At 38.6% G+C, this 143,865-nt stretch overlaps 4 protein-coding genes across 9 annotated transcripts; 2 read left to right on the top strand and 2 right to left on the bottom strand.

Moving 5' to 3' along the window:
• Positions 1-4,314: 4,314 nt before the first annotated feature.
• Positions 4,315-12,166, bottom strand: LOC140169008 (histamine N-methyltransferase-like). The gene is made up of 3 exons (XM_072192301.1): positions 11,796-12,166; positions 10,784-11,104; positions 4,315-5,070 (listed from the first exon to the last, which is right to left on the bottom strand). Exons 2-3 carry the CDS (start codon positions 10,998-11,000, stop codon positions 4,658-4,660), a joined length of 630 nt encoding a protein of 209 aa, XP_072048402.1. The 5' UTR covers positions 11,001-11,104; positions 11,796-12,166; the 3' UTR covers positions 4,315-4,657.
• A 5,290-nt stretch (positions 12,167-17,456) lies between these two features.
• On the top strand, positions 17,457-51,772 carry LOC140170021 (trans-L-3-hydroxyproline dehydratase-like). 3 transcript variants are annotated; one of them, XM_072193333.1, is made up of 4 exons: positions 17,457-17,662; positions 35,591-35,846; positions 44,483-44,775; positions 50,255-51,772. In XM_072193333.1, the coding sequence occupies exons 2-4, from the start codon at positions 35,657-35,659 to the stop codon at positions 50,516-50,518; spliced, it is 747 nt and encodes a 248-aa protein (XP_072049434.1). In that variant the 5' UTR covers positions 17,457-17,662; positions 35,591-35,656; the 3' UTR covers positions 50,519-51,772. The 3 variants fall into 3 exon arrangements, with proteins under 3 accessions (XP_072049434.1, XP_072049432.1, XP_072049433.1); XM_072193331.1 differs by lacking the exon at positions 17,457-17,662 and adding an exon at positions 33,721-34,073; XM_072193332.1 differs by lacking the exon at positions 17,457-17,662 and adding an exon at positions 33,727-34,064.
• A 9,865-nt stretch (positions 51,773-61,637) lies between these two features.
• Positions 61,638-88,626, top strand: LOC140170023 (tyrosine kinase receptor Cad96Ca-like). Of its 4 annotated transcripts, XM_072193334.1 has the most exons (13): positions 61,639-61,887; positions 65,931-66,056; positions 69,646-69,771; positions 70,880-71,005; positions 72,813-72,938; positions 74,829-75,025; positions 76,279-76,564; positions 77,066-77,274; positions 81,373-81,495; positions 82,386-82,497; positions 84,350-84,446; positions 84,710-84,809; positions 85,055-88,626. In XM_072193334.1, exons 1-13 carry the CDS (start codon positions 61,839-61,841, stop codon positions 85,112-85,114), a joined length of 1,737 nt encoding a protein of 578 aa, XP_072049435.1. In that variant the 5' UTR covers positions 61,639-61,838; the 3' UTR covers positions 85,115-88,626. The 4 variants fall into 4 exon arrangements, with proteins under 4 accessions (XP_072049437.1, XP_072049435.1, XP_072049436.1 ...); XM_072193336.1 differs by lacking the exon at positions 72,813-72,938 and having other exon boundaries at positions 61,638-61,887; XM_072193335.1 differs by lacking the exon at positions 69,646-69,771.
• A 15,656-nt stretch (positions 88,627-104,282) lies between these two features.
• Positions 104,283-132,159, bottom strand: LOC140170024 (limbic system-associated membrane protein-like). Its single transcript, XM_072193338.1, has 8 exons — positions 131,825-132,159; positions 124,546-124,607; positions 115,486-115,777; positions 114,294-114,584; positions 113,166-113,331; positions 112,662-112,846; positions 108,872-108,892; positions 104,283-107,740 (listed from the first exon to the last, which is right to left on the bottom strand). Exons 1-8 carry the CDS (start codon positions 131,889-131,891, stop codon positions 107,646-107,648), a joined length of 1,179 nt encoding a protein of 392 aa, XP_072049439.1. The 5' UTR covers positions 131,892-132,159; the 3' UTR covers positions 104,283-107,645.
• Positions 132,160-143,865: the final 11,706 nt, after the last annotated feature.

Here is a 143,865-nt window from a genome sequence, read left to right on the forward strand (position 1 = left end):
TAACCACATTTAGGGGTTGTTTGGATTTTTTAGTAGGCCTATGGTCATGCTGGTCCCACCAGGACATAAGTGTGTTTCTGCACAGAGAAAGCATTAGGCCTACATAAACAGCAAACTGCAAAATGCATCTGTGTACAGTGTATCACACTCACACACAGTCAGTCATCGCCTATGACAGTTCACGTATTATAAGCTTACATGATATAAGCTTATAACAACTGCAACCAAGACACCAGCCACGACAGCATGAAATTGGAATGAATCTGCGTGCATAGACAAGGGTCTATGCATCCTTGCAGTCTCACTTTTCAGCTAACTTTTCATATTCCATCATGCAGACAAGCACACACAACAATCCGCTGAGCTGCACAATCAGAACAAATACGAGGGGGTATCAAAAAGTTTTAGAAATTGCCCAGAAGTGAAAGAGCTATATCAATGAAATTTTGTCAGCGCAATCACTGGTCGTTATGTACATTATGGTGCAAAAATGGTCTCATAAGTATGTTTACTTTTTTTACAGGAGCTAGATGTCACTACCTGCCTATGTAACCGCATAACCAGCAAAATGGAGAAAATTGAGGCATGCAGCATGATTAAGTTCCATTTTAATGGTTACAGTGCCCAGAAAATCTGTGATGAAATAAATATTCCTTTTCCAAAAAGCAACAGTGACATATCACAATCACCACCGAAGATAACTTTCATTTCATCATCAATTTTCTAGGCACTGCAACCCTTCAAAAGCAGGATCTTAATAATGTTGCTTGCCTCCTTTTTCTCAATCTTGCAGTTTATGCGCAGTAACTGGGGCAGCGGGTTGTTGGCATCTAGTACCACCTGTAAAAAAAGTAAACATACCTATGAGACCATTTTTGGACCATAATGTACATAAGGACCACTGATTGCACTGACAAAATTTCATTGATATAGCTCTTTCACTTATGGGCGATTTCTAAAACTTTTTGATACCCCCTCGTATGGCGCTGATGTGACCACGTGAGCCGATGCACACCGTGTGTGCAAATAGTTCCGAAATGCAAGTCATTATAAAGTTGACAAATTGGGTAACTTCGGTCAAAAAATTAGTTTTATTTATTAATCAACAAACATTAATTGCAGCTCATGTTTAAACTCATTTATGAATTGAGATTTTCAAAGCGGAAGATTGAAACTGATATCAATGCGCGACGGTATCGGCAAAATGACCACTAAGTTTTTGACCACGTTCGTCGTGGCTAAAATGACCTCGTGAATGTGGTCAAATTAAAACAGTACAACCCCCTTGAAGGGTCAAAACAACCCCAAACGTGGTCAATTCAAAATTACCACGGAAAATATAACCCCGTAGTTTTTAGTGTGTATTTAAATGATAAATCCTTGGCGCTGCTTAACCCTAAAAGGGTTTTTTTATTATTAAAATGGCCACCAAAATGCCTATGGTCAAAAATTGCCACAAATCATATGATTTAGATATCATAATACTAAAAAAAAAATACACGGTATATAATTTCATATTTTTACTTTTTTTCTCTGTGTTATTTATGTGAGTTTTGTGTATAAAAGTGCAATCTCCGCGCAATGAACTGAGTTTTTTTCACCCAAATTGGCTATTTATTTCAAGCAAATCATTTGCCTCTGATGATAACGAGGTGCTGACCGTGTGAATGCTATCATCGCTCATTTATTAGTTTCTACATACAGTCGAAATCAGGAAATTACGACACCAAGGACTAAAGAGCCACCATATCCATGAGAGCAGACGGGACGGGGGTCATGGGCCGCGATAGGGCCTCTTATTGGGCCCATGGGAAATCCCATGGTGGGGTTCAGGCTGGGGCAGACCAACTTTTTCAATCTGCATCTCTGAGGTGTTTAATATATTATATAGGCCTGAAATAAAACGTAAAAACAATCCTGCGTAACCTTACTAGTCTTAAAAGCATGATTTTATGACGTTCGTGTAATAATACACAACTGAGACGAATATAACTCCGTCTCCGATACAAATGGATGGCATTGTAATTTTATCGGATAAAATGTAGAATATCGGAAATGGAATAAAATATTGCCTTCCATTCTAAGAACGAAGTCACGTAAGGGAGTGTTCATTAATACTTTGTTAGGGGGGCTGGTCTCCCTCAAATTTTTCGCTTTAAAACTTTTTGACCCCCCCTCGATGGACCGCTAAACTTTTTTGACCCCCTCTTTTGACAGACAGACAAAACTTTTTGACACCCCCCCATTATCGTATAACAAACATTATACTTAATAGTGTTGTTTCCAGTGGTGTGCTATCTGGGTCACATGTCATCTATCTGTATCTGTATCTTTCGTTACACGTACAATCACCATCTCTGGTTGTCGCATACATTGGGGGGGGGGGTCATGTATGACAAGGGTGAGGCAAATGTTTGAAATATTGAGGGAGGCAAATGTTTGAAACATTCCCGGTGGGACAGAGAATTGCACATGAAATACAAGCACAAGGAAATTTTCATTATACTTAATTTAGATTTGTCCCAAATCAGGGTGTTTATCTGATTTTACAGGGATAAATGAAATAGAGGATTTGTTTGGAGGTCATTAGGCACATCAGCGTAATTTGGATCCGTGGCTATTATGATAGTACAAATGCGCGCGAACCGCGCAAAACATTTGGCCATATTGAAGCTTGAATGGTCAAATATCGTTAAAATTGGAACTAATTTATGCAAAAAGCTAAAATGGTCAAATATGAGATTAATTTGGTTACGCAAATGTACACAGGATATCAGGTGTGGCCCCCACCGTGGCACCTGGGCCTGTGCCCACTCTGCCCTATATGGTCAAGGCCTATGTGTACAAAGTAATTTTGCAATGAGAAATAGTAAACTGAAGTGTGCAGTTTACGTGCAAAGAAATCCAATTTTTTGCAATATTTAACTTGATTTAGTTGTATCAGATTGGTACATTATCATGTTTGTAGCCTACTTTGAAGAGATATAAAATTCTATGATAAAAAGTGCCAGTATTTTTTAGACCAACCCAGATGTTTAATGTTATATCAATTTTAAAATTAATAGATATGTGTACACTAAGTGCCATAATTTTTTCAAACAAAAGCAATGAAAACCCCAACTTGCCCATGTTAAAAGTGATATAGAAAACTTTTTTGGCCCCCCCCCCCCCCTTTCCTACCACCTAAAACTTTTTGGTCCCCCCTTTTTAAGGTCCAAACCTTTTTTGGTCCCCCTCCCTTTTTACCAGCCCCCCCCCACAAAAGTATTTCTGAACACTCCCTAAGTATAAAACAGTATTGGGAAGCTGTACTGTGGTATGGGCGTCAATCCTGGAAGGACAGGGGGTCATATACGTCAACATATCCCGCACACACATGAATGAGCAATAACGTGCCCCTCTGGTTATCTTTACTTTTTTACCGTTTGCAAAGAGCATGTTTCAATGATTAATATGCTTGTTTTTCCTAGACTTATGCCTCCTTAACCCTAACCCAACTAGGACTCACTAAAGCTCACTATTAAAACCACTCTGCGTGCATGCATTCCACGTGACTTGATGACGCAATCAGCCCGTTGAAGTCATATATACCCAGGGAATCGTTGGCCGGGCCAACGTCACCTAGTGTGGCTACATGCTGGGGATCTTCTGCGTGGCATGCGGTTAGGGTTAAACTGACACCTCAATGAACTTCATTATGACAATCAGAAGCGAAACTTCATTATGACAATCGGCACATTCTCCGATAAAGTGTTCAAAATGCCAAATATGTGTCGCCCATAGTTTCAAGTCGTATTCAGACTTGTTTCGTCAGAAAGAAATAACTTTTATTAATATAACTTATACTTTGCTTTTTAAAATGTGTGAGGCTAGAGGTTGTAACATGCCTAGAAAGTATAAAACAATAAAGCTGATTATGCATGTCCATTGTTTTCCTCCATGTCGCCAGCCAAGGTGCGTTCCGTATAATGTGTCCCTGCCCTCTAAACATGCGCGCATATAATGGATTATAGGTACTTTTCATTAGCTGGTATCATGCCCTAATTATAAAGTATAAATCATCACAACACAGATTATTATTTTTTCCAACAGGTCTTTCAGACTATGTCGCCAATATTGTTCACAGATACGTTACCATATTTCTAATGGATAACAATCTGTGAAAATAATTGGCTAGATGAATGTTCTCATGTGATGGATCAAGCAGACTCCATAGTTATATTATATATATGGAACATAACACAATGGTTTCAAAGTTTAAAAATCAGGTCTATTAATGGCAAAAGTCCTGACGTTACGTTCATGCCGTCACAGATACGTTACCTAAATTCTACTCCCCTCGGAAAAAACGCTGTGATAAATGAAGCCAAATACCATATCAGACTTTAGTACATTGGGTGATGACTGATCAAGTATGGGTATTAAGTCGGTCAGTTTTTACACTTGCACGATTAAGACAAAGATGGGAAAGGGCTTCACAGATACGTTACCACTGATGAGTTAAATGGCCATTTCTAATTTGCTCAGCTGTATCTAACCTTACTGATGCACACGGAAAACCCCACGTCCCTGGCATTTTAAGTTTATTGTATTTTGTCCCTATATCTCAATTTAATAATTACAAACTTTGATTGGGTCAGATCTTGTCACATGTTACCTATTTTGATATTACTAGAACATCACATTCAGTATCAAAGTAATATTTATCATCATCTTCATCACATTTCTTTACACGTATATTACGTTTGATAAAGTCCATGACTTGATTGAAGATTTCATCTGGTACTGATTCCTGAAACTTGACTGTCATGGTGATGAAATCAAGTACAAGCTTGGTGACAGGTGTCATCTCATCTTCAGTGAAACAGGTGGTAAGATCAGCTGATTCTGTGTAAGAAGATTGAGTGTAGGCCATCTGGTACTTGCTGAGAACAGATTTCACATCTGTGGAGGTGATAAGATAGTTTGTCTTTATCTTCTGTGGTTCAGTAGCCGTTGTTGACATGGTTGAAGTCCGCTCTTCCACAGCTATATATGGGAATGTCTTTGCAAGCAATCCCATACCGGAATCTACAACAGAAATAACAAGTCCCCGTTTTAATAAAAAAATGTTTTCTAATATGGATGACATTATGACATTTATGTATCAAATATTTTTCACCTTTTATATTTTGGCAATGTTATGCCCCAAATTTGTCCCATTCTCTGTGGATGACACCCCAATGGATTAACACTCGCCCGGGATCGCCAGTGGTCATTTAAAGACCTCACAAAAAGTCCCCACTAACCGCTGTCCCCGAGAAAAAAGGCCTTACGAACTTTGGCTATAACCCCCCACAGTGCCTCGATCCGAGTCACTGCAAAGTAACATGAAACCATGATGTAACCACTCCATATTTGGAACAGCAATGTGCCTGGACCCGCCCACAAATAAAGTGATGGGACCACCTGCTAGCCCTACCACAGGGCCTGTTTTCTTTTTCTTTTTTTGTGCTGGGTTGCCGTGGCAACCCAGCACTTATTGTTTGATTTCAGTTTTCTGTTGTTTCTATTAGTAATTCATGAAGAAAACGGAAACTTGTAAATATATTGCAAAAAAATTATCAAAATGGTTATGACAAACATGAATACTAAAATTGGCCTGTGCAGATATCAGAAATATTGTGTTGATTTTGCATTTTAAGGTAAAATAGGTATATGTTTTAGGAAAATAATATTTCTGAATCTAGACTAGGAAGTTTTGATGGTTCTCTTCACTAGCACACTGAGCTTGGCAGGCTATGGGTTCTATGGGCAGACACACCGGGTACCATACATGCTTTGTTGTTGTTCAGTATCTGCCATGTATGGCCTGTATCTCTGTTGAGAGCTACCTGCTGAGTGAGCAATTTGAGGGCAAACCTGTGTTAATAAATAAACAAGATCACTGCATTTCCTGGTAACAAGATGGTGATCAAAAGCTATTGATGCACACATCACTTTCAAATATTTGGGTCTATTTTTATGATGACACAAATGTCAAAACTAGAATGAAGCATTAGAGCATAGGTAATGATTGGATTTTGTTACTACGAATATTATCAATAAACATTCACTTATTGGCTTTAAAGGTGCTATTTTGGGGTTCAATTTGTGTAGGCCTGTAATATATACCCTAATAGGCCCCCTATATACTTCTTGAAAGTTTGCTTGTTACTTTGTATGCTTAAATCCTCAAAAAACAAAAAGATCTATGAATTAATCTATACTATAAGGTGCAAACATCGGTTCCAACTCGTGCCATTCAAACCTGGTGATAATAATATTTGAGTAGGGGGACAACACGTGAGTGGAGATATTTGAGGTCAAAGGTCATTTAGTGGTCAAATGAGGTCATTGTTGATTTAGATAAAGCGATGGGGAAATTGCCCTCTTTTGTAAAAGTAAATTTCAATGTCAAACATTACCTAGTGGTAATAATCTGTGTAAGGGGGCATCAAGTGAGTGAAAATGTTTTGAGGTCATAGGTCATCTAGGGATCATATTTTAAAATTGTTCGTATTGGGTAAGTTAGTGAACGTAAACCTTAGGAGTAACAACATAAAGAGCATAAAAGTATACAAATTGGAATGGAACTGTTGTAAGGAATCCAACTGAATCATCAGTATCTGGGAAAAAGAGTCTGATTTTGAGGTTTGAACCAACCGAATCTTTGCACTTCAAATTATTTTGACTTTTTTTATAAAAAGAAATATAAAGTTACTCAATGTGAACAACCATGTCCCGGCACATCCCTTTTTAAAGGGATTTTTATTTACATGCTATACCACGAGAAGAACTGCTAAACCAACTAACCGCTGTCCCCACTAACCCGGGCACTAACCACTGTCCCCGTTCCCGGGGACAGCGGTTAGTGGGTTGGGTTGTGAGCTGTCACTTGGTTTTTAGCAGTTCTCAGGATATAGCATGGTGTCTCGGTGTATATAGTGTGGACAAAAAGAAAACAGGCCCTGTGGTAGGGCTAAGTAACTCAGTCATTACAATATGCCCAAAGCTTCATCGTATTCACAATATTTTAACATACAAAGACCGGTGGTTTATGTATACGCATTTTTATGGACAAAACCTAAAAACACATTGAGAAAGAAAAACCTCCATCGACGGAAAAAAAACACATTGAGGAAAAAAAACTCCACCGAGAAAAAAAAGCACACTGAGAAAGAAAAAAAACTCCATCGAGAAAAAAAAGACATTGAGAAAGAAAAAAACTCGCACAGAGAAAACAGGAAACTCTTCAAAAATAAAAAAAAATCTTCGCAAAATAAAAAACAAAACTCATCAAGAACAAATAGGATACTGTCCTCTTTGGCGTGCCATAGTGGACCAAACCTAAAAAAAAACCCATTGAGGAAAAAAAATACATCAAGGGAGAAAAAAAAACTACCGAGAATTTTAAAAAAATCCTCACCGAGAATTAAAAAAAACGCATCGAGAAATAGTCTCTTCCGCAGCCGGACCCCCCCGCAAAAAAAATCAAAACCTGGCTGCGGAGGAGACTAATTTATTTATTTATATTTATTCATTTATTTATTTAGATAGAGGCTGTGCAATAAATATGATATACAGGGGAGACTTATTTATATATTTAATCATTTATGCCCCCTGTACATTTATTTGTTTATGCAGGGGTTGTGCAAACATTGTGAGCCATGGGGAGGGGGATATAAGAGGGGGGGGGGAGAAATTGATGGTCAGGCAAATGTTACCCCGGACTCATAATTATTGCACAACTCCCCCCCCACACACACACATAACTAATTAATATTTATTTATTTATTTATTTATTTATTTATTTATTTATTTATTTATTTATTTATTTATTTATTTATTTATTTATTTATTTATTTATTTATTTATTTATTTATTTATTTATTTACTTCTTATTTTTTAAATATTATATGTTTATTATATAGCTCATAACTACTTGTACTCCCCCTGTGTTAAATTAATTGAAATTATGTATATACATAAACCATTTGTTTATCTATTTTTTATTTACTCACTTATTATTTTATGAATATTATTTGTTCCCCCTTTCGGCTTGGCTAAATCCACCCCCCCCCTTTATTTTATGCTCATAATTAAATATTTATTTGCACAGTGCCCCCCCCCCTTCCATGTAAAATCAAACTTTATAAGCCGTTTGAACCAAATTCATCCAAATTGACGTATACAATTACAATATATAATGCCATGACAATAATGCGTATGACGATCTACTTGAAACATTGGCCGAATAAACCACGCATCACGTATGTCAAACTGCCATATAACGCGTGAACATGATCATGATGCAGTCATGTCTACAGTAGAATTCATCTCGACCTTTGCAGGACTTAAACCCCATTAAAAGCTATTAAACCAAGATAACACTCATTGAAACAGCTCAACTGATTAAATCGGATCTTCTCTGGTTGTGCACATGTGTCTGTTTTATATGTGCGGTATCGCTATGAAGTGCTATAATACAGCTCCAGTTGGGTAACTGATTATAAAGGAAACGCAAGGAAACAAATAATGGTATGTGGACCTTTGTTCACGAAATGAGACAATGGCCTGCTTTTTGTTAACCAGCATTCTTGAAAATGAGCAACATAATGATTGTTGACTTAACACGGTTTGGAAATAATTTCTTCATATTTTTGGTGTTATCTGTCGTTTACATATCCTTCCTAAAACACAAAAGTGCGACTATTTCCAAACACCTAAATTAGCTAAAAATTTAGGACATGTTACAAAACGATATCTTCTAGAATTTCATAGAATAGTTTAAATGTAGCTTGTACCGTTTTTTGTGGCATTCTTCAGAACGGAGCGGTCCGTTACCAATATAGCTCAATATTTTCGGTTAAATCTCCATTCAATTAACACGGGGAGTTGGCTGCATATGAGCTAGCTATGCTTTGCCCTCACTCATATTCTACGAAAGTGCGACTATTTCTGAACATCTAACCTAGCTGTAATTTTAAGTCATGTTAGAGAAATATATTTGCTAGAAGTTTGGAGAATAGTTTAAATATTGGCCGGTTATTTTTCACACAGTGATGTTAACTAGGCAAATGCAATATACTTCTAACATACACTATTTGTAAAGGTCGCGCGTCAATGGTGAGAGCACTGTGTATTGTGTATAGGAAAACGGACAGTAACTGCAGTATGTGTATAATACACATCTTCCCACAGCATCTTCCAGCCGGGATGATTAGATCATGCATACTGCAGTTACTGTCCGTTTTCATATACACAATACACAGTGCTCTTACCATTGACGCGTGACCTCTACAAATAGTGTATGTTAGAAGTATAGGGTATTGCCTAGTTAACGTCACTGTGTGAAAAATAACCGGCCAATATTTAAAGTATTCTCTGAATTTCTAGAAAATATTGCCTAGTTAACGTCACTGTGTGAAAAATAACCTGCCAATATTCAAAGTATTCTCTGAAATTCTAGAAAATATAGTTTTGTAACATGTCCTAAATTTTTAGCTAATTTAGGTGTTTGGAAGTATTCGCACTTTTGTGTTTTAGGAAGGATATGTAAACGACAGATAACACCAAAAAATATGAAGAAATTATTTCCAAACCGTGTTTAGTCAACAATCATTATGTTGCTCATTTTCAAGAATGCTGGTTAACAATAAGCAGACCATTGTCTCATTTCGTGAACAAAGGTCCACATACCATTGTTACCTTGCGTTTCCTTTCCTTTATAATCGATTACCCAACTGAAACTATAATACCAGCTCATTTCGATACCGCACATGTAAAATAATCAGTTGAGGTGCTTTCAATGAGTGTTATCTTGGTTTAATAGCTTTAATGGGGTTTAAGTCCTGCAAAGGTCGTGGTGAATTCTACTGTAGACATGACTGCATCATGCTGGCAAGTGGCAAAAAAATAAATGTCCATACCTGTTCAAATTCTACTTCATTTGAGACCAGCTTCTTAATAATCTGATACCATTATCATTAGTTTCCAATAACTCTAAACAAACTAAGCATATGTGTATTGCTTCCTTTAATTCATCCACATATAACATAACCAATGGTGATATGAATTATAATCATCATAATGTACTCATATTCTGCCCCCCCCCATCTAAGCTGACCGTGTGGAGTGTGGCCCTTTTCTTTGTCAAATGTGTTGCTAATTTAACCCAATTTTATGAATCGTGAGCCAAAATTTCCAAAAGCATACAACAAATATCGTCAAATTGTTAAAGTTGTCAAATCATGAACTTGTCAAATATTTTGCACCAAATCTGGATCTCGGGTATAGAAAGGGGTCCCATTTTTGTGATTGTATTGGTCGCACTTCCAGACTCTAGTAGGCAGGTCTCCAAGGGAAACGATGTCCCTTGCAAAACAAACTTTAGTAATTATGGGTGGCTTACCTTGTAAACCCGTGACTACTCTCTAGTCCGAAGTGTCGCTAGTCTGAAGGTTCTCTAATCCGAAGGGCCCCTAGTCTGAAAACCAAATTAAGTTCGCTAATCCGAAGATTTTCTAGTCCGAATATAGAATAAGGGTTAGGGTTAGGGTTATATTCGGACTAGAGAACCTTATTATTCGGATTAGCGAACCTTCGGACTAGAGAACCCGATATTCGGACTAGCTAACCTTTTTCAGAATTCGGACTAGCGCATGATAAATTACGTGTTCGGACTAGCGAAATTTCGGACTAGAATAAGGAGCCTTCGGACTGGGGAACCTCCGGACTAGAGAGTTGTCACCGGCTTACCTACCTGCTTGTAGTACCATGAATATAATCCCACCAGGCTTCAATAACTCATATAACTTTCTGACTGTTTCCTCCACTTCGCCGGCATAATATATGGCATTGACAATGGTGATGAATTGGTACTTCTGCTCTGCTTCCATAGATGTCACAAACTCTTGGAAGGTTTGGTTGTGCCAGTTGTATTCAATCCCAGTAATGTCGCCGCTTTTCTGACGTACCATGTCTTGGTATTTGGAGATCCGCTCTGTGCTTGGTTCAATGACGGTTGCAGATATTCGAGAGAATTTGGTTTTCAATTTCTTCAGCTGTAAAGTTTCTTGATTACCTATTTGGAAATATATATCAGCTATTAGTGGCACTTCCCTGGTTTAAGTTCTAAGATGTATAATAAATTTGGTGTAATTTGGCGAATTGGTGTGGCTACAAACTTCTACGGTTTACATTATTTTGGAAAACGGAATTTTGTGATGCGAAGAACAAGGTCGTGCGCACTTCAAGAAAACGTAAAACTTTGTTTACGTTAAGGGGGTCAAATTAAGTTAATTAGTTTCAAATGCACTGAAAGGGCCTTTCGGACTAAAATAACAATGACTAGTGCTACTTGTTTTACCTTGTAAAAGGGATTTGTTTATGCTCCCGAAACGTCGGTTATTTGTCTTTTTTAACCCTAAATTTTGGATGTTGTCATGGTTGTTGTACATATTAAACAGTTTTCATAGATGTGTTTCATAGATGGGATTATAGCCTTCTTCTATTGGTATGAATTTATTTATTTTACATTTTGTGGTGGAAATGTTTTTGATGTTTGCTATTCGATTTGTAAGGAAAAGAAAGTATGTTTTGCGGTTTCAACGAACGAAAATGATTGAGTATTGCCAAAGTTATGTTTGAATCAATTATTATGACTTAAAAAGCTATCATAGGTTAGGCCTACACTGCAAAATTCCTGGCGGCAGAGTGACTACATCGCACTGGAACTCTGCAGTCACCACGGCCGTCACTCCATAAAAACTTACCTTATGTTTGCCGACGGTGTCACTTCATGAGAGTGACTACATCGGAAACAAGGCAGTAGGGTACAATGCAGCAGTGTCATCACGCAGTTACTACAACTGCTGCCCTCCGATGTGTTACCTGCTCGATACCGCATCGGCGACTCATGAGGTACACCACTGACTAGATTCCGACAGTGGTCCACATCTTGTAGTCACATCAAAGTGACATCCGTAGCCAGTGCCCCCATGCGTCGCCTGCTCGGTGCATATAGGGTATAATCTTCTTCCACGGTAAACCAAACAGCTTCCGTGGTAAACCTTATAGCGCCATCACTTGATGAAAGTACGTTATTAGTAGGCGTGAGTTAAAAGCTATCTGGGCTAGAACTATTGCGAATGCCTACAGGTAAAAAAAATACTCGTGGCGGTTATATTACACGTCTAGTTTAGGGCAACGGGGGTGGAAAGGAGGGTAGGCCTACTACGGAGCACACCGACATCGCCTGGCTAATAATTATTTGGTGCAGCAGAGACACTAAAATGAATACACGGGATCGATACACGTGAATTGCTATGCACGATTTTGATATCAGACGAAAATCTTCGGATACTGGGTTAGAAAATGATGAATATCTCCCGCAAATGATTTTTCTCAAGAAACCAGATGTGGTCTCATACACTTGAAAATACGTGTTGAACAGATATGATAGTCGTTAGCGTGCGCTTTGAAAATTGGCCGTGCGCTTTGAACTCAAAATCTGACCAAAACTCTAATGTTATATTGCGTTGGTCCTGTATGGACTACAGCGCGCAGCAGGCTTATAGCTGCACTCACTACTCAGTGGAGGCAGTATAACCATTGACCGCAATGTCGTATACAAGCTTGCTCACACAGCGAGAAATCAATTACCCCGGTTATTGTCAGTAGCCTTAGTCAGGTCACTTCGCTAATTATGCATCTCATAAGGTCCGAATAAAATGGCCATGGGTGGCTGTGGATTCAACCTACCATGGCGATTTCTACCATGAAGATATCGGGGCGATGTCACTGTGCGGGGATGTGCGACAGATTCGGGGTGCATTTTGGTTTATTGATGGCCCTCAATTTCATGAAAATTTGGTTTAAGAAAGATTGTTTTTTTTTTGTTTTTTTTTAAATTAATTTGTTTCCCAAATTTTTATCGGAAAGTGTGCCATTTTTTTTATTGTTACCATGGCGTGCGATAATAAATAGGCCTATTAATATAATTTTTAAATTCTATTTTATTATTTTGTTATTAATTGAAAATCTAAAATAGTATAAAATCGTATATGATGCATTAAATGAAAGTTAAAACGTTCTTCCAATATTAATAACTATTATTAAATAATTCCTGGCATCTCGGACAACACGCCCCCCTCCCCCAACACACACACCCCACACCCCTACAACCACACGCCAAGTCTTGGCGAAAGTCTGCCTTGCACATCGTGCACGCGCGCGTGCACCATCCAGCATTCTCCCGCTTAAATACACTACCCTATTACGAGCAATGGAATAGCCCGTCAATCATGCACAGTGGTTGCTCCTGGAAGGAAGATTATACCCGATGTGACGCGGTTGCTCATGGAAGACAAGAAGGATTATACCCTTTTCGCTCGGTGCCTTGTCGGCGAACTTCAAGGTGACTACGCCGCCAAGTTACCTGCAAAACGTGCACCGTATACCCGAATAGTATACTTCTATGTGATCGCAGCCTTATACGCGCTGATGATGGTAAATACGGGTATCATGCTTGTTTACTGCTTGTCATAATACGCTCATGAATGGAATGAGTTGGTTTTATAATATTAATTGATTGATTGATGCATGCTGTACGTATACCGTGTAGTGGGTCCATGGCTAGCTGTTCTGCCGTCTGTTTTTGTTTGTTGTTTGTTTGTTACAAGCCGACGTCAAACGTCGGCTTTGTATCTCTCTTTCAATTCTTCTTCTTACCTAGCTGGGGTTTACACCCCCAAGCTAGGTACTGTTATGCTATCCATTCTTTCTTCTGGCAACAAATTGCACATTTTTTGCTCTAGCTCAGACATGCTTTGACCGATTTTGACCTAACTTGATCACAACCATCATTGACCACAACCATACACGTTACCTGACTTTTATTAGGTTAAAGGTTACAGAGGGGTCAAATAGGCTAAAAATGTGATTTCAGCTAAAAATTCTTCTTCTCCTACATGTAACATTCTACAATGACGTCACTTGACCATATACGCATCGGCTATACCCAGTGCCCATAGTGTGCAAACAGAATTGGGTTCAAAGGTCATTAAGGGGGCATTACAGGTATATAACCAAATACCTTCAAAATGCTTCTTCTACCACAAATTACATAGCACAATGACGTCACTTGCACATATGCATCGACTATACCCAATGCCTATAACTTGTACACAGAATTGGGGTCAAAGGTCATTTTAGAGGTAAAATCTTACAGTTGCATTATCTGGACATATGTAAGGGATATGTGGCTCAAACTCATTGACAACATCTCATGACCAGGGGGAAATTTTACAGGGGTCGGGTCATAGGTCACGCAGAGGTCAAATCTTAAAAATGCATTTTCTGGAAATGTGTAAGGGGTATGGGGCTCAAACTTGGTGACAACAAACTTCATGACCTGGGGATAATTTTGATACATTTGCAGGGGTCAGGTCAAAGGTCATCTTAGGTCAAATCTTAGAATTTCATTATCTGGACATCAAAGTTCAAAGCTCAAGCTCGGTGACAACAAATCTCGTGACCAGGGGAACAATTTGAAGGGGTCAGGTCAAAGGTCATCTGGGGCTAAATCTTAGAGTTGCGTTATCTGTCGGTGACAACAAACCTCATGACCAGGGGAACATTATTGAACATCTTGCAGGGGTCATGTCAAAGGTTATCTGGGGTCAAATCTTAGAATTGCGTGACAACAAACTTGATGACCAGGGGAAAGTTTTTGGAACATTTTTCAGAGGTCAGGTCAAAGGTCATCTGGGGTCAAATCTTAGAATTGCATTTTCTGGACATCTGTAAGGAATACGGGACTCAAACTCGGTGACAACAAACCTCATGACCAGGGAAATATTTTTGGAACATTTTGCAGGGGTCAGATACCTCCACAATACCAACAAGCCCCAGCTAGGTTTGTGGTCTATGACCACCATTTGCCACTAGTTCTTCTTCTTTCTTCTTCTTCTGGCAACCGCAATCAACTGCATCTAGCTCCGCAAGGGATTGACAGATTTCAACCAAACATGACCCAAAAGACCACTGGGCTAGGCCAAACCTTCCATTTGACTTTGACCTTGCTGTGACCTTTGACCTAGCTATAATGGTCAAAATGTGATTTCACAAAAATGCTACTCCTTCCACAAATTTCATGCGATGAGGACATGGTTATATCATGAGACTCGACTTTAGTCGGTGTCTATAGGGTGTGCTCAGATAAGGGGTCAAAGGTCATAAAGGGGTCATTTCGGTCAAAATCTAAAAATATTCAAAAAATCACTGTCTTTACAAATTACATAGCAGAGAGTCGCCATTAGCACACATGCATTGCTACTAGCTAGGGTCTTTAGGATGCCTACAGTTTTGGGGTCAAAGGTCATTAAGGGGTTACTTCCGGTCAAAAACCAAAATTATCAAAAATGTTCAAAAAATTTTTATCTCAAAATATAAACAGACCAGAATAATATAACCAACATACATGAATTAGTGTTCCCTGATGTATGCATGGTATTTTTATTTTGGGGGTCAAAGGTCATTAAGGGGTCACTTCCTGTTTTTAGCTGAATACCTTCAAGAATTTTTATCTCAAGAACTAAACATGTTAGAATTTTTTTATTAAAATTGGAACAATACATTTTGTCTGTTTTTTTTTCATTGAGGTCAAAGGTCATTAAGGGGGTCAAAAGGTCAATCAAAAATTTTCAACAAATCAAAATCCATGTATAAGTTCCGATTAAGCTGAAATTCACCAGGAATATTTCTTATGACATCCTAAGCACAATGCAAGAGCAGTTGACCCCATCCGTAACCCAGGGGTCAAGTTATAGGGGTCAAATTGCGGCTTGTATTCAGCGTCTGTTGACTCTAGTTTTTATCTTGCTTTGCATTCTTTATAATATCTCAATTTTGAGACTTTCGATTCATTTTGTTTTGTTTATAATTTAATTGTTCTCTTTATAGGCCTAATTTTAATTATTTATGCTGCATGTTTTATAATCTCATCAACTATGTGTGTTGTTCTTGGTTTATTAATTTGTTTGTTTTTATTGTGTTTATTTGTTTTCCCACAAAACTTATATCATTGTTTTGTTTACTTGAATGGTTGGATGGTATGTTTTACAACCAATTTAATATTTTTCATATTTTCCATGATAATGTTATAAATAGGCCTACATAGGCTTATTAATTTATTGAAACTTTTGTATTTAAAATAAATTGTTTTTTTAAATGTTTTAAAGAGTTGTTAATTTTGTTTTCAGCCGAAGTTCGCATTGATTATTGTTTGATTTACTTGGCTCATTAGTTTGTTTGGTTTTCAAGTTTAAAGTAGGCCTATGGGCCTAGAATTTTCAATTTATACATTTTATTTTGCCAAAAATTCACTTATTTTGAAACAAGAATTTTTCTGTTATATTTATTTGCTTTATAGGCCTATCATGCATTTTGTTTGTCTTCTTGTCACTTTTCTGAATATAGGCCTACTACTTTTACTGCCGTAAATTTATGCAAAACTTTGGCTTTTGCTATTTTCTTTTTCCATTTTTCAAAATGTTGTTTTTTATAGGCCTATTAGTTTGATTCGTTTTTCATGTTGATTTTTTTTACGTTATCAAATTATGCCTGTAAATCGGTGTACTTTTATATTTGTATTTTGTTGCTATTGACGTCGACTGGCGAATCGTAGGTAAACTTATGTTTGCTGTGTATTTTAGTAAATTTGATGCATGCACTTCAGTTTTTAAAAAAGCTAACTTGCTTTTGTTGCTTGAGTTTGATATTCACCTAAATATATTTCACTAAATTTTGTTTTTCACATCAATATAGGCCTATTGTTTGTTTGAAATTGTGTCTTATTTTTTATCACGGAAATATTAATGCTAGTTATAATTATTAATTTATTTTACATTTTAATATTTTAATTCATCAATAGGCCTACATTCTTCCAGAGAAGATGAGAATCTTCTCTGATTCTTCTTATAATATTCCTACTTTTAACTTCTTTATTTTCATTTTTTCTCAAGTTGTTTTCTTTCGAAGTGTTTCTTTGTTTCTGCCATTCTTTGCATGTTTATTGGTTTCTTCCTGTTTATTTATTTTTATTTATTTATTTATTTATTTATTCAAATAACCACCAATTAAGAAACTGTATTTTATTCATTATATTAGTTTATTGAATTATATTTTGTTAACTTATCATGTTTATTTCTTTTACTAACAAATTTATTTTATTCATCTAATATTTCCCTTATTTTTAAAGTTCAGTTTGCAATTTCCCCTCCCTAATCCCCTAAAAAAAGCAAGAAATAAAGAATATTATTTGAATAAATCAAGAGAATATAAAAAATATGGCAATAAAAGCAAAACCGGCAAGCCAAAACGCCGGTGCTGAGCACCCAGGCCCAGTCGCGTAGTCACACCGGTGTGAGTCTCCTGCGAAGTCGCCGCGCCGCGAAGTCACTCTGGAGGAACATGGGAGCCCGCATGGGAGGCTGGCTACCCGGCTATTTCGGACCGGCGATATGGAAAACCGAGGTGTAGTTTCCGATGGAGTGACATTGTGGTGACATCGGCGTCACACAGATGAGAATCTTGCAGTGTACCTGATGAAGTCCTCCGATGTGAAGGACGAAATATTGTAGTGAGTAAAAATTCACTTGGTTTTGTCACACAAAAATGTCTCTTGTTTAGATCTAATAATGTTGTAGAATCAAAATCTTCATTATATCATAGACTTATGATTGAAGTCAAAGTAATTATCTATCCTATCCTGCATCGTTTTATGGATAAAAATGACTCAAAATGTTATTGATGATATTATTGCTCTCTTAAACATCAGTTTTGTCTTTTCAACGGGAAAAATTAGATGGAAAATAAAGTTTTTAGGGGCTAGCTATAATATGGGCACAAGCCTATAGACAGGCCAAAATTTGAGAATTTGTGCTAACTGGAGGCATTTCGTGTTAAAAGTGGTTAAACAAGCTTTTCTAGATAATTCGAGGGTGCTGAATTCGAAAATTCTGTTTAACCGGTTCAATTTTGGAGTCTTAGCCCTCAAAATTCAAAAAACAAAATGGCCGCCATTTTCAACATATTTTTGATAATAACTTAAGTTTTAAACAACATAGGAGGTTTAAAATGGTGGCAATATCCATGTTTATGATACAGAGGAACCCAAATTGATTGTTACTGAACTTTTACCTGGTATGGTTTTGCCGCCATCTTGAATTCCAAAATGGCCGCCATTTTCATAAAGTTTTTGCATTTATTGCTATAACTTGGATAGTAGACAACATAGAAGTTTAAAAATGATTGCAGTACTCATGTTTTTGATACCAAGGATCCCAAATTATATGTTACCTAATACCTGCTGTAACTAGTTAGGGTTGCCACCATTTAGAATTCCAAGATGGCCGCCATTCATTTGACAATTTCTGGGTGTATCTCAAAAAACAAAATTGTCATCGTTTTCATAAGGGTACATTACTTTCTCTGGCTAAATGCCCGTTTAATTGTAATTTAATATTAAATTAATTTTCCAATTTAAAAAGGTTAAAGATTTCAAAATTAGCTATTATTATACTTTACACCGTACAACTCATGAAACTGGTAACTTAACATTGGCACTTTAAATGTAACTTATTGCTCCCGTTAGGATCTTGGAACTATGATTCTCTCTATTTGACCTTTCACTTTGTAGTTCAGTGATTCCTAACTTTAATTGATGTCTTAAGTCTCTTCTGTTTCTACACTCTTGTTGGCTGTTCAATGCACATGCACAAGCACAACCATCTTTGCATGTTAGCTTAGCTTTCATGCAGCTGCAATTGTCACTTATACATCCTTTGGTACATTTGCATGTTGGTGGTAGATTCTCCTGTGGACAACCCTTTGGGAATAGTATCACCCGTGCCTTATCATGCTTATTGCATCTTTCCACGTCATGCACCTTATACAGACGGCAAATGAACTGTGCCAAGAGCCGTCAACAATTATTGTTTGGAACACCTTTTGCCATAGCCAGAAAACTGTGACACACTGTCACAACCAGTTATGAAATAGCAGCAAAGCTTCCACTTGGCATTTTGTGGATGGGGATGTATTTGGGCTTTTTACAAGTTCCTGCCTTCATCCACAACTGAGTGCATAACATCTTGTCAAAATGAGCAGCCAGCAAGACAAAAACATCAGTGTCACGTGCTGAAACCACCACAGCTTCAGAATTTATGTTAATGCAATGAAGTACAAGATGAGTATCCGTATCCTAGGTTAGCCTCTAGGGGCGAATTTCTCGACGGGTGGCTTAGCAATTGGCTTGTCTAGCCTCAAGGCTTAAGAGGTCGTAAGACCAGGCTTAACTGAAAACGTATTTCCCGAAGCACGGCTACCATAGCCTCGAGGCTTCGTTAGTCCGTGGGCCAGGCTTGTAGGATTAGCCCCAGGCTTTAGTAAAATTTGCATTTCTCGAAATCAGTCTTCTGTAGCCGTAGTCTACGCAAGCCTGTTAGACCAGGCTTACAGCGGCTTTTCTTGGCCCTGCCTCAGAGCAGGTCTTAGGTCGTAAGCCTTGGTCTATTTCAATTTACAAATTATTTAAATTGTAACGCAAAGTGTATCTTTCATATTTTGACGGTCTTTCAATTAACATGAGTAAGCAGTCGCGTAACTAGGAGGGGGGGGGTGGAGCGGGGGAGTTCTTGGTAAATATTATTAGGCTTACTTCTGAGAGTTATTAATTAACCTCATATTTGGTCATTTTAACCTTAAAAACTCAATTTTTAAGGTTAAATAAATTGCATTTATCCCACTTTTGTACCATTGGCCTATATGTCACCAGCTTTAATAGCTTAAATATGGCATTTGTACCATTTTTGTTTTCAATCCCACCTCCCCCCCCATGTCAAAAAGAAATCTACGCCAACGTGTTCCGGGGACACATTCCAAGCAGATCCCATAACTCCTCAGACCCACTCCACCCCTTACAAACCCAAACAGCATGAACGATGCCTGCCCCTCATTTATTATGTTTTCCCCCGCTTACCCCCACCCCACCCCCAAATGAATGATGATATTTTTAACAACGAATATATTTTTTTTTTAAATCTTTCATCATCATCATGATCATCATCATCATCATAATCATCATCATCATCATCATCATCATCATCATCATCATCATCATCATCATCATCATCATCATCATCATGAAGACCTATATGATACCACCTGTCCCTATACAAGCCTTAATAGTTTGATACTCGTACTTTTCATAAGTAGGCCTATTACAATATTATTTTGGAGTGCCTATATTATACCAGGTTGGACATCAATTTAATACAATAGAAGAACGACAAAATTGGTAAAGATATAGTAAATATTTGACACGAAACAATAATGCATGCAGTATAAAAACTGAATTTACGGATAAGATGCATATAATATTGCTATATCTTCTACTTAAATAATTATAAATATTGTACCAACAGTAACTTCATGTGAGATCTGAGAAGACTACTGATATCAGCAGTAGATAGCACGTTGATTGCTTTCCTTTTTAGGGGAATCACAGCTCCTTTCCATTAGGCTTAACAGTTTTACCCTTTTTGGGATGCAAAGAAAAAACCACGAGTATAAAGCATATAGACGTAGGCCTATTATTCATACAAGTTGGACTCATAAAAGGTCAAGTGGAAATAAAATAATACATAAAAGACACAAAAACAGACACAACGTTCTTGCATCAAGTTGTGTACGGTATAAGCCCAAGCAGCAAGCACAAGACCGCGGGTCCAGGCTAGTCTTTGCGCCGGGAACATTGCGATAATGAGACGGCAACCTTGTTAGTACGGTAAACCGTCAGGACCACAGCTTATGTACATCTATACCTCCAACAGCCTATACAATTAAGTCGCTGGTTGAAAGGGACGAGGTTGTCAAGCGTTAAGCCTGCCAGGCCACTAAGACTAGGTTGAATTTGCGTTGAAGAAATCCGGCTAGAGTTAAGACTCGGGCTTCGAGAGCGGGCTAGGCTTAGTAGCCTCAAGGCCACCTTAAGACTACGGCTTAATAAGACTCCTGTCGGGAAACTCGCCCTAGGGGTATTGTGTCCATCTCTGAATCTGAAGATCTTACTTCTGTGATATGAGCAAATCGTCCAGCCACTACAAGTATTGTGGGTGCAATTGATACAACATTTGTCATAAGCTGTTGAGATAGGAACTCGGCAAGATTTGCTTTATTCTCTCCAAGGGAGAAAATTAGTCCAGTTATTCGGTACAGGAACGTTGTGGTGATCTATTACCCGGCGTACTGGTCGATAGCCCAGGTTCGTTTTGTTCTGGTTCCATGTCTTGATGGAATCATGCTGGTAGCTGTCAACGGTTACGTCAATTATCTCAAACTCAGTCCCCATAGTAAATCGCATATCCCAACTTAGATGCGTTAGTTCAAGTGGCAACGATTCAGCGGTCTACAAACATCTTGAGGGTAGTGGTCACAGCTTTGACATTGACAAAGTTGTCATTTTGGACCGTGAACCATGTTGGTTCGAGTGGGGAGTCAAAGAAGCAGTGTGGGCGAGCCGAACAACCGTCCCTCAACACGAGCGGGGGCTGTAGAATGAATCTGTCACATGGTTGGGATCGTGTCATCAAGCAACCTCCTCATCGATTGCATGACCTCATCGAGTTGTCATTTTGAACCGTGAAACCTGTTGGTTCGTGGGGGTTCGAGCTGGGAGTCAAAGAAGCAGTGTGGTACGAGCCAAACATCTGTCCCTCCAGGAGCGGGGGCAACCTCGGATGACCCTAAATCATCCATGGAGGGATAGGGAGATAAATCCCCCAAATATTTTGACAGGGGTGGCACATACAATCATCACCTCCCAATGTTGACACCTGTATGTGTAACATGATTTTTGGTCATTTAAACCTAACAAGTGCACATTTTCGCGTGCATGTATTCCACTTTTACATCACTATATTTCATTATTTTGGATTGAAACATTATTTAGTTTTGCTTTCCTGATTGTTTTTGAAAAGTTCCAACATATGAAATATGTGAGATTTAAAACAACATTAAACAGTTTCATTGAATCAAACAAATTTTTAACACTTTGATGATGACCAAGAGATTAACGCGTTGAAGATGTGATCATATTATGAAATTGGAAATGACAACAATTTCAAAACAATTTTGTTTTATTTTGTTTTGTTTTGTTTTGAACAAAAAAATAATACAGAAAAATGGTGGAACTTTCCTTGACTTGAAATGAAAGAAAAAAGTTGCACTGAAATAAATCACATTGTTTCTGACAAAAAAATAAAATTGTTTTGGCAAGAATTACTACTGGATTTACCTAACATGAGAAAAAAAAAAGATCTTTTGGTCATCGTTATCTAAAATTACTGGTGTGATCAATGCAAAGTAGATTGAAGACTGCAGACTCCATATCTGGTCTTGTTGACTCGGCAGTGATGAGATGAAATGGAATCACACCATGTGATGTAAATGTGTATTATTGCAAAATGTGTGCTATGTATTTGATACAGGTTGACAACTGTATCGGTGTTAGGGGCTAAGCATTGTGCATCATAATGCTTCTTACAAGTGAGCATAGTACAGTATAACTCAATTGCGTTTCAACACATAAAATACACTGTGGACTGCAATTCAACTTTAAAACTGTGAATCACTTGGCAGCCTAAAATAAGAATTTTCTTGCTTTGCACTTTTGATTTGATTGATTTCGGAACTTAACATGAAAAAAAATGTGAATAAGAAATGCAATGCGTGCAAACTGTGCTAAATGCGTGCTAAAGTACGCTTATGCTATAACCTAGCTAGCTATACGCGTAAACTATAAAAAAAGTTAAGTTGCAGTTATGTTCTAAAAACTCAAGTCCTGGATCCCTAAGATGCACTATATCAATCACACAACAAAATCTTGCAGATGTCCTGGCAATCTTCTGTTTCTTTGTGGTCGTTGTCTAGCTGGCACTTGGGGTTGTGGTGCTGGTGGTGCTTCAACTGTAGGATCTTCATCATCGTAGTCACTAAGATCTGGCTGCTGTTCGATGTCTTTCAGCTGACAGTGCGTCTTCTTGTAGTACGAGCTGTTCCTGGTAACAGTTCTATTGCCATCGCTTGCGGTGATCATGCTCCCTTTCACTTTTGTAACTTTGTACAGCTGTGTGTGATAAGGTGTTTGGTGCGATCTGAAGGAAGCGTCTCTCTTCAGGAGGACTGTGTCTCCCACATTTAGAGTCTTTGGGACCGAGTTCTTGCGTTTTTCGGCATTTGCCTTCATTGTTTGTTTGTTTTTTCTGTCATGACTGCGAACTTTATTGTTCTTGGGTTCTGGCGATATCTCCGGCAGTCGTGTGCGTATCGGACGACCGAATAGGAGTGTTGCTGGTGCTTCGCCTGTGGAACTATGGGGGGTCGCTCTGTGATTTCTTAGATACTTATTTAGGGCTTGTTTCCAATTTTGCTGTTCTGTTGTAGCAGTACGATACAACTTTTTCAAGTTCCGCATCATTCTTTCTACTTCTCCGTTGGCCTAGGGCCAAAGTGGTGTTACTTTGCGGTGGTGGAAGCCAGAATATTGAGCAAACTGAGCAAATTCTGCACTATTGGATGGGGGGACCGTTATCAGTACGGACTGTAACTGGAATGCCATAAGCAGCAAAAATGGTATCAAGCTTAGGAACGACTGTTTTGGCTGAGGTTGACTTGATGACTTCTATGACTGGAAATCTACTGTAATCGTCGAGAACTACCATTAGATATTCTCCTGTGGGTAATTCCTTGAAGTCAATGCTCAACTGTTGCCATGGACCAGGTGGTAGGTCTGACATCTTAAGTGGTTCACTTGTATTCCTTTCAACTGTTGATGCTTGGCATGGTAAGCAGGAAGCTACTGTTTGTTCTACCAGGTGATCAATTCCAGGAAACCAGATTTTGAGACGCATAAGTTGTTTTGTTTTGATGATTCCCTGATGCCCTTCATGAGCAATGTTTACTGTTCTCTGTTGGAGACTCTTTGGAATCACAGTGCGGGGGTCTCGTAGTAGTATGTTGTGTTCTGCATTAACGCTAAGTTCATTGCGGACTTTGTATAAACTCTATGTCTTTCTTGTTTGCAGCTGTGGCTCTTTGCTGGACTGTGTGCCATTGATTGTTATTGATTGCCCAAATGCATTCTTGCAGCACTGTGTCATTCTGTGTTTCAAGTTCTATTTCAGCTACTGTAAGGGATTTGGGAACTGCATTTGAAGTTATCAGGTTGACATATTCTTCTGCCATCTTTTCTTCTCTACTGGAAGACTTGGTACATGGAAGTGGATGGCGCGACATATAGTCGGCAGGATTTGATTTTCCTGGTTGGTACTTGAGTGTGTAGTCATACTCCTGTAGTCTCATTAACCATCGCTCAATGCGTAATGGTGGCTTGGATGAGGGGTTATTAAAGATGGAGAGTAGTGGCTTGTGATCTGTTACTACTTCAAATTCACCTCCATACAAGTACATGTGGAAATGTTTGACACCCCACGCGACTCCTAGCGCTTCACGTTCAGTCTGAGAGTAACGTTGTTCTACTTCTGTTAAAGATCTACTGCCTAGAGCTACAAGGTAGGATGTAGTGTCACCCTCGTGTTGAATCATCGTGGCACCACGACCAACTGGGCTGGCATCAACAACTACTTCTGTTTGTAGATCCTGGTTGAAGTAAGCCATTTTACAATGTTCAGTTATGGCATTCTTGATTTCTTGCAGGGCGATTTCCTGCGGACCTTGCCAGGTCCATCCACTTGACCTTCTCTTTTGTGAGTTGTCTCAGTGGTTCTGTGATTGTGGCAAGTTGTGGTATGAAGCGTGCGCAGTATGTGGCTAGTCCAAGGAGACTGCGGACTTCCTCTTTGGATGTCGGTGGTGAAGCATTCTGTAAAGCTTTCACTTTCTCTGGGCAGGGTGAAATTCCCTCACCGCTGAATGTGTGACCAAAGAAATCGACTGAGTTCAAACCAAACTTGCATTTGTCTTTATTGACTGTTAGATTTCTGTCTTTAAGTCTTTGAAGACAATGTCTGAGGCGTTCTTTGTGCTCTTCTGGATCTTTGCCAAAGACAAGAATGTCATCTGAGATGTTTATGACTCCATCAAGGCCTGCTAACGCTGACTGGATTAAATTTTGGAACTTCTCGGCAGCGCTGTTTACTCCGAAATTTAACCTCTTGAACTGAAAGAGACCAACATGAGTTGAAAACACTGTAAGATATCTGGAATCTTCATGGAGCTCTATCTGGTGGTAACCATTCTTCAGATCTAATTTCGAGAAGACTGTAGCACCATTAAGACTGGCTAGAATGTCATCTATGGTGGGCGTGACATTCCGCTCACGCTGAATTGCTTTATTTGGAGCTCTCATGTCGATGCATAGTCTAATCTCATTTGTGACCCGGCAGCACAAACGAGCCGTAAATTCCCTAAATTGTATTCTGTGTTACGGTGTAAAATGTGTACGAAGGTCGTATTCATCGATAACTTAAGCTGGCCCGACTTCCGTCTTATTTTGATAGTCAAAAACTAATCAATAATCCTATTGTTGAAGTGGATAATAAGCTTCTACCTTAGATGGCCGGCTATAGAACTTTTAATAGCTCTGGTCTTTGTTTGCTTTTGCTAAATCCTGTGCAAGTGGTGGGTTACCAGGCATTGTATTTTGTACAGGTATGCATAAACAACAATTAACAATGAGAGAACTTTCTTAAACCTCGTTGACTTGGGGATGATTTGAAATGACCGCCAATTATGACTGTTTGATATATATTGCCAGCAATGTGGAAAAAGAGACACATGTAAAAACGTAAAAAGCTATAATTTTGTTGAAGGAGCAAAGTTTAACAAACCATAACCTCGCTTCTGGATATCGTTTGAAGTCAAATGATATACCATTTTTAAGTTTATGATGTTTATTTTTAAACACGAAATAAAACAAAATTGACCGGGGAGGATATTACGGCTCATTCGCCGTGGACGGTCACATTTGGACTTTTTGGTTTCTTCACAACTGTAATTGGTGAGACCCATGGTGTCGGCTTGTCTGTCACCGTTTCTATGACATCAAGATCTTGTAGGCGTTGTAATTCAGCCTCAACTTGTTTCCGGACTTGGAATGGTATTCTTCTGTGTGGCTGGGCTACTGGCTGTATGTCTTCATTAACATGTAGCTTGCATGTTGTTTCAGTAAGCTTTCCTAGGCCCTTAAAGCAATCTTGGTATTCTGCTAAGATTTGGTCTATAGTCTGATCAGTGTCTATTTCACAAACTATGTGAATTATGTGTAAGGATTTGGCTGTGGCATAGCTAAGTAGAGACTCACGGACAATTTTGACAACGTAAAATGCGGTACGGAGTGTTTCACCGTTGCAGACGACTGTGACATACATTTTACCAAGAACATGAAGCCTCTTCTTGGCGCCATACGCATAAATCTTGGTACGTGTCTTATGTAGTTTGGGTTTAGTTTTCAGCTTATTGTACTGATGTCTGCTCATTACGTTGACCGTTGCTCCGGTGTCAAGCAATAAATTGACTTGTTGACCATCAAGCTTGAGTTTTATATGTGGTTGCTTGTCTACATCATTGGTTGTGTAACTTGTGGCACGGAGGACAAAAGCATACTCCTCTTCATCACTGTCGGGATTTTGTGCATCGCTGTCACTGGTGTGAGCAATGGCGTTTGCTTGGGCGCGTGCCTTTTGCCTGCATACCGTAGAAAAATGTCCTTTTTTTCGACAGAAGTTGCAGCATTTTCCAACTGCAGGGCAATCGCCTTGTTGAGGATAGTCTCCTCCGCAGTTTCTGCAGCTCCGTTTACCCGCTGATGGCTTTGACTTGAATTCAGCCTTATTGGTTGAACCTGACTTGATACCATATTTGCTTTTTTGGGGGGGGATTTTTGCACTTGATTGACCACGAGATTTCACTGATTTAGAATGCACTGCATTGGCCTGATGATGTGACTTATCTGATTGTGACATGTTTGCTACTTGTACAGTCGCAGTTTTTTTCACCTGAATGGTATGTATTGCCTTTTTCAAAGTCAGATCGTCTTTGCGCAACAATCGTTGTGCAAGTTTATTATTTGACAGTCCAAGGATGATTCTGTCCAAGATCAAGCTGTCTTTAAGGTCGCCAAACTCACACGTTTCGGCAAGGGTGCGCAGTGCCGTTACGAAGGAGTCAACAGACTCGCCATGTTTCTGTGCCCGGGTATTAAATATGTACCTTTCATACGTGAGGTTTTTCTTACCGGCACAATGTGCAGCGAATTTGGCAATGCCTGGGTCAATTTTATTTGCATCACCTTCATTTTCCCATTCAAATGTATTGTACGTGTCTACTGCTTCTTGTCCTACAACACTTAGAAATGTAGCAACTCGCTGTGCATCAGATTTAGTGGCTATACCTGTAGCAAGTTCGAAATTTTCATATCGTTGGCGAAATTTCTTCCAAATGTCTGCCAAAGTACGGTTAGACATATCGAGTTCTGGTGGCGGTGGTATCGTTGTAAATGCTGCTGCCATGATTGTTTGTTTACATCTACGTCGTGCACGTGAGATTTGCAAACCGGCTCAAATCATGCAGAATTTCTCAATGATAACACTTGTCTACTGAGACGCTGCAATCCATTGATCACCACTAAAGGTCATAGCTTTGCGGTGCAGTGCGGTAATGTCGATTACTTTTTGCCGCAACTCAACGCAACTTATTATTGCGATACCGCAATGCAGTATTTTGCAGTACAGTGAGTTCGGCAACGCACCGCATCGCAGAGTAATTGCGGCGTAGTATGAGCGGACCTTAAGTGCTGAAAATTTTCATGATAAGTATTAATAATATTATCAAAAAAGTATCCCTAAGAATTTGGTATGTACTAGCCAAAGAGCTTCCAATAGAATAGAGTGGTAATAGATTATGTAATGCTTTGTTCGTTTGATGCCGATTAGAGTTTGCGACAGGCTATTCATAAAAGTGGTACCATTGTTTCGAACAAAGGGGTTCCGCCATTAAATTGGTCACTGATCCGGCATCATATTAACGCTCTACACAACAGGTGAGTATCAATAAGTGACCACAATACAGTCATGTGTAAGGGCAGTCATTTGTAAAGTGGTACCATTGTTCTAACATATCCCAAATGTGTGCTTGAATGGGTCTGAAGTCTATAAAGGAAGCTTTAGCTGTCGATCTTTACCACCCACCTGACTTTAGGCGCTTCATTTAAATAAATTGAATGCTCTTGCTGATCGATTACACATCAGAATGTATTAAGGCTGCCATGTCCACATATCTATATTACTCTACAGGGTGGGCCATTAAAAACTTCACACTTTTTCGATGGCTTATTTCTCAGAAATAAAAACACATATTGAAATAAGTTGAACATAATTGTAAACCTCTATGTCTGGACTGTCATTGCTGAAAAGGGCAGTAACATCCATGGTCTAATTACAAAATGGCGACCATTTAAAGCAGAGAAGTCAAAAACCACTTTGCACACACGTAAGACTATAGACAATGATCATGCATATTAAGTTTTTAGGCTTAAGCAAGTTTTAAACAAGTTTGATGACTCTATATGCATTTACTTGAGTGTCATTGCCGGGATCATCGGACTCATGCGTGTATGAGTTGTTTACTGTTTGAAAATCATTCACCTGTGAAATTGACACAAAAGGCTGATTGGGCATGCTCATTTACATAACAAATACACTAGTTTTGGAGGGAACTTCAAATTTAAAATGCCTTGCGTGCGTTCTTGTCATTCATGTTAGAGATACCCGTGTAAGTACTTTGAGGTGATTCTTGCTGTTCAAAATGCGGCAGTTTACAAAGGAGGAACGAATTTTCATCGAGGAGGGAATTTCAAGAACCGGAAAGGTGCGCTCTGTCCTGAATGCATGGCCAAACCAGTTTCCGAATACCAGACTTCCTAGTCGCCGACACATCTATAATATTAAACAAAAGTTTCACTTACATGGAACTGTTCTCAATCGGAACAAATCTAACAGTGGGAGACCACGAACAGGAAGATCAGCCAATCACATTGCCGATGTTAGAAGGGATTTGCAAGCTAACCCAAGATTGAGTACTCGACGGAACAATTGTCCCCATATTCCAAGGACAACGTTCAGACGAATCATCACTCATGATATCGAATGGCACCCTTACAAGATCCTTAAGCGTCATGGACTGCAACCAGGAGATCCAAATCGGCGACTTCAGTTTTGTAACTGGTTAGTTAACAGAGCATGTCGCTTTCTTGATACCGCTGTTGTTGTTGACGAGGCTTGTTATATCTCTATATAAGATTTATGTTATAGTGCAATAACCATCATGAAGACTCGGGTATAAAATTATGCACATTATCTAGAATGCGACTGCAAACAAACGTTAACTGCGCAGATTATTTAAAGCTACTGTTACATATTCTGTTCAACTGGAAGGCTACATATTCTGTTTGAAAAAGAAATATTTATTTAAATATGGTTAATTTACAAGAGAAATATTGACAGAACTTTCATGCGTACTGTTATTTTTCTTCCTTTGTTCCTAATCCATTGTGGTGTGAACCAGTGACCACCATATATCGCGTGATCATCCGCTCCATTTGACTTACGTGTGTGCAAAGTGGTTTTTGACCCCCTTGCTTCAAATGGCCGCCATTTTGTAATTAGACCATGGATGTTAATGCCCTTTTCAGCAATGACAGTCCAGACATAGAGGTTTACAAATATGTTCAACTTATTTCAATATGTGTTTGCACTTTTGAGAAATAAGCCATCAAAAAAGTGTGAACTTTTTAATGGCCCACCCTGTATAATGGTAATCGCTATACGCATACATGTAAGTATAAGTATAGGCCTATAAAGGTTGTTTTAACAAATGTCCATTTAATTTTATTTTAAGGAGATTGGTATAGAAATAGTGGCGTACCCAACGAGGGGAGGGGGATTGGGGAGGGCAGATTCACCCCTGTGAGAAGTCTTGGGAGGGGGGAGGAGGAAGAGGTGAGGAGTGGATATGGAGAATGAGAGAGGGCTGGAGGAAGGGAGAAAGAGGAAGAAATGAAGAGATATAATAAAGACAAGTAGATAAATAGAAATATAAGGAAAATGATGGGAATGAGCTGAGAGAGGGAGGGTGAGAGGGGACAAGGAGAGCGAGGGAATGATCAAGTATAGGCCTAAGTAACAAAAAATAAAGTACACGGAAGGGAAAAGAAAGGAATGCTGGATACATTTAATAATAATTATTAGGCCTATATAATAACTAAACACATAACCGCACTGGGCAGCCATTCGATGATGTCAATGCCTTTATGCGTTACGTACGGTAATTAAAACGCCCAGTCAGATGTATTTCACACCTGCCAAGCACAAGTCATCCAATTTCGAAAACTGGACGTTGAATGTACACTCTCATGAATATTGATTGGCAACATTTTCCAATATGTCAGCACTCTAACCGGAAACAATAGAACAATAGACCCTGCAATGCGTTGGTACTAACAGTCACCGTCTTTCGCGGTCACTGTCTTTTGCGGTACTGATATTTTCTATATTTTTTAATGTTCTATTTGAGGGAAGGGTATGAACGTTTGGACAGTATTTATTGTGGGACATTAGAGCACATCAGACATATCGAATTGCATTCTGAATACGAAGAATGTCATTCTGATATCAAATAATTTAAATTTTTTGAAATTCGCAATGTAATACACATTTAATTAATGCCCATTATTCCAAAAATGGTTGATCGCATGCCAAATGTGGGATATGTATTCAAACCAGAATTTATGTCAGCGTTTTATGACACCTCCTTTGTTGCAATGGCCCCATATTGATGTCGCAGCGTACATTTAAATAAAAGTAACCCAAGATTTCAAAATTGCAGCAAAATCCGATTGCCTTGTATTCAGTGTCCATGGAAGGAAATGTTGTCAGCTCTCATCATCTTGATTCGTGAATTTGAAGGAGGTCAAAACATTCAATAAAATAAATGCATCATTATTGATTATGGTAACACCTCCCAATCTAACTTCACCACTGAAAGGACAAAAGTAACAAAAATTGTAACTGATAAAGTGCAAACAGGTGCCTACAATGTCATAAAAATTACAATCTCTGTAAAATGTTAGAAAAGAATATGTTTGGATTTATTTAGAAGCGTTTTTAATTAAAATGTAAATTTGTTCAATTGAATTGCATTTTTTTACCAGCTGCAGCTCGATAAATGTACACAGCTGGTTTACTGATATCAATTTAATTTACTGAGAAAGTGAAAATTACATGTATTGCTTTTTATTCGGCCGAGACGATTAATTTTGCATTGAAAAGGTGCAACTCAAAATTGTGCTCATTTCAACACCAAATTCGATCGTTTGTTTTGCCTCATTATACGACTGAGTGAGCCTTGTACAACAATAGAAATCGGTTGACAGTTCTGCCTGCTTCAAGGCGATTTCCACTGTCTTTGTTACGTTCTTTTAATACACACCTATGACGTCGCGCTATTGTTTTACCGCTCCATTATCCACGAACGTTCTAATCCTTGGCCATTATCCTATACATAACAACCTGGCAGATGACCGCTCATTCCACTGCTAGTGGCGTAGATTTCTTTTTGACATGGGGGTGTAATGTTGTAGTATCCCTTTAATCTCAGAGTGATACGCATTCAGTAATGTCAGCCTTAAGATAAACTACCTGTGCGTGTGTTTGTTGGATGAATATTTACTCGTGAAATACACCATCAACGAAAGTAATGTCCGAGTCACTTCAGTCATCATTTATGTCTGATTTTATCTAATACGTAACCCCTAAAGTTACTTCAATGGCGACGATCGGTGTAAAAGATACCCCGGAACCCACATATGCAAGCAGCCGGGCATAAGTAATGTTGCCAATCAATGTTCATGGGAGTCTTCATTCAACCATGGAAATAGTATTAGGTCAATCAAATTAAGGAAAATCAGGGCTTAACCCGCCACTAATTGCAACAGAAACCATTCAATCGCCATTCATTTCAGAAAAGTATATTAAAGAAAATATCAAAAGTCCCCAAAAGTCCCAAGTTGTGGAACAGTGCCAAATTTGCATAAATTAGTGGTGGGTGATTTTTGTAAATTTGATTGGCCTATATTGCTATTTCCATAATTTCGCGTCACTCCTCCCTACTTCAGCTAACCCAGCAAACCCAAAACGTTTGGTAGAAAACATTAAATGTTGTGATATAAATGGTATAAAATATTTTAATAACATTCAGAAAACATTTGTGAAAACTTTATGACAAAATATTTTCCAAACATGTTTGCCAAAAAATATTTTACAATTAACAATTGTTTTTTTAATCCCAGTATGTCCAACTTACTGGATATTTTTACTCCACTTCAATTTGCGCACATTTCATTTTGACATTTGAAAAACCTGCCTACAAATTTGTTTGTGTTTGATAGAGAGGGGTGTGCTTTTTTACGCTATGAGAGTGTACAATTTTGTTGGAAAATGTTTTAAAAAGGTGCTCAACAGTTAATTATTTGCCCACCCAGTAAATTCAACCTGCCTATTGCCCAAAAATGCTCCACCAGTAAACAGTAAATTTGTTTAAGAAAAATGGACACCATTATTTGATTTGATTAACGTTTCAACTATACAGGAATCAATATCAAAGTGTAGAAAGCTAGCATGATTTTGTGACCAATTTCCAAACAAAAGAACTTGGAGCCCATGAACTTTGAGTTAAAATCCTGGGAGGGGGGGGCACATCAAAACAATTTGGTGGGTATGTTCCCCCGGAATTTTGAGGAGGTGAGTTTTTGGGAGCTGGCGGCGTATGGTAAAAGGGAGTCTTTTGGAGCTGCGAACAAGAAAATGTTGACTTTTGGAGCTGCAAACAGTCAAAATCAAGGGCCTTTTTTTGGCTTTCTGGTTGAAAATCGCCTATAAAAATAGAAATATGAGGAATGAGCAATTTTGGAATTATCAAGATCAAATATAGGGGGTCTTGCGGAGCTGCGAAATTCAAAAAGGGGTGTTTCCGGTGGAACATACCCGTGTGGTCATTTGTGTTAAGTGCCCCCCGGTTAAGTAAGTTGTTTTCATATTAATCTGAAACACGATGAAATAAATCCACTTAAAGGGGCATTTCGTGATCCACAGCCTATCCCCCACTTTTCTCAAAAAAAGTTGAGATTTTTATATCACTGGAAACCTCTGGCTACATAATGTTTATGTACAAAATATTTCTTGCAGATTAATTCGTTTAGCAAAGTTATCGTAATATTTGAATTTCGTTCTGGTGCACCAGAACGAAATTACAACGCATTGTCTATGGAGCAGTGTAATACACATAATCATGCATAACTCGCGAACGCAAAATCGGAATCAACTGAAATTTTGGGAATAGGTTTTTTCGTGGATATCTAATGAAAAATGACATAAATAGAGGATGCTAGGATCACGAAATACTCCTTTAATATTCAAGAGTCATGAGAAACCTCGCTTGATAGCGAGTCCTTGACATTGATAGCGGTCCTAACAAAAGGTTCACACCAGCACAATATCAAGCGAGATATTATATTGATACGGCTGAAAGTCACGATTGTTACCTGTCCAGACACCCTTTTATTAATGTTCAAAGCAGAAATAATGTACAAACTGGAAAGCAGTGGAAATAATTCGTCTAGAGGTCACAGCTGGCATTCCGACTGCTCACAAACCGGCTGGGACCGAGACACTGAACAAGTATTTTTAAAATTCCCAATGGAAAAAATTATGGCAAAATTTGATTGTATCAAAACTGTTGAAATGCACACAGGAGGACATCCATTACGAATAATTCAATCAGGTTATCCCACAATTGATGGCGATACCATTCTGTCCAAGCGTAGGTTTGCTCGTGATAATTTGGATCATCTTCGAAAACTGGTGATGCTTGAGCCACGTGGACACTATGATATGTATGGTGCAATTTTGGTAAGCATGGTAAGGGTAATACAAATGGTAGAGTAATTCATGCTGAGTTGGAGCTTGGTTGGAGAGAACATGGACCTTTTCAAACTTCATTATTTTTGAGTATATAAATCTATGCCTTTTTGGAAAGGAATTGAGGGGAACATCAGATTTAAACAAAAGTCACAAAAATAATTAAAATACACTTTTTTTCTGACAAAATTGTTTGGAGTAGGATGTTCAGTTAGCTTTTCATGAAGTAGAGACATAAAATAAAGGAAGGATTTTTGGTGTTTTTTTTTAATTGCCTTGTTGATTACCGTCAAATTTAAATTACTCATAAATTTAAATTTAATCTAAATAGTCATTCCAACCCAGGTGAAAGTCAGTGGTACTTACCGCAACGTTGGTTGCTCCAAGGTATGTTGGAACAAGAACTGTCTTTAAAAAAAATCGTGTCTAGGTCATTTGATGTCAACTGAGCATCACTGCGTTGATTGACGGATTGTCATAAAACGTGGTGCATGTAATCACAATTGAGCACCAAAACCATCAAGGTTAACAGTTATTGATAATAGACTAGGTAGTTAGATTGTCATGAAACTTGATCGATATGATCGCTCTTGAGCAGCAAACATTCTTAAGGTCGTCTGAATACAGATTGTTGCACATCGACATCGCCTGGTTAATAATTACTATGCACGATTTGATATTCAGACGATAAATCTTTGGATACCGGGGTAGAAAATGATGAATATCTCCCGGGTTGTTTATTCTAAAGAAGCCATATTTCGATGCTTGCACTTGAATATATGTGTTGAAAGGATATGATAGTCGTTAGCTTGCGTATTGAAAAAGAACCGTGCGCATTGAGCTCAAAAACTGACAAAAAGTTTGATTTTATATGTGCCGAACTATAGCGCAGCGTAGGCCACTGGTGGAGGCAGTCTAAAAGCAGATGACCTCATGGCGTATACCATGCTCACTGACATCTACAGAGGTCAGTCACCAGGCAATTGTCAATAGCCTTAGTCGGATTCCCTTGGCCCATTATGCGTCTCAAAACTATTAAACAGGTCGGAACAAAATGGTCATGCGTGGCTGTGGATTCAACCTACCATGGCGAATTCTGCTATGAAGATATCGGGGCGATGACACTGTGTGTTTGATTGTCATGAAACTCGTATTGAACCCTTTGTTACAAGTATGAACTAAATGTAGACCTTTTTAGCACACATTTTTCAATACAGCTTTCAACGTGAAAAGCCTTGTCAGCGTATTTGCTAGTATGTCATTAGCGGTATTTACTAATAAATACCGATATTTCCCACCATTCCCACCCGGTTAGTTGCTCCATACATACAAATTACTTGCATTCCAAGTACTTGTCAAAGCAAAATTATGAAACGTGATCATCATCCATGGCGTTGGCTTTTTTTAAAGACAGTTCTTTTTGTGAATTAGGTTGTGTGTCATTACTAATATATATTTCCTTGAATTAATTGTTCCACAAAACCATTCCAATAAATCTTCCATTTTATTCTCTGCAGGTGTCTCCAGATTTGCCTGGTGCAGACATTGGTGTCCTCTTCACCCATAACGATGGCTATAGCACCATGTGTGGACACGCCGTCATAGCTCTGGGACGATATGTCATAGATTACGGTCATGTCAAAGCCACAGAACCAGAAACTGAGGTGAACATCCAGTGTCCATGTGGGCTGGTCAAAGCATTTGTACAAGTGACAGATGGGAGGACAGGCCAAGTGAGATTCCATAGTGTACCGGCATTTGCTTTTGCTACAGGTGAATCCTTTTATTATACTTTACAAATTCATCTCACTGCATTCCATCTTGCTTATATGCATGTTGATAAATTAAAGCATAATGTGTGATATGCCTCAGCGACACCCTCAGTTTTGTTGAATTTCTACAATGGTGTACTAAATGCTACCGTACTAAAATACCATAATTACAGTTAAATTTAAGTTTTTATTTTAAACCGGAGTTCACCGATCGAGGGGCGGCTAAATGACATCACGTGTATGTGTATTATTATATCAGTTACGTATAAACTCTGTGCATATCGCTATTCGTCTTACGTCTTGACGTATAAGCTGTGTGCACGCTATTCGTCTTACTTCGTCTTAATTGTTCGTCCTAGCTGTGTGAAGCTTCGCCAATATCCTTGATAATAATACGATCGCATTGTGGGCGCTGGAATGAAATAGAAATTTCCTTCGTTTAATCTTCGTTCTAATGATGGCGGAATAAATGTCAATAAATATCAACATTTATTTAAAACAACGCTCGAAATCCACCTTTCGTTGAATTGTGCCGCTCCAAATTTCAGGATTTAGGTTGAGACATGTTTTCTAGAAGTTCATAGAAAATCGCATGATGTGATATTGCGAAAAATATTGAAAATGTTTGGCATTGTTGTCTTTCTGATATTTTGTTGGTTATAACAAAGATTTCTTTGAATTATTTTACCAAAATACACATATTTTCTTGAAAATGATAAGACACAAAGCAGTATTTTTATCTCGGATTTTATTGTTCACGTGGCGTAACCCCCCCCCCCCCCCAATTGATTACACAACACTGAAAGACTTTTCATGCCGATACCGTTCACCTGTGTGGAAACGAAAAGGGAACATAACAAAGATACCTCAGTGAACTGAGCACATCCAGATCTTACAAAATATGTTTATTTCTTGACTAGCCACCCTTGTTTAGATAGTCTATTCTCAAAATGAAAACAAAGGAAACCTGTACAAAGTAATGGGAACGTCATTCGTTGGAGGGATGTATTACGTTGCAAAGGGTTCTGGGAAGGGTAAGATATTTTGTCTCGGTTTTGAGTTGAAAAATAGGGCCAAAACTAAGATTTATTACGGTTTCTTGATAAAAAAACAATATGGGGAATAGTGTCCGTATTTAATATTATGGTCTGAAAGCTTTTGAATAGTTTTGCAGGATTTTGCGAAAACGAGCGGAGCAGGTTTCAAAACTACCCTGTCAAATTGTTTTTCTTGATTTTGTGTAAAATTCGACCACCATTTGGGTAAATCTTACAGGATATTTCACCTATATGAAACCAAATCTAATCTGAAACAACTGGAGAAATTCGTTGAAATTTAAGCTAGAGATGCCAAAAAACCACCTTGACAAGAGGACATGGCCGTAGCAACCGGCAGACATGGCAGACTGAAGTGAAGTGAAGTGAAGTGAAGTGAAGCATATTATTATTGGAAACTATTAAATGTGACTCCTCGCCACAACTGAGCCCGGATGTCACCAATCATCATTTTTGAAATATTCAACCAAAATATTCTGCTTGAAATTAGCTTTAAAATGATGTATATCATGTCTATAGTACTTGACATTTAAGTAGTGAAAAATCAATAAAACAGTCAATAAATCCTTTCTTTCCTAGGCTTTCCTATTGTTTATTGTTAAGTTCGATGGAGCATATCTCAATAGTGGCACTGGCGACATCCGGGCTCAGTTGTGGCGAGGAGTCACAAATATGCTATATTTATGGACACATTTGTTTCTTGCCTTAGAAGTTGTTTGAGTTCTAAGGCAATAAATTCTTTTCTTTCTTCTACAGATTATACCTGCAGAATCTGTTATAATTTAATTATGAAGCAGCCAGTAGCCCTCACAATCCCGGGCTCACACTCTTCCTCCCATCCGATCTATATCTTCATCCAAATGTCTTCATCTGTGTTATGTCCTGGGGTATAATTATGGCTGACAAGGGGTAAACTATCTTTTGTCTTAATACCGGGTGTCCCAAAAAAAGGTTACATGTAGATTTTTGAAAATATAAATCTAAGTTAATGTTAACAAATATAAGTATCCTTTTCATGACATAATCTATGTACCCTCTATAAATAGTACCCCTGTGAATGTCAAGTTCACAACCAGGGCCGTTCCTAGGGATTTTGCCGCCCCATGCAAAGTATTGTTATTTCACTCCAGAAAATTGATTTCAATTTGATTCCAATTCAATTCTTTCTACACCTGAAGTCTTGCTATTCAATTCCAATTCAATCCACCTTGCTTTAGAATTAGTTCAATTCGATTCCAATTCAATTTTTCAATTTCAAAATCATTTCAATTCAATTCCAATCCAATGCAGTGAAATTAACAGCTAATCAATTTCAATTCAATTCTAAGCATTCATTTCAATTCCAATTCAATTCCAATTCCAATACAGTTGGATTTGTGTACATTGACCACACTGCAATTTTTCATTGTGTCTAGAGATTGAACACTTTTTTGTCCTCGATTTGTAAACACATGTAAAATCTAAACATAAATGTCAAACTTCAAAACATCAAGTGTTTATATCTAAACACTATTACAGACGCGTAGCCATGAATTCTTGATTGGTCGGATCACCAACCTATTAAATAAAGATGAAAGGGTATCTGATAGGCATAAAGCCCGGGCATATGCCCCTAAGAATTAGGCAATTTTAAATATGAAGGCCCAATTGAAACCACTTGGTGTACTTTTTTTACACTATTAGTGTGTACAAATTTTCCACTAACATTACTTTTACAAAAAAGATGCCCACCGGTAAATTATTTTGCCCATGCAGTATTAATTCAACCTGCTCATTGCCCAAAAATGAAACCTGCTCATTGCCCAAAAATGGCCACCATTATTATGTAAATAATTGTGCTTAAAAATGTCCATACCATACAAAATTGATTTAAGTTCCGTTAATACAACTTAGAGCAGGAATAAATATCAAACAGTAATTTCCACACAAAACCTGAACGCAAATCGCGCATTTATGGAGCCCATAAAATTCAAGTTAAAATCTTGATTTGAAATAAATTCACTTAACTGTAATTCAAGAGTCGTGGGAAAATTCTCTTGTATAAACATTGATAGCGGCCCTAACAAAAGGTTCTCACCATGGTTGTTCATCACAATATGAAGCAAAATATTATTGATCATGCCTGAAAGTCAAGTTATCTGTTATTCATGTTCAAAGCAGAAATAATGTTAAACGAACTGGAAATAGTTTTGTGCAACCTACAGAGAATACGTGTGAATTGTGCTGACAACATTTTCTTTGATACAATTTCGGTCCTGACGGAGGGCATATTATCAGTTTCCCTTCAAAAAATGGCGTTGTTTTGTTATCAGTGAATCTATAATTTAAACAGTTAAACTTCGCCAAAGGTATGAATTCGTTTTGTATTATTTGGCCCGAGCAGAACTATAATTATTAGTATTGAGTAGCATTGGTCTACATTAGGCTTACTAATTTTACTAATAAATAGCATCATTATTTTGTTTGATACAATTTTGGTAATGAAGGAGGGCATAGTTTCTCTTCAAATGGCATTGTTTTGTTATCAGTGAATCTATAATCTATAGTTAAACCTAACTATGAATTTTTTTTTTTTTATTTGGCCCAAGCAGAACTAAATATTACTATACTAGTGTTTATTTTGTTCTTTTTCTTAAACCAAACTTGGTCGGATCAATCCTGCTGATCCGAGCCGTGGCTACGCACCTGCTATTAGGCATCAAATTACTAAACATGTTTAGCATAAGACATGTTTACAAATCGAGGACAAGATGGTGTCTAGAATGGTGTTTAAGACACTGTTTTTGCAGTGCATGTTTTAAATTTTACTACCAATTTTATAACACACATTTGAGTAAGCAACACAAAGTCAAAATCAAGTACACTACTTGTCACAAAAGCATTTCAATAGAAGATACCTTATTTATTGTTATGTTAACTCACTTTTCACATTCAAACAATGCGAGTGATCCTTGACCTCTGGGTCCTATTTTATGAAACTTTGGAACTTCTTAGGTCTTAGGTTACTGACTTCCTTTTGTCTTAACTTCTTGCCCACCATGCACATTATTTTCTAAACTTAAGGTGTGTGGTACGATCGATAACGAGACCCTGTCCCCACATGTGCACACTGACCTCAAAGATGTCAAAACTCCCCGGCAAAAATCAAGGTTTTGATACTATACTACTTGTCTCCTGCACCTCCTAAAGATTTTACACCCAAAATGCTAGACTTCTCCACTTGCCCATTGTGCATACTCTGGCTATTACATTTAAGCTTAAAACTCTGATTTAATGAATTTGTGCACAATTGATGGATTTTCATCTGATCTTTTTAGTCACCATACTCCCTCTGTTTGTTAGCTTCAAGTGATTTTTGACTCAGGTTTTCGCGATTAATAAACTGGTAGATTAAGAATTGTTCAGTATTGAAGTGCCATTATAATTATGCCATTATGATAATATGTTGCATGCAATAATATTAGCCTATGTATACTTTACTTTTACTGTCGCTAATATGATTATATAAACTTTTTCATAACCATTTTATATTAGTATTTTGATGTAATGTAATAAATATCATTACAATTTCGAGTTCAACTGAATACCGTCATGATTAATAACATGTTTTTATTTATCAAAAATCAACTATGGCATAGTCTACCTAAATCCTTGTACTTTTGAAAAAGTGTGAAAAAAGCTGTCAATGGTCAAAGATATAATTTTCTTTAATGGTTTTCTCACAATTTGTTCAAATGTACAATGACTTTTGAGTATAAAGATTAGGAGCTTGAAAAAACTAGGTGCTTTATGATTAGTGCCAAAAGTTTTTAATGTGTGTCTCTTGTGTGAATAGACCTGGAAGTGTATCAGAATTCAGAACGGGGGAAGGGCACTTTTTACAGGTGGAATGATCTGGAATCACAGCCCATAGCAAAAAGAAAAGTTTCCCGGTGACCACCCGATGACCATTCGGTGGTCATCAGAAACCTTTCGGGTACCTTTTCCAGAGTTATCCAAAAGTGCCGCTATGGATACCTTGCGGATACCTAATTAAGTTATCCAAAAGTTTTCGGGTAGACATCCGGAAGTCTCCCATAAACTCAAATATTTCAAATGAGTTACCCAGAAGGTTCCCAGAAACATAGATTCTTTGCAGGAGTTACCTGGTGGTTATCCGCTTTTAATTTGACCTTGAAAATAGCATAAAGCATCTTAAGAATGCATTGTGGGTGGGTGTATGGTCAAAGGTCACTGAATCAATTCAAAATGGAGCAGCTAGCTGTTGGCAGTTGGAATACATTTGTGCAGATATTCAAGTTATTTGTGGTCCAAAATGTATGGATTTACATGTAGGACATTACAAGATGTTTACTAATTAATCTGGAGCATGCTGTAGGAATTATAAACCATTGAATGCTTGATTTCATATGATAATGCAGGTAGGAAAATTTGTATGAAATGATTTGTATATTGATGCAGTCTTTATACAATGTACATGTACAATGTACCTATGACACATTTGAATGTTTTAGTTTATATCTTTTCTAGTAAATCATACATGATTTTGACAGTAAATTAATGTCAATTAAATTACTAATCATCAGCTACATGTAATGTGTTAATTAACTGCATATAAACTTTATGTTAAGCTATTTGTTGTAAATAAATTATAATATTTGATATAAAAATTATAGGTTGTGTCATCACATTTAGGTACTGTAAATGCTATATGCTGTAATACATATGCTATATCATAACAATTTGGTTGTACATTAATTAAGGTATGCACCTTATAAAGGTGTGCATGAACCAAATTAAATCAGAAGAATATTTTTGTACAATAACTACAATTACATTGTACACTTTCAAGTTTCTTATTGCAAGATAGCACTTTATAAGCTCAACTGCCATGCCTACAGAGTTGTATTTCTCCAAAAACTACAATTCAAATAATAAGCTTATAACTGTCTAATAAATTTTTGCATACTCATGAATTTGTATTTCTGCATTCCCCAAAAGGTCAACAGGGAGTCTCCAAAGAGGTCACCAGGTATATTGTCACCAAAAGTTATCCGCTAGGTCCCCGAAAAGTTACCGGGTAGTTATCCGCTAGTTCCCAAAAAAAGTCACCGGGTAGTTACCCGCTAGTTTCCCAAAAAGTCATCGGGTAGTCATCCGGTACCTATTACCTGAAAGGTATCCACTATGGTTTCCCAAAAATTTATCGGGTAGTCACCCGCTACCTAACTAATTTGCATGTGAAATTTGCCGGTGTCTACCCGGTGACTATCGGGAAGTTATCCGGAATAGGTCTCATTTTTTGATATGGGAGACATCTGCTTGTGAATTGAAATGCTGAATTGAAAAGCTGAATTTCATTTCAATTCCACTTCATTCTCCATCGCTCAATATGATTTCAATTCAAATCCAATTCAATTCTTCATTGCTCACAATGATTTCAATTCCAATCCAATTCAATTCATGCCCAAGCCCACTCATTTCGATTCCAATTCAATTCCAATGCATTGAAATGAAAATCGCCCAAAATACATTTCAATTCAATTCGATTTCAATGCATTGAATTAACATTAATGCAAAGCCTCTCCATGCCGCCCCACCAAAGCATACCAAAAAATATAATACAATCACGGCCATCGCGTCGCGCTTGCGCGACGCAGGGAGGTGTCTAAGGGTGGATGTGACCCCCACTCAGACACTTTTCACTTTTGGGACTAAAATGGGCAAATATGAGGTTAATTTAGTCAGAAACCTATATTCAGGCGTCAACATAGGGGGGTGATTGTATGAACCCCCGGATGTACGCCTATGCCCTCAGAAGTTAGAAACTTTCGGAAAATGAAGACCCAATTGAAGCCATTTGGTGGACCATTTTGTCACTATTGTGTAAAATTTCAGTTTGAAAAAGCCTAAAATTTGCGAAATGACGGCTCAATTAAAGCCATTCGTAGACAATTTTTGACCTTAATCGTATAAATTGTCCGGTATTGCTTTACATATAAACATAAAGTTGCGCATCGTTGAACGCAAATAAGTCTTAATCAGCCCCAGGGTAATCAGCTTTAGCTTAGAAAAGCTATGTTCACCACTGACAACAGATACGGGAAGTGTCAGAAAAACGCCCCTTTTCCTTTTTTGCCCTGTTTTCTGTTTCTCTTTTCGCCCCCCTTTTCCTCCCATTTTTTCTTTTTATCCACACTCATTTGTTCTTCCCTTTTCTTTCTTCATTCCCGTTTTTTCTTCTTTTTTTTCGCCCCTTTTTTTCGCCCCTCTGCGTTTGCCGCCCTAGGCGACCACCTTACCTGGCCTAATGGTAGGAACGGCCCTGTTCGCATACTTAGCCCGCATTCCAGGCATTCCTGACCAAGCCCTTTATGTGACATAATAAATAAATAAATAAATAATAAATTTCGGTGTTTTATATAGCGCCTTTTCCGGATCTTAGAGGGATCAAAGCGCTGTAATTTCGCTGCCATGGTGGATCATCACAATCAGATTGCATCAACTAGGCTGGTTGCAGCCGAACTTGGCGCAAACCTATCCGCACTTAGATTGTAACATCCACCAATTATCTATGCAGCTCCCCAAATTCCATTGGGTGAAGGAAGTTTTTGATAGCCAAACAACTAATCACCGATTTTTTGAAAGCAGGAGGAAACCAGGGATCCCGGAGAAAACCTGCGAGAGCGAGCATGGAATCGGGATAAACCATGTGCACATGAGTCCTTGGGCCGCGCCGGGGCTTGAACCCGGGACCTCAGTGGTGCAAGGCGAGGGCATTACCGCTGCGCCAACTCGCCCTCCCTACTCGCCCTCCGTAATGCAACACGAGGTTCATTATACCACCGTCACAGCCACCGTGCATTTGGCGGGGCACTTGAGTAGGTCCAGCTATAGCATGGTAGATGCAGTATTTTAAACAAAGAATGAAAAAACTTAATTTCAAGAGTTCAGTCAGAAATGTAAAAACAAACAGCAGTATCAAGTCAACAAAATCCAAGCAAGGCATAAATGCAAAAGATTGTAATTCATTTCACTATGTTGATAACAGGAGATACAGCGTGCAGAACTACTTTCACCAAAAACGTGTTCTTCTCTAATGACCATCTTCCCTTTATTTGTTACCACCAAGAGTCAAGAAGCTCTATCTAAAACTTATTTATTTTCAGTCTACAATATTTAATTTTTCAATATGTTTCTTTTGTGTAATAAAGTTCAACAATGAAAAAAAAGAGAAACATAAAAAGTAGACCTAATTGAGCAAAAATTTCAAAACAAAGTTGTGCTTGTGTTCAACTTTCGTTGTGCGATATGCATCCCTATCATCTTGGGCTAATTGCTTTGGGGATACAGAATTAAAACTAAGCAAACAGTTACAAGAAGGATGGGTCAATAGTATCTGAAATAATGAAATTGTTTTGTTGTACCATCATAAAATGCGGTTCATTTTCTACATGTAACTTTTTATGGGACACCTTGTATTTTGTGTTCACTATTGTACGCTAGCTGTTTGATTTTATCACACTTGCTCAAGTGATCTATGAAAGTAGCTTTAAAGCAATTGTGTTCTTTTTAATTTCAGATCTTGATGTAGATGTAGTAGGCCACGGAAAGGTGACAGTAGACATTGGCTATGGAGGAGCCTTCTACGCATTTGTGTCAGCTGAACGTTTCGGCCTTGATGTAAGGAAATCCCGAACAAGAGATATCGTCGATGCGGCTACAGCGGTATCTAATGCGGTTAAGGAGCAGGTGAAACTCAGGCATCCAGATGATAAGGATTTGGCATTTCTCTATGGAACCATTATCACAGATGGGAATGATGAGTGGAGTGATGAGCCCACAGCCAACATGTGTGTCTTTGCCAAAGCTCAGGTTTGTATCGATATTCCTACTTCATCTTAACTTCATTTTGGAGATGATTTAGATTTTAGATGATTTTAGATGATAACTGTGTCATTATATTCTTAACATGTTTAGAATGTCGTCAGGATCATACCTGTTGAATTTGAGCTCGTTGGACAAATTTTAAATTTGAACTTTGACCCATAAACTTGGGTGAAAAGTGCTTCTCTTTTGCTCATAAATACGTGTCGTCATGCAATTTTCTGTGATTTTTTTGAAAACATGTCTCAACCTAAATCTGAAATCCAGAGGAGTATGATTAAAGAGTAAATGACTTTTGAGAGTTGTTTCAACCACTGCTTTTATGTCCGAATGGAACAGATATGTGTACAAGGCGTATTCACATGCATCTTGATCGTTGTGTGGTGGATTAAGATCAAATAATTGTAATGGAACAGATTTTCCATAGCGATAGTAAAACTTGCTTCTTTTTCGTTCGCAAAATCACATCGTCATGCGATTTTCCGTGAACTTCTAGAAAACATGTCTCTGAAATTTGAAGGGGCACAAATCAACAAAGCCACTATGTCTGTGCTGAATTGAACAAGGTTGTGTACAAACATACCCGCATGCATTTCGGCCGTTGCGTAGTCGATTGCGATAATTTAGACTCGCGGTTCAAGTTTACGTTGTTGATAATCAAAATTTCTTGGAATTGTTATCATAATTTAATTGCCTTTGAAAGTCACATCCCCATTCCCTACAAACAGGATAGCCCTGACAACATCACTAGTGAGGGGGAACTGGAGTGCGAATGGGGTATCATAGGAGGGGGTTAAATTTGAGAGAGGGAAAAATGAAGCAGGAATATGGAGAAAGTAGGGGAAGGGGGAACGGGGAGAGAGATTGAGAAGGAGGGGAAAGAAATAAAGAATAGGTATTTCATTACGATTTGCGTTGTAAAATGCAAATATAAAATTGACAAAGCTTACCAATCTGCCAGTTGCAAAGGCCTTAATCCCATGTTGTTAAGCACGTTTTAATTGGATTACGTAATTTACGGATCTGCTCCGGTGACTGCACTGACGCTGGGCAGTGCTGTTAGGATAAGAAGCGATCAAATTATTATAAAAATTCCTTAAAATTTTGATTATCAACAACGTAAACTTGAACCCCGACTTTAAATCTTCGCAATCGACCACACGACGCTATGATGCAAGCGAATACGCTCCATACACAAACCTGCTCAATTCGGCACAGAAACAGTGGCGAAAACAGATCTGAAAATCCCTTTGTTTTTAATTGTGCCCCTCCAGATTTCAAATTTAGGTTGAGGCCAGTTTTGGGGACATTCAGAGAAAATGGCAGGGCCAGATTTTACTGCGCACGAATTAGAAGCATTTTTTACCATCGCTATGGAAAATCACAGTAAATCATCGATCTCAATGGAGGCTGGCACTCAGCGCGAGATGCATGATATACGTTTTGTACACAAAACACTGATGTTCAATTCGGCACAAACCACGGCGAAAGCAAGGGTCAAAATACCTTTTTATTATTATAAACCTCCAAATTTCAGATTTAAGTTCAGATATGTTTTCAACAAATTCACAGAAAATTGGAGGGCAACGCGTATTTGTGGGCGAGAGAGAAGCACTTTTCCCGGCACTTTTTACTCTAGAATCTCTAAGATCTCAATTGGTCACACAACGAACGCCTATGAATGCTAATACGTTTTGCATACATGCTGTCCAATTCGGCACAGAAACCGTGGCAAAATAAGGGATCAAAATACCTATTTATTTATTTATAGTAAGAAATTACAATGAAACCATCACTAGATACAGTGCTCAACTATAAAATATAGGAGCGAAATATATTATTATTGTACTAGTGAAATTAGCACATAGCAATACAAATCTGTTTCGTATAGTTGGTTTGACCCATCCACACTCGTCAGTTGCAATGTGGAAAATGACAAAGAATATGTCTTGAGTTTCGATGCGCGCGCAAGAGGAATTAACGCAACCGCGTATCTTAAAGTTGCGCAACACAAAGTGCGTATCCATGTCTGGGCCTGTTTATTGCTAAACATGCTAAAAGAGCAACTTATTTATAGTTACACAGTAAGTGTTTTTTTCTATGCCTGCAGCCACTTGCTAGTTCGTTTCTGTGGTTCAAGGTTGACATTTGTGGTTTAGTTATAATTAAGTATTTCTCAGTAATGCATAGATTGCATTTTTTGCTGCTGGTAGAGTAAGATTTACTTTGAGCAATAATTCTCCATTTGATGGAATATGATACTTTCTTATCATTAAGGTTCCAGATGTAGTTGCTCAGAGCGGTGGCGTATCTTTGATTTACATTTTTGAAGGTACTGCTATGGACATTGAATCTTGTTTTAAATGGGCCTTCTGTAAGTCCAACATATGTCTCTTCCTTGCGGTTGTCTGCCCTTGTGACCTTCGCTTGATATATTACTCCCGATGTCAGGCAATTTCCATCAAGAGGGCACAATTTGTTTTTGCAGTTGCAATTAGTGATGTTTTGTGTCGAAGCCAGAGACGTTTTCGCAGATTGCAGCACATATTCATTTGTTGTGTCCTGATATAAGTTGTTGCATGTTGGGCATGCAACTATAACTTATCTTTACGGTGTTTCTATTTAGAATCTTGTTGAGCTGGTGATCTGGAGGGAAACATTTGTCTAGTAGGTTGCAGGATGACAGATGTTTGTGAGTAAGAAAGAAGCACATTTTACCGTCGCTATGAAATATCTAGACCAGTAAATTTAAACTCAGGAAGGGGGTTGTGCTACACTTGTTAACTTCCGGCCACAGTAGCTTTAGTTCTTTCTTCTGTCGACATTTATATTTGCTAACTTGGTCACAACCATTATTGACCATGCCCCTAAACTCATCAGGCCAAAAGGTCACGCATGGGTCATAGGGGTCAAAAACGTCATTTCAACTCAAACTGCATCTTCTCCCACAAATTACGTAGGACAGTGACGCTACATGTTATGCCCAGTGTCTATTAATCGTAGCACAATAACGGTTTATCCACACGTAACCATGGTAACGTGAATTGCGGTTACCCCATAATAATGTGGTATTTTATTATTTGGGGTCATTAAGGTGCACTTCTGGCATAAAACGAAATATCATCAAAATGCATCTTCTCTCACTTGCACACATGCATTGCTATTACCTAGTGTTTATAAATCATACACAGATTTGGGGTCAAAGGTCATTAAGGGTCACTTCCAGTGTAAAACCAAATACCTTTTTAAAAAAAATTATTAACCAAGAAAAACAAAGCACAGTGACGTAATATGCATACATGAATTGCTGTTAGTCATACATGGTATTTTGCTATTTGAGTTCAAATATCATTAAGGGGCCACTATCGGTATAAAGTGAAATACCTTCAAACAATTTTATTTACTAAGAAAAACATAGGACAGTAACGCTATGTTTACACGTGAATCATGGTTACCCAGTGGTATTTTTATTTGGGGTCATAGGTCATTAAGGGGTCACTTCCAGTATAAAACGACATACTTTAAAATGTTTCTCCTCCAACAAACTACGTAGGACGGTAACGCAACTTGCACATATGCATTGCTTATTGCCCAGTGTCTATGAATCATACACAGATGTGTGGTCAAATGTCATTAAGGGTTCACTTACGGCCAAATACTGACACAAATAACATATAGTAGAGTGATGCCACCTGCACACGTGTATTGACATTAGCCAATATCTATAGGGTGTTTAGAGATTTGGGGCCATATGTTATTAAGGGTCACACCACGGCTGTGATCATGGGGTTAGACAAAAATTAAAATAAGTCTCATGATGGAAAACCAAACTTTTTGTTTCTATTTCATGGAATTGTTCATTTGTTCAGTATAATATGCTGAGAATCAGTGATGTATCGTTCGAGTCCGGACTCGGACTCGAGTCCAGACTCGAGTCCACTTTTTGTTGGACTCGGACTCGGCTCGGACTCGGACACAAAAGACTCGGCTCGGCTCGGACTCGGACACAAACGGTCCGAGTCCATGCAATTAAATCCATGTTAAATGTGAGCTGATTATACCTAAACATGTCAAAATAGATCTAAAATTTGCTTTGAGATTTGTTGACTGAACTTTATTTGCCCTTTTTCCTAAAATTGGGGGCTGTCATGTATACTACATATCCACCATATTATTTAGGTTAATGTGACTTAGCATAATCATTATTGTTGGCAGTGATGAAATAAACAGGTCTTGCTAATTAATTTTGCATAATTTTAGATATAGTCTGGTATCTACCAGGTTTTAATGTGCATCTCCCCCAGGACTCTACCAAAGCAGGATGTTTCGTTACCTAGGAAATATCACAAAATAGGTTGTGGTCAATAGGCTGAATGGGGGTTGACCTTTAGTGCCCAATTTTGTCAATAACGAAGCATTTTAGACGATGCAAACGATTCCTTCTTTGACTTTTTTTTACCACGTTTACATTACGAGCAATTTGATCCCATTTGCGATGAAATCGGAGCCAAAACAACTGACCCACCTAGATTTGACCTTTTTGCTTATAACCCATAAACGGTTTGTCAAACTTTACTTTCTCTGGATTAACCAGTTTTGAGCAACTTTGAAATTTGACCACTGTGTTGACCTTTGACCTTGAATATGGCCGGACTGTCATGAATTATTTTCGTTAACATCTTGACAGTACGACGGCAACTTCGTGACCTCTTTTGTTCGACAGAAAATTTATACGGGTTGGTGAACACGAGTTACGTAACACAATGTTGAAACAAACACGTTTTATCGAAATAGCTCCAGAAATGGAAGACACGGGTTGTATATTGCTCCATTTATGTACCCTGACCACAGATAAGATATCAAACATTTGTGTAAAGCAACAAATAACTTGTAAAAAGTTGAATTAAATGGAAAATAAAGAAGCTTGAACATGTCCAAAGTAGCTGGGAAAATGAGAAAAATTGCATGTCACGAACACAAGAATGTTCATATCATCAAGCAAGAAAAAGCGCCGGAATCAAAAATGGGTGTCATGTTATAGAATAACTAAAGTTAGCTTGCCTGAAAATTTCGTGAATTTTGGTTGAGGTATATTCTTAGTCGTATATTGAACATGTTGAAATGTTTATCTTTGTGCGTGACTACTGTCCTAATGGTCAAGTTGTATATCATACGCGCATAGCGAGCAGAAAATTTTACATATTTGAACGGTTCTGTACTATTTTCCTAAGCCTTATTAGAGCTTGTTATTTAAAAGGTGTCACGTAAATGTACGACAAAATTGCTTTCCCCCCCCCCCTTGACCAGCCAAAAACTGCTTATTGTCACCCCCTTTTTTTTGCTTGACAACAATTTCTTGATCCCCATCCCCCAGCTCCTTATTATTGTACAACCCCTAACATCTAATCCAATCTTGCACATTGTTATTATTACTACTTTTGATAATATTTTCTTTGCTTCACATTAGGTTGATCGGAGCCCAACTGGATCTGGAGTAACAGCTCGCATAGCTTTACAATACCACAAGAAACTTATCACTCTGAATCAAAAAAGGACTTTTGAGAGTGGAGCTTGCGGGTCCAGATTTACTGGGTCAGCCGTCAAAGACACCAAATGTGGAGAGTTCAGTGCTGTGGTGGTTGAAGTGTGTGGACATGGCTATTACACTGGTGAAGCCAGTTTTACTAGAGAGGATAATGATCAAATCAAGAATGGTTTCCTTTTGAAATGAGAAGATTATACAATATTATTTCAGATATTTTTTGCAGGGAGTAGATATACATTTTATGGGTTATTTAAGCAATAGGCCTGTGGATGATCATATCTGGCCCATGGCTTCTCAATCATCTCAATATCATTGTTATTTTTCTTTTATGATAGTATAATTATTTTCATGTTTAAAATAAAGAACAAAGTAAACATTAATTTGTTAAAGCTATATTAGATTCTGATAGGTGGCGTAGGTTGTATATTGTACTATTCAGAAAACCATAATATTGGCCTGATTACCAGGTCTGTTTTAAACAATTGTTTTTAAATTAATGTAATTCTGGTCCAGAGCAGGGATTCTATATATGAGATAAGCGACTGATGATATGACAATAGTCGGCCATTAGCGGCCATTTTGCTTCCTACATGATTCACGTGTCGTAATACTTTTACAAAATATACATATTAAGTTTACAATTTAAATTGTATTTGCTGATGAAATATTTTTCGCCAACTAAAATTGTTATCCGTTGACCCATTTTTATTTTCGCCGAGGTGTCCAAGAATCTAAAAAAATGGTGGGTGTGGGGATAGGCACCAAAATTATCTTTTTGGGTTATTAAATATAGTTAGAGGAATGTGTGATATAATGTTCTTAATGATAAAATGTACCAAAATTGGAACCATTGTGGCCAGTACAAATTTCCATTGATTTTGTCGTATAATTTTGTCACAGTATTTACACCCTTTTGGTCCAGGTATTTCAAGCTGTGGGGGAGTTTACCCCTGCCCTCCCCCAGTCTACATGCCTTTGATTCTACCTTGGTTTAAAAATGAATATTAGTATTCTGCATAGCTGTGTTGAGGTCAAATAGTACTAAAACTCTGTTGTTGTAGAGTGTAATAAGCAAAATTGGACTTTCCATAGCTCTTCCATAATGACATTTGTATTCTAATTACAGTATTAGGCGACGAAAAAAATAACCCTGCTCTATGGGCGGACCGGGCGGGAGAACCATTCAAGGAGGGTTTGTTGGCCGGGCTTTTTGAAAACATTTTTTCTAAAAATGTAAAGCCAAAATTAATAAATTTTTGGCCCCAAAATGTCTGATTTTACATGATTTTCGCAAAACAATTTTTTTAAAATCTCCAAAACGCAAATTCTGGATCGGTTGGGCCCGTAGAACAGGCTTTTTTTTGTTGCCTTAAAGTAAAGAACACAAACCCAGGTAGTATTGTTCTTATAACATGATTTTATTATTCTGGAAATTCACGCCCTAGTGATGATCATCAGATAAAATAGCTGCTGAATTCTGAACCGAGGCGTGAAACTCCCGACTAATAAAATCATACTGTTAGAACATTATTACATGATTTTGTGAATTTTATTACATGCTCGATTATTGAATAGTACTGTTGAGCACTATATGACCTTTATAAGAACATGATTGGTTAATTCTCAAAAGATGAATTTCAAGGCTCCGTAAGCATGTGGTCTTCCAGAGTATACGCTCATGATCGCAAATCCGCACAAAGGTGGCTCTCATGGAACCGGCGTTTTATTATTATGATGGAATTATTAGTCGAACGCATACACGATGTTCATAACGCACAGTACGTACACGGCGTGCGGGACGGTGATATACACAACAAAGGGTCGTACCATAACATGATCGAAGGAGTGGTACGCATTGGCGACATGTGCGCTGGAAGTAAATTCCAATTTTCTTTGCTTTGCCGTAGATGTTCGGCTCAAAAATAAAAGGGGATATATCTGACAGTAAAGCTAACATTTTATGGCAAAGAAATGCTAATCTATTTTGTTTGAAAATGTTATAATATGGCTTTAAGAATTAGATATTTTGCCTATAATAGTAAAGAATACATACAAAAAATTGAAACTAAAGATATGCTTTGCCTTTATATGAATATAATGATAAATTATATGAACTGATTGAATTATGTGTTTACTTGTTGAAACCAATGTGCTTGTTTTTAACACCAAAGTGGTTTTTTTAAACACCGAAGTGGGCTTTTTAAGCACCAAAGTGTTTGTTTTTATTTCTGTGTTTTCAATAATTTGGAAATTGATAGTAGGCGTACTGGTCAGAGCTGCATATAACACATACACAAAATCACTCTGGGATGAAATTATTATACTTTTAAGTATGATAATTTCCTCCCAAAGTGACTTCATGTATTTATTAAAAATGTGCACACAAAACCTGGACGCATGCATGGAGCTCATAAAATTCAAGTTAAAATCTTGATTCGAAATAAACATTACGAGTGGGTTTTGGAAAGAACCTTCTGTTAAATCATGCCTAGCTATTCATCTAAACTACTCAATTACAAATCTCTAAATCCCTTTCTTCTTGTCTAGGCCTACTGAAAATTCAATTTTGCCGCCCCTTCCTCAACAGCTCGAAAAGTTTGACCCAATTTTTTTTTCGGTGGTTTGAAAAAGTGAAGAGCAAGAAAAAAAAAAGGATTATCAGCGCTAGCGCCCTAAAAGCAACATATTTTGATGTATAGTACAATTTTGTTCAAATTTATACTTATACCATCAACATCAATATAGAGAACCAAGCAGGACAATATAGTATGGTCTGGGATTTTTTTGCTTTCAGCTCTGCAACAACCACGTTATACTGAATTTATACTGAATCTTTGTCAAGATTTTGTTGCCAAAAATATTAAACTTTATATGGTAAGGTTGAAATGCATTTTAAAAAGTTCGTCACAAGTACAAAATGTGTGAGGCTGAATCTCGTATATTTGATCTTCTACCCCACTTGCTGCAACACGTGTACAGATCCAAGACAACAAAAAAGGAAATTGACCTACCGACCCACTCGTTTCTACCCCATATCTGGGCAAAAAAATAAAAGAAAATCGACCTACCGACTCAATCCTTTGTACCCAATTTCTGGGCAAACAAATAAACAAAAAATAAATCGACCTACCGACCCACTTCTTTCTAGGCAATCGAACACTTTGGCCTCAGTGTGAATTGTGCAGTCGGAACACCAACTGCCCATTTGGTCGTAAAAATGCTGCAGGTTCGTTTTGCATACCTGCATACTGCATATTTTTAGAGTTTCTTAGTGGTGAGTATGATATCTACGAGTCAACTTATCCATTTTAACTACTTAAGGTTTGTTTTAAAATAAACCTAGTTAAAGATACTTAATTTTTTCTGACCTTTTTAGAAACTAGCTGGCAGACCCCGTTTCATCATCTCCCGGGTAGCGACCACCGTGATCGTTTCGATGAGTGGCATGTATCGATTGTTTATGTCCGAATCTATTTTAATAACTTGCATATCATGATTAATACAGGGTGACCCCCAAAAAAAAAAAAAAAAACACCTTATTTCTCTTTCTCTTCGAAAAGTTGATCAAATATATTTTGGTATGTAAAGAAACCTTTAATATCTATTCGTAAGCTTTAATAAACCAAAACAATTATTTCAATCGGCTTACAACTTTCGAAGATACGCCCTTTTAAAGAAACATACGGAAAGGTTTCTATACAAAAACGATTCTCTTATAAACCATCATGCGCACAGTTTCCACCTCGATACACCTGAGCACACATTTTGTCCAAGTTCTTCCAAGCAGAGAACAACAAGCGCAGTGAATGTCTCCACCCCAGTCTTTAATTGAATATATGAATACAAAACCCACCCAAGTCCATACGTTGGCCAAATTGAGTTAAGCATTGGAAATTGTTGCTATACATAGGCCTGTCATATGTATGAAAGAACAACTCAAATTCATCATCTGTGTCTATTGAGCATGTGAGAAATAGCATGTATGAAAGAACCACCCAATCCCGTGATTTGAGTCTTGTAACACATTGATTGAAATCCAGTATGTCACATTCATTGCTGGAGAGTGACTTTTGAAAAATAAAATGGGTTTAATCAAGGAAAGTGTGTGGTTTATATTACATTGCAGAATGCTTATCAATGCATACCTGTGTGCTTTATTTTGTATTATCTTACTAGTGGTAATCTCATTCAAACGTTGTTGTCTTTGTATATGATTCAAAAAACCACCCAAGACCAAAATTTAAAATGAACCCTACTAAGTCCCTGAAATGCTAATCGTCATACTTTATATAGTTTAATCCACTCATTTGCACGTAAAACTTACCATATTGACCAGGTAAATCTAACTTACAGGTTTTTCTCTCAAAATCACTCAATACTAAATACTTAATTGTCAAAACTTTAAGCGGTACCCCGGACAATATTATTACCCATACACGGATTCATTCAACAATTATTTATTATGTAAATTTGCTGTTTAACTACGGGTGTCCCGCTAGTCTTACTATAAATAGGGGAATGTTGTATGTATGTATGTATCTATCTATGTATGCACATAAAGGCTCCGTCAGTTTCAATCCAAATGTCACTAAATTCATACGGGAGATCGAGGAATATACGGAGACGGTAATGCGAAAATTTCGTTGAAAACGGTCAAGAATTGGCCTCAAAATGAGTGAAAATGTGTTCCGTTGCTATACTAGGTAAACAAAAAAAGGAGTCAGTTACTAAGCTAGCCCTGCGAGTCGCACGGGCGTATCTAATGCCAAGCCGCTCGCGTAGCGCAGCGATACCGCGCGGGTAACGCGGCACTACGCCATGGCACGCGTAAACGACGCAGAGACACGTAATGAATGATATTAACGACCGTAGCGTAATAAATACGGGAAAAAGATGTGTGTTAAAAGTACAAACAACATGAAGAGGTAGGCCTACTATAAATAAAAAAGAAAACAAAATGAGGACAAACAGGCTGTACGAGTATGTGGGTTCTTCAGGAAATGTAAGAAAGCTATAATAAGATCAGGAAATTTAAATAAAAAGGCTATTAAACTGAGGACAGAATTAAATAAATAACATGAAAACGGGAAATCACAAGCTATGCAGCAAATAAAAAAGAAGCTAAAAGGGAAATGTAAGAAAGGACAGATTTAGAAAATAACGGGAACGGGATTGAATAAATAAAAACACATGGTCAACGGAAAATCGCAAGCTTAGCAGCAGAATTTTTAAATGGAACAAAATTGGCCCATGTAGAAGAAACTAAAAAGAAAGAAAGAAGTTCAAATGGAAACGTAGGCTTAAGGAGGGTCAGGTTCAGATAAATAAAATTTACCGTTTCAATGATTCTACCTGTTCAGTAATTCCTCCTGTTTTAGTGAACGCTCTCCCATTTACTCACCTAGCGGGGACCCGCGCGTAGCACGGGTGTCCCGCTAGTAGCAACTAAAGGTTCGTTCATACTACCACCGCATTTGCGATGCGTTGCTTTGCGATGCGGTGCGTTGCCGCACTGCATCGTACTGCAAACTACTGCATTGCGATATCGCAATGAAGTTAAATACATTTTAACTTGGAATTGCGACGAGTTGCGTTGAGTTGCGGCAAAAAGTAATCGATATATCGGCCACGCAAAGCAACGCATCGCAAATGCGGTGGTAGTATGAACGAACCTTAAGACATCACAACGCCTTAGACCGCTATGCCACAAAATCACACAACCTAATCAATGTCAAAGAAATATATTAACCTTTAACGTTACGCAATATTGGCACATGACACGGGCACATGTCTGCGGGTAAAGATTCTGCATAATAGAAAGGCGCACAAAGGGTCTATCCCTGAAGTCATACTAACCAAATGGTCATTGACATGTAACCAATTCTTTGTATACCAGCTACAGTCAACACATACAAAGAAGTATATTATTAGGCGTTGACGCAATCATCAATGCGGGAAGTATAAAACCATAGTCGCCACTCGTGCACTTGTTTGAGTCCACGGCTATTACGAAAACAGCCTTGAACCCGGAATTCAGAAGTAGATTTTGGGTTGTTACGTGCAAATACAAACTAATTATATCATGAACAAACCCACCGAGAGGATTGCGATACTTATTCAGAGCCAATCTACATTCTGTTATTTACAAAAGCCGACGATCAAAGTAAAATTATAAAAGGAGCAAGACCAGATATCAACGTTAAATCACGGTAAGCCTAAAATCGCATCGGAAACGCCAAAAACAAATTATAACGTAGGTATGCAGAAAAGAGTTGTATTAGCAATAACAAAGTATGTGCAAAAAGATTTGTCTTTGGCATGTCGCTTTTTTGAAATATCACCAAAAATATCAAATTTTGGTTAAACGCCCCAAAATTCAAAACAAACACGAACCTTGCAAAATAGATATATATTAGCACTGGGCGGCCCAGTCACTACCTGTCGCTGTGATTTGGGGTAAAGGCCCGTTCATACTACCACCGCATTTGCGATGCGTTGCTTTGCGATGCCGATATATCGATTACTTTCTACCGCAATTCAACGCAACTCGTCGCATTTCCCAGTTAAAATGTATTTAACTTCATTCGGCGATATCGCAATGCAGTAGTTTGCAGTACCATGCAGTGCGGCAACGCATCGCATCGCAAAGCAACACATCGCAAATGCGGTGGTAGTATGAACGAACCTTTTATTGCGATACCGCAATACAGTAGTTTGCAGTACGATGAAGAGCGGCAACGCACCGCATCGCAAAGCAACGCATCGCAAATGCGGTGGTAGTATGAACGAACCTTAACTCGTTGCTTCCCTTCTCCAGATACCTGTACTTCAAGTTCGCTCATACCCCATGCCTTAACAAAATCCATGGCCCATAAGCCCACCGGAAAAGCCCAATCCCTAAATAAAGTTATTTCATATTATCATTGAGGAGAATGTTTGATATTCATGCATGGTACGTGTACTCCTTTTCAATTTTTGAAGTAGCCAAACCTCCTCCGTGGACAGAGTGCCGGAAAATGGATACATTTCTTAAACAGAGCATAATGTTTAACCGAGTTGTCAGCCGATTGAAATATTTTTTCGGTTTATTAAAGCTAACGATTCAAGGTTTTTTTTTTACATACCAAAATGTATTTGATCAACTTTTCTAAAATAGGGAGAAAAGAGGGAAAGAGGCGGCCATCTCTCTAATATGCCTCCGCTCAAAAAAGACCCCATAACTTACTGAAAAGTTCACCTGTATGACGTAGGCCTTCCGTCCTGATCAATAATTACGCTACGACTGAACGTACACATTCACACAGTAGAGAGCTTGCGAAATGGCGTTACTTTAACTTTAACTTTAACGTCTAGAGGATTATAGAGGATTATGTATTCAAAACCACGGTGGTTTTGAATACATAATCCTCTATAATCCTCTAGACGTTAAAGTTAAAGTAACGCCATTTCGCAAGCTCTCTATTGTGTCCTTGACTGAACGCCGCAGTAGAACTTTCGGTTCTGAATCAACGGGATAGTGCCACTAAGCCAACTTCCTATCTGCACTAAAACCTGTGATATTAATTCTTGATAATGCTTAACGGAAAAAATCAATACTAATGTACGATGTCATTTTAAATCAAATAGAAGTCCCACAACTAAAGTAGCAATCGATAAATCTGCTCACTCAATCATCAAATAATCAATCGAAAAATAAATAAATAAATAAATAAATAAATAAATAAGTGCCGGAAAATGGATACATTTCTTAAACAGAGCATAATGTTTAACCGAGTTGTCAGCCGATTGAAATATTTTTTCGGTTTATTAAAACTAACGATTCAAGGTTTCTTTACATACCAAAATGTATTTGATCAACTTTTCTAAAATAGGGAGGAAAGAGGCTGCCATCTTCTCTAATATGCCTCCGCTCAAAAAAGACCCCATAACTTACTGAAAAAAGTTCACCTGTATGACGTAAGCCTTCCGTCCTGATCAATAATTACGCTACGACTGAACGTACACATTCACACAGTGTGTCTTTGACTGAACGCCGCAGTAAAACCCACCAAGCTATTCATCAAGAGGTACATTTTGTTCAGGACAAAAGAGTTCCGCCATTAAATCGGTAACTAACCTGACAGCGTATTAACGCTTTACCAGGCAGGCTACTGAAAGTATTCTCTGAAATTTTAGAAAATATAGTTTTGTAACATTTTCTAAATTTTTAGCTAATTTAGGTGTTTAGAAATATTCGCACTTTGGTGTTTTAGTGTATGTTATAGGTAATAGGACATTGCCTAGTTAACGTCACTGTGTGAAAAATAACCGGTCAATATTTAAATAATTCTCTGAAATTCTAGAAAATATAGTTTTGTAACATGTCCTAATTTTTAGCTAATTTAGGTGTTTGGAAGTATTCGCACTTTTGTGTTTTAGGAAGGATATGTAAACGACAGATAACACCAAAAAATATGAAGAAATTATTTCCAAACCGTGTTAAGTTAACAATCATAATGTTGCTCATTTTCAAGAATGCTGGTTAACAATAAGCAGACTATTGTCTCATTTCGTGAACAAAGGCTCACATACTATTGTTACCTTGCGTTTGCTTTATAATCGGTTACCCAACTGAAACTATAATATAATACCAGCTCATTGCGATACCGCACAGGTAAAACAGAAACATGTGTAGTGTGGATTTAACCAGAGAAGATCTGATTTAATCAGTTGAGCTGTTTTCAATGAGTGTTATCTTGGTTTAATAGCTCTTAATGGGGTTTAAGTCCTGCAAAGGTCGTGGTGAATTCTACTGTAGACATGACTGCATCATGCCAATATAAATTGTGTGCGGTATTACCGGAAGTAGGAGCAGAGGGGGCAGAGGGGGGCAACATGCCCCGGGCGCTAACCTTAGGGGGGCGCCAAATTGAACAATTCAACATCAATTCTGCGTCCCTCCAAGCGATGAAACTCAAATTTCGGCACAAAATCAATCAAAAGAACATTTTAAGACCGATATTCAACTTCTAGTTACCAAAATTAATTAATGGTAGACCTTAATTTGTCCAAAATTTCTCGCGCTCCGCGCGCAATTGTTTCAAGAATTGCCCGCGTCTACGATATAGACCTTTTTCCCTCTTTCCCATCATGCACTTTTCCAGGGGGGTATGAGTGTCGCAATATACATCATCTTCCCGGGGGAGTACAGAGTTATGTTCATTACATTCTGGAATACGGACATTTCGGCTGGTGCCTTCATAATCATGACAATGGCGCACGATCACTAAAATACCTTTCGGGGGCAAAAAACAACATTTCTATGCCTTATTGACACAGTGTTGTCGCCAAAAAAAGTTTCCTGTAATCGAAACCTAACTTTGTATACATTTTATAGACCTAATGGTGAAAAACTAATGACGGGACACACAGTGATATTTTGTCCGCGTCCGTTTCACTTTTTTTCGGAGATGAAAATAAAACGGTAAACAAAATCTCTTACACAGATGTTCTGCATCGCTCCGTAACTGCATCACTCGTGTATTCAATAATTGCATAATTAGTAACATCGATGGCCTTTACGATAATCCGCATATATATGGAATCAGTATGCCCATATTAAGACAAAATAATTGCAAAGGCCTGGCAAAGACCATCGGATGCACACGATCTATGAGGTTGATGAACTACGTCATACCCCCCTGGAATAGTGCATTGTGGGATAGAGGGAAAGAGGTCAATTCTGGGGTGGAGTAGGGGCGCAATTTTGTTTCTTGCCCAGGGCGCTACCAACCCTAGTTACGCCACTGCCCAAGAAGTTATCAAAACAGAAGCTACATGTTCGCCGCCATGATCATATTGTTGGCTGTTTAGCTCGCGCCACACTATTTACACATTCCCCGTGTGACCTCGGGGTCATTGTACATGTACGATAATGTACTATCCGGTTAGAAATTATCAGGATAATTGCCCACTACATTATAAACACTAGCAGTATAAATATGTACGGTACATTGATATCCTTCTCAACCGAAGGATATTATCGCGAGATATTTGCACTATAAACAGATAAACACACCAGTATAAATTGTGTGCGGTGTTACCAGAAGTAGGAGCTTCTTCATGATGCGTAATGCGCGCAGGAGATTCGGAACAATTCTCACCCATTATCAAACAGAAGCTACATGTTTGCCGTCATGATCATATTGTTGAATGGTCTGTTTATAGTTCGCGCCATAATATTTACACATTCCCCGTGTGACCTCGGGGTCATTGCAAATGTACGATAATGTTAGTTGCCACTAATTTTGAAGACTTTTTGTGGACTTTTAATATGTTATTAAATATGCTTTTCTGCAATGAATAGTAATTAAATGGTTCCTGTTGCAATTAGTGGTGAGTTAAGCCCTGATTTTCCTATTAGCCTAGTACCTTTTCAAAATATTTTTATGATGGGTGGGTTTTCAGTTGGGACCAACTTTTTGCGCCCAAAATGTGCCCCTGAAAGCACCCAATTAGGGAAAATTATGGTGCTTTTTGTGGAAATTTGGTATACCGGTGGGTGGCAAAAACAGCAAAAAGTATAGAGAAAGTCAGCAATCAAAAGTCTGCGTGGCACACCGTGCAAAATTGTTCGACCCCGCCCAACTAATGTTGCTAATAATATTCCATAACTTGCCTACTGATTTCAATACTACTTTTAAAATGGCACATAGCACAAAAACCTTTCTATCCTTGACCCTTGTAGACTAGATTCAATGGTGGGAAAACACCTTGATATACTTTTAGCTTTTGTGTCCGACCTTATCTATTGTTACTAGTATTAAAGGCATATTCAGCCATTTACTCATTCGGAAAATCGTAAAAATAATCAACATTCAATTTTTGCATCTTAGCTTTAATAGTACAGATGTTCTAACATTAAGCCAAAAGCGTTAAAGACAAATAAGACATTTCACATGACTGTAATTTCTTTACTTAAGTAGATAATTTAGGTACATGTATTTGAATGGGTTCGAATGAGGCTTCAACTTTCTCAATACTTTAATACTGCTGTTTTCTTCGGTTTTTGGCTTAAACTTGGTGAAAGTAATGGATTCACCTAATGACAATTACTATGACTAACGCGGGATATTATGGTAACCTTCTCTAGCACTTTTAGACAATTTATACATAATTTTATTTCTTTAACAATTTCGCTATAATCACTGAATAGGCCTTTAATATTATAACAATCGAATATTTGGGATGTTTTGAAGAAGAAAGCGGATTATTAGACGAGGTCGAGTATCTACTATTTTCAGAACTTGACTTACTTCCGTGTAGTGCACCGATGCATGTCAACGATAGTGTATGTCTGTTTGTTATCATAAAAGCAGTATCTTCATATCAGTACTTATGCAATCTACCTTCACGGGTCTTCAAATGAGTCGAAGATTATACATGTCTTTTTCTGAACGGACTTTTTATAGTATTTACTGAATTTTATGAGAAATTCCAGTGGAGTTTTAATATCAATCGGTACATCATGACGCTGGTCTGGTATGTTTACACGAGCCTTGTAATACCTGCGATGGGTGAGTAACTCTTACCATAAGAAAATGATAATGGTATACAGGTTGTAACAAGAATATTATACAATTTAGAAAATAGTATCAGGCATGTGACTTTAATTAGTATTGAGTTTTACTTTGTCGTAGTCTTAATACAGCTTGGCCACTTTCGTGTCTTTTATAGCAAAATGACTGAATTGAGTTGAATTATGAACAGTGGCGTAGATTTCTTTTTGCATGGGGGGATGGGGTTGGAAAAAAATTCTTGAAATATAGTGAATCCGGTTTCTTTTGGCGACAAAATTTTGCCATTTTGAAGCTAAACTTATGAAATATTGTGCCAAACAAAATGGGCTTTGGGGGATCTACGCCTATGATTATATGAAGCATATAGAGTGACCCGGGATTAGTTATGCTACTATACATATCACATTCACGCCATATAACCCCTTTTATTTTTTCTGAAATGCAAGTTTACATGTAATTGCTAATCATGAAAGGCGTATTACGCGATGCAATCTTGATATGCCTGAAAATGTCAAAAGTCACAGCGGCCCAACTCGTTTTCTGCACGATTTGTGAGCATAGCGTTTGAGCCCGATCTATATAGGCCCTAGTAAAGAAATGAAGTAAAGATTTGCTGTGAGCCAAGATGTTACTGACTCCGCTGCAACATTGTTGCCAATGGTCTCTTTTATTTATTTTTTTCTAAAACGCACAATTGTAATTGTATAATGTTTATTGTTACAGTCTGTATACAGTCTAGCAACTATAATAAATTTATATCAGATTATATCATTGTATATTCACTCGCCTGCTTCACTTTTAATATTGACACTCAATTGTGTTTTTATGCGAAGCATACATGATATATTGCATATCAATCCTTTATTACCTAACCACATCATGACCTTAATCTAGGAATATATTGTGTTGAAGATATTCATTCATATAATCAATATAACTAACTGTAATTATGGTAATAATTTACATTCTTAAACACTTGAGAAAGTTCCTGCAATCGTATTGGTTTTTAAGCCGTATGCATACTTTTTATTAGACGTATAATATTAGATGTAACATATATCTACGTTATTTAATCTATTGCAATTCTATTTCCCGTAATGTTTAAGTTCTAGCGAATGTTTGATCACGTAAAATCGATAATGGGGGGAACACGAAATTGTTTGGGGGTCTTAAGGGGTGAAACTTAAATTTTTAGTTGAACCAGGAGGGGGATTGTTTATTTTTAAGTGGAGAAATTGGGAAAACAAGCCGGAACACGAAAATTTTGAGCGGACGCGTGGGGGGGGGAACGTTAATTTTTTTTGTCTATATTTTTTCCAAAACGCCCATTCCCCCTGCCATAAATAACGATCGGTGCCTGGACAGCCCCCCCTCCCCACACACACAGCACCACCACCAATCCATACTTTTAGAAAGATAAATTTATTTCCTGGTCATTTAACACAACAGGTATCAACAACCTCACGGTGCCACATACTGCAGTTACTGTCCGTTTTCCTATATATACACAATACACAGTGCTCTTACCATTGACGCGTAACCTCTACAAATAGTGTATGATAGAAGTATGGGTAATTGCCTAGTTAACGTCGCTGTGTCAAATAACCGGCCAATATTAAAAGTACTCTTCTAAAATTCTAGAAAATATAGTTTTGTAACATGTCCTAAATTTTTAGCTAATTTAGATGTTTGGAAATATTCGCACTTTGGTGTTTTAGGAAGGATATGTAAACGACAGATAACACCAAAAAATATGAAGAAATTATTTCCAAACCGTGTTACGGAACTTACGACCCACAGCCATTATGTTTCTCATTTTCAAGAATGTGGTTAACAATATGCACAGTATTGTCTCATTTCGTGAACAAAGGCCACACAGTAATTGTTACCTTGCGTTTGCTTTATAATCGTTCACCCAACTGAAACTAAAATACCAGCTCATTTATACAAGTGTATGTTATAGGTAATAGTACATTGCCTAGTTAACGTCGCTGTGTGAAAAATAACCGGCCAATATTAAAAGTACTCTTCTGAAATTCTAGAAAATATAGTTTTGTAACATGTCCTAAATTTTTAGCTAATTATACAAGTAAAACAGACACACATATGTGTGGATTTAACCAGAGAAGATCTGATGTAACATAGTTGAGCTGTTTTCAATGAGTGTTATCTTGGTTTAATAGCTTTTAATGGGGTTTAAGTCCTGCAACGGTCGTGGTGAATTCTACTGTAGACATGACTGCATCATGATCATTTTTGACTTCCTCCACATATCCTTTCTTACTAAGTGTGTATGTGTGAGAGGAAGACAGCTCTGCAAATCAAATATTAGGCCCAGAAAAAAGTGTTTGTTTGGCCTCACTCGAACAACCGACCCTGATTTTCAGAAATGGAGAAAAAGGTTTTTACTGCACTAAAGAATACCGACCCTAATTTCTGAAATTTTTCTCAGTCTATATCATTTAATTGAATTCTATAATCAAAAAATCAGTAAGTTGAGCAACATGTATCACTCAAAACCTGCTTTAACATGTAAATTAAGCACCATAATAACATCCATATATCTACCTCGAGTCACCGGCACTAGCTTTGAAGTTCAGCGTGTTCTGCGTTAGCTTAGCGTTACTTGGTGGGTGTACATACTTTTACGCGCACGATCAATGTGCCGCATATGTACACGCAAGAAACCACACTAAGCCAGCGCAGCACACGCTGAACTTCATAGCTGGTGACGGCGACTCAGGGTAGATATGTGACCGTCCACCACGAAACGCTCGTAAAGTCGATCCCCGGTCATTTTGTTTTATTTCATGTTTAGAAAATATATATCATGAGCTTTAAAATGATATATCATTTGACTTCAAACGATATCCAGAAGCGGAGTTATGGTTTGTTGAACTTTGCTCCTTCAGCAAAAGGGTACCCTATTTCGGTGCTACATTAATGTCTCTTTTACCACATTGCTGGTAATAAATATCAAATAATCATCCCCAAGTCAACGAGGTTCAGGAATGTCCTCTCATTGTTAATTGTTGCTTAACCCACTATTTGAATAGAATTTAGTCAAAGCAAACAAAGACTAGAGATATTTATGAATTCTATACATAGGTAGAAGCTTATTAGGACCCTCTTCAACAACAGGATTAATGGTTGGTTTAAAAGGTGTTTCACTGGCACTAACAAAATGGGGAACATGTAGCACCAACTTGAGGTACATATGTATACAACCTTTATGCACACATTTTGCACTGTAACTCAGAATTTGCCGGCTTTACCAGCGGTTTGAGGTGGACGGTCACATATATAGACTAATCCGTTTGCCTTCACGTTGGCCAACGGTGGGTGAAGCGGTGAGGGCGCTTTTTCAAAATGGCATCAATAATGACACCATCATTTTTGTTCTTTTTAGCCACTTTTTAACAATTTCAGCCGGTTGTCCCCCCCCCCCACACACACACACATTTCAAACCTGGATTGATTGGCGCTAATGCACTAAATTTCACGCCTAAGTTTAACACCAGGATTTTTAAAAAAAAATACAGTATCATGCATTGTGGTTTTCTGAAAAATGAAAATTATCGCTTTTCATTTAGTCGAGAACATATATATATAACGTCAATAGGTGTACCTCACAATTGTGCTCATTTCAACACTGAATTCGATAAGTTCCAATGCCTAATTAAATGACTGAGTGAGCCATGTACAACAATAGCCATCGAGTGACTAGCGTTCTGAGTGTGATTATTGATTCGCCTGCATCTCACCTATTATTTACGCTTGAACTGATTCGGACACATTATTTGGGTGTAAAGGATTGGGCTTTATCCCCGGGGCTTTATCCTTTATTTGCTTAAATATTGTTTCACATTATTTAGGAAACTACTGAATATTTAACCAGGTGGAGTTTTTACTTTATAATGTAAAAATAAATTTAAAAAAAAAAAGATCCGACCGACCGACCCAAAATCCCCCACTGTTTTGGCCTAAGGTTAGAAAAAGTATATACTCAAGCAATAACTCAGACCTTTTGTTTGTTTCAGTCGTATCTCAAGCTTGTCCTCCTGATTTTTGTTTCAACGGTGGCACCTGCTATATTGATAATGGAATCCCGTCTTGTGATTGTCTACAAGGTTATAGGGGACCGCAATGTGGTGATATGGTCATCGGTAAGTAATTATAGGACCAAAATGTGGTGATAAGAACATCAGTGGGGAATTATAAGACCACAATGTGGTGATAAAGCCAACGGTAGGTAATTATGATTAGGATAATGAACTGAGTGCAATGCATTAGTCAAGATAATCGCACGCGCCGTGGAGTTATTGCATTTAGCTCGAGAGCCGATAGGCTCGAGAGCTAAATGCAATAACTCCATGGCAAGTGCAATTATCTTGACGAATACATTTGCACGAGTACATTATCCGTCATATACTTTGAGTGTATTAAAACAATAGGCAATATTAATGGCTGCATTCATTATATTAGTTTAAGCATTTACTAGTAACTGGTCAAGAAAATCAATCACTGTAGAAGTTAGCTATCAATGGTATCGATTGCGCCATGCGTCATACTTTAGTAACTTATTCACGCATGGTTTGTAATCAATTGACTTTATGTTGTGATCATTTAATATCGTGGTTCCGAACACAGAGAACACTGAAGCAGTTGACCTAGAAACAATCGATTTTGACGTCCCACTACATGTAGTACTACGGTGAATGGAGATGAGAGAATAAACTTATATATCAATATCAACTGGACTTTATAGTTCTACAATTTGAACTTTAAAATCTACTAATATTGTTAAAACACACGACAGTGGAATTTTTCAATTTGTTCAGTATTATAAAGCATGATCATGATATTATGCGCTAGTGTGTGTTTCCTGGGCGTGTTTATGTTATCTTAGATATAGACCTACATGTAATTCATTTGTAAAATGCTGAATATTTTGTAATGGTGTCATCTTGTATAATTATGGTCCACCTGTTTTTAGCCCTTTTTAATTAATAGAAGCTCGATTATTCTCATTTGATGTTTGATTTATTTGAGTTCATTAATCATAATGTATGGCAATGATAGTTGCAAAATAGACCAGTTTGTAACCTATGATTTACAAAATGCGCATGAAAAAATACCATACCCTATAACTATTTTAACACCACAGAATGTATATTCGTACTTTTTTTGTGGTATATATATCGAACATAGTTATATAAGTTATATAGTAATGTGAAAGTAGTATTTCTAGTATTTGAGCGTGCACGTATTATCTAAAATCTATTGTTTAGCGTGCGGGTTTTAGATAATGTATTGTTTAGCGTGCAGGTTTATATGAAGTAGTTCGCGAAAATAATGCACGGGAGAAGAATACATAACGATGAATAGAAACGGGCACTAGAAGTGTATAGGATCATAATGTGGTGATAAAGCCAACGGTGGGTAATTATAGGACCACAATGTGGTGATAAGGTCAACGGTGGGTAATTATAGAACCATAATGTGGTGATAAGGCCAACGGTGGGTAATCATAGGACCACAATGTGGTGATAAAGCCAACGGTGGGTAATTATATGACCACAATGTGGTGATAAGGTCAACGGTAGGTAATTATAGAGCCATAATGTGGTGATGAGGCCAACGGTGGGTAATTATAGGACCACAATGTGGTGATAAAGCCAACGATAGGGAATTATAGGACCATAATGTGGTGATAAAGCCAACGGTAGCTAATTATAGGACCACAATGTGGTGATAAAGCCAACGGTGGGTAATTATAGGACCACAATGTGGTGACAAGGCCAACGGTGGGTAATTATAGGACCACAATGTGGTGATAAGGCCACCGGTAGGTAATCATAGGACCACAATGTGGTGATAAAGCCAACGGTTGGTAATTATAGGACCACAATGTGGTGATAAGGTCAACGGTGGGTAATTATAGAACCATAATGTGGCGATAAGGCCAACGGTGTGTAATCATAGGACCACAATGTGATAATAAAGCCAACGGTGGGTAATTATAGGACCACAATGTGATAATAAAGCCAACGGTGGGTAATTATAGGACCACAATGTGGTGATAAGGTCAACGGTGGGTAATTATAGAATCACAATGTGGTGATAAAGCCAACGGTGGGTAATCATATGACCACAATGTGGTGATAAGGTCAACGGTAGGTAATTATAGAACCATAATGTGGTGATAAGGCCAACGGTGGGTAATTATAGGACCACAATGTGGTGATAAGGCCACCGGTAGGTAATCATAGGACCACAATGTGGTGATAAAGCCAACGGTTGGTAATTATAGGACCACAATGTGGTGATAAGAACATCAGTACGGAATAATAGGACCACGTTGTGGTGACATGTGGTGAAATTAGACTATGCCATAGTCGATTTTAGATAAATAAAAATATGTTATTAATCATGATGAACGCATTCAGTTGAACTCGATATGATGTTTATCACATTTAAAGTATATTTAATAAATGGTCATAAAAAGTTTATATAATTAGTGACAGTAAAAGTAAAGAATACCTTATAACGTAAAATATACGTAATATTGAATGCAACATCACGAGGGTTCACTTAATACTGAACAATTCTGATTTTGGGATCTACCAGTTTATTAATGCTTATGTGCACAGTGATTTTCATCACTTGTACACTTTTGTACTGTTTTCCTGACACTTCTGTGGGCTAATTGGCATTTTTGGCCATCGAACTTTACCTGTACCTACATTGGTTGTTTGGTTCTCTATGTCTGCTTATGTGCATAGTGATTTTCAGCACTTGTTCCAGTGCACTTTTGTATTCCTATTTTTGCAGGTTTAACACTTCTGTGGGCCTTGGAATTGGTAATTTTTGGCTATCGAACTTTACCTACTTCTATGCCTACATTTGGTGTTTTTGTCCTCCTCTGCATACTGTCTAGTGTGTATTTTGTTTCCCCACATCAAGTTGGTATACCTTGCATTCTTTCTTTTCGTATATTCAAGGTATCCTCTTGTATCATTTATTGATCCTTGATGTGTTTTGTGTCCTCGTCCGTTGGATTCACCATTACCCACTTTTTCATCCTCTTTTATGACATTTTTCAGTAGATATCCACGAAAAAAATTATTCCCAAAATTTCAGTTGATTCCGATTTTGCAAGTTATGCATGAGTATGTGTATTGCAATGTTGCAATGTTGTAGTGTTGTACTTTCGTTCTGGTATACCAGAAGGAAATTCAAATTTCACGATATCTTTGCTAAACGAGTTAATCTGCGAGAAATGTTTTGTACATAAAACATTATGTAGCCAGAGGTTTCCAGTGATATAAAAATCTCAACTTCTTTTTGAAAAAAGTGGGGGATGATGCTGTGGATCACGAAATGCCCTTTTAATACAATCTACCCAAAAATTCATGCAATAGTGTGTTCATAACAACAGTCCTGTAAGGACTATTAATGGATTGGGTAATCCTCAGATGTCTAAATGGATATGACATCATTTGGGAAATCTAAAATCTAACAGGCATCGTTTCATTGTAAAATCGAAAAGTATTTATGTGACCCCTGCACCAGTTAGTGCTGATTAATTCACTAATTAGTAGTATTTGGACACATAATCTCAAGCTTTGTTATTATTTAAACAGTTGACTACTTCTAAACACTTGTGGGGACTTAGTTCAGCAAACCATAATTTTGGAATAATACGGTCCATTATGAAACTGATATTTATTTTATTTTCAATATACGGGACAGGACCACCCGGAGGTGATCCATGTGATCCAAGCCCATGCCAGAACAACGGAATCTGTCTGGTTGTTGACGATTTCCACGTAATATGCGATTGTACGAGCACAAGTTACGGTGGGATGTACTGTACCGGTGAGTCCTATGTTTCTCTGTCTGTCTGTCTGATATGTTAGTTTCTTATTGGCTATTTGTGGCATTGATGCAATAGGAGTAGTGATGTAACAGGATTAATTGCCATAACGATAGGTGAAAACTATTTTTTAATGTATTACCCAGTTACCCTGCCCTCTAAGTGCAATGATAGATTGAGCACAATACCGCTCTTTTCGAAGACACCAATCGTACAGGTGCGGGTGAATCTTACATGGAATCTGCAAAATAACAATACATTTAAAAAATAGTTTTCACCTATCGCTATGGTAATCAATCCTGTTACATCACTACTTCTGCCACTAATAGTTTGATTCAAGACATTGATTTGTAACTCGCAGACCAAGAAAAATCTCAAGTCTCTATAATCTGTTGTAATTCTGAGATGCAGAAATGTTGCCAAAATTTGACCAAGACTGTGATAGGAATTACAATTAAATATAACATTTTTTGGCAAATATGATTTGTTTATAACGAGTCATTCCAATATTAACAATTAAAAAGAGAATATCTTCATTTTGGGGCCCAAAAATTTGGAGCCCTGAGTCCGGGCCCATCTGACCCAATGGTAAAATCCGGCCGTCTTTTGCACCAGTAAAAAAATTCGCGCGTGTACAGCGTAAACACGAAAACGAGGTTCTGATGGCAGATCTAATTCACGGCATGAACTACCTCATCATTCAGGGTATCGATTAAAATATGTGTGTCACCAGCGTTTGCCATAAATTTCCTTGTTATACAATGCAATGAAAATTCAATGGGTGAATATTTTCAACACTAATACAAAAATAATAATCCCTGGATGTTTGTTGTCAAATGCGCTTGCACAAGGTTGTGTAAAGGTTTTCCTCTACGAATAAAACTCTGTTTGCAGAGGGTCTCTACAAGTCTTTGACTCGATTATTCCATCGACATCATGAAGGATATGCTTTACGGAAGTGTCATCAAAATGTTTTGTTATTCTAAATAGGAAACACAAAATGGTTCATCAGGTCTACTGTAAGCTGCAAAACATATTCAATTGAATTTCAAGTTATAAAGACCAAACGAAAACTAAATAAAAAAAATGATTGATTGTTTGATTTCACAGAAAACGAAATGCTTTCCTGCCAGGGCATCAATCCATGTTTGAACGGAGGCAGATGCGATGTACAAACTGACGGAACATATAGCTGTGATTGCGCCGGCACAGGATACACAGGAGAAACATGCACAGGTTGGTTTGATTTTCAGGTTTTTGATAGAATTTTTTAATCCACCGGAAGTAAAGACAATATTCTATGAGGAAGAGGAGTCTACGAAAAACCTATTTACTCATTTACTAAATGCTATAGATGAATTTTGACGTCATTGCCTGGCATCATATTTTATTCAGGGCCCGTGCGTTTAAACCTCCCGCCACATCACAATAAGGCTATTGAATAGTGTACACCAGGCACAAAAAAGAAACTCGTCAGTTATAGTCATCCTTGCTGTTCAACAACCTGATATTTTTGGATTATCATCTGAAATATACACTTTGTTAATTGGACTTTGCTTTCTCATATGACACCCTGTTCGTGAAAATCAAGCAAGAATTGACCATATGCGCCTCCAAACCCTCAAACCCCAATATCAAAAGTTGCAATTTTAACGATTAGATTGTGCCTGTTACACTGTGTGCTTTATTGATTGGCCCGTGGTGCTTGTGTGCAATACAACGATGCGTTCCCATTGAAAATCGTTGAAATTGCAACTTTTGATTTTGTGGGTTGATATTTCAGAATAATCCAAAACCAGATTGTTGAACAGCAAGGATGACTATAACTGACGAGTTACTTTTGTGCCTGGTGTATATGTAGTGGTTGCATGCAGTTCGCTAAAGTGTAAGCATGGTAGGTATCATAGAAGGAGGTTCCACAGAAAAATCCTAATCCACTCAATAGGGTTAAGCCGATTACGCTATTCAACGCTAGTCATCACTTGAATGGATTTAATCAGTGCAGTCCCTCAAACACGGCCTTTGATGTTTATGATCGTTATGCGACAATATCGATCATCTATCTTAAAATTCAATTTAAACAGACCCCCCAGGTGACCCCTACCGGAAATGGATGATATTAGTGCCCTTTTGCATCGGTCACATGATCTTCGATTGCGTCATTGTCTTTTCGAGTTCAAGTTGATTTACTAGCGAAAACCTGATCGAATTCCCTCATTTCCTTCTAAAGTTACGGTGAATTTATGTATTTTTTCTGATCATGATTAGTAATACTGGCGGGTGTCTGCGGGACTTTTAAACCAGTGGAAATGATTTGGAAAGGTTTTCCAAGACTGGCAATGTTGTTTCTATGATCCGCCAAGTTTGGCCATAAGAAATATTGGCGTTATAAAATTACCGGAAGTAAATCGTTTTCCTTTGTTTATGGTCACGGCCACAATGCTTTGTGGGTAAAAATGACGTCATTCCGCTTAGATGTCACGATAACGGTGGTTCATAACCGGCCAAGCTCAATAGATAAGAAGCTTAGCAAATCGATAGTGCACCATTTATACCTGATTGCTCAGTATCGACTCATAACGATCATAGTACAAAGGGAACTGGGTTCGTGCATTCTCCTTCTATAATACCTACCATGGTGTAAGGCATATCGATGAACCAGTCCCTCCCTATTGATAATCATTTAGGTTTCATCTATATTTTATAGCAGCTTTCTTTTGGCACTCGTTGCCAATACACAGCAGTGCCAGCAGTGTCCACCAAAATTCAAATGTTTCTAAATTTATTACACATTCTAAGGAACCCTGATTACCTTTTTAAGATAGCCGAGTGGGAGCGTTTTCATTGAAATATTTTTTGTGTAAAAACTGAAGCATCCTATGTATGAAAGAATAATATGAATATTAACTGTACATCATACAAGTTACAAAGACCAAACGAATTGATTGATTGATTGATTGAGTATTTGATTGATTGATTGATTGATTGATTGATTGATTGATTGATTGATTGATTGATTGATTGATTGATTTTTATTTTACAGAAAACGACATGCTTTCCTGCCAGGATACCAATCCATGTTTGAACGGAGGCAGATGCGATGTACAAACTGACGCGACATATAGCTGTGATTGCGCCGGCACAGGATACATAGGAGACACATGCGCAGGTTTGTTTAATTTTAAAGCTTCTTGATGAAAGTGTTCAATCAAGTAATAGACAATATTCTTTGAAGAAGATAACCGAGTCTTCGAAAAAAATATTTACTCATTTACCTTTATGCTAGTCCGAATATTCAGTCCCAGAACAAAATATTTATTTGCTGACATGATCATGTTCTGGGACTGAACTGCTGTCTCCATGTGCCTTTTAATAACAAACTATGAATATACTCCAAGACACCATGCTATACCCAGGGTGCATGAGCGGTCACTGGGTTGTAAGCTGTCACTAGGTTTTTCAGTTCTCGGGTTGGTGTCTCGGAGTATATAGTGTGTAAACAAGGTCCTGTGGTAGGGCCAGTTTGGACAACCGGAAGAGTTTTGACCACTGTTGACAGGTCTTTTGTTTGTAAACAGACAACGCTGAATATGAAAGTAACAGCCACTACCTTTATGATATATTTAGCAGCCTCCTTTTGCACTTGTTGCCGATATTAGCTCGTGCACAGTCTGGTAGAGCGTAAATACGGAAGTTGGGATCTGATTGGCTAATTGAATAATGGAATAAAACATCATCTCATTCGCAAGATGCATAGCATCGCGTGAAATGTTTCTTTTACGCGCACCATTCGCACGTCAATCACTCATTACCAGTGCGAAAGGACCTTAACACACTGTTTAAACATATTAAAACTAGAAATTATCAGTGTACTATATTATATAGAAGGTTCTATAAAAGCCTGTTCGATTTCATGATGGATTTTGATGGTCTATACTAGTGTTGTGAATAACCCGGGTGCACGGGCATAGTTCTTAAGCTGATAGATTTAGATCATGCATGCCTATTCCCAAGGATCTCCAGCCAGGAGCTATATATTCTATACCTTGTGGATCTTCAATCTTGTGACCAAGTTTACATTGGTGAAACTGGCAGGACGTTGAAGAAGAGAACTAGTGAACACCATAGAGACAGGCTCTGGCTACACACAAAAATCAGCAGTCGCTGAACATGTGTGGCAAAACCAACACGACATTGACTGGGGACACCAAGTGGTTTGAAAGAAAGTATATCCATCAGACAATTTCAATAAGGAAAACGGAGTGGACATTCCTCCTGAATGGAATAGATTATTCAAAAGGACCTCTGACCAAGTTAATTATAGCCTGTTTGTTCCCCACACAGGAAGTTCTCCTTTTTGACTCATTGACAATCATTTTGACATCCCCTCTTGACACTTTAGTCAATCACTTTGACATGTCCTATTGAAAGTTCCCCTAGTGTATGTAAGGCCGAAAAGTTCCGAAAGCTCAGCCCCCTGAAAAGGACTTCTCTTGGGAAAAATTAAATTTTACTAACGAAATAACTATCTGGCACATAGTTAGGTAAATAATCTATTATCAGCGAAATAAGCTATTACCAAGAGATTACCGACCAAGAGATTTTGCAATAATTCATAAATTAGAAGACAAATTAAAACATAAAACGGGTTAAGACTTTGGTAGTTATATATTTTTAAAATGCTACCGTAAAAACTCGATAGTTAGCACATGTGCTTACTATCGAGCGCTTTTGAATACATGACATTGTACCAAAAGTCCGGCGCTTTACCAATTGAGCTAATGGGATTGAGACACAAATTTGCAGGTTTACTTGTTCGTAGATAACTATGTGTATCGATAATTTGCTCAAAACCATTTACACTTTTGTGGACGGGGCTCTTCATGTTTGTATGTTTCAAAATAGCTCGATAGTAAGCACATATGCTAACTATCGAGGTTTTTACGGTAATATTGCAGTATTCCATTCTTCTGATAAATCCGTACACGTATGCGATTTTTATGATTTTGTAATGTGACTCACACATCCCTGTTGACGCTTCTTGTTCTCTTTTGTGAAGATTTACCTGATTCTGGCCGTGAATCTCTTGCAAAGCTCTCAAATACAACGATAATCGTCATAGCTGTCCTTGGAGTAGCTGTTGGTTTTCTTATCGTCGCTCTATGTGTGATTGCGTGTTGCTGGTATCAAAGGAGACAACGCAGAGACCGAGAACAAAGGCAACAGAGACGAGACGAACTTGCCCTACGGAAACAGGTTGGTTGATTAGTGCGGCCGAATGGTCATCGTATATACCATTTTTCGGAAAGCATCGAAATTGGTACAAAGCTCTTGATGTACTAGGTATATCTTCATATGGGACCAAATTAATTTCTCTCCAAGATGGCGGGAGAAGTCATCAAATTTCAAATACATAGATCAAGTTCAAAACCAACCATAGTTCTAAACCATTTGGAGACCATTTTAAGGCACCAACTTATTTTGTGGTATAAAGTTTGTTCCTTTCGGCGTTCAAACGGATTTTCATTCTTCCATTGTAAGCACTAGAATACGCTCACGATGTCACCACAGGGGACACAGGTATTTCCAGTCATGCATTGCTATGTAGTACGTAGTGTGAATTCGACAGGATATTCGCCAGCGAAGTGTTACGTGTAGTCCGATTATCACATGTCAACTGGATTACGCTTTCGAGTTCTGTACCACGATCAAAGTGATCGCAACACAAAGTCTATGACATGTACTACCAATTCCAAAAGGTAAGTGGTCCAGTTACCAGGGAGTCATGTAACCACTTCGCTGGCGAATTGGATGAATGTTTAACTTACAGTTTGCCGAATTCTTCTTTTTTCACCGATGTTGCGATACTTTTGGCCAATGTATGTATATTTATTTGAAAAATCACTCGGCATTTCACAAATGACAACACTGAAGTCATTTGCTACTCCAAAACACTTTCCCGCTCGCTCCCATTTGAATCAGGCTCACTGCGGTGTATAGGGGCTTGGCACTGTGACCATATTGTCATGTTGGAAGGATACGCCAATTAGTAATATTTTTGAAACTCTAATCTTTTGTTAATTACATGGATACAAATTGAAGGAATTGAGTCTTTGTGGTTTTTTAAAACAAGAATAGTGTGTATTTAGAGCAACAATTAATAAACACGTGTTCATTAAGTGTTGATCGTGTTTAAATATAAACATTTTTTTGCAGTGCATCAATGGCACTCACTATATAACAGATAATACTCTTATGCTAAAATGTGTCACCAATACTTCTATTATATATTTATTTATTTATTTATTTATTTATTTATTTAGTGTTATTCAAAAGGCAGAGTTGTATTTACACCTCTGAATTGAGCACTTTTTCCACCGGGCAGTTTGATACTTCTTGCACATTTATTTATTTATTTATTTATTTATTTATTTATTTATTTATTTATTTATTTATTTATTTATTTATTTATTTATTTGTTTGTTTGTTTGTTTATTTATTTATTTTAGTTCCAGTACGAGCCTAGCCCAGTTATCAGAAAAAAGTCGGGTGCGTTCAACAGAAACAATTTGACGTTGTGCGAACAACTGGGAAGTGGGGCTTTTGCTGTGGTATATCGTGCAACAGCAAAAGGCATCGTGACAAAAGGTGTTGAAACAGTGGTAGCGGTTAAAATGCTACATGAAACGTCTACGGAAGATGATAAAATGAATTTCCTGAAAGAAGTTGAGATGTACAAGAGTTTAAAGCCTCATCCAAATATTATTGGTATGCTGGGAACATGTATTGATAAAGGTAAGGATAACTCGCTAGCATGTAAAACCTCTCGTTGCTCTGTAGACAATTTAGTTTACACAAACCAACAACATTGATATGTGTGCTGGCCTACTGAGCTGAACCAGTTAGGCTATAGCTAGTTAGCACTGACTAGGAATATGCGTTCACTCCTAACTTAGGGAGTTGGTACTAACCTAGCAGCTTGATAGCACTATGACTAGGAATATGCGCTTCACTCCTAACTAAGGGAGTTGGTACTAGCCTAGCAGCTTGATAGCACTATGAGTGTGGCGAAGAAAGTGCAGAAACGTTTTAATAGAAAATAGATCTAATATGGTGGTGGTGTGTGTGTACGTAGTGCTTCGATTGACTATACGCCTAAGTTGGCAATGGGTTGGGTGCGTGTCGGGGTGCGTGTATTTACAAAGTTACTCCTGTCTTCTTGTGAAAGTCTAAAATCCTAATCCTTAATAACATATTAACAAACATAATAGTGACTATACAAAACAAATTTTACAGAGCCGTATTACATCATCATGGAGTTCGCAAGCGAAGGGAATCTTCAATCTCATCTAGAAAAGATTCGAAAACATGGCAATCCGACGTGTAGCAATTTGCAATCAGCCAACAATCATAATAATAGTACTCATCAGTTTCTCACACCCAATGAGATAATGACTTTTGCGGCACAGATAGCTCGTGGTATGGTTTATTTAGCTGACCAACAGGTAAGCATAACAACCATATGCATAGCTAGGGGGCAATGAGACACGTGCCCCGAGCACCATGTTTAAAGGAGCGCCGAATCGGCAGATTTAAGAATTCATCCCCTTCCAAGCGATGAAAGTGGTCATTTTTGAAAATGAACCGACAGTCCATATCAACAAATTGGCCAAACCTGATCTGTTGACCCCGGCTGTTGACAGTGCAAAATTAGCCTAATTCTGATCACTTACCTGGGTCTATCAGTGGCGTAGCCAGCACTTTTTCATAGGGTGGGCAAACCAACTTTTAAGGGTGCATAAAAGCTCATAAAAGTACAAAAACGGCTAAAAATCTTATATATCAGGGCGACCAGCCCGGCGGCCAGCATCCAGGGGGGAGGGGGCAAGATTTCTGACATTTTGGCCGGCACACCACCGTAAGCTACTGAACTGCTGAAAGGGGTGAGGGGGTGACATGCTTGTCAAGTTCACTCGTCGGTGAAATAATGTTCTTCTTGGTGCAGTCAAACTAATCCAAACTTCTTGCTGCGCCACTGTAAAGCCATGTCAGGCATGGGATGAATACAGGATCATGTATGGGAACCTCTTCCAAATAAAACATAGCTGTTCAGCATTTATCAGCTTTAATGTCTCTTGCCTTCTCAGGAACCGAATTTTGTCATCGAGTGACCCATCCCCGAAAAAAATATTATTTTCTTTACTTCCATTGTGTCCATCGGGACTTGGCAACTCGTAACATTCTTCTATTCTTTCTATTACAGTGTGTCCATCGGGACTTGGCAACTCGTAACATTCTTCTATTCTTTCTATTACAGTGTGTCCATCGGGACTTGGCAACTCGTAACATTCTTCTATTCTTTCTATTACAGTGTGTTCATCGGGACTTGGCAACTCGTAACATTCTTCTATTCTTTCTATTACAGTGTGTCCATCGGGACTTGGCAACTCGTAACATTCTTCTATTCTTTCTATTACAGTGTGTCCATCGGGACTTGGCAACTCGTAACATTCTTCTATTCTTTCTATTACAGTGTGTCCATCGGGACTTGGCAACTCGTAACATTCTTCTATTCTTTCTATTACAGTGTGTTCATCTGGACTTGGCAACTCGTAACATTCTTCTATTCTTTCTATTACAGTGTGTTCATCTGGACTTGGCAACTCGTAACATTCTTCTATTCTTTCTATTACAGTGTGTCCATCGGGACTTAGCAACTCGTAACATTCTTCTATTCTTTCTATTACAGTGTGTTCATCTGGACTTGGCAACTCGTAACATTCTTCTATTCTTTCTATTACAGTGTGTCCATCGGGACTTAGCAACTCGTAACATTCTTCTATTCTTTCTATTACAGTGTGTTCATCGGGACTTGGCAACTCGTAACATTCTTCTATTCTTTCTATTACAGTGTGTCCATCGGGACTTGGCAACTCGTAACATTCTTCTATTCTTTCTATTACAGTGTGTCCATCAGGACTTGGCAACTCGTAACATTCTTCTATTCTTTCTATAGGCCAAAAAAAAAAAGGTGTTTGTTTGCCCAGACACGACCGACCCAAAAAATCAAAAAACATCATGCAAAATAAAGAAAAGGATGTTTTTTTCTTATAATTATGCCAAATGACACTTGAAAGTTAATATTCCAGGCAATCACAGCTTTCATTCTTCCCATTTAGCCCTCCCCATCAATATTTTACCATCAATCAACATCAATATAGAGAACCAAGGATGTCAACTACATGTATGGTCTGGGATTTTGTATTACAGGCTTCCAGCCCATCACCCTTACAAAAGACATGCATTTATACTGAATTTATGCTGAATCTTTATCAAGATTTTGTTGCCAAAGAGATTAAACTTTATATGATAAGGTTGAAATACATTAATATATAAATACACACAAGTACAAAATGTAAGGCTGAATGTCTTATACACCAATCCGACTAGGCCATTACTAAGGTGTCCCCAACGTAAAACTGCGGTGTTCAAAGGTGGGGGGGGGGGGTTCCATCAATTACTTGTTAGTGACACAGAATTGTACACAACAGGGAGTTTCAATACACGATCATGAATTGATTGAACAAATTAAATCTCCTGCACTGGTACATCTGTGGTTCCGTCAATAGAGGCCAAATAGACTAAACGCTTCTTGGATTGGTGTATATATTTTCTCTTACTCCACTTGCTGCAACACGTGTAGGCCTACAGATGTAAAAAAAAAAAAAAAAAAAAAAAAAAAAGGAAATCGACCTACCGACCCACTCCTTTGTACCCCATGTCTGGGCAAACAAACACTTTTTTTTTTTTTGGCCTTACAGTGTGTCCATCGGGACTTGGCAACTCGTAACATTCTTCTATGCTTTCTATTACAGTGTGTCCATCGGGACTTGGCAACTCGTAACATTCTTCTATTCTTTCTATTACAGTGTGTCCATCGGGACTTGGCAACTCGTAACATTCTTCTATTCTTTCTATTACAGTGTGTCCATCGGGACTTGGCAACTCGTAACATTCTTCTATTCTTTCTATTACAGTGTGTCCATCGGGACTTGGCAACTCGTAACATTCTTCTATTCTTTCTATTACAGTGTGTCCATCGGGACTTGGCAACTCGTAACATACTTCTATTCTTTCTATTACAGTGTGTCCATCGGGACTTGGCAACTCGTAACATTCTTCTATTCTTTCTATTACAGTGTGTCCATCGGGACTTGGCAACTCGTAACATTCTTCTATTCTTTCTATTACAGTGTGTTCATCGGGACTTGGCAACACGTAACATTCTTCTATTCTTTCTATTACAGTGTGTCCATCAGGACTTGGCAACTCGTAACATACTTCTATGCTTTCTATTACAGTGTGTCCATCGGGACTTGGCAACTCGTAACATTCTTCTATTCTTTCTGTTACAGTGTGTCCATCGGGACTTGGCAACTCGTAACATTCTTCTATTCTTTCTATTACAGTGTGTCCATCAGGACTTGGCAACTCGTAACATACTTCTATGCTTTCTATTACAGTGTGTCCATCGGGACTTGGCAACTCGTAACATTCTTCTATGCTTTCTATTACAGTGTGTCCATCGGGACTTGGCAACTCGTAACATTCTTCTATTCTTTCTATTACAGTGTGTCCATCGGGACTTGGCAACTCGTAACATTCTTCTATTCTTTCTATTACAGTGTGTTCATCGGGACTTGGCAACTCGTAACATTCTTCTATTCTTTCTATTACAGTGTGTCCATCGGGACTTGGCAACTCGTAACATTCTTCTATTCTTTCTATTACAGTGTGTTCATCGGGACTTGGCAACTCGTAACATTCTTCTATTCTTTCTATTACAGTGTGTCCATCGGGACTTGGCAACTCGTAACATTCTTCTATTCTTTCTATTACAGTGTGTTCATCGGGACTTGGCAACTCGTAACATTCTTCTATTCTTTCTATTACAGTGTGTCCATCAGGACTTGGCAACTCGTAACATACTTCTATGCTTTCTGTTACAGTGTGTCCATCGGGACTTGGCAACTCGTAACATTCTTCTATGCTTTCTATTACAGTGTGTCCATCGGGACTTGGCAACTCGTAACATTCTTCTATTCTTTCTATTACAGTGTGTCCATCGGGACTTGGCAACTCGTAACATTCTTCTATTCTTTCTATTACAGTGTGTTCATCGGGACTTGGCAACTCGTAACATTCTTCTATTCTTTCTATTACAGTGTGTCCATCGGGACTTGGCAACTCGTAACATTCTTCTATTCTTTCTATTACAGTGTGTTCATCGGGACTTGGCAACTCGTAACATTCTTCTATTCTTTCTATTACAGTGTGTCCATCGGGACTTGGCAACTCGTAACATTCTTCTATTCTTTCTATTACAGTGTGTTCATCGGGACTTGGCAACTCGTAACATTCTTCTATTCTTTCTATTACAGTGTGTTCATCTGGACTTGGCAACTCGTAACATTCTTCTATTCTTTCTATTACAGTGTGTCCATCGGGACTTGGCAACTCGTAACATTCTTCTATGCTTTCTATTACAGTGTGTCCATCGGGACTTGGCAACTCGTAACATTCTTCTATTCTTTCTATTACAGTGTGTCCATCGGGACTTGGCAACTCGTAACATTCTTCTAGGAGAAGGTCTTGTATGTAAAGTCAGTGATTTTGGGTTAGCTAGAGATATGGCAGAAGAGAATGAATATGAAATGAAGTCACGGGTAAGATGTTGAAAGTTTGAAATTTGTAATTACTTTTGTGCTAAGCCTATAATTATGAATTATAAGAAGTGGACGGATACGCCTACAAATAGCATATACATAATCTTGGTGGTGAAGGTTCGGTTCGCTAAGTCGTGCTCCTATGTTTTAAGTTTTTATTTCTCAGGTTGTCCAATGTCCACAGATAGAGGTTATTCGTGTTCTATAAGCTGCATATCCTATCAACGACTGCTATACCTTGTTTAGGACTTTCAAAAGAAGTCCCTACATGTGCAACCATCACTGTTTCAAAATAGCCCGCCAAAGTCATGCAGGTAACTCCGATGTCGTGCATTGAATTGGTTCGAATGAGGAATACTACGGGAACCAGCGCCTTTTGTTAGAAGTCGCACATGAGTGAAGTGGATAACCTCTATTGTAAAAAGAATTCCCTTTTACAGTCTATGCTGCCATAGTGAAAAGTGTTTCTTATAAATCATACATATTTAGATAAGCACATTCGTTTTGCTACAAACTAAACCTTTGATTTTACCACCAGGCAGACCCGGGCCTAATTTTCCAAAACTGGGCATATTTATCATGTAAGGTCTCGGTTGTCTGGAATTTTAAACACGTGATTTCACTACAATTTGAAAGGTTCGCCTCGCGTGATTTTACAGTGTCTGTAGCCTATTGAGTTTATGCTAATGTTACGTAATATTAACCACGCGGTATCATATAATGTGGTTTGAAAGAAGAATTTACAGTCTTTATAGTGATCATAAAAATGTCATCACAATATTCCATACATTTAGGTCAAATGTGCCATTTTGACAAACTGGTGATATCAAGAGCAATAAGCAACAAAAAACCCATACAATATCAATCACTGTCTGTCACCTTTTGTATAGGGTCGAGTACCACTTCGCTGGTTGGCGTTAGAATCTCTGTTACTCAATGTGTATTCTTCCAAGAGTGACGTATGGTCGTATGGTGTGCTGCTATGGGAATTAGTTACTATAGGTAGGTTCATATAATTGTGTTCATTTAATAATTATGATCAAAATGTGTCATTAAACAAAAAACTGGTGATATGCAACAGCAATATGTTTATCTATACTACGGAGGTTGGAACTTTCATCCGGCATGATAATGCGTATGTCTACCCCCAAACGACTTAGCTAATCGCTCAAATGTTTACCCCAGCATCTATCCGGGGATAGGGCCGACCATCAAAAATGACCATGCGAGTAGTGAGGCCCACCATAGGTTTCAACAGTAAAATCCATGATTTTCATTTCGTTTCTGCACAGTTATTAAAAAAAAATATATATCTCGACATTAAAACTTAGTAGTTAGGTTCCCAGCAAACACACACATGTTTTTAAACGTTATAAACAAGTTACAACTTACAATCATTTTTTAAATTTACAAACATGTTTTGGTTTTAGGACAAAACGTTTTAATAATGTTTAAATGTCGGGTGATATCAAGGTCTTGAACATAATAAAAGACTATTTTTCAAAAGTTATCAAAATATTATTGTAAAATATTTGTTGGCAAACGGTTTTATAAAATATTTTCTCAATACTTTATGTAACATTATGTTAGAATATTTTGTAGAAAGTTGGTATAAATGTTTTTGAATGTTATCAAAACGTTTTATCCGACATTTTGAAAACGTTTTCTGCCAAACGTTTTATGTTTGCTGGGTTTATATTGTCATTTTCTTTTATATTTAGGAGAAAATCCAGTGCAAATTGCATGTTTGTAGTCTACAAATTGTAGACGTTTTAGCCGATATTTTGTACATGACCAAAATTACCCAAATTTTTGAGGGCACGCTCACATTATGCCGCGTCATGTCGACTTTTTTTATGTAGGCAATATATATTTATACGTATTTTATTATCACTATATCATGTATATAGAGGACCACAAAGCTATACATTGGTACTAAATACAGGGTGTCCCTGAAAGAACTGTATCGTCGGAAACTTATTTTTGGGGCACTTTAAGGCGACGCGATCTTTTGTTGGTCGAAGCAACCAAAAAAATAGATTTTCATTTTCTAAATCAATATATTATTGAAAAATAGTACTTTAATATTTTGCAAAAGTTAATTCTACAAATCATATACTCAGTGAAAACTTGCTTGATTTATTGTTGTTAATGAGTTATGTACGTTTTACAATAGTGTTGTTGTTTCAGCCCTCTTTACAACATAACTCAAGAACCACAGGACCTACAAAAGTATATCTGTGATATTTGAATTCTTCTACACGCTCGCTATAAAATGATCATTGCACTTTTTGCCAAAGCTCACTACCTTTCGCAAGATGCTGTGAACTACCAACTAGCAACAGTTGCTAACCTAAACGCATAAACCAAGTAGTTGAGGAATACTAGTATATCAGCTATCACATACCCTTTGATTTTTGACAATTGACCGCTCCGTTTTTGAAATCAAAGAATTTTACGAAACCGTTCCACGGAGTCAAATAGTTACCAATGACAATAGACGCCTCATGCGCTGATGATGCGCAGTGATTAGCACTCCGAATACAGATCACAATAGACGCCTCATGCGCTGATGATGCGCAGTGATTAGCACTCCGAATACAGATCACAATAGACGCCTCATGCGCTGATGATGCGCAGTGATTAGCACTCCGAATACAGATCACAATAGACGCCTCATGCGCTGATGATGCGCAGTGATTAGCACTCCGAATACAGATAGACGCCTCATGCGCTGATGATGCGCAGTGATTAGCACTCCGAATACAGATCATCGATTGATATTTGAATCCGTGGAAAGGTTTGAATAACGTATGAGATATTAATTGATCTATTTGATTGATTTATTACACAGGTTCGCAACCATATCCAGGCATGACAAACGGTCAAGTTATATCTGAGTTGAAAAAAGGATATAGATTACCTAAGCCAGAACATTGCAGCGAGGAAATGTAAGATTACAAAATTTTAAAAGATTCAAATTAGTTTCATCTAGATACTGACGTTATGTGACTTCATAATCCCTCGGGACTGCGCACCTCAAGATATCCCTCAGTTCCTATACAAATATTTAGATTTTTGACATTAACCTCAAAAATAACTTACTCATTATCTCATATACCTCTAAAAACGCTTTAAAAGTTTCCCGTTGTTTCATTTCTCTTTACATCTTTCCCATTAATTCCATTCATTTCCCACGTTTCTATGGCATCAGATATGATATAATGCGGAAATGCTGGCAAGAGAACCCGGATGAAAGACCTACATTTATGCAAATTCAAAAGGAAGTGGAACATATGCTGGAAGATGCCCAGGTAACAAAGATGTTTTTCTTATCTTAATAGTAAAAATATATATCTTCAATGGAAATTCAAGTTTTACGTTAAAATTGTTAACTTAGTTTAAGACAAGGCAACGTACAGAAGAGCCGTTGCAATTGGCTTCATAATTGTTGATTGTTCGTGTATTTGCTATTTTATTTTGTGTGTTTTTGATTTCATGTAATCCATACTGGAATCGTAATGTTTATAATGTTACACTTCTTTTGTTTTCCCACCAGGGCTATCTGTGTATGAGCGAATTCAACGAGCATGACTACGTGTACCTCTCGGATTATTAAAACAGCCCAGAGTAACGACCAGGACTGATGATTAATTAAAGACTAAAGTGCGCGCAATTGCAAATGATAGGCTATTCATTCTTGGACCGAGCGTGAAAATAGCCCATCTTCTCATTTCACGAAACCATGTGGTTAAATTACAAGCAGTTTCGCGGAATATTGGTTTTACGTTTGCATTTCTTGCCTTACCCCTCATTATTCGTTCGAAAATCTCAATATCGTGACCAAATTTCAAAGATATGGGGTTCTGAGAACAAAAACTGTTCAACAGTCGCGATCCCCTACTCAGCGGTCAGGTCACGGTCTATTTACGTGAGAAACAGCGCAGATCAGTCAGGGTCGGAGGTCAGAAAACTGTACGCCGCCTTTTAGGTAAACACGGTCTACATTGTCTAAGAGTCACCTTTTTGAATGGCCGATATATGCAGCTGTCAATCATCATGCACAACGATGCATCCAAAGGAAATATACAATAGGATACATAAACATCCCAAATATAAACGTACATAAAATAAGAATCAAAGGTCAGGTCTATTGCAAAAACAAGTTTATCTCTATTCGAAGAGAATAGTTATTACATTACAAGTTGACATTTGTTGCAATTGTTTTGTGCGTATTTCTCCTGAAAAAGGAGAAATTGTGTGGGTAAAGTTCAGCCTGGTACGTGTTCTTCCCCCGTTTGAAGCGTGCGTATTATCCCCCCGTTTGACTGATGACGTAGGTAAATGAAGCGGGCACTAGGCTCTCATAGGCACTATATCATGCTCTCATCATACAATCACAATCACTTTGACATTAGCAACAATGAGTTGTAGTATCACTTACCATAACAATGCTGCATAACAATGTGCACATTATTGTTCTCATTTCGGGAACAAATCCCACTCAGTATTGTTACTATGCGTTTGCTTTGTAATATTTCATCCAACTGAAACTATAGCATTGCAATATACAGGGAAATCAGATACATGAGCTTGTGTACTTAACACGGTTTATATGCTAGTCTCAGATGAAACTTCTAAGCTCAAATTATGTATTTATTTTTCAGGCCTAATATTTCTCATGATATTGATATACATATAAATTGTAATATTACAATAATATTGTCTAATATATAAAAAAAAGGAAGTGGCTGATTTTATCCATATGTTTGAAAACCATTAAATTTGTAATACTTAATTTGGAATTTTTTCTGTGAACAACAACAGTATTCGTTCTGTCCATTGAGAGCGTTTATAGTGCCTTTTCTCAAAACGGGCACATCTCATTTCATGACGTCACCGTTTTTCTAGGCCAAATCTGTCTCGTTCGAAGGAACTCACCGCTTAAGTTGGTTTTTGCGGAAAATCAATTTTAAACGTCTTATTTTCTCAAAAAAGGAGTGTCATTTTCATTGTCCTCATAATATTAACTTGCCAATGATATGATGTTGTTTTTGCAATAGACCTGCCCCTTAATAAGAACTACATAGATAAAGTATATTACAGAGTTAAACCGCTTTAAGAAGTTCAGTTCTATATGCCCATGCACAAGGTGCGATTTGCAAAACCTGTCGACTAGTGCGTCACAACTTATTTTGACACCCTTAAAAGAGTCACCGAGCATTAGATGGAGCTTGGTGTCCAGGTCTCCAGCCATGAAAAGGAACCATAATTTATTTAAGTTTTTGGCACACAAATCATTTTCTAACTTGATATATTCATCAGTCCTAATACAGGGTGTCCCAAAAAAAAGAGGCCCCTTATTGCGCCCTCTTTTTCACCTATTTCGGATAATTTGCTCAAGTATAAGTTGGTATGTAAAGAAGCCTGTACCCGTTAGCTTTAATAAACCGAAACAATTATTTCAATCGGCTCATAACTTTTGAAGATATGCCCTTTTAAAGAAATGTACCCGTTTTTCATTCTGTCCACAGATGAGGTTTGGCTACATCAAAGATTAAATGAAAAAAAGGCTAATGACATGGAAAGATAAGGCTTCGGAACACATTCACTAGTGTGATAAACCTAATTTAATTGGAATATTTAACAGAATATATGTTTTCAGGGCTACCTTTTATTTCGCAAGTATCCGCCGCACAAGGATGGTACGCAACGCAATTGATGCAATGAGGGCTAGGGCTGAAACCTGTATCGTCAAGGAGGCAACCAGGTACTAGGTAGAGGGCAGAGCAGCACAGTAAACTCACTTCAAAAGAACCAAAGACAAACTAAACATCCCGCTCATTCTACAAAATCCGGTGCCAATCCACTAAAAAAATTGAAGAAATAAAAGTTGTTCAAAAAGACCTGCTTTTTGTGTTTTTTAAGAGTAAATGTATCACTACTTTCAGATGTAAAAAATTGCCAACACCACTTGCATATTTTTCTTTCAGGAAGTCATGATGTTTTTAACACTAAAACTCAATGTAATGTGAGCTACGTTACCGACTACAAAATGGGCTGGTTTTACTCAATCCAAGGTCATAAAAAGCAAACTAAAGATCACTTGAGTGAAATGTAAAACAGATTTCACCATTTCATAGAAGTTTTGAAGATGCGTAAATGAGTGTGTAACGTAGCTCACAGTAACGTAGTTCACTGGTTTTTAATGTGATTTGCGAACGTTAGAACGTTATGTCGGTTAATTCTAATATAAATGGGGTTCGACCACTGGTAGCTTTCACATATTATTAGGAAGTACATGTAATACAAGTGCATACTATAGAATCCTGGTAACGTAGCTCACCAATCTTAACATGGTCGGTCGAAATTTCAATGTTTACAACATTTCTATGCCAAAAATGCTACAGCATCACGATTTTTACTGTGATTTTTAAAAACCTATGAGTGTTTCCTTTCCAAAACCGCAAATTACATTGATACCTCTGTTTACTTCTTTTCAATAACGTGTGTTAAAAAGGGGTAACGTAGCTCACAGCGTTTTGGTGGAAAGTGCAATTTATTTTAGAATTACACAAAGACGTTTTAATCACTAAAAATAATGTTGATAAACAATATGATGGTGCGTTATCTAATTAAAAAACAACAAATATGTAAAGAAATCGCATTTATTCAAAGAAAATATTCAGGGTTAGATGTGACACTTGAGCAGTGGAAACGCATTTTTAGCGATTTTTGAGCCTTTGCAAGGGTTAATCAGGCTGAAGAAAGCATTTAAAGTATGGAAAACTATATATGTCCGTGTAGATCTCGTTGAGTTCTACCAGAAAAACAACATATTTGATGCCCTAAATGCTCGACAAAGTGTATGTTGACCAAAGAATGAAAAAAAAGGCTATTGGCACCGGATTTTGTAGAATGAACGATCCCTTTTCATGACTACCTTTTATTCCAAAAAGTGAAATGACTTATGTCTATCCTTTTCCCAATCACTAACACTTTTGATTTTTCATGATTAAAATCAAGCTTCCATGTCTGGGAGAATGAATTCGCAATATTCAACATGTTTGGTCATCTGCATTGTAAGAACAACGCCATCCGCTCAGAATAAACAGCCTTGAATACCACAAATGTGGACCCTGCGTCCGCGTTTCTGATTAATTTGACGAGTTCATTAATATAAATGAAAAACAAAATCGGTGATAACACACAGCCCTGCTTCACGCCATCTTCAACATCAAAGAAATCGGTTTTAATATCACCAAATTTAACATTAGATTTAACATTTTTGTACAAACTACAAATGATTTTACTAATTTTACCACGAATCCCTAGTTTCCAAGCAACCGCTAAAAGACCATCCCTCCAGGTCGTGTCGAATGCTTTTCAGAAATCCAGAAAGGCTAGGAAGGTAGGTTTATTTTCGGCCAGTCGTGCAGCGGCAACATTTTTAACTGTAAAGATATTATCTTCACATCTGTAGTCTTTCCTGAAGCCACCCTGGATCTCCGAGAGCAATTTTTAGAGACATATGGTTTACAACAATATGGTTAAAAATTTTAGATACACACGATGTTAAGGTTATACCTCTATAATTAATGAGATCATTTCTATTGCCTTTCTTGTAGATTGGGATGATAACCCCCTGGTTCCATTCATTTGATGTGCTTTCAAGTCGACAAATTTGTGAAACATGACTGACTAGTAAAGAGTTGTTTAAACCATCTAAGTAATTCGTTGGTAATTGAGTCCAAGCCTGGAAACTTGTTTAATTGTGCATGTCTTAACGATTTCAAAACATCTTTGATACTTATATCAATATTCATTAAAACCTCATTAAGTGAAGTGTACAATTTATTCGGTACAGAGGGCGGCATAGAGGGTTATTTAATGTTGTAGGGCCCCGTCCGTCCTACATGTAGGCCCTCAGGCTGTTTGTCAATTCAAAAGAAGGCATATTATTATTATTTATTATTTATTCTTTCTTTATTGAGGGTTATACTGCTTCAGTGACAAGCACTGCTTTTCAAGCAGGCCCTCATTGATACATGTTATATAGCAACAAAATATATTACGATACACAATATTTACAAAGTATCATACAGTATTTACAACGTATTTACAATATATTACAAATAAGTATAATGGTACCATCAACTTCAAGATAATTATAAATACCATGATTCAAAATACAGAAATACAATAATTATATTTATATACAAAATCAAGCAAGTAAATGAATAAAATATAGAAAAGACAGGCCTAAATTTCTTTAATTTTTGATTGAAATTGGCCTAAAGTCATATTTTGCATCTGAGCTCTTACTGTCGGTGGCAAAGAATTCCATGCATAGGCTGCCCTGACATGAAAAGTACGTTGACCTGAATTTGATTTTAAATTTTGGTACAATCAATGTATGATTTCTAGTTATATGATTATGGTTATCATGAACAAAATCAAATTGAGAAGATAAGTACGATGGATATTCATTCTTTAAACATTTGAAAACAGTCATTAATAGAGTATTATGCCATCTTTGATCAAGTTTAACCCACTGCAATGTATTCATTAAATCATTAGTTGGTGTCCTTATATCTGCTGAGAGAATTATTCTAGCTAGATTATTATGAAGTACCTGAAGCCTATTATGGTACTCTACACTAAAATTTGACCAGACCATGCTTCCATAATCAAAGTGGGGAATAACAAGAGCATTGGATAACATTACAGTGGTTTTGTATGGAAGGAAATATTTTATACGTTTTATTATGCCAGTTCTTTTGGAAATAGTTTTACTAACATTATCGACATGAGCTGACCAAGACAGCTTGCTATCAAATTTCACACCTAGATATTTAAACTCATCTACTCTTTCAATATCATTGTTGTTATATATTAAATGTACATTGTTGAACTTTTCAAGCATTTTGTTTGTACCAAAGATCATAAACTTAGTCTTTTCAACATTTAAAGTGAGTTTGTTTACTTTGAACCATTCAGCTACCCTACTTAGACATGACTCCATTTGAATTTTAAGATCAGATTCATTTTTAGCTTTACACATTAAAGAGGTATCATCTGCATACATTACAGTTTTACATTCAGACACAGCATTAGGTAAACAGTTAACAAAAATTATAAACAGTAAAGGACCTAAAATTGAGCCCTGAGGAATACCAATATCAATTGGCCTAAAGTCAGAAAAAGTTGAGTTAACATTAACAGTTTGTTCTCTGTTGTTTAAGTATGATTTAAACCATAATAATTCATCCCCACATACCCCATATTGTTTAAGTTTCCTAATCAGAATATCATGATTTACAGTATCAAATGCTTTCTTTAAGTCTATAAATAAAACGCCTGTAGCATAACCTGTATCCATATTCTTTAAAATGTAATCTTGAACATCTAGAAGGGTTGTTGTTGTGGAATGATTTGGACGAAATCCTGATTGAGCATTTGATAATAGTCCTACATTACTCATATATTCATATAATTGATCATGAACAGCTCTTTCAATGATTTTGATACAAGTGGTAATACAGAGATAGGTCTATAGTTACTAACATTAGTTTTATCACCCGCTTTAAATATTGGAGTTACTTTAGCCTTCTTCCATGCATCAGGAAAAGTAGACCCATTCAAAGACAGGTTGCAGATATGAACAAGGCATTTTGAGATGAAAGGCGCAGCCAACTTTAATAACCTTACATTGAATGGATCTAATCCTGATGATTTGCAATTTTGCATTTTACTTATTTGTTTAAGAACAAATTCATTAGATATTGCTCTAAAACTAAATTTGTTTACACTATCATTTTGATGAGAACATACAGTATTACAAGTGCATACATAATTATCATTGTTATTATTAAATTTGCTCCCAAGTTCATTACCTATAGAAGTGAAAAACTCATTGAACTCATTTGCCATATCCTTTTTATTACCTGAGTAATTACCATTCTTTTTAACAACTGCTGTAGGTATACTTGATGTTTTGTTACAAGCCGACGACGGATGTCGGCTTGTTCTGTCTCTTCTCAATTCTTCTTTCTTACCTAGCCGGGACACCGGCTAGGTCTTGTGATGCTATCGGATCTTTCTTCTTTCTGGCAACACGTGCGTGACTTGCCACGTTTCGCCCTAGCTCTGTTATGCTTTGACAGTTTTTGACCATACTTGGTCACAAACACCACTGACCATGTCCCCACATGTGACATGACATTGAACTCCATTTGACCTTTGACCTGCTCACAATGGCAAAAATGTGATTTTTACTCTAAAATGCTTCTTCTTCCACAAATAACATGTGATGGTGACATGCTTAGGTCATGTGACTTGACTTTGGTCGGTGTCTATAATTTATTCACAGAATTTGGGTCAAAGGTCATTAAGGGGGTCATTTCTGGTCTGAGAGCTAAAAATATTCAAAAAATCACTGTTTTTACAAATTACATAGCAGAGTGCTGTCATTAGCACACATGCATTGCTACTAACCAGGGTCTTTGGGGTGTCTACAGTTTTGGGGTCAAAGGTCATTAAGGGGTCGCTTCCGGTCAAAACCCAAAAATCATCAAATATGTTCATTTTTTTTATCTCAAAACGTAACCAGACCAGAGTGACATAAACTTCATATATGCATTAGTGTTACCCGATGTATGCACAGTATTTTTATTTTTTGGTCAAAGGTCATTTAGACGTCATTTCCGGTTTTAAGCTAAATAACTTCAAGAATTTTTATCTCCATAACTAAACATAGTAGATTTTTTATTTTTAATCTTTAACAATGCATTTTCTCGGTGTAAATGAGGTTTTTTAATATTGGGGTCAAAGGTCATTAAGGAGGTCAAAACGTCAAATTTGCAAAAATGTTTAAAATTACGGAAAAGTAGCTGTATCTCAGCCTATGGAAGACGGATAAAGCCCCTACATGCTACAGTGATGCACCATTAATGGTGTGAGATGTCCATAATAGCCGGTCAAAGGTCAAACTTTAAGTTAAGACTGGCATTTTCGGCCCCGGCTAGGTCCAGATCTGTAACCAGATCTAGTTCTTTCTTTCTTTCTTCTTTCTTCTGGCAACCGCAATCAACTGCATGTAGCTCCGCAAGGGATTGACAGATTTCAACCAAAGTTGACCCAAATGACCATTGGGCTAGGCCAAACCTTCCATTTGACTTTGACCTCGCTGTGACCTTTGACCTAGCTATAATGGTCAAAAATGTGATTTCACAAAAAATGCTACTCCTTCCACAAATTTCATGCAATGATCATGTGACTCATGCATATGAATCAACATGTGGCAGTGCTTAAAACTTCCTAAAAAGAATTGAGGTCAAAGGTCATTAAGGGGTCATTTCCGGTCTGAAAGCTAAAAATATTCAAAAATCACTGTCTTTACAAAATATATAGCAGAGAGTCGCCATTAGCACACATGCATTGCTACTAGCCAGGGTCTTTAGGATGCCTACAGGTTTGGGGTCAAAGGTCATTAAGGGGTTACTTCCGGTCAAAAACCAAAAATGTTCAAATAAATTTTATCTCAAAATGTAAACAGACCAGAATAATATAACCAACATACATGAATTAGTGTTCCCTGATGTATGCATGGTATTTTTATTTTGGGGGTCAAAGGTCATTAAGGGGTCACTTCCTGTTTTTAGCTGAATAACTTCAAGAATTTTTATCTCAAGAACTGAACATGTTAGAATTTTTTTTTTAAAATTGGAACAATGCATTTTGTCGGTGTACATAAGGTTTTTTTAACATTGAGGTCAAAGGTCATTAAAAGGGTCAAAAGGTCAATCAAAAATTTTCAAAAATCAAAATCCATGTATAAGTTCCGATTAAGCTGAAATTCACCAGGAATATTTCTTATGACATCCTAAGCACAGTGCAAGAGCAGTTGACCCCATCCGTAACCCAGGGGTCAAGTTATAGGGGTCAAATTGCGGCTTGTATTCAGCGTCTGTTGACTCTAGTTTGGTATAATTTTCTTAATTGCTTTCCAAAGATTTTTACTATTATTTATGTTGTTATTTATAGCCTCGTTACAATAACTCTTTTTCAGTGAATATTTCATATTGTTTACTTTATTTCTAAGAGACTTTGCTTTACTCCAATCTTCAGCATTATTTGTCTTATGTGCTTTTGAAAAATAGTAGTCCCTATCTTTACTTAGTCTCAAAATTCACTGTTCACCCATTCAGGTAAACAACCTTTAACTTTCTTTTCCTTAAATGGTGCATGCTTGTCACAGGCAGCATTGAATGAAGACTGCCATTCATTAAGTGCTTCATTGACATCATTTATATTACATATTCTACCCCAATCAATATTTTTGATTGTATCAATATAATCTACTTCATTGAAGTTTTTGAAACACCTGGATCTTACAATTTTTGGTGGAAGTTTCAACTTATTACATTTTCTTACAGCATATATTAATGAATGATCACTAAGACCTAAACTATGAACACCAGATGAGATTATAAGTTCTGGTTTTGATACAAATATTAAGTCAATTTTTGTTTTACTAGTTTCGGTTATTCTTGTATAATCTGTTATAATTTGTTTCATATTAGAATTGTTTGCCAACCTTGTCACTTTTCTTAAATTACCAATTTTAACCTGATCTAAATTAAAGTCTCCTAAAATATATACATCATCATATAAATTGTTACATTTCTTAAATATATCATCAAGATTATCAAGAAAATCAACAGTACAGTCTGGTGGGCGATAAATACTGCCAACTAAAATAGGCTTTGTATTGGTTAAATTAAGTTCAATAAAAATACCTTCAATATCATTATCATATAAATCCTCATTTTGTTTTGACAAAATACTGTTTTTAATATAACATAAAACTCCACCCCGTATTTTACCATTTTGTCTATCAAGTCTATAAGTATTGTAACCATCTATTTCTACTTCTGAGTCATCAACATCCTTATCTAACCAAGTCTCATTAATACCAGAGGATGATTTAAGGAAGCCCCATCATGCACTGTAAAAGTGTTATCACTAGAGTTTCAACTGCCACTTTACTTTTCAAATCCCATTGAACTCTGTGCAAAAGATGTTGTTTTAGAATTGCCCGTGTGTCATTATTAGTTGGTCGATTTCAGATCTAAAGTGATGTATGCATGAAGGATAATCCACACCTTCTGTAGATAGCATAAAATGTGAAATCGACCAACCTTTAGAAGGTGTTTTTATTGTAAATATATCTGTCCAAATTCAAATTTAACCATGCACGTGTGTATGCAGTGGGCGGGCAGTGGTGTGTGTTCACTCACACAGCTGTGCTAACCGCAAGACTTGCTGGGAAGTGCTTAAATCATCCTCTGCATTAATACATAACACATCAATAGCATTGTCATTCAAAAGGAAGTTAACCTCATCAACTTTGTGGATTAAACCCTGGATATTTAAATGAGCTATTTTAAGACCCTTCCTAATCTTACACTTTAAATCAATAAAACCCTCATTAAGAGGAAGTTCATCATTAGCAAGTTTGTGAAAACAATTCTTACAATACCAATAATTATTTTGCTTAACATCATTGTCATCAACACATCTAAAGTGAAAATCAAGTGTACAATTATTACAAGTTACATAAAGATCATTTTGTAAGATTTTTCTTACACACTCACCACAAAAATCATTTTCAGTTTTCTTACAAATTTTGGCATTCTCTACAGTTTTTAAAGTTACAGTTCTTTTTTTACTTTTATCACTCACAGTTTCTTTATTAGTTCTTTCCTTTACCTGCTCCTCCAATGAGATGTTACAACACAAAAATCCTGGTGAAATACACTACTGAGACAAGACAAATAGTTCTCTTGAAGAAGTTGTGTTCCTAATCGTGATAAATGTAATCCGTCAGACTTTGCAATATGATGATCCAAAGTGATATTCCTATTGTCTATGAAATTCAAGTTCTTGGTATAACACATGTCATAAAGTCTCGCGTTAAATTCCTTTATCCACGCACAATGTCGTTTGTTCCTTTGGATAGTCAATGAAGAGATAGCAATGCGAATAGTAGGTCTGAATGCAAAAATAGTTGACAAAAGGGTATCATACATAGAAAGGCACTCATTCACATAACATCTGGACAGGTCGTTCGTTGCACAATGAATAATAATAAAGTCTGGGTTCTCTTCTTCAATAATAGCAGGGGCAAGTTTATTCCATAGTCCTAGTTTGCTTCCAGGGATGCATCGGTTCCTAATAATACAACGTGAAGTTATTCTGCGGCCTACAAGGTGCTTTGGAATCGAGTCTCCAATAATCAGAATCTTTCTCTTAGACTGTCTAGGTGATGGTGCCTTAGCTGCAGTAGGTTCTACATTAGATGGTATGCTGTCAGTTGTACAATTAATAAGTGTCCGCGATTTCTTGATATGTTTCCTAGGCGAATTCGACTTCCTTGTAGTGACAATGGTAGGGATAGGCAGAGGAACACAATCCTCAACTTCCAGAGTATCAAATCGGTTGCTTGTGGGGATAGCTACAGGTACATGCACAAGTGTCCTAGGTGCAGGGATGGGTTTTGGTTTAACACACGGAAATGTCCTTGGGGCAGGGATGGGCGATGGTTTCACAGTTTGTGACAAAGAAAGTCTTGGTGCTGGCTTTGGCGCTGTAGGATGGGTTTGGGTTCCAACATTCACAAAAACAGGGCGATCTGCTGTCTGTACTCCAACATCTTTAACAAATACATTGTCAATATCAGAAATCATACTTGTTGAAGCATTCAAATCAAAGCATGGTAATGAAGTACTGCCAGTCTGGGGTGTTGATGCTAATGGCTGTACACAAATCGATGTATGCTCCGAACTGTCCATTGAGTTGTTGAGAGTTTCATGTTTGATCTTGATTTTTGTTAGCACAGTGTCTATCCAATGTTCATGTAGATGTCCTTGTACAGAAATATTGCGCGTACTGTCATAGCAAGTAATTGTTACAGTTTGATCATTGATGTAGCATCTGAAGATATTTCCTTTGGTTCCTCAGTTGTCAGGTGGTCCATATAATGTAGAAAGTTCGTCCATAAGTGAATCATATATATCAGGGTTGATAGCCACTGTTGTAGATTTCTGCTTAGGCATAATTGTCCATAAGGCATTCTCATAAATAGAGGCATTAGAGAAGCCATTGAAAGTTTGGTGGAGAGAGTTCAACAGGAAACTCACAGCCATTAGTAGTAGTAGTAGGTTGGACTTCCCGCCTCTTGTTTCAGGCGCACCCCTTCGATGACAGATGCTCTGTTGAAGGGTCCATACCAAAAATAATCATTTATATAGCACGCAGAAAATAGTTCGCAGTCACCAAGATGCGTAACAAGTATTAGTTCATTATCATATAAATAGAACATGCTTATGTAGTGAAGGACATGGCAGGGTGCACCCATTAAATATTAAAATGTCATATCAAAAATACAAATAAATACTGGTACTTTAGTGCAAAATACATATAATACAATTAGCTAAATTCTACACAAAATACATAATGTAAAGCAATCAGATACAAGAGGCAATATGTATAAGATTGCTAAGTAATCACAGTGTGAGTTCATAATATGCATGTATACAGAGTTTAGACAGGTGACAAAAATGTGAAGAAACGGCCATGCAGACATCAACTAGACCATCAAGGAAGTACATACACAATGCATTAATCCACAGAGGCATGTGTATAAGTTGAGCAAGCATATTAAATATCGGCATAAGAAAGCTGTTTTAGAAGGGACGATCTTCTACTGTGTAGACCATAACACCACTGACGAGTGATCGATTCTGTAAAACTGGGCCAATCTACTGGTAGGGTGATGACACTCTGAATACATTCATGGGAGGAGTCCAGAATAAATTGTAGTAAAACATCCTCTTTTGAGAATAGGTCATCGACTTCTTGTATCTTACAATGCTCAAGAAGTGTCCTCTTCAGGATAGATTCATGGTAACAGCGTTGCTCAGTGAGTGCAGGACATTTGATAAGAAAATGCATCATATCCTCTTCAGCTATTTCACACAGCAAACAGGTTGCGTCACAGTTGTGTTGATTGAATTTAGCCCTATTGGCTTGTAGTATGTAGGTGCCAGTCAATAATCTTGCCTTTACAGCTGCCTTCTCTACTTCACGGACATCTGAAGGTAATGAACTCCAGATATGATGAGGTGAACCTAGTCTGCATGCATCTATATTCAGGAACCTCAAGCTGGATTTGGAGTCATGATCAATCTTCCATTGGTTTTGCCAATAAGAGGAGACTGCTTTTGCTATTTCAGCTTTCCAGACAGCCTTGGAGGGAGGATTCTCCATTAGGTAGTATGGTGTCGCCATGTTGTACTTGGCAAGGACACTTTTCACTATCATGAACCAGCTCTTGCTGTTGCTGTTTTGATGGCCAGCTGTCTCTTCGCTATTTGGTGCTCAATGCTATTGGATTGTCTGACAATACTCCCAAACAAAGTTAGGATAGCAGAGTCGATGTGTGCTTCAATAGGTTTTGCACCGAGCAGTGCATAAACAGCTGTATTAGCAGGCGGCGGTTTTTCAGGCAGAAACTGAATCTGTCGCAGTTGTTTTCTATGAAAGCACTCAATACGGGCAAGGTTCTTGACATTGAACTTCATAATCTCGGCCCCATACATCATTCTAGGTATAGCATAGGTACAGATTAGATGATATGCAAGGTGAGGAGCCAAACCATCTTTACCATGCAGTCCAGCACCCATGAGGGAATATGTTACTCTCCTACCCATCTTTATCATCTCATCGATATTAGGCTCGTTTTTCTTGTTTCTTACAATGCCAAGATGGGTTGCTTCCGGTGGAGTTGGAATAGGTTGATCACCGATGACATATTTGATCTCATCATTTGTGTGGTATTTGATGGTTGCACTCTTAGTTGGGTTGATCGTGTATCTGTGATCTCTACTGTAATGTTGCACTTGATCAAGCAGGATTTGACCCTCAGTTGGATTTGAAGCAACAATGGCAATATCGTCTGCACAAGTAGGTGCTGGAATATAGGATGTTCCAATCGCATAACCAATCTTCTGATTCTGCATTTGGTCAAGTAGGCTGTTTGTGTAGATCTTGTAACTAGGTGCAGAAGTAATTCCTCCTTGTCTAACTCCCTGTTTTACCTCAAATTGTGCAGAGAGACAGTTATTCCACTTAACCATCGAAGCAGTGTTCTGGTACATTGACTGAAATGCCAACCACAGCTTCCCCGTCACTCCAGCGTCGTACATCTCATTCAATAATATATCATGATCCACAACGTCAAAAGCTTTCGAGGCATCTAGCAGAGTGACATGAATTGCTTTCTTGTTATCAGCAGCATCATTGATTGCTTCAGACACCAGCAGAGCTGCATTCATGGAAGATGTTGCTTTAGTAAAACCTCTCTGCATATGATTCTGGTTCTTTTGCATGATAGGTGCAGCCCTCAGTAGCCATGCCTTCTCAACAACCTTCATGATGATAGAAGTTACAGTTATGCCACGGTAATTTGCTGGGTCTTTTGGATCTTTGCCTTTCTTCAGTACAGGAGTCAGAACACCACATTTGAGCATGTCTGGAATCTGCCCTGATTTGAGAATATAGTTGACAATGTTGGTAAGGGACTTGATAACTTGATCACCACCAAACTTAAGATGTTCTGCAGACAGGTCATGAAGATCGGCAGCCTTTCCATTTGAAAGAGAATGAATGATGGTCTTCATTTCATCATTTGTGATAACGTCAAACTCGCCATCTTCTGAAGAGAGGATGTCATTGATCAGGTTTCTATTCAAAACCGCATCATCTTTAAAACATTGAGTGAAGTTGGAATTTACAGACGGCTCAGCCAGAGACTGGAAGTACTCTCCAAAAGCTTGAGATATCTGCTCGGGTGTACATAAGGTCTTCCCATCGTGATTTAGCTCATCTGTTATGACCCGGTTTCCACCTCTTTGTTGATTTACAAGCTTGAAAAAGAGTGTGGTATCTTCAGATTTTGCAGCAGAAATTTTATTGTAGTTGTCAATCTGAAGACTTCTTGCATGGAAACGGATGGTACTTCGCAATACTGCCTTCGACTTTTTGCGGTTCACAGTTGCAACATGCTGCAGGTCACTGGGAGAGCCAGCATTCTTCCATTGTCGGTGGGCATTCTTACTGTCTGCAACAGCTCTAGCAATAGCAGGCGTCCATAATTTGAGACCTTTTTTGGAGATCTTAGCCTTGCGTTTGCCATGAGAGCACAGCCTCGATGCTGAAGAAAGGGAGTGAATAAGACTTTCGATTTGAGCTTGCAATTCATCCAAACTTGAGATGTCGGTGCTAATCATGATTGCATTCTGCACAGCACTGCAGTACTCTTCTTTGTCTATTTTATTCCAATTTGTTTTTACAGGACACTTTGGGGGTTTCAGATCATCTTTCTTTCTTTTCAGATCAGACACTTCAAAAACAGCCGTAACTGGAATATGGTCAGAAGTATTGGAAGGTAGCTCAGAGAAGGTAACAGCTCTGTATGATGACAGAAGGTTCTCGTCACATGTTCTGACCAGTATGTAGTCACTCTGGTTCTTGTCAATTCCATTAACATGGAAGAAGGTATATTCACTTGGTATGTTAGATGAGATGTCATTATCGCCACAGAATCTGATGAGATGCATGTCTCTTGATGATGGAGTGTTCCTATTGAGCGAAGCATTTAGGTCCCCCATAAGAACAAGATGATGTGTAGAACCATACTTCTGAAAAATTTCCACCACCTCATCCAGCGTATCATCATAGTCGGCCTCGCTGTATTTACCTCTACAAGGAAGGTAAGTGTTGATAACACATATTTGCTCAGATTCCAAATTAAGCTCTATGCAAACCACGCGTTTACCTCCATCAGGCAGCTTCTTGACACAATGATCGAGATTTTTATTCCACAACAGAGCAACACCACTATATCCTCTTGGGCGATGAAAAGGAGAGATTGGATTATCATCATCGACATTATGAATGTACAGGAAGTTGAAGATCAGTAACACAATCAATACAAAGGTCCAATATATAGCAAATTAAGTGTCCACAATGATACAAAAATATATCAAATTCATGCAAAATACATCAAAATCAGGAACAGTTAGATGAAATAAATATCACAAGAAGTATCCTGGTGTCACAAGCTACACACTGATATAAAATTTATATACAAAATCAGTCTGGAAACTGCTAAAAGTTGCGATTATTTGAGAGAGCACAGGAGAGCACTGCTGCTGTTGCTGCTGCTGCTGCTGCGAATATCACAAATAGACGAACAGGGCTTCATTCTGCCGAACTCATCAAGGTAATCAAAGACAAAAAAAAGATAATTGATTGTTGGGAGTGGCCTTTTTTGATTCTGTCTATTCCTTGCTATTTTTCTTCCCTTTTTCTACGTATAATTATAGCCAGCATGCTTTTTATAGGCTAAGCTAGCCTGGTTTGCTGTGTGCATTTTGCATAGGTCTGGACCATGGATTTTCCATGGACTTAAGGGCTGGGGTATGAACGTTTGGACAGTATTTATTTTGGGACATTAGAGCACATCAGACATATCGAATTGCATTCTGAATACGAAGAATGTCATTCTGATATCAAATAATTTTGATTTTTGAAATTCGCAATTTAATACACATTTTATGGCAAATCATTAAAATTGATATTTTTGATATTTAACAGTACTTGAAGTAAACTTTATAAATCTGATGATTAATACTTAAAGTGTATGTAGGTGGGATGAAAAGCCGACGATCAATTGAAAATTTTGACCTTTCGTATTGAATATATGGATTTTTTTTCCAAAAACACCAAAAAAATTAGGTCTTTTTGGGAAAAAAATCCATATCTTCAATATGAAAGATCAAAATTTTCAATTGACTGTCGGCTTTTCCTACCAGCTACATACACTTTAAGAATATATCATTAGATTTATATAATTTACTTCGAGGACTGTTATATATCAAAAATTTGAAAAATATCAAATTTTTATAATTTGTCATAAAATTTGTATTATATTGTGATTTTCAAAAAATGAAAATTATTTGATATCAGAAAGACATGCTTCGTATTCAGAATACAATTCGATAGGTCTGAGGTGCTCTCATGTCCCACAAAAAATACTGTCGAAACGCAATAAACGCTCATTTTAGATCCCTTAACGGACCAATCTAGGTAAACAAACAAACAAACAAATAAGTAAACACTCAAACAAACAAGTCTAAATATAAATACGTTTATTGCAAACTAATAAACATTGCATTGCGCCTGCCCAGTTACAAATACATGCATTTAAAATGTTGGCTTCTACAGCTTTTGCAGTTGCGTAATAAATGAATGTAAATCCTTGCAACAGAAGATGTGGAATAGTCCATTATATAGGAGTCAAGACTAATGCTGAGTTCAGGTATTAGTTGTATTCAGGACTGTGACAACATGCATTAAATTGAAGGTTTTGAAAAACTGACAACTGTTGTAGCATATGGGATGCGAACTGGAGTCGATCGACAGTATCAATGCGTGAATGACTTCGGCTCAGATTGCACTCTTCCACTATCAGCTATAGGGGCGGATCGAAGGGGCATCAAATGTTCAAAATCATGCAAAAGCAGCCCTTTTAGACAATGAGTTTAGTCTCTCATCAGCCGCCACACCCAGGTAATTGTACCGATTTTCAAATCCTTGATTTGGCATAATTTTGCACAACTACCAGCAATTCAACCCCGGGGGGGGGCACTCAAATATGAGAGTGTACGCATGCATGACCAAATTTTTTTCGAACACCCCCTAAACAAGTTTTCCTATGTGAGCAAAATGACCCCCTAAGCAAGTTTTTAGCGCGCTTTCCCCAATTTGACCCCCTAAACAAATTTTTGTCTAATTTTGACCCCCTAAGCAAGTTTTTGTCTAATTTTGACCCCCTAAACAAGTTTTTGTCTATATTTGACCACTTTTTTTGACGGATTTTGACAAATTGAACAATTTTTTGTAGGCCTACTAACTTGCCATTGAACACTAAAAGTCTACCGGATATACCCCCTCCGGTAGGCCCCTATACCATACCACTTTAAAATATAAATAATGATACAATGAATTCAGAGTGTAGGCCTACCATGAGGTCTTTCAGATTCGTAGCTTGTTACATGAATCTGATTGGATTCTCGCAAAGTTTTGTGAGAATATAAAATACCAATACACAGAGTAAGTTATCCAGAGGCAACGTTATTAACAGTATTCACATCGTAGTTGGTTCCGAATTCGGCACCTAAAGTTGATTATCGTGTCCCGGTATTGTGTGCCCTTTTCATGCTTTCTACTGCAAATATAATTTCCTAATGTAATCCAGAAGGGAACTCACAAATCTACCAGCAGGAGTAGTAAATAATGTGAGGAATCTATAAAGGTCCTGAAAATCTTTTTGAAATACATGATATTTTCGTTTGTCTCGCCGTTTGTCCACTGAACTATATACCCATCACAATTTTATATGACGTCATTAATTATAATTAATATGCACGTTTTTTTTAATCTAAACGGTATCTAAGTAAGAGGCCATGGTTAAATCACATGTAATACGTCATGAAATATATTTGCATAACATAGTGACACTTTAGGTTTGGATACGAACGGAAATTCCGGCACTGGAATAAACTTTTTTCGGAATTGGAGTTTCAGCAGATTTGAAAAGTGGATTAAAATGGTACCCTAAATGCGTTACAAACGATTTTAAAACTACCCCTTTTCATGAAAATCACCGTTTTTTACCCCCTTAACGCGTCACGCGCGTAACGTGCCCAACCAAGAAAAACACCCCTTTTCACGCGTTTTTTTGGTCACGCATGCTTACATCATTATATTTGAGTGGCCCCCCCGGGAATTCAACAAAGTTTGAACAGAGCATTTATTCGATTGATAAATGTAATATTCTGACCAGCCTATCAGTGAGTTTATAAAACATCGCACATATATATTTTTATACATTGACCTACGTTGGGGAAATTGTAATTGATTAATTTAACCCTAACACTCCCAGGTACTACAAAATATTACGTGATACATGCACTGCGCGTGGATGCATCCCATGTGATGTTATGACGCAATCACCGTAAGTGATATATCGTCAGCCTGTTACGCTAATTGCCCAAGTCATTCTTACATGTTCCTCTTATAATAAACACATAATCAATCAAATTTCCAGCCGCATTTTTCATCAGTTTGTGGAATGCGGCTGGAAATTTGATCAATTAGGGGTTTATTACTCAGAAAATCAAAATTGTAAATGAGAAACATGTAAAAATGACTTAGGCAATTAGCGTAGCAGGCTGACGATATGTGACTTGCTACCACGAAATGGGCGTAAAGTCGCAAGCTGGTAGTTTCGAGACGTTACGTCCTGGCTGCTGCGTTGATGTTCTTTGTTTCACATGCACATGTTCAAGCCAATACTATGCATGTCCTTTGTGAATGGTGACACAATAGGACATTCACGACGGACATACTGCTGGTTTGTACAGGTTCGCGGCATATAAAGAACATCAACTCAGCAGCCAGGATGTCTCGAAACAACCAACTTGCGACTATTCTCATTTCGTGGTAATTGGTCAAATAATACGTACGCTTTCGTTGCCGGGCCAGCGAAAGGTCCGTGGCTACCGGTTGCCGACCTAGTGCTTGGCACGCGAGGGTCTTGGGTTCGAACCCCGACCACAGCAACAAACTTCTTTGTTTGTTTTCTATTTGTATTCCTCCCTTCTTTCCCTTAGGGCGTTAGGTCCCGGTTAGGGTTAATGTTGTCCTATAGGATCCACAACAATAAGTTCCCTCTAACACTTTTTAAAATTTATAGAAAAATTATTTACAAAATGTAAAAAGGTATCTGTGACTTTATTTGTTTTACAGCTGTGGACCAGTATCTCTAGCATCAAACGTCATTGCGTTCAGTCACAATGGTTCATTATGTAAAACGAGGCCGTTTTCAAAGTTGCACCTGAGTCCATAGCAGGCAGGTTTTCCTTAACAAACACATGAATAGGCATGACCTAATGTATTGTTAGAGAGTGGACTCCTATGGACTCAGATGCAACTTTTAAAAGGCCTCTTTTTTGCATAATGAACCATTGTGTCTGAACACAATGGTGTGTTGGTCCACATTGTGTAAAAAATAAAGCCACAGATACATTTTCACATTTTGTAAAATATTTTTCGATTTATTTCAAAAAGTGTTGGGGAACTTATGAGTTGCGGATCCTATACGTTCCTGATTGTGTCTCAAGACACATTATAAACCATTCGGCAACAATCAGGGACTGGAAGCCAGGAAGTGCACACCCTAAACATACCACAATAAACTTTCGCAGCCAGTATCAGCCCACGAGAACAAACAGACGGCGCGCCGGGGCTTGAACTCGCCTCGCCAAACACCAGTGCTCTAGAATATAATAACGCCTCATTAATTTTATTAACTTTGACTGCTCAAGCAAGAGCTGTTGAAACTAGACATTTTCACCTAGCTATATAAACAGTGTCAAAAATCGCCAATAATAATATGTGTATATACATTGTAGAATACATATCTGGAAAAAAATAAGTAATATACAAATAAAAGAAAATATGCTTGATAAATGTGCTCAATGATATACAAAATATTTCTACATTATATTTCCATGCTAGCACGCCCTATACAAAACCCAAGGTAAGAACTCTTAATGTAACAAAGGCAAAGATATATTTTGCTTTATACAGTATAATTACAGCACATGCAAGTACAGGGTGTCCCAAAGGTCTGTATACATTTTAAACCGCGATATCTTTCACCAGGATAGGAGTAGGGAATCGAAATACATATTTGGAAAGAAAAAAAACTTGTAGAATTTTTACGACAGCAAACTTAACATGAATTTCTTCTTCGTGTAAAAGTGTTAATACAATTTCCAAATCACGTAGATAATTGGGTGTTTTATAAAGCCACTGGGTGTTTGCCTTTTCTATTTGTTTGTTAAACACAACCAATGCACATGTATTCATCGTTTTGTGACCATCAATGTTACAATTTAAGTTATTATTTGTAAGAGATAATGTGTTTGGGGTATTTGTGAAGGATCCGTAAAAATGTGGCATGATGCAAGTTGCTTTAATATACGTGATTTTCTTGATCATGTTGATTATGCAATGACATTTTTCTTTGCATTTTGTATCTAAACTTCAGTCAAGTTAGGTGTCAAATTAATTCTCCAATTTCAATGTAGCGATAATGCATTCATAATTTGTTAGAAAGGCAAATGGGAAAGAGACCCCAAAGAAACACTAAATGTTTTACAGAAAAAGTTTGAATGTCGGGTTATATATTATAAAGGGTATAAAAACGTTTTAATAACATTCCAAAAACATTTTTGAAAACTTGATACAAAACATTCTAAACAGAATGTTATTTTCAAAAAATATTTTCCAAAAATGTTTGCCCAAAATATTTGCAATAACATTTTTAAAACGTTTTCATGTCCTTTATATAACCCGACATTTAAATGCTATTAAAACGTTTTGAAAAAAAATTTCAACAACATTTCTGTGTTTGCTGGGACTTTAGAACACCCTGTATACAATTCCTATATCAATTTTAAAGGAATGCAAAAATCAATCTATAATGTGCACAAAAAGTATCCGAACACTTAAACAAAAGCAGTATCTCAATGACACCCAACCTAAAGTACCAAATAAAGTCATCATTACTGATTACATGCATGGGTAATTTTGTTCTACGTATTTTGATGCTTCATTTGACACGATTCGATTTTATTTCCCTAAGTCATACTAAATTGATTGGAAAAAGAGAGCATTTCAAGAATTTCAAATTTAGGATATTTCTTTCACCTTCGGGGTGATTCCTACCGGCTATTCTATTAACAGGCTCACTATAGACGAATCCAATTTCACGCATTCCTACACCTCATGGCAGCCGTAGCATGATAGCTGGGTCCCCGTCGGGTCCATCCTACCTAAAATGTGAAATGATGTGGCCTTGGCGGGGATTTTAAACAGCATTCCATCACCCATGTTGTATGTAGACAATGGAATGATGGAATTTTGCCACTTTGAAATGCGCTCTTTTTTAATTTAAATTTGTATAACTTGGGTAGGTAAAATCGCATCGTGGCGAATGAGGTATCAAAATACGCAGAACAAAATTCCCAATCTATTGACTACTTGGTAAATTAGGTTTAGAGTCTTTAAGCTATTGCTTCTGCTTTAAGTGTTCGGAATTTTTTTGTGCGCAGTATATATGAAAGACATTAAAGTGGTGGGTATTCCGGGTAACTTATACGAGTATAATGCAAAGAAAGCGTTATCTAATCGCATACCGTAAATGTTCGCCTAATGGCGCACCTGGGCTCCTTTGCCTTGGGGTAAATTTCAAGTGCAAATAGAGAGCTCGAGCTCCCTCCTCTGAAATCCCAACAAGAATGTCAAGATTTCGTGCCCTTATTTGCTGGTGGAAATTTTACGGGAGGGCACTTTCAGGTTGTGCCTAAAATTCCACTTATGTCAAGGGAGTCCATAGCGCTATTAGGCGAACGTTTACGGTATTGTATGATATTGACAATACATTACAACTCAATTTTTGTCGTCACTTTGAGCACCGCTGTATATTATGCTGAGAAATACGGTACATCGAAAATTTAACGTCACATCTGTTATGATAATGACCGAATGATTTATGTAAACAAAATATTTGCCACAAATATCCGTCGCTTTAGTAGTGACTTCATTGCCTACGCGCGCGGTTGTGAAACAAGCATACCGACCATCCGGCATCCGACCTTACGTACATAAGCTCTGCGGAATTGTAGGATATGGGTCCGATTCGATATTGCGGCTAAGCAGCTACGGCACTACCAGACTCGATGTGACGGAATTGTACCTTAATTCTCTTTAAAGGCATTCATATATCGTATTCGACCGTATGTAGAACAGCCCCGCAGGTTTTTTTACATCTTTCAAGATTAACTAAGTTAAGTTCTTATTAGAATGAACGGATTGAATCCGTTTAAGTGTTAAACACACAAGTATACCAACTGTTCTCCATCACCAATATGGATGGTACCCGATTGAACCACTCAGCAAAATACACCCAATGTAGCCAGAAGCATAGATAACAACATGAATAGTGAGATTCTTAGTACGTTTGCTTTCGACTTTGAGGTGTCTGCGACTGTTGAGGAAAGAAAAGGAAAGGATAATGGAGGTTTGAGTACTACTTCAGATTTTTGTCATTAACAATTATAATTATTAGGCTTAACTGAAATTCACTATCAATATTTCAAATTGTACAAAATACTCTATCGACATTATAAATGGCCCATTTTGTTTGTACGTAGTATAAGTAGCATCGTCTGAACATGCACATAACGGTAAAACGGTCCAGTTGTTTCACATATGTTGTATCTTTGAATATTCAAGTGGTTTTAATTAGGGGGCACTCAACTTAAATTTTGGTAGGGGTGTGCGGTGCGGAACGCCGAACATGCCGAACTTTGGGAACTAAGAGCTGATTTGTAGGCAAAATAGGGGCTTGATGAACTGAAATTTCAACACTTTTGTGGGGTCTGTGAACTAAATTTTGGCCAAATTATAGGCTTTGGAGCTAATTTTTTTCCAAATTTGAGCTGAAGAGCTACAATTGTCAGAGTATGAGACTCAATGAACTGGAACATGATGCAAATGCGGGTCTTAAGGAACTACCGGAGAGCCTGAAAATTCGGGACCCTTGACCGCCGCACATACCCGTCGCACATACCCGTCATACGCATTGGTAGAATAAACGGCAAGTAAAGACAAAAGAGTCATTCTGTTTATCTTCTCCGGAGTTCTCCTTATGACGATGCGTGTCTTCATGTCAAAATTAAAGCAAAATCTCGATTTATTCTATCTTGTTGAATGACTTGACTTGCTTATACCTTTGTATTTTTTGTCGTCTTGAATTTATTGCTGTTATTTCCTTCGACTTCACCATAACACTGACCACTCCTTCTCTATATCAGAACGCCTTAATCAGTTCCGAATTCTAATAATCCAATAATCATGATAATTATGACTCTATGAACACTACCTAACCGTCAGTCTTAAAGTGACGTTTCTATCAAAGCCGACATTTTAATTAACTGACCTTTCCTAAGAAGACTAGTACTGAATTAAAAATCTCACGAGAAACGTAGACTATCCCAAACATTACTTGTTGGATGTTATGCAATGAGAAAAACTGTCTTTCACAGGTATCCACAGGTCCGCTAAATGTATACATTACATGTGATTTGTTTTAAACTGAATTTGTATTTCAACTTACCTCCGCCTTCCACCGGAGCAACTGCGGGAGAAAAAAAAGAAAATGTGAATACTGTTTAACATCCTCCATGTGAATTACAACCCAGCAAACACAAAAACGTTTTAAAAACGTTTTTAATAAGTTATATTTTGGCTTTTGGTTTACATAAAACGTTTTAATAACATTAAAATGTCGGGTTATATAAAGGTCATGAAAACGTTTTAAAACGTTTTGTATGAAAACACACTACAATAATATTTTTAAAATGTTTTCAAAAATGTTATTGTAAACTATTTTGCAAACATTTTTTGCCATATATTTTGTCAACACTTCAATAACATTATGTTAAAATATTTGAACCCAGCAAACACAGAAATGTTCTTAAAATGTTTTTTCTAAACGTTTTAATAACATTTAAATGTCGGGTTATATAAAGGTCATGAAAACGTTTTTAAAACGTTATTGCAAATATTTTGGCAAACATTTTTCGCAAAATATTTTTTCAACCCCAAAATAACATTCTGTTTAGAATGTTTTGTATCAAGTTTTCAAAAATGTTTTTCGAATGTTATTAAAACGTTTTTATACCCTTTATATAACCCGACATTTAAACGTTTTCTGTAAAACATTTTTGTTTGCTGAGCAGTAGATTATCAAGAAATGATTTTTAATGTTATGAAAACGTTTCATACCCTTAATATACCCTTTATATAACCCGACATTTAAACGTTTTCTGACAACCTTTTATATCCTTTTGCGAATGATGTCGAAAACGTTTTGTGTTTGCTGGGAAATGTATAGTAGAGACAATTTGATTGCGCAAATTTAATTGAATTATCATACTATTACGATACAGAATCTTTAAACAAATTAATCATAAATATTACCAACGTTTAAATTGAAAAGGGGAGCGTATAACCATTATATAATATCATTGTCACTATGACACATGTAACCTGTTACCAACTGTCAACATTTGACAACCATTTGCCTCGGGCGAAGGTCACTCCCTGGAAAGCTGGACTGAACATTGTCATTTAATCCCTTCGTATTATTGCATAGGTTTAGGGTTGGGGTAGGGCAGTCTTGTAATAAGACTAGTAGATAGAGTTGCACCCTATCTCTCCTATTCGTATTATTCGACTATTATACGGAGGGTGACGTTGGCGATTTTTGCGTACGGTGTTATTGGCAAAGTAAACTTTGCCTTGGTCGTTACCAGCGTTCAGCGAATCGCATAAGACACTTCACCACGTGTTACAGAAACGGTTTATAGTAAACTGGTTTAGCGAATCGCATAAACACTTCACCACGTGTTATAGGAACGGTTTATAGTAAACTGGTTTGGCGAATCGCATAGACACTTCACCACGTGTTATAGGAACGGTTTATAGTAAACTGGTTCGGCGAATCGCATAAGACACTTCACCACGTGTTATAGGAACGGTTTATAGTAAACTGGTTCGGCGAATCGCATAGACACTTCACCACGTGTTATAGGAACGGTTTATAGTAAACTGGTTCGGCGAATCGCATAAGACACTTCACCACAGGTTACAGGAACGGTTTATAGTAAACTGGTTCGGCGAATCGCATAGACACTTCACCAGGTGTTACAGGAACGGTTTATAGTAAACTGGTTTGGCGAATCGCATAAGACACTTCACCACGTGTTATAGGAACGGTTTATAGTAAACTGGTTTGGCGAATCGCATAAGACACTTCACCACAGGTTACAGGAACGGTTTATAGTAAACTGGTTCGGCGAATCGCATAGACACTTCACCACGTGTTATAGGAACGGTTTATAGTAAACTGGTTCGGCGAATCGCATAAGACACTTCACCACGTGTTATAGGAACGGTTTATAGTAAACTGGTTCGGCGAATCGCATAGACACTTCACCACGTGTTATAGGAACGGTTTATAGTAAACTGGTTCGGCGAATCGCATAAGACACTTCACCACAGGTTACAGGAACGGTTTATAGTAAACTGGTTCGGCGAATCGCATAGACACTTCACCAGGTGTTATAGGAACGGTTTATAGTAAACTGGTTTGGCGAATCGCATAAGACACTTCACCACGTGTTATAGGAACGGTTTATAGTAAACTGGTTTGGCGAATCGCATAAGACACTTCACCACAGGTTACAGGAACGGTTTATAGTAAACTGGTTCGGCGAATCGCATAGACACTTCACCAGGTGTTATAGGAACGGTTTATAGTAAACTGGTTTGGCGAATCGCATAAGACACTTCACCACGTGTTATAGGAACGGTTTATAGTAAACTGGTTCGGCGAATCGCATAGACACTTCACCACGTGTTATAGGAACGGTTTATAGTAAACTGGTTCGGTGAATCGCATAGACACTTCACCACAGTTTACAGAAACTGTTTATAGTAAACTGGTTTGGCGAATCGCATAGACACTTCACCACGTGTTATAGGAACGGTTTATAGTAAACTGGTTCGGCGAATCGCATAGACACTTCACCACGTGTTATAGGAACGGTTTATAGTAAACTGGTTTGGCGAATCGCATAGACACTTCACCACGTGTTATAGGAACGGTTTATAGTAAACTGGTTTGGCGAATCGCATAAGACACTTCACCACAGGTTACAGAAACTGTTTATAGTAAACTGGTTTGGCGAATCGCATAAACACTTCACCACGTGTTATAGGAACGGTTTATAGTAAACTGGTTTGGCGAATCGCATAGACACTTCACCACGTGTTACAGAAACGGTTTATAGTAAACTGGTTCGGCGAATCGCATAGACACTTCACCACGTGTTATAGGAACGGTTTATAGTAAACTGGTTCGGCGAATCGCATAGGCACTTCACCACAGGTTACAAAAACTGTTTATAGTAAACTGGTTTGGCGAATCGCATAGACACTTCACCACGTGTTATAGGAACGGTTTATAGTAAACTGGTTTGGCGAATCGCATAGACACTTCACCACGTGTTATAGGAACGGTTTATAGTAAACTGGTTTGGCGAATCGCATAAACACTTCACCACGTGTTTATAGTAAACTGGTTTGGCGAATCGCATAGACACTTCACCACGTGTTACAGAAACGGTTTATAGTAAACTGGTTCGGCGAATCGCATAGACACTTCACCACGTGTTATAGGAACGGTTTATAGTAAACTGGTTTGGGGAATCGCATAGACACTTCACCACGTGTTATAGGAACGGTTTATAGTAAACTGGTTCGGCGAATCGCATAAGACACTTCACCACGTGTTATAGGAACGGTTTATAGTAAACTGGTTCGGCGAATCGCATAGACACTTCACCACGTGTTATAGGAACGGTTTATAGTAGGCCTAAACTGGTTCGGTGAATCGCATAGACACTTCACCACAGGTTACAGAAACTGTTTATAGTAAACTGGTTCGGCGAATCGCATAGACACTTCACCACGTGTTATAGGAACGGTTTATAGTAAACTGGTTCGGCGAATCGCATAGACACTTCACCACGTGTTATAGGAACGGTTTATAGTAAACTGGTTCGGCGAATCGCATAGACACTTCACCACAGGTTACAGAAACTGTTTATAGTAAACTGGTTCGGCGAATTGCATAAGACACTTCACCACAGGTTACAGAAACTGTTTATAGTAAACTGGTTCGGCGAATTGCATAGACACTTCACCACAGGTTACAGAAACTGTTTATAGTAAACTGGTTTGGCGAATCGCATAGACACTTCACCACGTGTAAAAGGAACGGTTTATAGTACTGGTTCGGCATTATGCATAAGACACTCCGATATCGTTAATCTACTTACATTCTACTAAAATGACAGCATGAGAAGTTCCTCTTGAGTTTTTAAACTGACATCTGTATTGTCCAATAGTACTGTTGTTGACATCAGCTATGTCTAATGTAGAGAATGTGGTTTCTTCGTATGGATCTACGTCTGTTTTTGGTAATTGATGTACTACGTCCCACTGGTAACCATTATTACCATTACTAAAATGATACAATAATTACGAGTTAAAATAGTTGATCAAATTGATTACTTTCTTTTATCTAATAGTTTATAGGCTGGGGCATGACTGAATCGTCAATCATGTCAATGGGGTCAAAAGTAGATGGTTCAAACAATAATCGATTACAAAACGATTTGGGCAGTCCTTTTAAGTTTAACCAAACCAGGCATAGCAGACTATACTTCACATTGCAATTATACATTAACTATAATTACTATTTCTTAATAGACATAACAGATATCACTTAAAGACAGTATAACTAATTAGCAGATAAATGTAAGTTGCCTTTAAAGGCGTACCTCAATTGTTTATTATCAGAGTCTGGTGCACCATCAAAGAACCATACCACATCTCCATCAGAAGATCGTGGATACGCCAGGGATCTACAAATAAGCGACGCGCTACTACCACCGGCCACTCGAACTACTTGGAAATCATCGAATATTGGCTCTACTGTCGGCGGGTCTGCAAGGTAAAGGAAATGATAGGTATAACTATCGCCGGGGATCAGTTGAGTTACGTAACATCCACATAGCATTTAGTAGCATCATGTGATTTCGAGGATACCTAGTTTTAGTCCTTTTTAGTCCTTAGTAAAATGTCGCCAATTTCGGAAAGAGTATAGGCTCAATCCACAGTGCCGTTAGCATTCGACCCCTCAGAGTGTATAAAACTACTTTAATGGCTTCTTTGTAGCCACTATATAACGTATAGTACCCAAGGCATACAAGGATGTACGGAGCCCCGGAGGTGACATGTTAAATCTTTTTAATTCGTTCCCTCGAGATAATTTGAAAGTTTTTTCCTTTAGATACTGATCTCGTTCCCTCGAAATATTATCACTCTCTATCTGTCAATGTTACAATGGTTACATTAAGCTTCCGTCTCACTTTTTTTGCCCTGCGGGGCTATTATATATTGGAACTCCATAAGTTGCAAGTCCTCACCATGGGAGTTTCTGGCCTTTTGGGCAGGGGGCCCAGTATCAACAAAAAAGTTCGGCCGCAAGCCCAGCAGGGCTGAGCCCGGAAACTCCCGACTAACGGAGTTCCAATGGCAAAAAAGCAAGACGTAACCATGGTAACAATGTCATCGTAAAGCTTAAACCAGGAAGAACCCCTTCCGGGGAGTAATAGAACACTTCTCTGGTATGCAAGAGGTCCGGACTCGAGGTTATAAATGATCCCTAGAGCACGTTTTACATCAAATGGTTGTTTCACCTTTTAAACAGAGCCATTTTCATATGTACACCATATAGGCCACTTGCGTGAAATTTCACCCCAATTTTTACAAACATTAATAAATAAAGTTAAGTAAATTGTTTTCAAAAGTTGGATTAAATTATAAACAACGAAATCATATTGGTAAACAGCAGGCCAGCAGGATGTATTTCAAAACCGTTTTAAAAGTGTAAATTATGTACTTACAGTCCATCCGAATGAAGCTGGTCCTAGAAAGTGATGCAAACTGACTATGCAGTACTCCATTACTGGCGATACACTGATACTCTCCACGATCTTCCAGCGAAATAGATCGAATGTCTAATGTATCACTTTGCTTATAGCTCCCTTCTATGCCATTGGGTAACTGGTGGTTAGGCCGCACATGTCGCCACCGGATGGCTGGTTTTGGGCTCCCTTCAGCTTTACATTGTAACTGTACGTTATCCCCAACTTGAGCTGTTTGTAATCCGGTGATCACGGTTATGTTTGGTCGGGCTGTGTGAAATATGAAACAAAGAAAGTTAACAGAAATATTAATAAAAACTCCTTTAAAAAAGGAATGGGCGCCCAATGGGAGCTTTGATGTGATGTGCTGAAATGGGGGGGGGGGGGCACTCCCACTTTGAAGGTGACGCGTATGTAGGGCTGTTAAGACACCTTTTCACCATCGCTGTCACCCAAAGACCTCATTACAAGCACATGCTTTGTCACCCAAAGACCCCATATTTTTCCATTAGATCTGTCACCCAAAGACCCGTATTATTCCCATCTGAACAGCAACGAGTCATCTATCACTGATTTTGTTAATTCTTTTGAAATAACAAAGCCATTTGAAGCCATTTAGAACTAGAAATTCAATTTTGGAGGCTTCTTTTGGCTCTCACCCAAAGACCCCATTACCAAAAAGTCATATTCTCACCCAATGCCTCCCTAATTTAGATCCAAACAGTCCCTCTCTCACTCAATGGCCCCATATTTTGTACATTTTGCTCTCACCGAATGCCAAAAATCATGCTCTCACCCTTGCAATAACCCATATTTATAAACAGTAATAAAATCAAAACCATGTTGTGTTTTTATTTCTAAGCTGGGCATACTTTTAAGCAAAACAGTTGCGAAGTAAATCTAGCAAGACCGAAATTAGAAGCATTTTAATTGCAAAGTCAAGCTAAATAAGGGGCCCACCGTAGCGGGCGCCCCAAAAACACTTAGGCCTATAACACATTTACGAATGAGTCAACAAAAACTGTTGATGACTTCTCTGTCTGTGTTAGAGTCTACAGTTAACAAAGAGTTTTTGCGCAGACTCTCTTGCGCAGACGGCTTCACATCCCTTTCAAACCCTATCCCAAACCCAGCCTTTGATGATTGATACAAATATCGGAAATCAACTCACTTGTTACGAATAGCCCAATGCTATCAACGAGTCCACCTAGACCCTGGCACGTATAATTGCCTTCGTCTTTCAACTGCACATTGTTTATTTTCAGTGTGAATTCCGCCTTGCCATTATTGTTACGTTGTTCTAACCTATATCTTGCTTTATGTGAAGCAAGGAGTTCCAAATTAAATGTCAGTGCTAAACCGTTAAGAGACCATAGGGCCCAGGTGAAATCAGTATCTCCTTCCACGGCGCATGTGATGCCGATGTCTTCCCCGTTATCTACCCGCAATTCCTTTACACCTTTCTATGAAAATTAAAGAAAATGTGTAGTTTGATAAACTATTATGGTTATTACAAAATATATGGCAAAAAGATCAGCGCCGAGGATGATCGTCTATGACTTAAGTTTGCTTAGTGCGCAAGCATCATAGACGTAAATCCGGGGGTGGGGATGAGGAAAAATCCCCAATATTTTGCCAGGCCGGGATGTTGCATACAATCACCCTCCCCCCATGTTGACGCCTGTACATGTGGGTTTCTGACCAAATTAACCTCATATTTGGCCATTTTAGCCCCAAAAGTGCAAATTGTTCGCGCGAATATTAGTCCCAAACAAAAATGTTTGGTAGACTCATAACCGGTGCGATCTTACCTTTCCGATGTTGATTAAGATACTTCTTGCATCGATCCCGAGATGCGGAAAAACCAATAGTCATTTTGTCCCACATAAATGAATAAATAACAAAAAACCCCCGATCCCCCGAGTGGACTCACCCATTCGGTGACGTCACACACGATAATCATCCCTTATCCGACTTGGGCAGCCCCTACTCGGCCAAACTTGTAGGGGGCGGCCGGGGTCCGGGATAATCAACATCGGAAAGGTAAGATCGCACCGGTTATGAGTCTACCAAACATTTTTGTTTGGGACTAGACTCAGTACACCGGTCGATCTTACCGTTTCCGATGTTGATTAAGATACTTCTTGCATCAACATCTGAAAGATCGATCTAGCAAGTAACCGACGGATGGAGGTACAAGATTGGCCAGCATCTGATAAGGATCGGGAGAGTGGGTAGCATGGTAATCGCGAGGTCAAACTATTTCCCCCCTCACGGCCGGGAAACAGAAAGACTACGTGAACAGACAAAAACCCCGGAACTGAAAGTGCAGTGGTTAAGAATAGAAACACTGGTTCTTACCATGTTGGAATTCTGATTGTCCGCAAAACACCTGATACCCAACCACCATGTTATCTCCCCAGAACAGCCCTGGTGAACTTATCGCCTGGTCGTTGGTTTACGTTTTTGTAGTAAACCGTGGAAAAGGACGACGGGTTCTTCCAGGACACAGCCTGACAAATCTCTTCAATGGGGACCCCCCTATGGTAGGCCCACGAAGATGAGATAGATCTGGTTGAGTGGGCCTTGGGGCGAGCGTCTTTTGCCGCCCCCGAGTCCACCAACACCTGGACCAGCCACCGTGCCAGAGTCTGTTTAGCGGCTGGACCGTGCGGTTCTGCGTGGGTGATAAATAAGCGGTCATGAGCCCCTCTTAAGGTTTGTGTTCGGCCAAGGTAGTGCTGTAGCGCCCTCACCGGGCACCACAACCTGTCTTCGGCTATTGACGAACCCTGCCCAATACTGGGTAGGAAGAGGGCGAGTGTCGGAATGTACTTCGCTCATTTTTGCAAGGAAATCCGGGCGAAGAAACAGCGTCGCTCCGTTGTTAGTAAATACGGAGGCTGACTTCGAGACTGCGTGCAACTCCGAGCAGCGCCGTCCCGAAGCCAACGCCAGAAGAAAGGCCGCCTTAAGAGTGACGTATTTAAGGGTCGCTTTTGACAGGGGCTCAAAAGGGGGACCCTTAATATACTCCAAGACTGTGTTGAGGTCCCATGGAGGGACCACCTTCCTTTCCGGCGGGCGCTCGTTGAACATACCGTCGAGAAGAAGACTTAGGGACCCATCTGAATTGATAGTCGACCCGTCTTCAAATCCCCGATGAATCGAGAGAATGGCTGACTTGTAGTTGGCTATCGTTGCCTGCTGAAGTCCTGACCTGAACTTTTCTGTCAGAAAATCTGCCACTAGAGGCACAGGGGCTCTAGTGGGAGATGTATTTCTCTCATCGCACCATGCGTAGTAGGGAGCCAAACGCTGACTATACGTACGGAGGGTAGACTCTCGTCTACCCCTGGCGATGAGAGAAGCAGCTTCTGATGAAAAGCCTCCCTCCGCCGCACGTTCCCTGATAAGGGCCATGCAGCTAACTGCAGGTGCTCTAGTGGTAGACTTGGTACCTCTCCTCCGGGCATCCGGAGTAGATCTGGTAACTCGGGGAGTACTCGCGGCTGTGCCGCTAGTAGATCCACCATCGGTCGAAACCACAGGTGTTTCGGCCAGAACGGTGCTATCAGAATGACGTTGCAATCCTCCCTCCCGATCTTGGTCACCACCCTTGCGAGCAGTGAGATCGGGGGGAAAGCGTAAGCAGTCATTCCTCCCCAGTCTACGGACAGAGCGTCCACGGCGAATGCCTGTGGGTCTGCGACCCTCGAGCAGTACACCGGCAGCTGATGATTTCGATGAGATGCGAACAAATCTATCGAGGGGTGGTACATCACCTCGAAGATCGTCTGGGCGACCTGCGGAGCAAGGGACCATTCTGTAGGTCCCGACACCTTTCCTCGTGACAGATCGTCCGCGAGGATGTTGGTGACTCCCGCTATGTGCATCGCTCTCAACGTAATCTGCCTGGCCTTGCACCACCCTATCAGGCGTAGTGCGTGCAGGCACAACCGTGGTGACCTGGTGCCCCCTTGTCTGTTGAGGTAGGCCACCACGGTTGTGTTGTCCGTTTGGACAACGATATGAGATCCCACGATCACCTTCTCGAAGTGCTGGAGAGTTCTCTCCACTGCCCAAAGTTCGAGAAGGTTGATATGGAACTCCGTCTCCGTGGCCGACCATAGGCCCGAGACTGAGTCCCCGTGGATGTGGCCCCCCCAGCCCAGCTTTGACGCGTCGGTCGTCACTACGTGACGCACCGCTGGTGCAGGAAACCTGACACCTTGAGTCAAATTGGGCTGATGGGTCCACCACCAGAGTTCCTCTCGCGCGATCTCCGACATCGGAACCGCGAGGGATATTGGGTGACGACTGGGCCTGTAAAAGGCTAGAAGGTGTAGTTGTATAGGCCTCATGTGAAAGCGGCAGTACGGTACGAGGTCTACCATACTGGCCATAAGGCCCAAAACCTTCATCCATGCCACAGCGGGTGCCCCCTCTGACTCGGCCAAGAGTCGGGCACACCTCGCCATGTTCGTCACCCTCTCGGGTGAGGGCGCCGCGATCCCCTCCTTGAGGTTGATCTGGGCCCCTAAGAATAGTGGTGTCTGCGTCGGGACCAAATTGGATTTCTTGACGTTGATCAGAAATCCCAGGTCCCGCACCGTACGGACTACTAACTCCACGAGACACTGTGTCTCCAGTGGGGTGCGTCCGTAAATGAACCAATCGTCCAGGTAGCAACACATGTTGACTCCCCTGCGCTTCAGGTACGCTGCCACCGCCCTGACCAGGAGTGTAAACACTCTGGGGAGGTGGACAAGCCGAATGGCAGGCATCGAAACTGGTAAGTTTGACCCTGTACCTTGAAGCGTAGAAACCTCTGATCTTGAGGTGCGATCGGAACATGCAGATATGCGTCCGAGAGATCTAGCGATGCCGCCCACATACCCTTGATGGGGCAGGCTAGCACCGAAGCGAGAGTCTCCATTCTGAACCTCTTGGGCCTGATGAACTCGTTCAACGGCTTGAGGTTCAGAATGGGCCTCCAGTCGCCGGTCTTCTTTGGAGCCAGGAAAAAAGTGCTCCAAAACCCCTTGGTGAAAGGGGGTAGACCGGGACAATCGCTTGCTTCGTGAGAAGCTGAGTGACCTCTGACAGTAGTGCCCGACGCTGGGGGCCGTCTGGCGGCACTACCGTGGACCTCTGAATCGTGCAGGCGCACGAGGGGTGGCTGGTAAATTCCAGCCTGTAACCCCACTGACCACTGACAATACCCAGGCGCCCGGTGAGATGGCATGCCATCTCTGGGCGTAATGCAACAGCGGCCGCCCACAGGGGAATCCCTGTGGGAAGTCCAAACCTGCCGGCATGGACTGTCGACCGCCGTGCCCTCAGGACCGATCTGGTTTGCCACCCTTAGAAGAACGGCTCTTCTTAGGGGGCTTGCCATACGATCCAGCACTACTCTTGCGCTTCCCAGTTTTTTTGGGAGGTGCTGGAGTAGCCTCGGGCTCAGGTGTAGTCGGTGGTGCGCGTCCTGCTGAAGCCGGAGCTGGCGCTGAAGAACGCTTAGAAGACTTCTTCTTCTTGTGCTTCTTCTTCGCCTTACTGCCCTTCCCCTTGGTCAGGGCAGCCTCTGACTTCTTCAGAGTGCTCTCATTGGTGGCCTTCTTTGCCCGGTCCTCCACCGTAGCGCAAAAGGCCTGTCCAAAGAGTAGCCCCTGTCCCACCGAGTCTGACTTCTTCATTGCTTCAGCAAAGTCGGAGCCGTAAGTTGACTGGAGGGACAGACAGGCATTCTCCCGGCGGCGAGATGACATCCTATGGGCTAGGCCCATAGAACTCTCGTTGAGGTTAGCTGTTAGCACCGCTAACAGATTAACCTCGCGGAAGAGTTCCGACGTTGCCCCGTGGTCGTTCGCTACCTTCCTACCGAGGTGCTCGGCAAGCGTGGTAGCGACGCTAGAGACTCTGATAAGCGAGCGTGCTCGCTTATCGATGAGCTTTAGCTCCTCCTCCCACTGGGGGGAGAACGACCCGTGCGCCTTGGCCGCTAGCGGCAGGCGCTTGGCAACGTCTGGATCCATGTCAGGGACCCTGAGGTAGGTTTCGTAGTCCTCCTGCGAAACACGCAGTGGAAGCGTGCAAGCACGCGGCGTCGAAGCTCCAGCGAGCCTGACAGCCCTACGAAACCTACCATTGAGGTCCGCCGGGAATGCAAGTGCGGGCGACCCTTGTGTGGACGCGCTAGCTGGGCATCCTACTGAAAAGATGCCCTGGTCCTCCTGAACGGACTCCTCCTGAGAGAAAGCCAGGCCCAAACCTTGGGCCACACGGCTCATCACCTCAGCGGTGTCCGCAGGCAGACCATTGCTAGCGAGTTCCTCACGGGGAAGCGGGGGAAGGATACCTGAAGCTAGCTGCACAGCCTCATCAGACTGTGAGTCGCTACTGGTTTCATCTTCCGACTCCTTTCCCTCGCCTTCAGACTCTGACTCACTCTCTGATGAGGAAGAGATCTGACGACAGGCATCTGAAGGTGGACAGGGAGGTGTCGCCACCGTGTGGCTAGCCAACTGAACACCAGCAGAAGAGGGAGTACTCCCGCTAGACCCCGAGATGCTAGCTATAGCACCCCGGGATCCGCACGCTCTCGCTGCTGTCGCCCTAGCCATAGCAGCGTGCGGCCTACCCTGAGCTGTATCAGGGTTAGCCACTCGCCGCCCAGGCTGGGTAACAACTGGTGGTACTGCTTGCCCAACGCTAGGCGGCACTTGCCACGGTGCTAGACCGTGGAAGAAACCACCCTGCGGCGGATACCACGGGGCATACCCTGTCGGTAGCTGACCCTGAAAGGATCCGCCACCAGGGAAACCCCATGGAACGGCAGTACCAGTACCGCCTCCCCCTGTTGCCACAGAGACTGTGGTAACCAGGACGAGTACTGCGGTACCTGCGTGGTTGTAGCGTAGGTGCCCGGTAGGGCTCCCGGCTGCGTACCACTGTACCCATGCCTCACAGCGTTCCCCGCTAGAGGATCAAGCCGTGTGTATGGGTACCCCGCTATACTGGCTGTCCCTTGGCTAAAAGGAGCTTGCCTAGTATCACGGGTAGCTGAGCGTGTATACCCTCGATCAGTCACCTCGCTACCTGAATAGGCAGTATCAATCAATGGAGCCATGCTCCGCTGAATAGATAGTGATCGATCATAAGAGGGTAATTGACCCATTGACTGTAATGGATCACCCACGCTCTGCTGGCTCTCGAGGACATAAGTGGGTTGTTGATCAGCCAGGCTGTTCAAACTACCTACCCTAACCTCTTGAGCCTCGCCCAAGGTCGCTGTGTGTGGCGGACCACTCACGGCAGCTATGGGCGCGTGCATAGTGGCTACCACTGAAGTCGAGCCGTAGCTCGTCTCGGTAGCTGCCACCGTTTGCACTTGGGTCGCTGTCCCGTGAGAGACTGCGAGCCCAACCCCGGTATAGCCGCTAGCCAGTCCCGGAGGACAGCCGGCAGCCATTCCAAGGCCCAGGGCATCACTCGGCGGTCCCGCCATGGAACGCTGCCGTGTGACAACCCCAGTTGGTTCTGCTAAGACTACACCCGAAGCGTTAGCCCCGGTATCGTCTCTGCTAAACCCATGCACGTTTTCATTCGACCCTTGCGGGGAACGAAAGGCGTGCTGCGTGCCGTGGATCAACCCAGGCAAGCCCGGGGTTCCACTGGCACGCTGCGTGCTACAGACCGGCCGAGGCAAGCCCGGAGGTCCGTTTGCACGCTGTATGCTAGGATTCAACCCAGGCAAGCCCGGGGTACCCTTGGCATACTGTCCGTCGCCGGCTACTTCCGCGGGTGCTAGACCCGCTCGTTCGCCAGCAATAGACGGGTGTCCACCTGCAAGCAACTCGCTAGAGATCTCACTGGTAGACTGGTACTCGCCTGTTAGGGCAAGTACCGCCCTGCTGCCTGCTACTAGCTTAGACGTTAAGTCAGTGCTTTCGCTGGCTGCTAGGCCTTCGGGCTCGCTAGCAGTCCCCGGAGGGTCCGCCTGCTTGCCCGGGACCGGAGCCCCAGAGGTTACCTTAGCGTGGCCCTTGCCGGCCGCGCTAGTACCTACCATATCAATCTTACCTGTAGGCTTCTGTTTCTTAGTCTTCGTCTTCTGTCTGTGTCGAAGACCCAAACGAGCGCTACTTTCTAAATCCTCGAAGTGGATGTCCGATAAGCCTATGCAAAAGGAAGCACACTTATTTGATTTAGAGCAATCCCTGTGGGTGTAGCAGAGTGGATGCGGGTCCCACTCTGCCACAAGGGAAGGGCATGATTGACAAGGCCTGGACATTGTAGTAATCGGGGAGCGTACAGCACTACCCCCGAACACAAGCTCAAGCCCAATAAACAGACCCACACGCACAGTGGCTGTCGCTGATGTAGTGGTATGATATAAAAATATATGTACAAAGGGATGAAAAACTGAAAACCTTTTGGTATAGATTTGTCAGGCTGGTCCCCTTCGGAAACCCACCGAACTCTTAGCAGTAACTCGTCATCAGACGCGTACTGAAAGATATAACGATAGAGCACACCATAAACATAGCGATAATCACTCACCATACATGTATACACAGTACTGTACAAACATCTATTGTAACTTACTAGTCTGCTATAGTTGTTTTACGTGAGAACAAAAATAAAATGGCGTCCTAAGGGCGGCCATTTTGAAAACGTGTGTCCCGTATACGAACGGAAACACTCATACAAGCTAAGTTTTTGGATCGTTTTTGTCACTTTTCTAGTCGAAAAATGTCGTCAAAACTATCTCCCTAGCGTACTATACTGGTTGGTTTTTACCTCAGGTGTAACAAACAAACTGTATATCTCGTCCTTTGGTTCGTAATGATACTTAGCGTTGGTAAAGAAAAATCCACACGTCTATCTCATCTAGAAACCAAGGAGGATAAGGGATGATTATCGTGTGTGACGTCACCGAATGGGTGAGTCCACTCGGGGGATCGGGGGGTTTTTGTTATTTATTCATTTATGTGGGACAAAATGACTATTGGTTTTTTCCGCATCTCGGGATCGATGCAAGAAGTATCTTAATCAACATCGGAAACGGTAAGATCGACCGGTGTACTGAGTCCGACCATTTTTATACCATATTTTAACAGTTTAGCCTCAATCGCGCGCAATTGTACCATAGACTTATTATGAGGCCAAAAGGTGCTAAATTCACTATACTTCAAGACATTTTTTCAACCTCCTCACCCCCCCCCTCAATGTCAAAAGAAATCTACGCCACTGGTAAGCATCTCACTCATGACTCATGAGATGGCGAGATAATATGTGACGTGTCATGTCAAAAGGAGACACTTTTGCGCAGGTTATCAATTCTAAGGTTTTTTCATATCTTTTAAGAATATTTAAAAATATAGAGATATTTTGCTCCACAACGCCGTTTTCCCCAATGAAATCGGACATTCATAAGCGAAGATATTGAGTTCGTAAGTTATGGTATTATAAAATTGGAAATTGAGATATCGGCTTTTAAAAATATTATTGCCAATGTTGAGAGTAGGAATTACCTTGAAAATTGTCTCAAAAAATACAAGATGCCTGTTATATTCCGGTCTGAAACTACCAGATAATATTTTAAACATTAATAACTTCACAAATTCGCAACAAAACCAATTTTTGACAAATATCACCCGGTTCCATTTACGATCCTGCCCAAAAGTGTCTCCTTTTGACATGACATATCACATATGAGAAAGACACTGCATGCTTCTGTAGTTTTGTATTTAATGCTAAAATGCATCAGTTGATTATCATACTTGGAGCAAAGCACAATTAATTGCACGTAAAGTTTTTCAGGGCGCACCGTACCATGGAAAGTCTACCTTAGTTGGGAGGTTGAGAGAGTTGTGTCCCGCTGTTGTGTTTGTGACTATCATAGTCGACTTATTAGGCAAAAAAATTGTTTGCTTGCCCTCCACCGACCGACCCAAAATTGCATGGCCAAAATCAGGGTTTTAGTTTTTAGTTTATAATTTTAATGGTTTTTATTACTTTCTATATGTGTGAATTGTATTTCAAATCTAAATTTGGCCAACAACATTTTCTTAAGAAGTACGAAAGTTGATATCTTCATTTAGCAATACAATGATGATCTAGCCTTGAATGTTGGGTATTAAAATACAAAATTTTAATGAAGGGAGCATAAAGTTTGTAAAATAATACCCCAAAGTATATTACGAGTTACCATGGAGATGCTCACCTTTACTTCTATGTTGCCAGGTGAATCTTCTTCCTTTGTAATTGTCACTGAAACTGAGTAAGCTAGAAGACAATAAACAAAAATGATATAAACTATCATTCAGTGCAACCGTGCTCTACAAAAACTCTAGTGTTACTTGCAACACTGAGCTGGTGTTATGGCTTCTGGTGTTAATCACGGTGGTATTTTAACCGTGATTGCTTACAATTCAACGTTATCTGAAAATACATGTTGTTACAATATAGCAAAGTTACCATGGTTACACCAATTTTTGTTAACACCAAAGTCTGGTGTTAACACAACACCCATTGGTGTGGTCCTCTCAGAACACTGGGAAAGTGTCAAATGAACACCAAACAAGAAATGTCTTTAAAAAGACAACACCATGGATGAAATTCATGTTTCATATTTTTACATCGACAAGTACTTGGAATGCTAGTAACCGGGTTGGAAATGTTGTTACCACGAATACCACCAATGACATACTATAAGCTAAATAAAAAAATGTGTGTTAAATAGGTCTACATTTAATTTATACTTAATTTATACTTGTACAAACAAAGGGATCAATGGAAATCACACCGAGTTTCGCATCAATCCAACAATCTATATTCAGACGACTTTGTGATTACGTTTTATGACATAACTTTGAACATTCTGACAATCCAACAATATATACTTATTCCACCTCAGGCTCAGATGACCTTTAACAATTATAATCAAAAAGACTGACTGCTCAATCCCAGGGTTCCTTGCTCAATTCAATCTTGATTTTCTGAATGTGTTGATTATAATTGTTACTACTAACTGCCCAGTTGCTCTACCAAAATGTATAAAACCAAAGCAACTATCTACCCCAATTACTGGTATTTAACCCCCCCCCCACTAGTGTCACTCCCAACATCAATTAGTGATGGTATAAACTAGCCCTAGTTAACAGTGCAGGTGCCTGGGCACCTTATACCCAGCTTGGTTCCTGTCTGGTCAGATAATTGCTCATTATAATTGTTGAATTAGTGGTCACTTGTTGACAACTTATCAGTAGCCTGGATCAGTAGGGGTGCATTTATATCATTTTTCATAGAGCAATTGTTCAAAATATAATGTCAAATGGTTGCTAAAAACCTTATTTGTGAATGAATTTTTATTGTTGACAAAACAAAATGTATGTTTAATATATCAATTATTCCATTAACAGCAATTTTCTAAGTTTCCATCCATAAATAATCACAGAGTATCATCTGTTTACAAAATAAGTGTTTATTTTCAGATTTCCAATTAACCATTATCAGTATAGCTGGTAGGCCTTGCTAGACCTTGCTAATAGTTATAGTCAGAAAAAGGTATTTTGTCCTGTAGTCCCTGGTAACCCAGTCTGCTTGTGGCTCACTTGCAAACATACACGACAGAAACCGGCTGTGAAGGAGCCTAATGCACGTAAACAACTTCCTTATAACATGTATAATAAAATCCGATTTTGAGTATAATAAAGAAAGTCATGCATATGCAAAATGAAGCAATTACCTATTGCTAACTTGGTAGAATGCATACTCGTAGCCCAATCTTGTACATCATAGCACCCAGTTTTGGTTTGTGGTTTCGAAATGTTGCAATTAAACATTAGTTCTTTCAAATATGAAACTAAAACCCAAATCTAGAACAAACAATCATATATTTAGAAAGATATAGCAAACTTTCCATGATAGAGATTGGACCCAAGACAAAGTACACCCAAATTAAGTGTCAATTCAGAATTATCCCACCATGGTGGAAAAAAGTCCAAATTTTTAATAGGAAGGTCCACTTTTCACAAAATCACAGAGCAAAACCTGGTTGAAAAGATCGTAGGCCTATGTGGAAAATCTATTAGTTGTGCAAATTAATACAAATCCGGGTTTAGGCCTTTTACGCAAAATATGGGCAAAATGCTATATCAGACCATGTGTAGCCATGCAGTGTGACCGTGTCACGAGGGCCTCGAGAGTTGACCACAACAAACTAGCGAACAATTATTTCCGACCCCCCTCAAATGAAGCTCCACCCTTCCCTCAACAACATGCTCAAGGAACTTTACCCTTGTATTTAAATTTTCACTTTTTCGACACTCCCTTGATATTGACAATTTCACCCCTCCAATTTACTAAAGACCACACTGCCTACAATAACTAGTAGTTATTGTAGGCACACACTGCCTACAATAACTAGTAGTTATTGTAGGCAGTGTGGTCTTTAGTAACTACTGAACACTTTCTCACGTATGATATTCCGGGATGATATTTACCTAAGGGAGCGATCGTTATTTATGGCAGGGGGGAATGGGTAAATTTAGGGGGAACACGAAATTTTTTGTGATCTTGAGGGGGACCTGAAATTTTAGCTGAACCAGGAAGGGGGATTGTTAAATTTTAAATGGAGAAAATTGGGAAAACAAGGGGAACGCGAAAATTTTGAGCGGACGCGAGGGGGAACGTGAAATTTTTGTCGATATTTTTGCCAAAACACCCATTCCCCCCTGCCGTAAATAACGATCGGTCCCTAAATCAAGTTTCTCATATCTGTACCCATTCAACACTTTGCCTTACGACCTTTATATCCCAATGCTTATAAGTTCACTAAATCTCATTATTCTTGGCACCAAATGCGTTAAGCGTGCTACACACAAGTATGCCATTTACAACACGATTTTCGGGTTTTTTCTTGTGCAAATTCTATAGAGCAAAATAGTATCACATCCCAAATACCCCATATTTGTTTACGAACACATGCGCTGTCACCTGAAGCTGAAGACCCCTTATTTTCCCATTTGATCTGTGTCACCCAAAGACTCAAGGTTATTTTTCAATTTGAACAGCAACTTTCATTTATCACTGATTTTGTTACTTATTTTGCAAAAAGAAAAGAAATTTGAAGCCATTTAGAACTAGAAATTCAATAAAGAGTTTCATTTGTAGGATTGTTTCAAACGATTAATGATTTTTTGGTAGGCAAATCCAGTAAAATAGTACTCACTTTCTGAGCTTTCGATGACCGGTTATGTCATCTTGATCACAGATGTCCAGGCTCACTGCACTTCCCGCCGTGGGACTTGGTAGTCTCATTCCACAGGTTCTTGATTGGTTTAGCAGCGAGTCGTAGACGTGATCTAGAGAATACATCCCAATGTCTCGATTCATGGTTTTGTCGCCCCTCCTCCTGATCCACATGGCTTCTCGGATTTTTCTAGTGAACTGATTCGAGTCTTTGTCTATGATTTTTGCCCCCTCCCAGTTGATAACGTGGTTTTCTTGTGCGATATGGTCTGTTATGGCGGATTTGTTTTGTTCTGTAAGGGATTCTTTTCTTTTTGCTCTGGTGTAAGTTCTGCTCTTTACTTTCTCTGCGTCTTTCTGATGTTCTTTTAATCTGGTTCCGAATGCTCTTCCCGTTTCACCGATATAAGTTTTGTCACATCCCTTGCAGTCTACACTATAAACAACTTCACAAGTTTTGTTGGATTCAATTTTGTCTTTTGGGTGGACAAGTAAGTTCCGTAGCGTGTTGTGGGGCCTCATAGCGGTGGCAATACGGTGTTTCCAGAAGATGCGTTGCAGTTTTTCTGAGAGACTTCTATGTATGGTAGTACAACCATACCTTTCGACGGGTCATTGTCCTTTTTCTTTTCTTTGGTTTCCTTCTTTGATTTGTTTGACATTTGATGTTTTACTTTGTCAAATGACCATCTGGGATAACCACAGTTTGTTAACGCTTTCTTAATTCTTTCTTCTTCCTCTTTCTTATCTTCCTCTTCAGTTACTACATTCTGCATTCGATCTAGAAGTGTCCGGATTACGCCCAGTTTCTGATGTAATGGATGTTGGGAAGCGAAGTTTAAGTATTGGTCTGTGTGCGTTTTTTTGCGATAAACCAGTAGTTTTGTAGAGCCATCTTGTTTCCTGACAATGAGTGGATCTAAAAAGGGTATCTTTCCTTCTACTTCTTCTTCGTATGTGAATTTTATGTTTCCTGATGGGTCTACCGAGTTGAGGTGGTCGGTTAGCTTTTCAGTTGAGTTTTTCTTGATGATTTCCAATATATCGTCCACATAACGGCGCCATAGCTTTGGCTTGCAGTCCAAGGGGGCACTGGTTATGGCTTGTTCTTCCAACCATTCCATGTAGAGATTGGCGACAATTGCACTCACAGGACTGCCCATTGCTGCACCGAAACGCTGACGATAAATATTTCCACGGAAAGAAAAATATGTTGTAGTCAAAATGAACTCAAGCAGTTCCATAATGTCTTCTGCGGTGAGTTTTGTGCGTGCGGGTAATGAGGTGTCTTTGATGAGCTTAGTTTTGATAACTGCTATGGCTTGGTCTATGGGGGTGTTTGTAAATAATGATACAACATCATGAGAATTAAAAATGTCTCCATCGTCAATGTATATCCCACTGATCTCCTCAGCCAACGATTTTGAGTTGGTAACGTGGCGTTCTGTCTGTCCTACAATTGGTGCAAGAATCTCCGCTAGAGCTTTTGAAGTTTGGTATCCTACACTGCCAATACAGTCAACAATGGGTCTGATTGGGTCACCCTGTTTGTGTATTTTCGTGGTACAATACAACCGGGTGTGTTCTCTGCTGTAGGATATAGTAGGCGGTATTGATTTTCATCGATTTTATTTTCATTCTTGAGTCTTTGTAGAATACTGACAAGCTTGCGTTTGTATATTAACGTGGGGTCCTTTTTCAGTTTCTCATAAGTCTTTTCATCACTTAGCATCGACTCCACTTTGTTCTCATAGCTAACTTTGTCTTGTACTACTGTACATTTCCCCTTGTCGGCCCCCATGATGAGGATATCTTTTGATTTCTGCAGATCTTTGAGAGCAATCCTTTCATCCTTCGATATATTTGAAGGGGGAATCTTGGCTGACTTAAGCGTTCCAGCCACTTCCATGCGCAAATTTTGGGCTTCATCGGCAGGTAATTTTGAACAGGCCGTCTCGCACGCCACGATGAAATCATCGTGTGGGATGTGGGTAGCAGATACTGCAAAACCTAGACCTCTCGCTAGTAACTGTTGTTGTGGATCAGTTAGCTCTTTTTCTGATATGTTTCTTACCCATTTTTCTCGCCATTTCTTGAGCTGGGTACCACTTAAGTCAGGCTCTGTGCTGTTATCTGCAATAATCTTGGTTTCATGTTTGATTTTGAGCTTGTTTAGCTTTTCAATGTGCCGTGTTTTCGTTAACTTTGTCTCACGAGTTTGTTTGTTTACGATGTGCCGGTCCAGTTCCTCTCTTACTTCCGGGTCGGTAATTTCCAGTTTCCAAGAAAACCACGTTATCAACTGGGAGGGGGCAAAAATCATAGACAAAGACTCGAATCAGTTCACTAGAAAAATCCGAGAAGCCATGTGGATCAGGAGGAGGGCGACAAAACCATGAATCGAGACATTGGGATGTATTCTCTAGATCACGTCTACGACTCGCTGCTAAACCAATCAAGAACCTGTGGGAATGAGACTACCAAGTCCCACGGCGGGAAGTGCAGTGAGCCTGGACATCTGTGATCAAGATGACATAACCGGTCATCGAAAGCTCAGAAAGTGAGTACTATTTTACTGGATTTGCCTACCAAAAAATCATTAATAGAAATTCAATGTTAGAGGTTTCTGTGGCACTGTTTCGGTACTCACCGAAAGCGTCCATTTTAAAAAAGGTCATGTTCTCACCCAATGACCCCATATTTTTTACATTTTGCTCTCACCGAATGCCAACAATTATGCTCTCACCCAATGACCACATATTTTTTATATTTTGCTCTCATCGAATGCCCCTTACTGTGAAAGTGTCAGCCCTACTGTATATACACATATCCATTTCATCATATTGAAGTGCCCCTGGACTACCCTAACTTGCAGTGTCGTGCGCAAATGAGGGGGGGGGCTATAATTTTCTTCGGAAGGGGGGGGTCCCAAATTTACACAATGTGCGACCCCCCTTTTTCGGCAACAAAAATTTTATGATCCCCACACCCACCCATCCCTACACCTTACCCCTAAACTGGCTAAAATTGTATTGAAATGATCAGTTTTTGAGTAAAATTAACACACTATCTGTGGTCATCTTGTGACTCCCTATATTTTGGTCATCAAATCCCCTATTTTCTTTCCAAAATTTATGCCCCCCGGGTTTATTTGGGACCCCCCCCCCCCCTCCGAAGAAAATGGTAGCCCCCTTTGTCATATCAATCGGGGGGAAATGGTCATTCGGGGAAATTGGAGTCCTTAAAATGTCAAAAATATCAATTTTTAATAATTTGCCATGTAGAAATTTGTATTTTATCGCAAAAGTTATTTGATATCAGAAGGCCATTCCTTGTATACGCCTAAAGAGTGCAATTTGGTGCGCTGTGCATAATCTTGCTATCCGATTCCTTACGTTGACTCTGTTTTTCGCTGTCATATATTTTTCTATGTACAATATTTGTCGCGTATCCATGGTATCCCGGCATGGTATTGACCTGCACACACCTACGATTACCACAAAAACCAGTAAATGACGTTAAATAATTGCACTCATGTTTCTGCAATGCTTTTTGAGCTTTTGACCAAAAAAAGTTCAAATTGACCTTATTTGCAACTTAAAATTCCGTGTTTAAAATCGGTTGGCCTTTGGCTCTCGAGTTGCCTTTCACTGGTTTACGCTCAACAACCAAGCTACCAAAATACATGCAAGGGTGTCAAATTCCAAAGCCAGACAAATTATACTCACTGGCTTGGCTTTAAGTTCAGCTTCATTTTGTTAAACGCGATTCAGCGCAGTATACATCAGATGTAGTCCATTTATACCAACCGAAGCATTACTGTTGTTGTCTGACCTTTATGCACAAGTTCACTAGTCTATTCATAAATTTCTTCATCCCAGTGTTGTATAAAAAATATGATTTGTTTTTCAATAAAGAGAGGCAAACATTGGTAAAAGAAAAGGAATATGCATTTCATTTCCGTAATTATCTTCCACAATAAATTACTCCTTAACAAAACTTTGAGTCAAATCAAAAATGCTAAACCACTACATAATAATATTATGTGATTATTACCGTTGTATTGATTTCCGACCTTGAATGGTTCAATACTTCCATGACAAATAACAATGCAATATGCAATATGAATATTAAATTGTATAGAATCAGGGATGTGAGACAAATCATATTTTCGTGGTTTTCATATTATACGAACCCGATGTCTCACACATCCGTCCCGTCTATATTTTCAAGTTGCTTTTATACTTTACCTATTAAAGGTATCAAGAGAAGCATCCAAATAGTGAAACGATGAGTAATCCACAATATATTATCCATGGTGCAGGTATAAAGCTAATCGCAAAGCACCGTAAATATATCTAACACAGCTGCACTGTTCACAAGTTCAGTTCATCTGCCGATGAAGTTACAAATTTCTCAAAATTCATTAAGTTCTGGTTTTCCACATTTCTCATTTGCCCGACAGAACTCAATACTTTTGGGTGCTTTCACTTCAATTTATGGTACTAACATGATTTAAACATAAACTTCCATACAACTTGCAAAATGGCAGCTTGAAATAGTCATAGTAAACTTGGATAGTAAACTATAAAATTATTTCCACATTTCTGGCAACCCGTGTTTCAGTTAATCAGATTGTCTAGTAGAAGTACACATGACAGCTACAGACAGGAATGTCAGGTATTATTATTTTTGCGCCTTTGGGTGTATTTTATGTAAAGTATTGAGTTATGTTACTATTTGGGCGTGAAATACGCTTTCTATTATATGCGTCAGGTCAACCGCGACCGCGTCGACATCAATACGACTATTATTTGACTCGGTGTAGTATTTAAAATGATATAATTTTCACGAGTGGTTGCTACTGTCTGTCCAATTAACTTTAGAGACGACCCGGGGTTTTTTTTATGAAAGAAAAGTTGTTAGTGACATTCAGACTTAAAGGGCATTTCGTGATCCACAGCCTCATCCCCCCACTTTTCTCAAAGTTGAGATTTTTATATCACTGGAAACCTCTGGCTACATAATGTTTATGTACAAAATATTTCTTGCAAATTAATTCGTTTAGCAAAAGATATCGTGAAATTTGAATTTCGTTCTGGTGCACCAGAACGAAATTACAACGCATTGTCTATGGAGCAGTGTACCCGGGGCCAGGCCCGTACGCAGGATTTTTTTGGGGGGGTGCTGATTTTGAAAAAGTGGACTTTTTTCCCAAGGGGGGGCGATTTTGTGAAAAGTGGACTTTCTTCCCCAAATTTGGACCTTTTTTGACCAAAAATGCGTAAAAAACTGATTTTTTGGCTCGCTGCGCTCGCAAATTCTCAAAATTTGGGACTTTTTGTATACTTTTGCAAATTTGGGGAGGTGCGGTCGCACCCCCCGCACCCCCCCTGCGTACGGGCCTGCCCGGGGCAGTGTAATACACGTACACATTAATCATGCATAACTCGCGAACGCAAAATCGGAAGCAACTGAAATTTTGGGAATAGGTTTTTTTCGTGGACATCTAATGAAAAATGACATAAATAGAGGATGCTAGAATCACGAAAGTGTTCTTGTTCCAAAGATATTTGGCAAATGTATTGAAATGAGCAACTTCACGGCAAATTTGAAAATGATCCGCGAAACCTTGGATACCATTTTAATATTAAATAATACCAAAGACTTAGCCTATTTGGACGGTTCAATTATGTTCACTTCGAAGGTAGAAGTGACAGTACCAGTAAATAGGTACACCAGTAGATCAATTATAGAGGTCGTTGTCAGTGGCTCCGGAACCGCCGGGGCCTGGGGGGCCCGGCCCCCTCAATCATTTTGGTGGGGGGCCCAAGTACCCTAGAGCCGCCAATAATCTGAGGTAAAATTCATAATTTTAGGGTAAAATTCATAATTTTAGGGTAAAATTCATAAATTTTCGGGTAAAATTCATAATTTTAGGGTCAAATTCATAAATTTTAGGTAAAATTCATAATTTTAGGGTCAGATTCATAATTTTAAGGTAAAATTCATTATTTTAGGGTATAATACAAAATATAAGGTACAATTCATGTAAAAATGTATGCATGTCATACCCCTCTCCGCACCCACCCCTTCAGCGTTTCGCGCCTCGGTGAAGGCCACAAATTTTGGGCCCCCCCAATATTCAAAATCTTCCGGAGCCTCTGGTTGTCCCTCTTTCTTTAAAAGGACAAGCAGAATAGCATGAATTATTTTACTATTAGCCTATATCTCTTTTATCTTTTTAAAAAGTGTATTTAAAATTGTGATATTAAAAATAAATAAATTAACTACGTGAATTAAAACTCGGAAAAATACTAAATCGAACATTTAGCCCAGCAGCGGTCTGGATCTCTCACCTCGATTTTAATTGCCCCTAAAATGGACGTTCCTAAGTTTGACATTTTCAAAAAATGTTGTTAGAAGATTTTCTTTCATGATTTTTTATAACCCATGGCCATATATTTTTTCAAATAAATGATAAAAACCGGGATAAAAACCTAGTCTACGTTTGGACAGACAGTAGTAGGTTTCAGGTTTTCAAGTTGGAAATCACTTTCACATAACATGATAAGTGACCCTCATGTATTCGATGGTATCCAAAACATGAAGTAAAACAAGGAAAGAGGCTGACGCATCATACACTGGAACATAGAAACATTCAAACATTACAAACTAGCCCATCTGCATTAGCGGTCATTTTAATTACAATTTTAAATTCCCACTATTTTCTGTTTTTTTCTTTTTTTGATGTGTTCATGCAGGAGAGTGTTTATAGAGTCATAGCAAGCATTGGTGTCACAATTTTGTCTAACTCAAAGGTAACTTGACTCGTCTAATAGGGGCTTTGCAATAATTATGTGTACCCCCCTCCCGGCGGTGAATTCTCAAAATGGTCTGCAAAATTCGCTTGCCCTCCCCCTTTGGCCGTGCCAAAAACTCTTTGCCCCCCCCCCCCCATTTTGACGTGCCGAAAAACCTTTGCCCCCTCCCCTTTTGACGTGCCAAAAAATCTTGAACCCCCCCCCCTCCTTTACACATGCAAGATTTTGGGGAACCCGAATTTAAAACCTTAATTGTCTTATCATAATTCGTCGCTCGTAAGACATAGTGGCGTATCACGAAAATGGCCATTTTGAGATAATTGCATCTGAAGTTTTTGCAACTTTTAACTTCCGTTTGTCATACATTGCCTCGATTAAAATGTCCCCTTTTCTTGAATGGATATAAAAATATAAATATTTAAGTTATATTTAATGTATAAAATACATCGCTGTCATTCACCAATTACTTGTAATTAGTCATTAAACTTATACGCCAGTATGTCAAATTTTTTGAAAAATTATTCTCCATTCAAAATTGACATACGACACGTGATACGCCAGCATGTCTAATAATAAATTTAGTTAGATTCATATCCACATTGGCCACACAGCCGCGATATACCAAAATAGTGGTGTATGTCACATATTTGCGACATAGTGGCGTATGTCACTGATACGCACATAATGTCGTCCAAAACAAGGGGAATGTTGTACACAATAATTCCATTGATTGAGATACAACAAACCTAATTAGTGATAATACTTAATTAATTAATGACATGTATGTCTTCAAAGTTTGTCAGAATGAAGAGCTTTATACATAGATTATGAAACTGATCTTAGTTCATTTTGTCAAAAATAGCTGATACACCACTATGTCTTGCGGGCGACGATATAATATGAGCGCAGCTCAGCGAGCAGGACATTTTGCATATTTGAACGTGTTCCTAACGTTTTCCTACACCTTTAGCGCGTAGTATTGAAATGGTGCCTAAAATATTTGTGCTGAAAATCGCTTGCCCCTTTCGACCTATCAAAAACCGCTTGACCCCCCCTTCGACCTGCCAAAATGCTTCTCCCTTTGGTTTGCCAAAAATCTTTGCCCCCCTATAATTCACCACCCCGAGGTTACACATAATTATTGCACCATCCCTTTTTAAATAAGTAGGCTTATGCTGATCTAGAGATGGTCGCTCTTTGTAGTATTAGTAGGCCCGTACCTGATAGCTGTCAAGAGAAAATTTATTTAAGGCTTTGTTAATTATTTTTATATTCAAGTTGATTATTAGCAAAGCATAGTTGGATTGATCTGGACCAGAATTTTAAACACGCTCAAATTATTTTCTCTAGAGAACTTTTCACGTCTTCACGCAAGTCTTCAATTTGTCTTTGACTTGAAAGATCACTGTACTGGTAGCAGTACTTAGATACGTACAATGGTACTTGCCCTTTAAAGGGCAAATCTATTGCAAAAACAAGTTCGAAGAGAATAATTATTACATTACAAGTTGACACTCGTTCCAATTTTTTTATTCGTATTTCTCCTGAAAAAAAATTGTGTTGGTAAAATGCTGGCTCGTATGACCCTTTTCAGCGTTCGAAGCGAAATTGATTTCCAATGCAGCAGACTAATGACGTACATTATATGAACAGTAGTCTTCTCCGCAATCAGTTTGGTTACGCGTAACCAAACTGGCTGTGTAGGACACTATTATGTTCACGAGCAGTACATACACATGTTTGATGTTCATTGATGTATGTAAATGTAAAGCGCGACCTTCATCACGAGAAATTGGGAAGACATTGGTTATGTGCATAATGAATACAATATTGATATGTCATGCTCAAATTCTGCCCGTACGGTGAAATTGATCTAAAATATTTTTATTTTATTTTTTAGTTCAAGTATTTCTCATCAAGTTGATCTACATATGAATTGAAATATCACAATTTACTATTAATAAAGAAGCGGCTTGGTTTTATCCATGTGTAAATATCGTTACATCTGTAATACTTTGATAAAAACAACAGAGACTCAACTTCATCAATACACAGATCTAGTAGACGTAAGCAATCGCTACTTCATCAATCAGCAGTAGACGTAAGCAAGCACTACTTCATCAAAACACATATCTGCGGCGGACGTAAGCAATCACTACGTCATCAAAACACAGATCTTCAGTAGACGTAAGCAATGTACTATTATTTTCATCAATACACAGATCGACAGTAGAGGTAAGCAATCACTACTTCATCAATACACAGATCTACAGTAGACGTAAGCAATCGCTACGTCACCGACACTGAGATCAATAGTAGATGTACGTGATCACTACTTTATCAATACACAGATCTACAGTAGATGTACGTAATCACTACTTCATCAAACACATATCAACATTAGACGTATGCAAACACTACATCAATACACAGATCTGCAGTAGACGTAAGCAATCACTACTTCATCAATACACAGTTCAACAGTAGATGTACGTAATCACTACTTCATCAAACACATATCAACATTAGACGTATGCAAACACTACATCAATACACAGATCTGCAGTAGACGTAAGCAATCACTACTTCATCAATACACAGTTCAACAGTAGATGTACGTAATCACTACTTCATCAAACACATATCAACATTAGACGTATGCAAACACTACATCAATACACAGGTCTGCAGTAGACGTAAGCAATCACTACTTCATCAATACACAGTTCAACAGTAGATGTACGTAATCACTACTTCATCAAACACATATCAACATTAGACGTATGCAAACACTACATCAATACACAGATCTGCAGTAGACGTAAGCAATCACTACTTCATCAATACACAGTTCAACAGTAGATGTACGTAATCACTACTTCATCAAACACATATCAACAGTAGACGTATGCAATCACTACTTCATCAATACACAGATCTGCAGTAGATGTAAGCAATCACTACTTCATCAATACACAGATCTGCAGTAGACGTAAGCAATCGCTAGTTCATTAATACACAGATCTGCAGTAGACGTAAGCAATCACTACTTCATCAATACACAGATCTACAGTAGACGTAAGCAATCGCTAGTTCATTAATACACAGATCTGCAGTAGACGTAAGCAATCACTACTTCATCAATACACAGATCTGCAGTAGACGTAAGGAATGTACTATTTTATCAATACACAGATCTACAGTAGACGTATGCAATCACTACTTCATCAATACACAGTTCAACAGTAGATGTACGTAATCACTACTTCATCAAACACATATCAACATTAGACGTATGCAAACACTACATCAATACACAGATCTGCAGTAGACGTAAGCAATCACTACTTCATCAATACACAGTTCAACAGTAGATGTACGTAATCACTACTTCATCAAACACATATCAACATTAGACGTATGCAAACACTACATCAATACACAGGTCTGCAGTAGACGTAAGCAATCACTACTTCATCAATACACAGTTCAACAGTAGATGTACGTAATCACTACTTCATCAAACACATATCAACATTAGACGTATGCAAACACTACATCAATACACAGATCTGCAGTAGACGTAAGCAATCACTACTTCATCAATACACAGTTCAACAGTAGATGTACGTAATCACTACTTCATCAAACACATATCAACAGTAGACGTATGCAATCACTACTTCATCAATACACAGATCTGCAGTAGATGTAAGCAATCACTACTTCATCAATACACAGATCTGCAGTAGACGTAAGCAATCGCTAGTTCATTAATACACAGATCTGCAGTAGACGTAAGCAATCACTACTTCATCAATACACAGATCTACAGTAGACGTAAGCAATCGCTAGTTCATTAATACACAGATCTGCAGTAGACGTAAGCAATCACTACTTCATCAATACACAGATCTGCAGTAGACGTAAGGAATGTACTATTTTATCAATACACAGATCTACAGTAGACGTATGCAATCACTACTTCATCAATACACAGATCTGCAGTAGACGTAAGCAATGTACTATTTCATCAATACACAGATCTACATTAGATGTAAGCAATCGCTACTTCATCAATACACAAATCTGCAGAAGACGCAAGCAATCACTACTTCATCAATACACAGTTCAACAGTAGATGTTCGTAATCACTACTTCATCAATACACAGATCTGCAGTAGATGTAAGCAATGTACTACTTCATCAATACATATACCAGCAGTATATGTACGCAACCTGTAATTCATCAATACACAGATCTGCAGTAGACGTAAGCAATCACTACTTCCTCAAGGCACATATCTGCCGTAGACGTAGGCAATCACTACTTCATCAATACATATATCTACAGTAGACGTAAGCAATCACTACGTCATCAATACATAGTTCTGTGGCAGACGTAAGCAATCACTGCTTCATCAATACACAGATCTACAGTAGACGTAAGCAATGACTTATTCATGAATACACAGATCTATAGTAGACGTAAGCAATCACTACGTCACCGACACACAGATCAACAGTAAGCAAACACTACTTCATCAATACACAGATCTGCAGCAGACGTAAGCAATCACTACTTCATCAATACTCAGATCTGCAGTAGACGTAAGCAATCGCAACTTCATCAATACACAGATCTGCAGCAGATGTAAGCAATCACTACTTCATCAATACTCAGATCAGCAGTAGACGTAAGCAATGTAAAAAGAGGGTAATGGTGAATCCAACGGACGAGGACACAAAACACATCAAGGATCAATAAATGATACAAGAGGATACCTTGAATATGAACAACAGAAAAGAAAACGAGCAAGGTACACCAACTTGATGTGGGGAAACATGTAAAATATAGACTAGACAATATGCAGGGGGGGGGCAAAACCAGCAAATGTAGGCATAGGAAGTAGGCAAAGTTCGATAGCCAAAAATTACCAGTTCCAAGGCTCACAAAAGTGCTAAACCTGCAAAAACAACAAGGATCAATGATGTAAATCACTGTGCACACTCGGTAAACCAAACAACCAATGTAGGTACCAAAACAGGCAAAGTTCGATGGCCAAAAATTGCCAATATCAGAGCCCACAGAAGTGTCAGCAAAACAGTACAAAAGTAACCTGGAGCAGACAAACAAAACCAAACAGACAAAAAAACAACCGACGTTTCGAGCAGATAAACTGCTCTTCTTCAGGGACAGACAACAAAATATATTTAAAAAAATATAAACTACAGCATGTAGTTTTCGTTGTTTGCCCCCCCCCTGCATATTGTCTAGTCTATATTTTACATGTTTCCCCACATCAAGTTGGTGTACCTTGCTCGTTTTCTTTCCGTAAGCAATGTACTATTTCATCAATACACAGATCTACAGTAGATGTAAGCAATCACTATTTCATCAATACACAGATCTGCAGTAGACGTAAGCAATCACTAATTCATCAATACACAGATCTACAGTAGATGTAAGCAATCACTATTTCATCAATACACAGATCTGCAGTAGACGTAAGCAATCACTACTTCATCAATACACAGATCAACAGTAGACGTATGCAATCACTACTTCATCAATACACATATCTGCAGTAGACGTAAGCAATGTACTATTTCATCAATACACAGATCTACAGTAGATGTAAGCAATCACTCTTTCATCGATACACAGATCTACAGTAGACGTAAGCAATCACTACTTCATCAATACACATATCAGCAGTATATGTAAGCAACCACATCTTCATCAATGACACAGATCTACAGTAGACGTAAGCAATCGCTAGTTCATTAATACACAGATCTGTAGTAGATGTAAGCAATCACTACTTCATTAATACACAGATCTGCATGCAGTAGATGATAGCAATCGCTACTTCCTCAATACACAGATCTGCAGTAGATGTTAACAATCGCTACTTTCTCAATACACAGATCTGCAGTAGATGTTAGCAATCGCTACTTCCTCAATACACAGATCTGTGGTAGACGTAAGCAATCACTACTTCATCAATACACAGATCAGTAGTAGACGTAGGCAATCGCTACTTCATCAATATATAGATCAGCAGTAGACGTAAGCAATCACTACGTCACCGACACACAAATCAATAGTAGATGTAAGCAAACACTACTTCATAAATAACAGATCTGCAGCAGACGTAAGAAATGTACTACTTCATCAATACACAGTTCAACAGTAGATGTAAGCAATCACTATTTCATCAATACACAGATCTGCAGTAGATGTAAGAAATCACTACTTCATCAATACACAGTTCAACAGTAGACGTAAGCAATCACTACTTCATCAATACACATATATCTGCAGTAGATTTAAGCAACCACTACTTCATCAATACACACGTATCATCTCCGCTACATCAGTTGGCGTCACAATTTGCCGTGGCGGAGATGATTCTCTATAGGAATTCGTGTAGAAATATCATCTCCGTCACATCACCATCATCTCCATCACATCACCGGATCTTGAGATACAGCGAAGTCCAGTTTAGTTTATCAGAAAATGCTTACCAATTCTAAACCTTCTCATCTGTATGAATTTCATTTTCAAGTAGTGTGAAAACATTACTGAAATCGAATGTCTGTGACGGAGATGATTCTCTATAGGAATTTGTGTAGAAATATCATCTCCGTCACATCACAGCATTGTCATCTCCATCACAATTGTTGTTGACCCTTATTTGACCTTTGACCCAGTCAATAGAAATTTATTTAGTTATTTCAAGCAAAATTATGAATATACTTAAGTTTGTATATAAAAAAAAAATACTAACAGACATGACATTTTCCGTACAGCCTGCCTCTCATTGTCCCAACTAAATGACGAAAGTACAAAATCATATTTTTAAATGAAAAAAGCAAACATGAATCAAGCAACTTACAAGTTATCCATAAAACTCATAATTTAGAGTTTTAACAATTTTTTGTCCTTTTTTCCTTTTTGGCCTAAATGTGACGGAGATGATGCTCACCTGGCACAACCTTCAGATTACGCCCTCTATTATATAGAGGGCGCCCCAAAGATTGCGCCAAATATTGTTTTCATGCACTAGAGACTTGCATCCTTACAGATATGTAAAGGAAACATTTTTATAATCATTTTCAAATTCATATTTGCCTATCTTCCAATAGTACACCTTTTCAGAGAAATACCCAGATCAGTAGTAGACGTAAGCAATCGCTACTTCATCAATATATAGATCAGCAGTAGACGTAAGCAAGCACTACGTCACCGACACACAAATCAATAGTAGATGTAAGCAAACACTACTTCATAAATAACAGATCTGCAGCAGACGTAAGCAATGTACTACTTCATCAATACACAGTTCAATAGTAGATGTAAGCAATCACTATTTCATCAATACACAGATCTGCAGTAGATGTAAGAAATCACTACTTCATCAATACACAGTTCAACAGTAGACGTAAGCAATCACTACTTCATCAATACACATATCTGCAGTAGATTTAAGCAACCACTACTTCATCAATACACATATCTACAGTAGATGTAAGCAATCGCTACTCCATCCATACACAGTTCAACAGTAGATATAAGCAGTCACTACTTCATCAATACACAGATCTGCAGTTGATGTAAGCAATGTACTACTTCATCAATGCATAGATCTACAGTAGACCCCAGCAAACATTGTAATATTGGCCCAGTAATGGCTTAAACCGGTCTACTTCTGGCAATATATTCTATTGTGTCATCAGATAACAATTATGCCTTGCTCACGTAGATTCTTTACAAGGCAGTAAATGAAATATTCGGAACAAGCGTAAACTCGCTGCCTCTTCTTTATAATAATAATAACATGTGGCCCTTCAAAATACAGCAAGCTAGACGTGGACCAAAAAATAAATTAAATAAAATAAAAGGACCAAAATTGGACCATTACCGTTTACTTACGGTTTCATGGGAATATATTGGCAATATTATATTGGCCCAGTACAGTATTGAATAAATTGGACCTGTACTGGGCCAATTTCAACCCATTTTGACCCAGTGCTGGCAATATCTATTGGGCCAGTCGAATGCCTGTGTGCACGACCGTACCGGACCAATACAGGCTGCCATTCTTGGTCCATTATAGCAGCTTTTATAGAGCCAGTATCGGGCCGATTGTATAATGTTTGCTGGGACGTATGCAACCACTACTTCATCAATACACAGATCTACAGTAGGCTTAAGCAATCTCTACTTCATCAATATACAGATCTGCAGGAGACGTGAGCAATCGCTAGTTCATGATCTACAGTAGATGTAAGCAATCACTACGTCATCAAAAACAGTTCTGTGGCGGACGTAAGCAATCACTGCTTCATCAATACACAAATCTGCAATAGATGTAAGCAATCACTACAGTGTACAGGTCAGCAGTAGACGTGAGCAATCACTACTTCATCAATACACTACAGTAGACGTGAGCAATCACTACTTCATCAATACATGAAGTATATGTAAGCAAATACTACTTCATCAATAGCCTACACAGATCTACAGTAGATGTAAGCAATGTACTACTTCATCAATACACAGATTTACAATAGACGTAAGCAATCGCTAATTCATTAAAACAGATGTAAGCATCATTATAGATGTAAGCAATGCATCAATACACGTACTACTTCATCAATACACATATCAGCAGTAAATGTAAGCAACCACTACTTCATCAATACACATATCTTCAGTAGACGTAAGCAATCACAACTTCATGAATACACAGATCTGCAGTAGACGTATGCAATCACTACTTCACCAATATAAAAATCTGCAGTAGACGTAAGCAATCACTACTTCATCAATACACAGATCTGCAGTAGATGTACGCAATCACTACTTCATGAACACGCAGATCTGCATTGGACGTACATTCGTTAACTTGAATATTACCCAGTGAGGGATGTTGAAAGCCGTGTATTTTTGGCAACTGAGTGTTGGGAGTTGGTTGAGTAAAAACAGAATAAAAATAGTCGTTAAAAGAGAAGCTTTTTCTCTAGCTGTTGTAGCTGTGATGTTATCCTAATTAATAACTTTTGGAAGAGATAATACCAACTGTGTTTGGTGCCCATTTTTCACCAGATGTGTATTATAATACAGGCCATAGTGAGCTTTTGGAAGTGCTTTCAGGGACATCTCATTGTATATCCAAATTCAGCATACCAAAGCTGCTTGCTCATTTACTTCATCAATACACAGATCTACAGTAGACGTACGCAATCACTACTTCATCAATACACAGATTTACAGTAGACGTGCGCAATCACTACTTCATCAATACACAGATCTGCAGTAGACGCACGCAATCACTGCTTCATCAATACACAGATCTACAGTAGACGTAAGCAATTACTACTTCATCAATACACAGATCTGCAGTAGACGTACACAATCACTACTTCATCAATACACAGATCTGCAGCAGACGTACGCA

This window comes from Amphiura filiformis, chromosome 14 (assembly GCF_039555335.1).
Source record: "Amphiura filiformis chromosome 14, Afil_fr2py, whole genome shotgun sequence".
In the NCBI taxonomy this organism is placed as follows: Eukaryota; Metazoa; Echinodermata; class Ophiuroidea; order Amphilepidida; family Amphiuridae; genus Amphiura; species Amphiura filiformis.

Excerpts from the sequence above, each read along its gene's own strand:
- LOC140169008 (XM_072192301.1), bottom strand. The coding sequence starts at position 11,000 with ATGGTACGTCAGAAAAGCGGCGACATTACTGGGATTGAATACAACTGG. Across the intron at positions 5,071-10,783 it reads ATTCATGGTACTACAAGCAG|ATTCCGGTATGGGATTGCTT; the intron begins GTAGGTAAGCCG and ends TTTCTGTTGTAG.
- LOC140170021 (XM_072193331.1), top strand. The coding sequence starts at position 33,738 with ATGTACAAACTGGAAAGCAGTGGAAATAATTCGTCTAGAGGTCACAGC. Across the intron at positions 34,074-35,590 it reads GTGCAATTTTGGTAAGCATG|GTGTCTCCAGATTTGCCTGG; the intron begins GTAAGGGTAATA and ends TATTCTCTGCAG. Across the intron at positions 35,847-44,482 it reads GGCATTTGCTTTTGCTACAG|ATCTTGATGTAGATGTAGTA; the intron begins GTGAATCCTTTT and ends TTTTAATTTCAG.
- LOC140170023 (XM_072193334.1), top strand. The coding sequence starts at position 61,839 with ATGACGCTGGTCTGGTATGTTTACACGAGCCTTGTAATACCTGCGATG. Across the intron at positions 66,057-69,645 it reads ATGTGGTGATATGGTCATCG|GACCACCCGGAGGTGATCCA; the intron begins GTAAGTAATTAT and ends TATACGGGACAG. Across the intron at positions 76,565-77,065 it reads GGGAACATGTATTGATAAAG|AGCCGTATTACATCATCATG; the intron begins GTAAGGATAACT and ends CAAATTTTACAG.
- LOC140170024 (XM_072193338.1), bottom strand. The coding sequence starts at position 131,891 with ATGGATAATATATTGTGGATTACTCATCGTTTCACTATTTGGATGCTT. Across the intron at positions 114,585-115,485 it reads CATTGGGCTATTCGTAACAA|CCCGACCAAACATAACCGTG; the intron begins GTGAGTTGATTT and ends TATTTCACACAG. Across the intron at positions 107,741-108,871 it reads TGCTCCGGTGGAAGGCGGAG|TCGCAGACACCTCAAAGTCG; the intron begins GTAAGTTGAAAT and ends TTTCCTCAACAG.